Source organism: Pseudophryne corroboree, chromosome 4, assembly GCF_028390025.1.
Source record: "Pseudophryne corroboree isolate aPseCor3 chromosome 4, aPseCor3.hap2, whole genome shotgun sequence".
Taxonomy (NCBI): Eukaryota; Metazoa; Chordata; class Amphibia; order Anura; family Myobatrachidae; genus Pseudophryne; species Pseudophryne corroboree.
In genome coordinates, this window is record NC_086447.1 from 172,878,783 (window position 1) to 173,000,678 (window position 121,896).

General features: G+C 46.3%; 2 protein-coding genes across 2 annotated transcripts in view; both read left to right on the top strand.

Moving 5' to 3' along the window:
- Positions 1 to 27,444, top strand: part of LOC134909106 (uncharacterized) — a 272,045-nt gene extending 244,601 nt beyond the window's left edge. Inside the window, exons 28-30 of the mRNA XM_063915544.1 lie at positions 2,561 to 2,745; positions 22,848 to 23,040; positions 27,320 to 27,444. Of these exons, the coding sequence (XP_063771614.1) occupies positions 2,561 to 2,745; positions 22,848 to 23,040; positions 27,320 to 27,354 (413 nt within the window). The 3' untranslated portion in view covers positions 27,355 to 27,444. The remainder of the gene's footprint in view (positions 1 to 2,560; positions 2,746 to 22,847; positions 23,041 to 27,319) is intronic.
- A 14,823-nt stretch (positions 27,445 to 42,267) lies between these two features.
- Positions 42,268 to 120,017, top strand: LOC134909108 (serotransferrin-B-like). Its single transcript, XM_063915545.1, has 17 exons — positions 42,268 to 42,383; positions 49,413 to 49,576; positions 63,962 to 64,070; positions 70,484 to 70,660; positions 73,736 to 73,874; positions 82,594 to 82,649; positions 82,848 to 83,011; positions 86,167 to 86,314; positions 86,487 to 86,644; positions 92,773 to 92,869; positions 94,313 to 94,354; positions 96,320 to 96,478; positions 98,277 to 98,427; positions 110,676 to 110,740; positions 112,512 to 112,696; positions 118,061 to 118,253; positions 119,842 to 120,017. Exons 1-17 carry the CDS (start codon positions 42,344 to 42,346, stop codon positions 119,874 to 119,876), a joined length of 2,082 nt encoding a protein of 693 aa, XP_063771615.1. The 5' UTR covers positions 42,268 to 42,343; the 3' UTR covers positions 119,877 to 120,017.
- Positions 120,018 to 121,896: the final 1,879 nt, after the last annotated feature.

Below are 121,896 nucleotides of genomic sequence, written 5' to 3' on the forward strand. Positions count from 1 at the left end.
GAGCCTCAGTTCTATTTCTAAGACAGGGAGACCTACAAACTGGGGCTCACTGTTATAGGGGCTATTCAATTAACCACAGGAAAATCCTATTCAATCAAATAGCCGTTTTCCCATGCCGAAAAAGTTAGGATTCAGGTGTGGTAACCCACCGATTCCACATCAACTGGGGAATCAATGGGGTTTTTCCTGGGGAGGCGGTCAACATCCCGCTGGACGGGATCCTGGCAGTCGAAATACCGACGCCGGAATCCCGACCGCCACAATCCTGACATATTCTCCCTCCGTGGGTGTCCACGACACCCATAGAGGGAGAATATAATAGTGTGCCGAGCGTAGCGAGGCACCGTGCCCGCAGCGTGGCGAGCGAAGCGAGCCCGCAAGGGGCTGCGTTCCGCTCGCCACCCCTGTCGGGATTGTGTGGTCGGGATTCCGGCGTCTGTATTTCGACCGCCGGGATCCCGTCCAGCGGGATTACGTACTGATCCCTTTTCCTGTGCGCAAAACTTATTTTGTGTGTTTTTGCTGCCTTTATCTCGCTGCTCAACAAGCTGCTAGGTTCAGTACGATTGCGGGTACTCGCGAGCAGGGTATTCTCCACTAATTGAATACCTCCAGTGCGGATAGTTGAATACCCCCTATTGTCTTATAACCCTATGTTCGGTGGGTGGCAAGGTGAAGGTTTAAATCAAGTTCATTAAGCAGATCTGTTCAACTACAAGTCCCAGCAAGCTCTAGCAGTCATTGACTGCTTGAGCGTCTTGCAGTTAACAAACAATAAGCCACTGTATTTTGTTGCACTTGTATTTTTTTATTTGAACAAATACTCCCATATGCCTCAATTACCACTTTATTATACTCCTGAATCCTAAAATAACCCAATGGAGTAAAAATATCTAAAACCTGATAGAGGGACAAGTACATGTTTCTAAGAGGGCAGCAATGAGCACAGTAAGTGTACAGACAGCCGGGATACGGTCGTTAGGTCGACAGTCATTAGGTCAACCACTGAAGGTCGACATGGCCAATAGGTCGGCATGGTCATTAGGTCGACGTGTACTATGTCGACAGGTCAAAAGGTCGACATGCATTTTTCACTTTTTTTTCTTTTCATTTTTTGTATTTTTTCATACTTAACGATCGATGTGGACTACGATTGCAATGGTAACCTGTGCCAAGCGAAGCTGTAGCGGAGCGAGGCACCTTGCCCGAAGCATGGCGAGCGGACACGGTGCACTAATTGGGGTTCCCTGTCACTTTACGAAGAAAACGAAGCCAGACACAGTCAAAAAACCTATGTCGACCTTTTGACCTGTCGACCTAGTACATGTCGACCTAATGACCATGTCAACCTATTATCCCTGTCAACCTAACGCATGTTGACCTTCCATGGTCAACCTAATGACTGTCGACCTAAGTTGTGTCTATCCAAGGACCCATAGACAGCCAATCATAGCAGCATGCATCTGACTATCTGGAGCCAGGATAACTGCTCTTATTGGATGCTTCAACCCTCAAGGTCAATTACATCAGTTCACTGTTATGGCCCATACACACTATGCAATATAATTTACCATTTGAACAATATTGTTAGTTTCTGAATGATATTGTATAATGTGTACGCAGCATCTGACGTACGATGCGCGCTTCCGCGGGTTGCATGCAACGTTGTACGTCGTACTGCATGCAGTCTTGATAAGGTGATATTGTGTGGTTTTGTACTCCAGTGATGACTTTGTTCCTAGACATCGTTTGACATGATATGATATCTTATACAATATCATACGATATTGTATCTTATGGGATCGCATAATGTGTACATAGCATTAGTCTCCCTGTCACAGTGGTAACTAGTAGACCTAGCTTAGCCTTATGCTAGTTTACTCTCTTTTGCAGTGGAACCCTAGACTCAATGCCTTAGACTTTACTATACACAAGCTATAGCATCAGTTTTGTTTTAGCATTATTATCTATTTATTTATTAAATTGACAGTCCTCATCAAGTTAACAGTATAACTTTAGACCGAGACTAATTTTCCGCTGAATATTTATATATATTTTTTTTTACTTTAGTGAATTGATAGGTTGCATTATCACTAATATTTGTTCAATGCACAAAACGTCCGTCTCCACTCTGATGAGTATAGTTGGCACTAAGGTGTCGGCCTAATCAAGCAAGAAAATGAGCAGACTATCAGCCAAGACCATATGCCACTTGCATAATAATGTCACAGAAGCCACCGGGGGGGAGCAGGAAGGGCAGTGCCAGGCATGTCCTATGGATGAGCCCTGTGTCTTTCTAGGTAGTGGATTGTTTCTCTAGGAACCCTGCAAGCTGCAAATGTGTACCACCAGGACAGTGACCATAACATCAGCCCCCTCCCCAACAACTCCCCCTTCCCCAGGCCCCCTCATTCCCTATGGCCACATACCTATCATTGTAGCCCTGGCTGCAGATTCTCATCTCAAATGCTGACAAAATGATCTGTGCAAAACAATAAACTTTAAAGTCAAACCATTTCTAATGTGCTAATGGAATAAGTTATTTCTCATTTACTTCCAGGTAAAAACCCTGCAACTTGGGCAAATAATTTGAAATCAGATGATTTTGAGTTGTTATGTCTGGATGGTTCTCGTGCATCTGTCAATGACTACAAAAACTGCAGCATTGCAAGAAACTCACTTTGTGCCGTTGTATCCCGGGAGGAGAATGTTGCTGATGTTGCAAGGATTGTAAATAATCAGCAAGTAAGTGTCTAAGGCTATTGGGCTCGATTTCTATTTGGTCGTAAAGCAAAAAAGCAAATAACTGTGCACCTGGGCAAAACCGTGTTGCACTGCAGGTGGGCCAGATGTGGCAGGTGCAGAGAGATTTAGATTGAAATCTAAATTGCAGTGTAACATTAAAGCAGTCTGACATGTGTGGGCTACATGCAAAAGCAGCCAGTATTTACCCTGTACAGAAAAAATATAAATGCATTTGCTCCCTTTGCATGGCCACATGATTTGTTCCAGACACAAAGTTACGTGATTGTTTGTTTACTTCCAAATCAGAATTAGGCATCTTGGGGGTCATTCCGAGTTGATCGCTCGCTAACAGTTTTTAGCAGCCGTGCAAACGCTATGCCGCCGCCCAGTGCCGTAACTAGGCATTTTAGCGCTGTGTACAAGAAACAGCATCGGCGCCCCCCCCCCCGTAACTAAAATAGGGCCACTGCACGCCATAGGAGCACAACAAATATAGGGGCGTGGATTCATGGAGAAGGGGTGTGGTCACAAAAAATACCAATTCATATTACTTTGCGCAGTAGTCCCAATTTTTTCAATTACGCATCACAGTAGCACCATTTATACACATTACACCAAGTAGAGCCCCTATCACACATTACGCCAGGTAGAGTCCCCTTTTACACAGTACAGCAGGTAGATTCCCCAATTACACATTACGGCAGGTAGAGCTTCCTTTTACACATTACGGAAAAAAAAAAAAAAAAGAGATAGATATATATATATATATATATATATACTGTATATAAATAGAATCCCCTCTTCTCTCTCCCCAATACTCATAAGCAGCACAGGCACACTCCCAATACGTATTAGCATCCAGAGCTCCCCCAACCCCCTCCAATACACAGCAACCTCACCACACTTTCCTGACTTCCTCTCCCCTGCAGCACATACATAGCAGCAGCGTCTCCTCCTCCCTCGAAGATCACAACTGCAGCTCTCTGTCCCACTACACAGTCTCACAACACACCTGCCACCCCCTCCCACAGTTGATCGCTACCTCCAGCCTCCTCCTGCTAGTGAGAAAACACCTCGCCAGGCGCAGGTTGGAACAACAATTTCACTCTCCTGGCAAACAGAGTCACTGGAAGAGGTCACTGACACCTGAGGGGGAGGGATTCGCAGGGCAGAGGTCACTGACACCTAAGAGGGAGAGGTGCACAGGGCAGAGGTCACTGACACCTAAGGGGGAGGTGTGGCCAGGGCAGAGGTCACTTACACCTGAGGGGGAGGTGTGGCCAGGGCAGAGGTCACTGACACTTGAGAGGGAGGGGTGCGCAGGGCAGAGGTCACTGACACCTGAGGGGGAGAGGTGCGCAGGGCAGAGGTCACTGACACCTGAGGGGGAGGGGTGCGCAGGGCAGATGTCACTGACACCTGCAGGGGAGGGGTGCGCAGGGCAGAGGTCACTGACACCTGAGGGGGAGGGATGCGCAGGGCAGAGGTCACTGACACCTGAGGGGGAGGGATGCGCAGGGCAGATGTCATTGACACCTGAGGGGGAGGGATTTGCAGGGCAGAGGTCACTGACACCTAAGGGGGAGAGGTGCGCAGGGCAGAGGTCGCTGACACCTAAGGGGGAGGTGTGGTCAGGGCAGAGGTCACTGACACCTGAGGGGGAGGGGTGCGCAGGGCAGAGGTCACTGACACCTGAGTGGTAGGGGTGCGCATGGCAGAGGTCACTGACACCTGAGGGGAATGGGTGCGCAGGGCAGGGGTGACATGAGAGCCGGGAGAGGTGTGTTTGGGTGTCTGGAAGAGTAGGAGACTGCTCACCTCGTCCTATATCCGCGCCGGGCTTCTCTGCCGACTCCTCGTCCTCTCTCTGCAGGTGGTTCATTCTGTATGTCCCAACGCACAGAGGCCGAACCTGCCTCCCCGGCACCCGGCATAGCAGCCAGCGCAGCAGCAGCATGACAACCGCAGACGCCGCCATGTCTATGGGAAGAGAGAGCGTGGTGATACACAGAGCGCCTGACTCTGCCGCAGCGCCATACGGCTCTCCTGGCAGACAGAGCAGAGACGGACAGACGTGGGCCGAAACCACTGCTGTGTGGGGATCCTGCAGGGAATAAGAGCTGTACCTGCCGCAGGCTCCTGCACACGGAAGCCCCCTTCACCCACAACAGAAAGAGTCAGCTCAGGGAGAGGAAGGGGGGGGGGGGTTGGCGCTTACTCGGGGGACACTCTTCACTATGTTCACCACTGTGGTTGCCTGCGGATGGTGCGCCCACACCGCAAGTGCGCTGTGTGCGAAGCACCATCCGCACACACCTAGGTACGGCACTGCCGCCGCCCACAGAGAGTGTATTTGATCTTAGCAGAAGTGCGAACGGTTGTATCGCAGAGTGCCTGCAAACAATTTTTTGTGTAGTTTCAGAGTAGCTCAAAACCTACTCAGCGCTTGCGATCACTTTAGACTATTCAGTTGCGGATTTGACGTCACACACCCGCCCAGCGTTCGCCCAGCCACGCCTGCTTTTTCCCTGGCACGCCTGCGTTTTTCCGAACACTCCCTGAAAACGGTCAGTTGCCACCCAGAAACGCCCTCTTCATGTCAATCACTCTGCGCCAACCAGTGCGACTGAAATGCATCGCTAGACTCTGTGCAAAACTGCATCGTTCGTTGTGCCTGTACGTCACGCATGCGCATTGCGCCGCATACGCATGCGCAGAACTGCTGTTTTTTAGCCTGATCGCTGCGCTGCGAACAAATGCAGCTAGCGATCAACTCGGAATGACCCCTCTTATGTCTGAAAATAAACATGATTAAAACATGAGGTTTCAAGAAGCTAACAGCCAATCAGCATTGCACAAGATACACATTCCGAAGTGCACATGTGCACGAAAAAATGTACAGTATGCATATGCTCATATGTAGACTTTTGGGTATATTCAATTAGTGTCGTATTTTCGGCATGCCGCAAAACCCGTCACTAATTTGATTGATAGTATTCAATAGCAGACGTTTTCGCCCATTTTTTAATACATTTTTTCGACCATGCGGATTTGACTTTTTATTTTGTCGAATCCACATGGGTGAAAACGGACCCTATAACTGGCAAAAACGCCCGCGAATTCGACAAAAGGCTTGCCACTGATACACTTTTTCGACAGGGTCAGAAATTTCTACCACAATTGAATATACCCCTATGGCTTATCCTACACTTATGAATCCTTACACTAGTGGAGGCTGAACATGGTAGAGATGTCAGTGCCAGATTAAGGTCCACACGGGCCTGGTACTAAAATTAGGCTTATTGTGCGCCGCTGTAGGGGGTGTGACAAGCCAGCACCACGGGAGTGTGACTAGTGATGTGGGGGCATGACCAGTATTGTTGGGGTGTGGTCTGTGCAGGGGGATGTCCTGTGCAATGGGATGTGGCAGCTGGGTGAAAATAATGAATAAACTCTGTAACACCCCTCCCGTCAACCAGTCACTAACATTAAAAATAAACACCAGAATAAATACAGCATACAACAGAAAGTACTCACAATAAACTAGGCCAAGATATGTCATGTCCTACCAGCACTTCACAGCTTGCTGCAGATGCCAGCTGGTGATGTAAATCCTATTGCCGCTTGTCTAGCTTTTGGTCTGTCTGGAAGAGATACTGTAGGTAATACACGCCTACATGTAACCACTTAACTGGCTAATAGTTTTTAAAAAAATGTTCGCATAATTGTCGATTTTCTTTTTATTATCAAATGATGCAAATAATAGCCATTTAAACCTGATTCAGTATAATTCTATTAATAAATATGCAGATTAGCTACTAAAATTATACTGAATCATATTAAATAGCCGGTGTTTACATCATTTGACCGTTTAAAAGAGTTTTATACAGTATAGTTGAACACTAATATGCTTAGGTCTCTTTAATTGCTACTTCATGTCTCTTACTGCCCCTCCACAGCTCTCTCACTGCCGCCTTCCTCCATACTGTATCTCTCACTGCCCCTCCACAGCTCTCTCACTGCCGCCTTCCTCCATACTGTATCTCTCACTGCCCCTCCACAGCTCTCTCACTGCCGCCTTCCTCCATACTGTATCTCTCACTGCCCCTCCACAGCTCTCTCACTGCTGCCTTCCTCCGTACTGTATCTCTCACTGCCCCTCCACAGCTCTCATTGCCGCCTTCCTCCATACTGTATCTCTCACTGCCCCTCCACAGCTCTCTCACTGCCGCCTTCCTCCATACTGTATCTCTCACTGCCCCTCCACAGCTCTCTCACTGCCGCCTTCCTCCATACTGTATCTCTCACTGCCCCTCCACAGCTCTCATTGCCGCCTTCCTCCATACTGTATCTCTCACTGCCCCTCCACAGCTCTCACTGCCGCCTTCCTCCATACTGTATCTCTCACTGCCCCTCCACAGCTCTCTCACTGCCGCCTTCCTCCATACTGTATCTCTCACTGCCCCTCCACAGCTCTCTCACTGCGGCCTTCCTCCATACTGTATCTCTCACTGCCCCTCCACAGCTCTCTCACTGCCGCCTTCCTCCATACTGTATCTCTCACTGTCCCTCCACAGCTCTCATTGCCGCCTTCCTCCATACTGTATCTCTCACTGCCCCTCCACAGCTCTCTCACTGCCGCCTTCCTCCATACTGTATCTCTCACTGCCCCTCCACAGCTCTCTCACTGCCGCCTTCCTCCATACTGTATCTCTCACTGCCCCTCCACAGCTCTCTCACTGCCGCCTTCCTCCATACTGTATCTCTCACTGCCCCTCCACAGCTCTCTCACTGCCGCCTTCCTCCATACTGTATCTCTCACTGCCCCTCCACAGCTCTCATTGCCGCCTTCCTCCATACTGTATCTCTCACTGCCCCTCCACAGCTCTCACTGCCGCCTTCCTCCATACTGTATCTCTCACTGCCCCTCCACAGCTCTCTCACTGCCGCCTTCCTCCATACTGTATCTCTCACTGCCCCTCCACAGCTCTCTCACTGCCGCCTTCCTCCATACTGTATCTCTCACTGCCCCTCCACAGCTCTCTCACTGCCGCCTTCCTCCATACTGTATCTCTCACTGCCCCTCCACAGCTCTCATTGCCGCCTTCCTCCATACTGTATCTCTCACTGCCCCTCCACAGCTCTCTCACTGCCGCCTTCCTCCATACTGTATCTCTCACTGCCCCTCCACAGCTCTCTCACTGCCGCCTTCCTCCATACTGTATCTCTCACTGCCCCTCCACAGCTCTCTCACTGCCGCCTTCCTCCATACTATATCTCTCACTGCCCCTCCATATCTCTCATACTGCCACCTTCCTCCTTACTGTATCTCTCACTGCCCCTCCACAGCTCTCTCACTGCCGCCTTCCTCCATACTATATCTCTCACTGCCCCTCCACAGCTCTCTCACTGCCGCCTTCCTCCATACTGTATCTCTCACTGCCCCTCCACAGCTCTCTCACTGCCGCCTTCCTCCATACTGTATCTCTCACTGCCCCTCCACAGCTCTCTCACTGCCGCCTTCCTCCTTACTGTATCTCTCACTGCCCCTCCATATCTCTCATACTGCCACCTTCCTCCATACTGTATCTCTCACTGCCCCTCCACAGCTCTCTCACTGCCGCCTTCCTCCATACTGTATCTCTCACTGCCCCTCCACAGCTCTCTCACTGCCGCCTTCCTCCATACTGTATCTCTCACTGCCCCTCCACAGCTCTCTCACTGCCACCTACCTCCATACTGTATCTCTCACTGCCCCTCCACAGCTCTCTCACTGCCGCCTTCCTCCATACTGTATCTCTCACTGCCCCTCCACAGCTCTCTCACTGCCGCCTTCCTCCATACTGTATCTCTCACTGCCCCTCCACAGCTCTCTCACTGCCGCCTTCCTCCATACTGTATCTCTCACTGCCCCTCCACAGCTCTCTCACTGCCGCCTTCCTCCATACTGTATCTCTCACTGCCCCTCCACAGCTCTCTCACTGCCGCCTTCCTCCATACTGTATCTCTCACTGCCCCTCCACAGCTCTCTCACTGCCGCCTTCCTCCATACTGTATCTCTCACTGCCCCTCCACAGCTCTCATTGCCGCCTTCCTCCATACTGTATCTCTCACTGCCCCTCCACAGCTCTCTCACTGCCGCCTTCCTCCATACTGTATCTCTCACTGCCCCTCCACAGCTCTCTCACTGCCGCCTTCCTCCATACTGTATCTCTCACTGCCCCTCCACAGCTCTCTCACTGCCGCCTTCCTCCATACTGTATCTCTCACTGCCCCTCCACAGCTCTCTCACTGCCGCCTTCCTCCATACTGTATCTCTCACTGCCCCTCCACAGCTCTCACTGCCGCCTTCCTCCATACTGTATCTCTCACTGCCCCTCCACAGCTCTCTCACTGCCGCCTTCCTCCATACTGTATCTCTCACTGCCCCTCCACAGCTCTCTCACTGCCGCCTTCCTCCATACTGTATCTCTCACTGCCCCTCCACAGCTCTCACTGCCGCCTTCCTCCATACTGTATCTCTCACTGCCCCTCCACAGCTCTCTCACTGCCGCCTTCCTCCATACTGTATCTCTCACTGCCCCTCCACAGCTCTCTCACTGCCGCCTTCCTCCATACTGTATCTCTCACTGCCCCTCCACAGCTCTCTCACTGCCGCCTTCCTCCATACTGTATCTCTCACTGCCCCTCCACAGCTCTCATTGCCGCCTTCCTCCATACTGTATCTCTCACTGCCCCTCCACAGCTCTCTCACTGCCGCCTTCCTCCATACTGTATCTCTCACTGCCCCTCCACAGCTCTCTCACTGCCGCCTTCCTCCATACTGTATCTCTCACTGCCCCTCCACAGCTCTCTCACTGCCGCCTTCCTCCATACTGTATCTCTCACTGCCCCTCCACAGCTCTCTCACTGCCGCCTTCCTCCATACTGTATCTCTCACTGCCCCTCCACAGCTCTCTCACTGCCGCCTTCCTCCATACTATATCTCTCACTGCCCCTCCATATCTCTCATACTGCCACCTTCCTCCTTACTGTATCTCTCACTGCCCCTCCACAGCTCTCTCACTGCCGCCTTCCTCCATACTATATCTCTCACTGCCCCTCCACAGCTCTCTCACTGCCGCCTTCCTCCATACTGTATCTCTCACTGCCCCTCCACAGCTCTCTCACTGCCGTCTTCTTCCATACTGTATCTCTCACTGCCCCTCCACAGCTCTCTCACTGCCGCCTCCCTCCTTACTGTATCTCTCACTGCCCCTCCATATCTCTCATACTGCCACCTTCCTCCATACTGTATCTCTCACTGCCCCTCCACAGCTCTCTCACTGCCGCCTTCCTCCATACTGTATCTCTCACTGCCCCTCCACAGCTCTCTCACTGCCGCCTTCCTCCATACTGTATCTCTCACTGCCCCTCCACAGCTCTCTCACTGCCACCTACCTCCATACTGTATCTCTCACTGCCCCTCCACAGCTCTCTCACTGCCGCCTTCCTCCATACTGTATCTCTCACTGCCCCTCCACAGCTCTCTCACTGCCGCCTTCCTCCATACTGTATCTCTCACTGCCCCTCCACAGCTCTCTCACTGCCGCCTTCCTCCTTACTGTATCTCTCACTGCCCCTCCATATCTCTCATACTGCCACCTTCCTCCATACTGTATCTCTCACTGCCCCTCCACAGCTCTCTCACTGCCGCCTTCCTCCATACTGTATCTCTCACTGCCCCTCCACAGCTCTCTCACTGCCGCCTTCCTCCATACTGTATCTCTCACTGCCCCTCCACAGCTCTCTCACTGCCGCCTTCCTCCATACTGTATCTCTCACTGCCCCTCCACAGCTCTCTCACTGCCGCCTTCCTCCATACTGTATCTCTCACTGCCCCTCCACAGCTCTCTCACTGCCGCCTTCCTCCATACTGTATCTCTCACTGCCCCTCCACAGCTCTCACTGCCGCCTTCCTCCATACTGTATCTCTCACTGCCCCTCCACAGCTCTCACTGCCGCCTTCCTCCATACTGTATCTCTCACTGCCCCTCCACAGCTCTCACTGCCGCCTTCCTCCATACTGTATCTCTCACTGCCCCTCCACAGCTCTCTCACTGCCGCCTTCCTCCATACTGTATCTCTCACTGCCCCTCCACAGCTCTCTCACTGCCGCCTTCCTCCATACTGTATCTCTCACTGCCCCTCCACAGCTCTCTCACTGCCGCCTTCCTCCATACTGTATCTCTCACTGCCCCTCCACAGCTCTCTCACTGCCGCCTTCCTCCATACTGTATCTCTCACTGCCCCTCCACAGCTCTCTCACTGCCGCCTTCCTCCATACTATATCTCTCACTGCCCCTCCACAGCTCTCACTGCCGCCTTCCTCCATACTGTATCTCTCACTGCCCCTCCACAGCTCTCACTGCCGCCTTCCTCCATACTGTATCTCTCACTGCCCCTCCACAGCTCTCTCACTGCCGCCTTCCTCCATACTGTATCTCTCACTGCCCCTCCACAGCTCTCTCACTGCCGCCTTCCTCCATACTATATCTCTCACTGCCCCTCCACAGCTCTCACTGCCGCCTTCCTCCATACTGTATCTCTCACTGCCCCTCCACAGCTCTCACTGCCGCCTTCCTCCATACTGTATCTCTCACTGCCCCTCCACAGCTCTCTCACTGCCGCCTTCCTCCATACTGTATCTCTCACTGCCCCTCCACAGCTCTCTCACTGCCGCCTTCCTCCATACTGTATCTCTCACTGCCCCTCCACAGCTCTCTCACTGCCGCCTTCCTCCATACTGTATCTCTCACTGCCCCTCCACAGCTCTCATTGCCGCCTTCCTCCATACTGTATCTCTCACTGCCCCTCCACAGCTCTCTCACTGCCGCCTTCCTCCATACTGTATCTCTCACTGCCCCTCCACAGCTCTCTCACTGCCGCCTTCCTCCATACTGTATCTCTCACTGCCCCTCCACAGCTCTCTCACTGCCGCCTTCCTCCATACTGTATCTCTCACTGCCCCTCCACAGCTCTCTCACTGCCGCCTTCCTCCATACTGTATCTCTCACTGCCCCTCCACAGCTCTCTCACTGCCGCCTTCCTCCATACTATATCTCTCACTGCCCCTCCATATCTCTCATACTGCCACCTTCCTCCATACTGTATCTCTCACTGCCCCTCCACAGCTCTCTCACTGCCGCCTTCCTCCATACTATATCTCTCACTGCCCCTCCACAGCTCTCTCACTGCCGCCTTCCTCCATACTGTATCTCTCACTGCCCCTCCACAGCTCTCTCACTGCCGCCTTCCTCCATACTGTATCTCTCACTGCCCCTCCACAGCTCTCATTGCCGCCTTCCTCCATACTGTATCTCTCACTGCCCCTCCACAGCTCTCTCACTGCCGCCTTCCTCCATACTGTATCTCTCACTGCCCCTCCACAGCTCTCTCACTGCCGCCTTCCTCCATACTGTATCTCTCACTGCCCCTCCACAGCTCTCTCACTGCCGCCTTCCTCCATACTGTATCTCTCACTGCCCCTCCACAGCTCTCTCACTGCCGCCTTCCTCCATACTGTATCTCTCACTGCCCCTCCACAGCTCTCTCACTGCCGCCTTCCTCCATACTATATCTCTCACTGCCCCTCCATATCTCTCATACTGCCACCTTCCTCCTTACTGTATCTCTCACTGCCCCTCCACAGCTCTCTCACTGCCGCCTTCCTCCATACTATATCTCTCACTGCCCCTCCACAGCTCTCTCACTGCCGCCTTCCTCCATACTGTATCTCTCACTGCCCCTCCACAGCTCTCTCACTGCCGTCTTCTTCCATACTGTATCTCTCACTGCCCCTCCACAGCTCTCTCACTGCCGCCTTCCTCCTTACTGTATCTCTCACTGCCCCTCCATATCTCTCATACTGCCACCTTCCTCCATACTGTATCTCTCACTGCCCCTCCACAGCTCTCTCACTGCCGCCTTCCTCCATACTGTATCTCTCACTGCCCCTCCACAGCTCTCTCACTGCCGCCTTCCTCCATACTGTATCTCTCACTGCCCCTCCACAGCGCTCTCACTGCCACCTACCTCCATACTGTATCTCTCACTGCCCCTCCACAGCTCTCTCACTGCCGCCTTCCTCCATACTGTATCTCTCACTGCCCCTCCACAGCTCTCTCACTGCCGCCTTCCTCCATACTGTATCTCTCACTGCCCCTCCACAGCTCTCTCACTGCCGCCTTCCTCCTTACTGTATCTCTCACTGCCCCTCCATATCTCTCATACTGCCACCTTCCTCCATACTGTATCTCTCACTGCCCCTCCACAGCTCTCTCACTGCCGCCTTCCTCCATACTGTATCTCTCACTGCCCCTCCACAGCTCTCTCACTGCCGCCTTCCTCCATACTGTATCTCTCACTGCCCCTCCACAGCTCTCTCACTGCCGCCTTCCTCCATACTGTATCTCTCACTGCCCCTCCACAGCTCTCTCACTGCCGCCTTCCTCCATACTGTATCTCTCACTGCCCCTCCACAGCTCTCTCACTGCCGCCTTCCTCCATACTGTATCTCTCACTGCCCCTCCACAGCTCTCACTGCCGCCTTCCTCCATACTGTATCTCTCACTGCCCCTCCACAGCTCTCACTGCCGCCTTCCTCCATACTGTATCTCTCACTGCCCCTCCACAGCTCTCACTGCCGCCTTCCTCCATACTGTATCTCTCACTGCCCCTCCACAGCTCTCTCACTGCCGCCTTCCTCCATACTGTATCTCTCACTGCCCCTCCACAGCTCTCTCACTGCCGCCTTCCTCCATACTGTATCTCTCACTGCCCCTCCACAGCTCTCTCACTGCCGCCTTCCTCCATACTGTATCTCTCACTGCCCCTCCACAGCTCTCTCACTGCCGCCTTCCTCCATACTGTATCTCTCACTGCCCCTCCACAGCTCTCTCACTGCCGCCTTCCTCCATACTATATCTCTCACTGCCCCTCCACAGCTCTCACTGCCGCCTTCCTCCATACTGTATCTCTCACTGCCCCTCCACAGCTCTCACTGCCGCCTTCCTCCATACTGTATCTCTCACTGCCCCTCCACAGCTCTCTCACTGCCGCCTTCCTCCATACTGTATCTCTCACTGCCCCTCCACAGCTCTCTCACTGCCGCCTTCCTCCATACTATATCTCTCACTGCCCCTCCACACCTCTCACTGCCGCCTTCCTCCATACTGTATCTCTCACTGCCCCTCCACAGCTCTCACTGCCGCCTTCCTCCATACTGTATCTCTCACTGCCCCTCCACAGCTCTCTCACTGCCGCCTTCCTCCATACTGTATCTCTCACTGCCCCTCCACAGCTCTCTCACTGCCGCCTTCCTCCATACTGTATCTCTCACTGCCCCTCCACAGCTCTCTCACTGCCGCCTTCCTCCATACTGTATCTCTCACTGCCCCTCCACAGCTCTCATTGCCGCCTTCCTCCATACTGTATCTCTCACTGCCCCTCCACAGCTCTCTCACTGCCGCCTTCCTCCATACTGTATCTCTCACTGCCCCTCCACAGCTCTCTCACTGCCGCCTTCCTCCATACTGTATCTCTCACTGCCCCTCCACAGCTCTCTCACTGCCGCCTTCCTCCATACTGTATCTCTCACTGCCCCTCCACAGCTCTCTCACTGCCGCCTTCCTCCATACTGTATCTCTCACTGCCCCTCCACAGCTCTCTCACTGCCGCCTTCCTCCATACTATATCTCTCACTGCCCCTCCATATCTCTCATACTGCCACCTTCCTCCATACTGTATCTCTCACTGCCCCTCCACAGCTCTCTCACTGCCGCCTTCCTCCATACTATATCTCTCACTGCCCCTCCACAGCTCTCTCACTGCCGCCTTCCTCCATACTGTATCTCTCACTGCCCCTCCACAGCTCTCTCACTGCCGCCTTCCTCCATACTATATCTCTCACTGCCCCTCCACAGCTCTCTCACTGCCGCCTTCCTCCATACTGTATCTCTCACTGCCCCTCCACAGCTCTCTCACTGCCGCCTTCCTCCATACTGTATCTCTCACTGCCCCTCCATATCTCTCATACTGCCACCTTCCTCCATACTGTATCTCTCACTGCCCCTCCACAGCTCTCTCACTGCCGCCTTCCTCCATACTATATCTCTCACTGCCCCTCCACAGCTCTCTCACTGCCGCCTTCCTCCATACTGTATCTCTCACTGCCCCTCCACAGCTCTCTCACTGCCGCCTTCCTCCATACTGTATCTCTCACTGCCCCTCCACAGCTCTCTCACTGCCGCCTTCCTCCTTACTGTATCTCTCACTGCCCCTCCATATCTCTCATACTGCCACCTTCCTCCATACTGTATCTCTCACTGCCCCTCCACAGCTCTCTCACTGCCGCCTTCCTCCATACTGTATCGCTCACTGCCCCTCCACAGCTCTCTCACTGCCGCCTTCCTCCATACTGTATCTCTCACTGCCCCTCCACAGCTCTCTCACTGCCACCTACCTCCATACTGTATCTCTCACTGCCCCTCCACAGCTCTCTCACTGCCGCCTTCCTCCATACTGTATCTCTCACTGCCCCTCCACAGCTCTCTCACTGCCGCCTTCCTCCATACTGTATCTCTCACTGCCCCTCCACAGCTCTCTCACTGCCGCCTTCCTCCTTACTGTATCTCTCACTGCCCCTCCATATCTCTCATACTGCCACCTTCCTCCATACTGTATCTCTCACTGCCCCTCCACAGCTCTCTCACTGCCGCCTTCCTCCATACTGTATCTCTCACTGCCCCTCCACAGCTCTCTCACTGCCGCCTTCCTCCATACTGTATCTCTCACTGCCCCTCCACAGCTCTCTCACTGCCGCCTTCCTCCATACTGTATCTCTCACTGCCCCTCCACAGCTCTCTCACTGCCGCCTTCCTCCATACTGTATCTCTCACTGCCCCTCCACAGCTCTCTCACTGCCGCCTTCCTCCATACTGTATCTCTCACTGCCCCTCCACAGCTCTCACTGCCGCCTTCCTCCATACTGTATCTCTCACTGCCCCTCCACAGCTCTCACTGCCGCCTTCCTCCATACTGTATCTCTCACTGCCCCTCCACAGCTCTCACTGCCGCCTTCCTCCATACTGTATCTCTCACTGCCCCTCCACAGCTCTCTCACTGCCGCCTTCCTCCATACTGTATCTCTCACTGCCCCTCCACAGCTCTCTCACTGCCGCCTTCCTCCATACTGTATCTCTCACTGCCCCTCCACAGCTCTCTCACTGCCGCCTTCCTCCATACTGTATCTCTCACTGCCCCTCCACAGCTCTCTCACTGCCGCCTTCCTCCATACTGTATCTCTCACTGCCCCTCCACAGCTCTCTCACTGCCGCCTTCCTCCATACTGTATCTCTCACTGCCCCTCCACAGCTCTCACTGCCGCCTTCCTCCATACTGTATCTCTCACTGCCCCTCCACAGCTCTCACTGCCGCCTTCCTCCATACTGTATCTCTCACTGCCCCTCCACAGCTCTCACTGCCGCCTTCCTCCATACTGTATCTCTCACTGCCCCTCCACAGCTCTCACTGCCGCCTTCCTCCATACTGTATCTCTCACTGCCCCTCCACAGCTCTCACTGCCGCCTTCCTCCATACTGTATCTCTCACTGCCCCTCCACAGCTCTCACTGCCGCCTTCCTCCATACTGTATCTCTCACTGCCGCCTTCCTCCATACTGTATCTCTCACTGCCCCTCCACAGCTCTCTCACTGCCGCCTTCCTCCATACTATATCTCTCACTGCCCCTCCACAGCTCTCACTGCCACCTACCTCCATACTGTATCTCTCACTGCCCCTCCATATCTCTCATACTGCCACCTTTCGTCATATCTCTCACAGCCCCTTCATAGCCCTCTCACTGCTGCTTTCCTCCATATCTCTCCCTGCCCCTCCATAGCTCAAGCACTGCCTCTTTTCTCCATATATGCATCAGAACTGTGAGTACAGTTGTACCATTACTGAGCACTGCAATAAACTGGTTGCTGGTTAAGACTATGTACCTTTTCTGTCTACCAAATTATTATCTGCTGGTGTCTACTAATCACATCTACAGTAGTGTACACATCATGTCACCACCTCTCCTCTCTCCAGATCATACACTGGGAGCAGTCCTGACTCCTGCTCCATCAGTGATGCAAAAAGCCTGTAATAGAAGCGGCTTGGGGCAGTTACCCTTCTGCCCTCTAGCTAGTCCTCTCCTGGACCTTGTGGAACTATTTTCATGGGGGGACTAAAGCTTCGTCTCCACCTGCCCCATTGTTAATCCAGCCCTGAGAGAAGTAGTGAATAAGCAATCAATGTTTAATGAATATAACTATCAGTAGCACTAACAAGCTGTTTCTGATTGGCTGCTTGCGTATTAATCCCTCCAACTGATAGTACTTAAATCATTAGGGTCATAAGCATAGCTATAGTACGTGCAAGTGGTGACATTGCTATGGGACCTGGAGGCTTAGGGGGCCCTGTACACAGGTCAGACAGCTGTCTGCCAATTTCCCAGAATTGCCTGCTAAACAATTGGGTCTGACCCATTGCCAGGCCTAAATGGGGTGTCATTCCATTTTCAATAAATGATGAAACTTAACACCGTAAACTAAACACCCAATTTCTAAATGGTAAATAATGACACAGAAGTATTACTAAAGAGGTCACAGACTTAATTTATTGACCCAATTAGAATTCTGAAGGTTGGCAGAAAAAAACAGTGCGACCTCACCCAAAGCAGTGCGACCTCACCCAAAGCAGTGCGACCTCACCCAAAGCCAGATAAGATATTTAAATAAAGTGGAGCTTCACCCACCCCAGTGTAGACAGGATTGGGCAGTACCACTCCCCAGCTTCATATTGGCTGACCGGGGAACCATTTATGCCGAGACTATGTTTAGAAGCACGCACCTTTACACACGCTACCTGCATCGCAAGTGCTTGCAAATGCAAGTGCAGAGAACTGGCTGCCTCTAAACATTGTCCCAGGATAAATAGACTGGAAACGGTTCACCGGTCAGCCAGTCCGACGCAGCCACTCCCTCTCAATTGGCATAGCACTGACACCTCGCTGAGATGGAGACAAGGTCCTCCCCTGAGGTAGAGACCATACCCGTCGGTCCAAAAGAGTGGAAGGAGAAGAGCCAATCAACCACTTTAGAGGCCATCAAGATGCACTGCTTTCCACTGAGCTGTGATTCCCTTGGTGGAGAAAATATTATAAAATACATTCCAAGAAGAATAAATAGACACACAAACCAACTTCTTATCACAAAACTGAAGAGAGAAAGATGGATCCTCTGCCAGTACACAATGATATTGAGGAAGTTTATTGTCTGCATCTGTGCAAGTAGATTTATGTTCTTTGTGGTAATATACTTAACAATGGGCCCGATTCAGACCTGATCGCTGCTGTGCGTTTTCACACAGTGGCCGATTATCGAATTACTGTGCATGCGTATGCACCATAATGTGCATGCGCGACAGAAAGCAGCGACAGCATGGTGCGAAAATTCTGATCGCACGGTCGTTCGAAAGGCGATTGACAGGAAGAGGCCGTTTGTGGGTGGTAACTGACCATTTACTGGGTGTGTCCGGAAAAATTCAGGCGTTCCCAAGCGTTTTCAGGGAGGGTCTGTGACGTCAGCTCCAGCCCTGATCAGCATGTTTTGTTCACACGTAGGAGTAAGTCTTGGGCTTCGCACAGACTGCACATAATGAAAAAATCATTCGATGGTGAGTGGGTTGCAAACGGATTTGCAGCTGTCCGCTGCCTGGAGAAGTTTTCACACGGTGTACACATGCATACGCACACTTGCACAGGGTGGATTTTCATTCTCTCTGGGCGGCGACTGTCTGATGGCAGACCTCTGCAGTTTTGCAGCACAGCGATCAGGTCTGAATTACCCCCAGTCTTCTCTGTACATCTATGCAACAATTTGCACCACATCTTACATTTCTCCCACAAACCCCTTTGTTAGATTAAAGGCAGAATCTTCCAAATCATATTGACACAAAATGCTCTCGTCATATCTCTCATTGCCACACTCATGCTTTTTTGCCATCCGCCATGCCTTCTTATGTCATTACCATCTCCGTTGTACACTAGGCCTTTTTGGGTTACCATTTTATTGCAACACATTGTAATGTTACAAATTGAGATGGCAAAATTTAGCACAAAAATGCCAATTACAGATACATTTTATTTGACATGTTAGAAAGAGCAAAAAGACGAATGGTATTTTCTGTAACAACAAAGTCTTCTGAAAAAAATAGGTGTAATTTGTGTAGATACAGTATAAGAAATCAGTGATATTGATGTTTGAATTATATGAGTGCAAACGTCAAAAAATTACCTCAGCACAGGGCAAAGTAAACTCTCAGCAACGAAAGGGCTAAGCGACACTGTGTATGGCACTGGATAATAAACCTTCTTCCACAGAGCTAAGCAGGTATTAGCCATAGACAGCTGACAGGGGCAAATGCAAGATTTCTAGACGGGGGTTTCCAAATACTTGACTTTAGAGCGAGTGTTGCCAGCACATGGAGGGGACATTATTAGCACTTAACAATTTATAATCTGTGCAATACAGAGTGCAGTGTATGTAATATTTCAGAAATATACAAGACCAGAGATTACGGAAAACCGTTGGATGCAGCAGTAGGGCAAGCCCAGCTGAGCGGTATGGTGTTTTTCTGGATGTGGACACCATCCCACAATTGATGTCCCCTCTCTGTGGAGCATTAGACAATTCATGGAGTCTGGATCGGCAGAAGAACCTAGGCTTCCAGCCAGGGGCCTAGCCAGAACACTGAGGGCCCTATAGCAACATTTTGAAAGGGCCCCTGCCCCAATTTTTCTAGAGAGACACATTTCTGCAGCATTTGTTAATTATATGCTCCATAAAAGTGCCCTAGTTTATTTTCTGAACCACAGTAGTACCTTAGATAATGTTATGCTCCATAGTAGTGCTCTAGTTTATTTTATGAACTATAGTAGCGCCCTAGTTCCTGTTAAGTTACACTGTAGTGCTGCCAGTACACATTATGCAACACAGTACCCCCAATTCATATTATGACATAGTGCCCTCAGTTCATATTAAACCCTACTATAGTGTCTCCATTTCATAGTATACCATATTACAGAGCCCCCAGTTTATATTATGCAATATTATAATGCCCTCCATTTCATTTTATACCACTTTACAATGAGCAGTTCCAGTGGTATATAGCTTTATTCTAAGGCATAAGTTTGTAAGGTCTCCCAAGTATCACCCAATGGTAAAAAATGTATATAACACATGTAACTTTGTCAGGGAAAGTGGGCCCCTCTCAGCTCTGGGCCCCATAGCAGCTGCACTCCCTGCACCTATGGTAGCTACGTCCTTGCTTCCAGCGAGTAGGGAGCCAGCAAGCAGGGCCGGCGCTACCATTAGGTAGCTTCAGGCAGCTGCCTATGGGCGGCAGCCACTAGAGGGCGACATACTCCTGCTGAATCGCAGCCCGCAGCCTTATCGTCCCTCCCTCCTCCTTCCTGACTGCAACAGGGTGTGTAAAAGGGGAGTACGGCCAGCCTTCCTACCTGGTTGTACAGCCACTGGGGGGAGGTCAGCGTGGGAAACATCCGGGGACTCCTGAGGCGAGGGGTTAAAATGCAGTGTGCCTGGAGGAAGGGGACTCTCTAGGGCGTGCTGTGACAGAAGGATCTGTGAGGAGCGCTGATCGGCTCCGTTCAACTGAGGCAGACAGCAGAGGCTGAAGTCCTGTGTGTCAGCCCCGGAGTGCTCTGGCAGCCTTTGTATCAGTGGCACTGCAGTGACAGCCGGGATTCCACTGTGAGAGAGAGAGAGAGCATCGGGAGCAGAGATGACCTATGACACTCCTGCCCATATAAGGAGTGTATGGTGGGCAGCTTCAGTGAGGGAATCCCTGACAGGGGAGGGAGAGAAAGCTCCGCAGAGAACATGGCTTTGCAGTGACCTCAGCCCGCCCATATAAGGGAAAGAGCAAGCAGCTGCAAACGGGGAGAGCCTGGAGGAGAAAGCGCTGCAGAGTCAGTATCCAGAGGGAGCCCTAATGGGATTCTGGTGTCCATTCCAGAGGAGGCTCAACACAAGTAAGCAGGGACACTGCTGGTACATCTCACACACCACTTAGTGACCTGTATTATTCTTGTTGATGTGACACAGTGCAACCCATTGTCAGCACTTCACCTAGATTACCCCCTTCCTTATGTCACCACCCTGACTGTTAGCAGCAACAGAGTCTTGTGTCAGCGTGTCCACCAAGTAGTTTCCGACTCCCACAATCCAGTAACAATTTACCTCAGCCCAACAGTGCCAGGCAGGCAGAAGTGCAGAGGAGGCTGGAGAGGAGAGTATAAAGAAAGAAACTGAAATTGAAGGAAGAGGGGAGGTGGTACAAACCAGAGCCGTAACTACGTGTGTGCCAGGTGTGCCTGGCACACAACGCAGTCGCCCTGAGGGCGCACGGCCAGCCACTATGTCAGCGGCTTGTAATGAGTCAAATTGACTCATTACAAGCCACCTGTGCTGTGTGCGCCGCCGGAGGAGAAGAGGAGCAGCATCAGGGGAGGACCCGGAGGAGGAGGAGGAGGAGGGAGGGGGACTGGAGCCGCAGCAGCGCTATGTAATTGGTAGCGGCACCGCTGCAGCAGTCCCTCTCCTTCCGCATTGGCTGGCCGGCGCTGCTATGAATGCTGGGATGATCTTCCCTCATCCCACCATTCACAGTGGCGGCAGGCAGCCAATGCGGAAGCAGAGGGACTGCTGCAGCGGCGCCACCACCAATTACACTGCGCTGCTGCGGCTACAGTCCCCCTCCCTCCTCCTCCTTCTCCCCTGCCCGGGATCTGCCAGCACCGAGGAGCCTGACTGCCTGTTCCAGCGGGGAGAGATGGTAAGTATCTGTCTTTCTGTGTGTGTCTCTCTCTCTCTCTATCGACACTGTTTGCCGTAATGTGTAAAAAGGGGGACGCTGTCTGCCATAATGTGTAAAAAGGGGGACGCTATCTGCCGTAATGTGTTAAAAGGGGGACGCTGTCTGCCGTAATGTGTAAAAAGGGGGACGCTATCTGCCGTAATGTGTTAAAAGGGGGATGCTGTCTGCCGTAATGTGTAAAAAGGGAGGCGCTGTCTGACGTAATGTGTAAAAAGGGGGATGCTTTCTGCCATAATGTGTAAAAAGGGGGATGCTGTCTGCCGTAATGTGTAAAAAGGGGGACGCTGTCTGCCGTAATGTGCAAAAAGGGGGACGCTGTCTGCCATAATATGTAAAAAGGGGACGCTGTCTGACGTAATATGTAAAAAGGGGACGCTGTCTGCCGTAATGTGTAAAAAGGGGGATGCTGTCTGCCATAATATGTATCACATCAGTTTTATACTTTATATTTTATATAATCTAATTAGACACTAGTAGGCGCCCTTTTCTTCACTTCCTAAAAATATATATATATATATATATATATATATATATATATATATATATATATAATACATATATAATGTCGTTTCATTGTTATGTATAATGTGTACCCTGGGAGCCATCAATGCACACTGCAGGGAGTACTACTGTGTGGCATAACATGGATGTGCTCTACTGTGTGGTTTAATGTAAATGGGCTCTACTGTAGTGTAACGTGAACATGGGACACTACTGTGTGATGAAACATCAATAAGAGGCACTACTATGACGTAATGTAAATATGGGGGGGTTAGGTTTCAGTTTTGCCTAGGGTGCCGGAAAACCTTGAACCGGCCCTACCAGCAAGGAGTCATTACCTGCTGCCATTCTGCAGACTATGTGCTCAGTGTGTATACACGTATATTCTCTCTGCGTTTGATACAGTTGGCAATCTAGAATGCCAGCCAATATATGTACAGCTTTCTAGGGTTTATGTCACTATTCGATTGTACTATTTGAATTTTACTGTAATTGTACTAGGTATGTTCACTACTGCATGATAGATATGCTGTAACACTGAGAAGATAAGGATGGAACTAAATGATTGTCATAATTTTCTATCATATGTCTGACACTAGCATCTTCCTTTGCAGTCATTGTATGGATGGAAAGGGTTTCAGAAAGACATATTTCAGCTATTTTCATCACCGAAAGGCCAAAATCTCCTGTTCAGTGAGAACACGCAATGCTTGATTGAATTTGATAGGATTCCTGAAAGAAACATTTTTGACGATTATTATAGTAAAAGATTTTATGACATCCTTAAGCAATGCCCAGCAAAGACAGGTACGTTTTACTTATTTCTCATCATGGTAAAGACTGTTTACTGCGGAGTCTCTACTTTATGACTAAGTCATCATTCCTTTCAGTTACAGAATAAAATGCAATATTTTTAATGCTGATTATCTGTCACTTTACATGGTTCAAGGCTCGGCAGGCTAATGTGTAACATGCCTTTAGCAGTCTTCTGACCAGTTTGAGCACTACTAAGCATAAAAGTGATCACTGTAGGCAGACATACTGTTGGCCAAACCAGTAGTTATTATTATTATTATTATTATCCTTTATTTATATGGCAAAAGGGATCCGCAGCGCCCATTACACAGTACATAATCAAATGAGCAAACAGGAAAACAGCACTTACAGTCCAAGACAATATAGGACAGGTGTAGAAAACCCGGGGATAGGTGCCATCAAAGGGAGTAAGCAATATAAGATTGTGTAAAAAAAAGAAATGGAAAGGTACATGAGGAAAGAAGTCCCTGCTCTTGCGAGCTTACAATCTAAAAGGTGAGGGGCTAACAGACCAGAGTGACACAGAAGGGGTAGACAGTGATCATAGACAAGAGGGTTAGGAGGACAGTTGGCTAGGTTTGGTGAAGAAGTGGGTCTTAAGAGTCCGTTTGAAGTTTTGTAGAGAGATGGAGAGTCGGATGGGGAGAGGTAGAGCATTCCAGAGATAGGGAGCAGCACGTGCAAATTCTTGTAGGCATGAGTGGGAAGAGGTAATCAGTTGGCAGGAGAGACGGCATGCATTAGCAGAGCGAAGAGAACAAGTGGGAATGTAAAGAGAGATAACGTCAGAGATGTAAGAGGGAGAAGAGTGGGTGAGGGCTTTGTAGGTGAGTGTGAGAAGCTTGAATTAGATTCTGAATGGGAAGGGTAGCCAATGAAGATCCTACAAGAGAGGGGATGTGGATGTAGTACGTTTGGTGAGGAAGATGAGACGGGCAGCAGCATTGAGGATAGACTGGAGTGGAGAGAAGCATTTTTGAGGGAGGCCAGATAGGAGGAGATTGCAGTAGTCCAATTTGGAGATGACCAGTGAGGGGATGAGGGTTTTAGTAGCATCCTGGGTGAGAAAAGGTCTGATCCTGGAGATATTTTTGAGATGGAAATGGCAGGTTTTTGAGAGGTACTGAATGTGTGGTTTGAAAGAGAGGGAGGAGTCAAGGATTAGTTCAAGACATCGCACTTGGGGGCTAGAGGAGATAGTTGTGCTTTCAATGTATAATTAAATTGTGGGAGTTGAGGTTATGCGGGAGGGAAGGAAGATGATCAGCTCAGTCTTAAACATGTTAAGTTTAAGAAAGCTCTGGGACATCCAGGAGGAGATAGCAGAGAGACAGTTGGAGATACGAGTGAGGAGAGCAGGGGAGAGGTCAGGGGAGGAAAGGTAGATTTGAGTATCATTAGCGTAGAGATAATATTTTAAGTCAAAAGAGCTGATGAGCTCACCTAATGAGGATGTGTAGAGAGAGAAAAGGAGAGGCCCAATAACAAAACCTTGGGGGACACTTACTGATAGAGGAAGTGGGGAGAGGTGGAGTCATGAGAGGAGACAGAGAAGGAATGGTCAGAAAGGTAGGAGGACAGCCAGGAGAGAGCAGTATCACGCAAACCAAGTGAGTAAAGGATTTGCAGGAGGAGAGGGTGGTCTACAGTGTCAAAAGCAGCAGAGAGGTCAAGGAGAATAAGCAGAGAGTAGTGGCTCCTGGATTTAGCAGCAAGGAGGTCATTGCAGACTTTCATGAGGGCAGTTTCAGTGGAGTGCTGAGGAAATAAACCAGACTGAAAAGGGTCAAGCAGTGAGTGGGAGGGAAGAAAGAAAGACAGTGAGGCGGTTATAGACAATACGCTAAAGGAGGTTTGAGGCAGAAGGGAGAAGAGAGATGGGTCAGCAGTTGGAGAGATTGGTTGGATCAAGGGTAGGTTTTTTAAGAATAGGGGAGACAAGTGCATGCTTGAAGGCAGCAGGGACAGTGCCTGATGAGAGTGAGAGTGAGTAGATTGACAAGATGGGAACAGGCAGGAGAAGAGAGGAAGCGGAGAAGGTGCCATTAAGCAATACATAATGGCAACATATGTAACTAAGGGCTCTAAATTTTCTATTATTGTATAGTGTATAGTTCTTGTTACTAACAGCCAGCAGAGTGCATGGGAGAAATCCTTTTGTTTTTCTTGTCCACAGGGAAGAAAGATGTCAGAGTTGGTAGGAGGGAAGGAGAGGGGGGTCAAGAAATGGAGGAGGGGGTTGCTCAGGTTCTGGTAGGATGTTATGTCCTGGCTAATGGAGTCAATTTTGGATATGAAGTAGATGGCAAAGTCAAGAGCAGAAAGTGAAGAGGGGAATTGAGGTGGGGGTGGGCAGAGGAGCGAGTTAACAGTGGTAAAGAGGCGCAGAGGGTTTAAGGATTGGGAGGAGATGAGGTTTTTGAAGTAAGATTGTTTAGAGACATACACACACAGCAGCAGAAGGCAGCAGCAGTGAGCAGCACAGGGGGGGCATGTGTGTACCTGGCACTGTGGGGACATATCTGACACTGTGGGGGCATATCTGACACTGTGGGACATGTGTGTACCTGGCCTAATGGGGGCATATCTGGCGCCGTGGGTGCTTATCTGTAATTAGTACTGTGGTGGCATATCTGTATCTGGCACTATGGGGGCATATCTGACACTATGGGGGCATATCTGTATCTGGCACTGTGGCGGCATATGTGTATCTGACACTGTGGCGGCATATGTGTATCTGGCAATGCACTACTGGGGGCATATGTGTATTTGGCAGTGCACTGCTGGGGGCATATGCACTGGGTGCATAACTACTGGGGGTATATCTACTGGGGCAGGTTAATTTTTAAGTTGATCATTTTTGTATGTCCCTTGGTAGAAAAAGGTTCCTCACCCCTGCTGTAGCAGAACACAGACGATAATTGTGTAGGTTCCCATCAGCAGAGTGTTCAGACTTCTTCTTAATACCAGTGACCAGAGCAATATGCACAGATATTTGCAAGTAAAATATATACAGGGGTCCACGCACTTAAGTCCTAATTGATGTTTGTACGCAAATGCAATGGCAATAACGATTCTCTAGGCTATGGAACTGCTAATGCAAATAAAAGATAAGGGCGCTTACAAAAAGCTGGTTGCTGGTTTGTAAGTATATAATAAAAGATTTAATATTGTGGTGGACATTAATTGATGTTTTTTTACTGGTAATGTCACCCAGTGAAGCTGCTGCCCAGAAATGAGATGCCAACTGGAGCCATCGCAAACTTAATCGCAACTGCATGCATATTAGCAGATTATACGCAATTACAGAAAACATTGAAGACCACAGCAGTAGTTTGGGTTTTCCAACCACTCTGCTTAAATTTACCGTTGACACCTAGAAATGGCCACGTCAAGTTCTCAGTACAAGCGGGATAACAACGTTACCCTTGCACATGTGCATTGCGATTGCATCACACTCGCAGTTTACCAATAATTGCTCCGTTGCATGAACATCGGCCATTGCGTATAAACATTAGTCCTCTAATGTCAACAATTTTTAGGCGAATATACCATACCTTAAGTTGACTGCCGCAACATCAACATTGGTGCATCTTCTTTTCTTTTTCTGCCACCACTGTGTAAATGTAGTACATAGACCTAGACATTCTTTTGTACCATAAGCTAGTTTTACACTAGCGCTACTTAATACTACGTTCTTCTATCCTGAAACACAGGCTTTAAAAACAACTTAGAGATGTTAAGAAGTTTTACTAAAGTCTACCAACCCTCTATTTCTCCCCTTCACTTCCTCCTCCTGCCTACCTTGTCTCCTTCCCAGATCATCCTTCAACAGTCCACCCCCTCCCTATAGAATGTAAGCTCTCCAGAAGGGTTACCCCCCCCCCCCCCCCCTCGTTCTTCTGCACCCACTAGCCTTACCACCAGTACAATGGCTAAAGGATCACTGAGAGCTCTTTTGCCTCCACTGTGCAACTCATTATGTTTACTCCTGCAAGATACTGTACAATGCCCTACCCTTCCCCCTGTTCTTGCTACTCCCTGTTCGTGGATTTACTGCGCTGATTCTATTCATGCTTTGTAATCATACAATGGTTCTCTGTTGTGCATCGTATTTATGCACTTGTTTTATTTGTTTTTATACCTATCCTATACACGCCAATTAGTACACCTTGAAGTTGAAAGTCCTAATAAAATATAGATATTAACAATAACATTTTTTGTTGAGTTATGTCATTTGCTTATCATCTTATTTGGTTTCCTTTTACAGGACTGGCGTATGCTTGCACATTCGACAACTATTAATAAGAAGACTTAGCAATGTGGCTTTATGGATCAATTTGTCTATTTGTATCTCTTTACCTCTCCAACATATAAACTTATGTTGAACCAATAGTTTCAGTGTGCTTGTTTTTTCTTGTTCCAAAGAAACCAATTTTTTCCTATTGGGATATCTGTGCTATTCTTTACATGCCTAATATCAGAATAATGGGGGCCAAGTTTTCTTCATGTCTTCACCACATTCCTGCTGCCCTGCCCCCCCCCTCCCCTCAACAAGAATAACAATCACAATTTTGCAGATTAAACGTGCACCATGCTACAGTAGGTAGTCTATGGGGTGTATTCAATTATTGTCGGAAGCTGCCGTCTTGTCGCAAAGACAGCAGCTTCCAACAGGTTTATGTTCCAACCTATTCAATGCCGGCTGATTTTTTTCCAACAAGTCGGGAATTCCCGACTTGCCGGAAACCACGTGGATTGTCGGAATCCACTTTAGCTGTCGGAAGTGTGGCCAAACCCGACAGGTTCTAGCCCCGTTTCCAACAATGCCAATCTGACTTTAAAGAAAGTAGGATAGCCATTGTCAGGAAAGAGCCAAACCTGTCGGGTTTGGCCATGCCATTGAATACTGTCCTGTCGGATCCTTTCCGTAGGGGGGGGGGGGGGGGCGGGCCGCGGCGGCTGCGTGACATCACACGCAGCCACTGCGGCCCGGGGAGCATCGAGTAGCTCCCGGCCAGCACCCTAAAGCTGCGCTGGTCAGGAACTACTCTTGAAGTGCAAAGGCATCGTCGCTGTGCGATGCCTTTGCACTTCTGTGGGGGGAAAGGGGGGCGGCACTGACACGTGGGACGGACTAGCCCTGTGCTGGGCGTCCCCCCACATTTCAGTGTGAATGATCGTAGCTGTGTTAAATTTAGCACAGCTACGATCAACTCGGAATGACCCCCCATATGTACATTAATAACTATTAGACCAGATACAATACTGCTTTATAAAGTGTATCCACTCCTTAATTTGTAGTTATACACATGGTTCCATTGAGTTAGTAATACAGTATGTTCTATGATCAGATGTAATAACACAGGGTTATTTTTGGAGTTCTTAAGGTGGGTACACACTAGGCGATGTGCTCGGTGAGTGACTTTGTCTAGTGTGTCCCCATCCCGGACCGCGATATTGCACAGTGTCGTCATGCCACAGCCGACCGGAGCATGCAGCTGTGGATGATGAGTCCAAATTGAGCTGCATGCATGGCCGAGACCGAGGGTCATTATTGAGGCCACGCATCGCTCGTTGTTTACAGCATACACACCAATCGATTTAGTAAACAGCATTGCTCAGGAAGGGTCAAAATATCACTCAGCGAGTGGGTCAATAAACTAGAGATGAGCGGGTTCGGTTCCTTGGAATCAGAACCCGCCCGAACTTCAGCTTTTTTTACACGGATCCGAGCGACTCGGATCTTCCCGCCTTGCTCGGTTAACCCGAGCGCGCCCGAACGTCATCATGACGCTGTCGGATTCTCGCGAGGCTCGGATTCTATCGCGAGACTCGGATTCTATATAAGGAGCCGCGCGTCGCCGCTATTTTACACGTGCATTTAGATTCATAGGGAGAGGACGTGGCTGGCGTCCTCTCCGTTTAGAGAATAGATAGGAGAGTGAGAGTGAGACAGTGACACTTCATTTACTGGAGCTTAGGAGGAGTACTCAGACAGAGAGTGCAGAATTTTGCTGATAGTATTAGTTAGTTATACTAGTGACAGAGTGAGACAGTGACACTTCATTTACTGGAGCTTAGGAGGAGTACTCAGACAGAGAGTGCAGAATTTTGCTGATAGTATTAGTTAGTTATACTAGTGACAGAGTGAGACAGTGACACTTCATTTACTGGAGCTTAGGAGGAGTACTCAGACAGAGAGTGCAGAATTTTGCTGATAGTATTAGTTAGTTATACTAGTGACTGACCAGTGACCACCAGTGCAGTTTTATATTATTTAATATAATCCGTTCTCTGCCTGAAAAAACGATACATAGTGACTCAGTCACATACCATATCTGTGCTCAGCCCAGTGTGCTGCTGCATCATCTATGTATAATATCTGACTGTGCTCACACAGCTTAATTGTGGGGGAGACTGGGGAGCAGTTAGGTTATAGCAGGAGCCAGGAGTACATATTAAAATTAAACAGTGCACACTTTTTTTCTGCAGGAGTGCCACTGCCAGTGTGACTGACCAGTGACCTGACCACCAGTATATAGTATACTATATTGTATTGTGAATGTCTGCCTGTAAAAGTTAAACACACGTCGTGTGACTTGTGTGGTGTTTTTTTATTCTATAAAATAAAAAACTCATTCTGCTGACAGACAGTGTCCAGCAGGTCCGTCATTATATAATATATACCTGTCCGGCTGCAGTAGTGATATATATATATATATTTTATATCATTATTTATCATCCAGTCGCAGCAGACACAGTACGGTAGTTCACGGCTGTAGCTACCTCTGTGTCGGCACTCGGCAGTCCATCCATAATTGTATACCACCTACCCGTGGTTTTTTTTTTCTTTCTTCTTTATACATACTACATCTCATTATCATCCAGTCTATATTAGCAGCAGACACAGTACAGTACGGTAGTCCACGGCTGTAGCTACCTCTGTGTCGGCACTCGGCAGTCCGTCCATAATTGTATACCACCTACCCATGTTTTTTTTTTTCTTCTTTATACATACTACATCTCATTATCAACCAGTCTATATTAGCAGCAGACACAGTACGGTAGTCCACGGCTGTAGCTACCTCTGTGTCGGCACTCGGCAGTCCATCCATAATTGTATACCACCTACCCGTGGTTTTTTTTTCTTTCTTCTTTATACATACTACATCTCATTATCATCCAGTCTATATTAGCAGCAGACACAGTACAGTACGGTAGTCCACGGCTGTAGCTACCTCTGTGTCGGCACTCGGCAGTCCATCCATAATTGTATACCACCTACCCGTGGTTTTTTTTTCTTTCTTCTTTATACATACTACATCTCATTATCATCCAGTCTATATTAGCAGCAGACACAGTACAGTACGGTAGTCCACGGCTGTAGCTACCTCTGTGTCGGCACTCGGCAGTCCATCCATAATTGTATACCACCTACCCGTGGTTTTTTTTCTTTCTTCTTTATACATACTACATCTCATTATCATCCAGTCTATATTAGCAGCAGACACAGTACAGTACGGTAGTCCACGGCTGTAGCTACCTCTGTGTCGGCACTCGGCAGTCCGTCCATAATTGTATACCACCTACCCGTGGTTTTTTTTTTCTTTCTTCTTTATACATACTACATCTCATTATCATCCAGTCTATATTAGCAGCAGACACAGTACGGTAGTCCACGGCTGTAGCTACCTCTGTGTCGGCACTCGGCAGTCCATCCATAATTGTATACCACCTACCCGTGGGTTTTTTTTCTTTCTTCTTTATACATACTACATCTCATTATCATCCAGTCTATATTAGCAGCAGACACAGTACAGTACGGTAGTCCACGGCTGTAGCTACCTCTGTGTCGGCACTCGGCAGTCCATCCATAATTGTATACCACCTACCCGTGGTTTTTTTTTCTTTCTTCTTTATACATACTACATCTCATTATCATCCAGTCTATATTAGCAGCAGACACAGTACAGTACGGTAGTCCACGGCTGTAGCTACCTCTGTGTTGGCACTCGGCAGTCCGTCCATAATTGTATACCACCTACCCGTGGTTTTTTTTTTCTTTCTTCTTTATACATACTACATCTCATTATCATCCAGTCTATATTAGCAGCAGACACAGTACAGTACGGTAGTCCACGGCTGTAGCTACCTCTGTGTCGGCACTCGGCAGTCCATCCATAATTTTATACCACCTACCCGTGGTTTTTTTTTCTTTCTTCTTTATACATACTACATCTCATTATCATCCAGTCTATATTAGCAGCAGACACAGTACAGTACGGTAGTCCACGGCTGTAGCTACCTCTGTGTCGGCACTCGGCAGTCCATCCATAATTGTATACCACCTACCCGTGGTTTTTTTTTCTTTCTTCTTTATACATACTACATCTCATTATCATCCAGTCTATATTAGCAGCAGACACAGTACAGTACGGTAGTCCACGGCTGTAGCTACCTCTGTGTCGGCACTCGGCAGTCCGTCCATAATTGTATACCACCTACCCGTGTTTTTTTTTTTCTTTCTTCTTTATACATACTACATCTCATTATCATCCAGTCTATATTAGCAGCAGACACAGTACAGTACGGTAGTCCACGGCTGTAGCTACCTCTGTGTCGGCACTCGGCAGTCCATCCATAATTGTATACCACCTACCCGTGTTTTTTTTTTCTTTCTTCTTTATACATACATACTACATCTCATTATCATCCAGTCTATATTAGCAGCAGACACAGTACAGTACAATAGTCCACGGCTGTAGCTACCTCTGTGTCGGCACTCGGCAGTCCATCCATAATTGTATACTAGTATCCATCCATCTCCATTGTTTACCTGAGGTGCCTTTTAGTTGTGCCTATTAAAATATGGAGAACAAAAATGTTGAGGTTCCAAAATTAGGGAAAGATCAAGATCCACTTCCACCTCGTGCTGAAGCTGCTGCCACTAGTCATGGCCGAGACGATGAAATGCCAGCAACGTCGTCTGCCAAGGCCGATGCCCAATGTCATAGTACAGAGCATGTCAAATCCAAAACACCAAATATCAGTAAAAAAAGGACTCCAAAACCTAAAATAAAATTGTCGGAGGAGAAGCGTAAACTTGCCAATATGCCATTTACCACACGGAGTGGCAAGGAACGGCTGAGGCCCTGGCCTATGTTCATGGCTAGTGGTTCAGCTTCACATGAGGATGGAAGCACTCAGCCTCTCGCTAGAAAACTGAAAAGACTCAAGCTGGCAAAAGCACCGCAAAGAACTGTGCGTTCTTCGAAATCCCAAATCCACAAGGAGAGTCCAATTGTGTCGGTTGCGATGCCTGACCTTCCCAACACTGGACGTGAAGAGCATGCGCCTTCCACCATTTGCACGCCCCCTGCAAGTGCTGGAAGGAGCACCCGCAGTCCAGTTCCTGATAGTCAGATTGAAGATGTCAGTGTTGAAGTACACCAGGATGAGGAGGATATGGGTGTTGCTGGCGCTGGGGAGGAAATTGACCAGGAGGATTCTGATGGTGAGGTGGTTTGTTTAAGTCAGGCACCCGGGGAGACACCTGTTGTCCGTGGGAGGAATATGGCCGTTGACATGCCTGGTGAAAATACCAAAAAAATCAGCTCTTCGGTGTGGAAGTATTTCACCAGAAATGCGGACAACATTTGTCAAGCCGTGTGTTCCCTTTGTCAAGCTGTAATAAGTAGGGGTAAGGACGTTAACCACCTCGGAACATCCTCCCTTATACGTCACCTGCAGCGCATTCTTAATAAGTCAGTGACAAGTTCAAAAACTTTGGGCGACAGCGGAAGCAGTCCACTGACCAGTAAATCCCTTCCTCTTGTAACCAAGCTCACGCAAACCACCCCACCAACTCCCTCAGTGTCAATTTCCTCCTTCCCCAGGAATGCCAATAGTCCTGCAGGCCATGTCACTGGCAATTCTGACGAGTCCTCTCCTGCCTGGGATTCCTCCGATGCATCCTTGCGTGTAACGCCTACTGCTGCTGGCGCTGCTGTTGTTGCTGCTGGGAGTCGATGGTCATCCCAGAGGGGAAGTCGTAAGCCCACTTGTACTACTTCCAGTAAGCAATTGACTGTCCAACAGTCCTTTGCGAGGAAGATGAAATATCACAGCAGTCATCCTGCTGCAAAGCGGATAACTGAGGCCTTGACAACTATGTTGGTGTTAGACGTGCGTCCGGTATCCGCCGTTAGTTCACAGGGAACTAGACAATTTATTGAGGCAGTGTGCCCCCGTTACCAAATACCATCTAGGTTCCACTTCTGTAGGCAGGCGATACCGAGAATGTACACGGACGTCAGAAAAAGACTCACCAGTGTCCTAAAAAATGCAGTTGTACCCAATGTCCACTTAACCACGGACATGTGGACAAGTGGAGCAGGGCAGGGTCAGGACTATATGACTGTGACAGCCCACTGGGTAGATGTATGGACTCCCGCCGCAAGAACAGCAGCGGCGGCACCAGTAGCAGCATCTCGCAAACGCCAACTCTTTCCTAGGCAGGCTACGCTTTGTATCACCGCTTTCCAGAATACGCACACAGCTAAAAACCTCTTACGGCAACTGAGGAAGATCATCGCAGAATGGCTTACCCCAATTGGACTCTCCTGTGGATTTGTGGCATCGGACAACGCCAGCAATATTGTGTGTGCATTAAATATGGGCAAATTCCAGCACGTCTCATGTTTTGCACATACCTTGAATTTGGTGGTGCAGAATTTTTTTAAAAAACGACAGGGGCGTGCAAGAGATGCTGTCGGTGGCCAGAAGAATTGCGGGACACTTTCGGCGTACAGGCACCACGTACAGAAGACTGGAGCACCACCAAAAACTACTGAACCTGCCCTGCCATCATCTGAAGCAAGAAGTGGTAACGAGGTGGAATTCAACCCTCTATATGCTTCAGAGGTTGGAGGAGCAGCAAAAGGCCATTCAAGCCTATACAATTGAGCACGATATAGGAGGTGGAATGCACCTGTCTCAAGTGCAGTGGAGAATGATTTCAACGTTGTGCAAGGTTCTGATGCCCTTTGAACTTGCCACACGTGAAGTCAGTTCAGACACTGCCAGCCTGAGTCAGGTCATTCCCCTCATCAGGCTTTTGCAGAAGAAGCTGGAGGCATTGAAGAAGGAGCTAAAAGGGAGCGATTCCGCTAGGCATGTGGGACTTGTGGATGCAGCCCTTAATTCGCTTAACAAGGATTCACGGGTGGTCAATCTGTTGAAATCAGAGCACTACATTTTGGCCACCGTGCTCGATCCTAGATTTAAAACCTACCTTGGATCTCTCTTTCCGGCAGACACAAGTCTGCTGGGGTGCAAAGACCTGCTGGTGACAAAATTGTCAAGTCAAGCGGAACGCGACCTGTCAACATCTCCTCCTTCACATTCTCCCGCAACTGGGGGTGCGAGGAAAAGGCTCAGAATTCCGAGCCCACCCGCTGGCGGTGATGCAGGGCAGTCTGGAGCGACTGCTGATGCTGACATCTGGTCCGGACTGAAGGACCTGACAACGATTACGGACATGTCGTCTACTGTCACTGCATATGATTCTCTCAACATTGAAAGAATGGTGGAGGATTATATGAGTGACCGCATCCAAGTAGGCACGTCACACAGTCCGTACTTATACTGGCAGGAAAAAGAGGCAATTTGGAGGCCCTTGCACAAACTGGCTTTATTCTACCTAAGTTGCCCTCCCACAAGTGTGTACTCCGAAAGAGTGTTTAGTGCCGCCGCTCACCTTGTCAGCAATCGGCGTACGAGGTTACATCCAGAAAATGTGGAGAAGATGATGTTCATTAAAATGAATTATAATCAATTCCTCCGCGGAGACATTGACCAGCAGCAATTGCCTCCACAAAGTACACAGGGAGCTGAGATGGTGGATTCCAGTGGGGACGAATTGATAATCTGTGAGGAGGGGGATGTACACGGTGATATATCGGAGGATGATGATGAGGTGGACATCTTGCCTCTGTAGAGCCAGTTTGTGCAAGGAGAGATTAATTGCTTCTTTTTTGGGGGGGGTCCAAACCAACCCGTCATATCAGTCACAGTCGTGTGGCAGACCCTGTCACTGAAATGATGGGTTGGTTAAAGTGTGCATGTCCTGTTTATACAACATAAGGGTGGGTGGGAGGGCCCAAGGACAATTCCATCTTGCACCTCTTTTTTCTTTTATTTTTCTTTGCGTCATGTGCTGTTTGGGGAGGGTTTTTTGGAAGGGCCATCCTGCGTGACACTGCAGTGCCACTCCTAGATGGGCCCGGTGTTTGTGTCGGCCACTAGGGTCGCTTATCTTACTCACACAGTCAGCTACCTCATTGCGCCTCTTTTTTTCTTTGCGTCATGTGCTGTTTGGGGAGGGTTTTTTGGAAGGGCCATCCTGCGTGACACTGCAGTGCCACTCCTAGATGGGCCCGGGGTTTGTGTCGGCCACTAGGGTCGCTTATCTTACTCACACAGTCAGCTACCTCATTGCGCCTCTTTTTTTCTTTGCGTCATGTGCTGTTTGGGGAGGGTTTTTTGGAAGGGCCATCCTGCGTGACACTGCAGTGCCACTCCTAGATGGGCCCGGTGTTTGTGTCGGCCACTAGGGTCGCTTATCTTACTCACACAGTCAGCTACCTCATTGCGCCTCTTTTTTTCTTTGCGTCATGTGCTGTTTGGGGAGGGTTTTTTGGAAGGGACATCCTGCGTGACACTGCAGTGCCACTCCTAGATGGGCCCGGTGTTTGTGTCGGCCACTAGGGTCGCTTATCTTACTCACACAGCTACCTCATTGCGCCTCTTTTTTTCTTTGCGTCATGTGCTGTTTGGGGAGGGTTTTTTGGAAGGGACATCCTGCGTGACACTGCAGTGCCACTCCTAGATGGGCCCGGTGTTTGTGTCGGCCACTAGGGTCGCTTATCTTACTCACACAGCGACCTCGGTGCAAATTTTAGGACTAAAAATAATATTGTGAGGTGTGAGGTATTCAGAATAGACTGAAAATGAGTGGAAATTGTGGTTTTTGAGGTTAATAATACTTTGGGATCAAAATGACCCCCAAATTCTATGATTTAAGCTGTTTTTTAGGGTTTTTTGAAAAAAACACCCGAATCCAAAACACACCCGAATCCGACAAAAAAATTCGGTGAGGTTTTGCCAAAACGCGGTCGAACCCAAAACACGGCCGCGGAACCGAACCCAAAACCAAAACACAAAACCCGAAAAATTTCCGGCGCTCATCTCTACAATAAACTTGTAGACTATACAGCAGTCATCATGGGATAGAGTATGGGATGGGGTAGTGTTTAGGCAGTATTGTGCACACAACAAGGTATCCGGTCTATAGATCTACACTAAAGAGGTCTACAGTTAATAAGTCGACCACTATTGGTAGACATGCATTAGGTCAACAGGGTCAAAATGTCGACATGTAAATGGCAGACAGTTCAAAAGGTCGATGGTGTCACAAGGTCGACAGGGTCAAAATGTCAACATGACAATGGTCTACACACATATGGTCGACACAGGGTTTTTTTGGGGCTCCCCTCAATTACAGATCACCATACAATACATTTTTATGACTGCTATGCAGCATATATTTTCTCTCATGGATGCAATGTGTGCGGTGTACATGGGCCCCTGGGTCCAGGGGGGGCCCACACTACACACACTGAACCCATGTTGATTTAATACCTACCTTTCCGGAGTCCCGCGACGAGCGCTGCAGCCGTGTCAAAAATCACACCTAAAATGGCTGCCACACATGTGCATTACAAAATTTGCCACTGGAAAGGGGCGTAGCCAGAACTTTGTGGGCGCTATAGCAACATTTTGAAGGGGCCCCCGTCCCAATGCTTCTAGAAAAACACTTCTCTGCAGCAGTTGTTAATTTTATGCCCTATAATAGTGTCCTAGTTCATTTTCTGAACCACAGTAGAGCATTATTTAATGTTATGCCCCATAGTAGATTTCTAGTTTCATTTATGAATCGCAGTAGTGCTTACGTTCACCCTATGTCACATTTCAGAGCTGCCAGTACACCCAATTCACATTATGATGTATAGTGCTCCCCGTTCACATTGTGCCTCATTAGTGCCCTGGTTCATATTATATAACATTAAAATGCCCTTCAGTTCATTTTATACCACACTACAATGAGCAGGTCAAAGGGCATACATAGATATATTGCAGGCCCCAGGAAAAAGATTGAAAGGACCCCTACGTACCACGCAATAGCGAAAAATGTAAATAACACAAGTAACTTTGACAGGGAAGGTGGGCCCCTCTCAGCTCTGGGCCCCATAGGAGCTGCACTGCCTGTGCCTATGGTAGCTACACCCTTGCCTGTGGACCATAGCGGGTGTCATGTTTCCGGAGACCTGCGCATACGCAGTAGAGTCCGGCACTATCCTGGAGCCTTCGACGCCATGGAGAGGAGGTTGCCCACTCAGAGTCTGCACACGACCACCTCCTCTCTTAAAACGCCCCTGAATGACCACCATACAATACAGAGAGCATTTTTTAATAGCAGACAGTACAGAAAGCATGTTTGCAGATAGCAGGGAATACAGAGAACATTTTTTAAAGTTTCTATATGCAGTGAAAAACATCAGTGAAATGGAGAGTGGAGAAGCGTTGTGAGAAGCTTGTGATGTCTCATTAACTGCCTGTGGCTGCAATCAGCTGTTATGTAAGGGTTCCTTCTTGTGGCCTCGTTATTCTACCTGTATGAAGGGTTTACACTTTATACCAGACATTTAATAACAAATGAGAGAGGTGTAATACAATAAAATCCGTTTGGAGGTGGCTACTGTGTATCTCTGGTGCTCGGAGGTATGTGTAATAGCCTGGTTTCCACTCACTGGCTACAAACTGCCATTGACATACTCATGCTTTTATGCTGCACACACACACACAAGTACAAAAGCATCGCACAGCGGCGATGCTTTTGTACTTGAAGAGTAGCTCCCAGCCAGCGCAGCTCCTGCGCGCTGGCAGGGAGCTACTCGTCGCTGCCCGGGTCGCATCGGCTGCGTGTGACGTCACGAAGCCGCCTCTGCCCACCCCCTCCCCCAATAGTCTGGACACGCCTGCGTTTCCCGGACAGCACCCCCTAAATGGTGACCAAACGCCGCTGACCCGCCCCCTCCCGCCCAGCGACCACCTCAGCCTGTCAGGCAGAGGCGCTCGCAGGGCTGTGGCAGCTGTCGGCTGTCTGGCATGCGCCGTTCAGATCTGATCGCTGCTGTGCAAACACGCACAGCAGCGATCAAATCTGAACTAGCCCCAATATCCATCTATTTGAAACATACTGTATTGCTAGAGACCTCATAGGAGTCACATCATGGTAATTCTATCCGCTGATGTATGCATACATGTCTGCTAATTACTGTATTTTAGTTTAATGTTATATTGTTTTGCACTTTCTAATAAAACATTATTATGTATGTATGTAGTATTATTATTATTATTATTATTCATGCTAATACTGGTCTCGTGTGTATTTTGTGGTTCTTCCTTTCTATTTTATTATACAAGTTTCTGTAATCAATGCTCTCCAAACAACTTCTACGTATGTTGTTGTTTCCAGAGGCTAGATGATTCTTGCTCTGCTTTAGGATGAGCTGTTACTTACACTAAAATACTGTAACCACATTGACTGTGATATTAATTACCTGGCTAGCTCCTGGTTCCTAAGAAATGTATAATTTTTGTGTCTGTGATAAAATACAGAGATCATGTTCTATGCAATACAAAAGTAATTATTAAAATGACCATACAATACAGGGAGCATACTAAAGATCGCCTTACAATACAGAGAGCATTATTGTAACTACATAAAATACAGAACCTTTTTCACCATCATACAGTACACAACATTTTTGAGGCTGCCATACAATCTGCATAATATATTGTGACCACCATACAAATGAAAGTATTTTTGTGACAGCCACACAATATCAGGGGTGTAGTACGGGTGACCGGCGGTCTCCTGACCGCCGGTCACCTTACCGACGCTGGGATCCCGGCAGCATACCGACGCCGGGATCCCGGCGGGGAGGGGCGAGTGCAGCAAGCCCCTTGCGGGCTCGCTGCGCTCGCCACGCTGCGGGCTCGGTGGCGACCTGCGGTCGCCACGGGTTCTATTCCCACTCTATGGGTGTCGTGGACACCCACGAGTGGAAATAGTCCCTGTTGGTCGGCATGCCGACCATCGGGATAGTGAGCCGTCGGGCTCACGGAGGAGGTCATGTGACTGTCGGTCAGCCGACCGGCGGTCACATGACTACCACCCAATATCAGCTAGTCATGACTAAATAACCCTCCTTAAAAATCATTAACTATTTCAACATCATTGTTTCCCATTCAACATAAGTAATACCTTTATCATCATAACCTCAATCATCCCCAACATCAATTAACCCCTACCTACGTCCTCGATTAATTGCCTTAATTTTCATTAACTCACTTCATCTTAGTTAACCTCAATAAAAAACATTAAACCCTTTATCTTAACTTTGGGGGTCATTCCGAGTTGATCGCTCGCTAGCAGTTTTTAGCAGCCGTGCAAACGCATTGTCGCCACCCACTGGGGAGTGTATTTTTGCTTTGCAGAAGTGCGAGCACCTGTGCAGCAGAGCGACTGCAAAATCTTTTTGTGCAAAACAAGACCAGCCCTGGACTTACTCTTTGTGTGCGTTGATTCTAACGACGGAGGGACGGCTTTTGACTTCACACACCCGCCCAGCAAATGCCCAGCCACGCCTGCGTTTTTTCTGCCATTACTGCATTTTTCTAAGCACTCCCTGAAAATGGTCAGTTGACACCCAGAAACGCCCACTTCATGTCAATCTTCCTGCGTTCGGGCGTGCAACTGGAATGTTCGTTACACTCTGTGCAAACCCAAAATGCTCACTGTACCTGTATGACGTGCAGAAATGCAGATTTTTAGCCTGATCGCAGCGCTGCGTACAACGGCAGCTAGTGATCAACTCGGAATGAGCCCCTTTATTACAGCACTATCCCCTTCAACACCATAATAAAACCAATGCATAACTTACGGCCTTATACTTATTAACTTTACTCAACCATACTCATTACCCAAACCTCCAATTCAGCCCCCCTAGCTCCTCTTGCAAATCTGAAGTTGATTAGTGTTCTGTTGCCTCTGTGACACTATGGATGCTGTTGCATCTTACACCTTGGCTTGTGAAGAGGAGGGACCACCAGGAAGGAAGCAGCAGGCTGCACTCACCCTGCATTGCACAGAGAAACAATGTGCTTTATCCAGTGTCAGACTGGGGCATGAAGGGCCCACCGAGGGAATGCAAGTGGTAGTGGCCCATGTTCAGGGGTGTGGCTGATCTCCAGAGCGGGTGTGTCCAGTTACCATATTGGTTTCCCTAACCAGTAGAGAGTGCATAGGCTGGGCCCCCTGATAAATATATACATGAAATATTGCTAGTGCTTGCATGATACTGTACCAGAAAGACACTGTAGAAAATACACCATAGTCCTGTGCAGTATACGGTATCATATTTATAATGTATAATTCAAGTGCATAGTCTGGAACCTGATCCCTAGATGAGGAGGAGGGCCCACGGACAGTAGGGCCCACCGGGGGGTTTGCCTGTACCCCTGTGGGCAAGTCCAACCCTGGCTTTATCCATTTTCCCATCTGCCTCTCCACCATTCCTTCCCCTAAACAATATTGCAGGAAAAAATAAGATATCATATGGATTTTCAGCATCTCAATACATCAACAGGTGAGGATCCACCAACATTGCCCATCCAACCAATACCTGTGGCTGGGAGATATGTCACACTAATTGCTGGCCCTTCAACAGTGCGGTATTAAGGTTTGATGGGTGTTTTTAGCAGGGGCGGATATAGGGAGGAGAGTACCCCTAAGCACAACAGTAATGCCCCCCCCCCCCTCCTACCTGTCTGCCTCATTTTATTAGTTTATTGATTGGTTATAAGCCCTCATTTGATGATTTAATAGAATAATTAAAAAAGCCATTATGATTTATTTTTTATTTTTTATTATGTATACATATTTACTAATTAGGACAGGTGACAGGGGCAGTATGTGCATGCCCTACCCATTTACACTCCATTCAAGATGACATATGGGTGGTCATTCCGAGTTGTTCGGTCGTTGCCGATTTTCGGTATGCTGCGATTTGTTGCTAAATGTGCATGCGCATGGTACGCAGCGCGCATGCGCTTAGTTATTTAACTAAAAACTTAGCAGTTTTGCTATTGTTCGTGCAGTGCTTTTCAGTCGCACTGCTGATCGGTGAATGATTGACAGTAAGTGGGTGTTTCTGGGTGGTAACTGAGCGTTTTCCGAGGCGTGTCAGGGAAAAACACGGGAGTGTATGGAGAAACGGGGGAGTGGCTGGCCGAACGCAGGGCATGTTTGTGACATCAAACAAGGAACTAAACGGACCGAGCTGATCGCAATCTAGGAGTAGGTCTGGAGCTACTCAGAAACTGCAGGAAATTATTTAGTAGCAATTCTGCTAATCTTTCGTTCGCTATTCTGCTAAGCTAAGATACACTCCCAGAGGGCGGCAGCGTTTGCACTGCTGCTAAAAGCAGCTAGCGAGCGAACAACTCGGAATGACCACCATGGTACAGAACAGTGGAAATATTTAGCAGTTACTGGTACTTTTTGGCTGACAGTCCCAGCACAAGCATCCAAGTGCCGCCCCTAGGCACGTGCCTAATGGGAAATTCCCATCTGGTTTTTAGTAAGGGGAGTAGAATATATGGAAATTACACTTTTTTTAATCATACAGCATTAATATTTAACTTTTCTAAAAAATGTAAATGATTATTATAAATGTTATGGCTGGAAACTGGGGTCACAGTTCTATCACAAAGATAAGTCAGAGGTACGGGTAGCGGAACAGAGAAAACAGTCTCACCCCATAATGGAAATGTGTCTGATAGAAAGCAATGGTGTGAATAGAAATTACTTAGTTCTCCCCATTTGCAGTATCTTCATGGGTGAAAGGGTTACTTTCCAGAGGGTCAACCAGACCACACAGTGTCCCTGTGCCAAAATCCAGATTTCCAGCAAAAATGAATGAGTGCATTCAGAACGTTTTGGGAGGAAGGAAAGGTGGAGTGTAATATTAAGCAATATCATACCGTAATCCTAGCCCTGCTGAGAAATATCATCTGCACACTGTATAAATAACATCTCTACACACACAGAGGTCGGACAGTAAGTGAAGAACACTCTCAGTCTAACCCACAGGGACAGCGGAGGATGACTCCTTACTTACCAGTGATTCTGTGCCTTAGCACAGGTAAGTGACAATACTATAGTATGATGGGAGACACAAGGTGAGGGACATCTATCTGACAGCCAAATACATACTGCAAACGTCACATGGGAATTACTGTAAATAATACTGATTCTCAATGACATTTTTCTAATGGTATAATCTAGTATGATTGTATCAAGGCACATATGTTCAGTTTCACAAAAATGAAGCAAAAATAATATTGTTCCAGCACCAAACTGTGAAATGATATAATATGTAATTTAATCACAGTCACAAATCTATCATAATCATAAAAGATGTGTATAAAGGTAATTGCTAATATGGCTGTACAGACATAGGGGGAAATTTACTAAGCTCCCGATTTTGACCGAGATGCCGTTTTTTCATCAAAGTGTCATCTCGGTAATTTACTAAACACTAATCACGGCAGAGATGAGGGCATTCGTAATTTTTTGCAAGTCCAAGTAAAAAATTACGAATGAATACACCATCGGTCAAAACGCGGCTGTTTAAGTATGAATCTCGGTCATTTACTAAGAAGTGCAAAGCAAAAAACAAACAAACACTGCCGTGAAAAATTACAACTCGTAAAAAAGTGCTAAAAAAAAACAGACCTTTTTTTTTTATTCGTGATTGGATAGGCATGCACGGATCCATGAGATCCGTGCATGTATATCAGTGGGAAGGGGTGGGAAAGTGCTTATTTTTTCAAAAAAAATTGCGTGGGGTCCCCCCTCCTAAGCATAACCAGCCTCGGGCTCTTTGAGCCGATCCTGGTTGCAGAAATATGGGAAAAAAAATGACAGGGGTTCCCCCATATTTAAGCAACCAGCATCGGGCTCTGCGCCTGGTCCTGGTCCCAAAAATACGGGGGACAAAAAGAGTAGGGGTCCCCCGTATTTTTAAAACCAGCACCGGGCTCCACTAGCTGGACAGATAATGCCACAGCCGGGGGTCACTTTTATATAGTGCCCTGCGGCCGTGGCATCAAAAATCCAACTAGTCACTCCTGGCCGGGGTACCCTGGGGGAGTGGGGACCCCTTCAATCAAGGGGTCCCCCCCCAGCCACCCAAGGGCCAGGGGTGAAGCCCGAGGCTGTCCCCCCCATCCAATGGGCTGCGGATGGGGAGGCTGATAGCCTTTGTTGTAAAAGAAAAGATATTGTTTTTAGTAGCAGTACTACAAGGCCCAGCAAGCCTCCCCCGCATGCTGGTACTTGGAGAACCACAAGTACCAGCATGCGACGGAAAAACGGGCCCGCTGGTACCTGTAGTACTACTACTAAAAAAATACCCAAAAAAAGACAAGACACACACACCGTGAAAGTATAATTTTATTACATACATACACACATACATACATACATACTTACCTTAAGTTCCCACGCAGGTCGGTCCTCTTCTCCAGTAGAATCCAAGGGGTACCTGTTGAAGAAATTATACTCACGAGATCCAGGGGTCCAGGCTCCTCGGGAAATCCAGGGGTAATCCACGTACTTGCATAAAATAAGAAAACGGAAAGCCGAGCCACGAACTGAAAGGGGCCCCATGTTTTCACATGGGACTCCTTTCCACGAATGCCAGAAACCCACTCTGACTGATGTCTAAGTGGGTTTCTTCAGCCAATCAGGGAGTGCCACGTTGTAGCACTCTCCTGATCGGCTGTGTGCTCCTGTACTGAGTGACAGGCGGCACACGGCAGTGTTACAATGTAGCGCCTATGCGCTACATTGTAACCAATGCTGGGAACTTTCTGCTCAGCGGTGACGTCACTTTAGGTCAACCGCAGGGCAGAAAGTTCCCATCATTGGTTACAATGTAGCGCATAGGCGCTACATTGTAACACTGCCGTGTGCTGCCTGTCAGTGAGGACAGGAGCACACAGCCGATCAGGAGAGTGCTACAACGTGGCACTCCCTGATTGGCTGAAGAAACCCACTTAGACATCAGTCAGAGTGGGTTTCTGGCATTCGTGGAAAGGAGTCCCATGTGAAAACATGGGGCCCCTTTCAGTTCGTGGCTCGGCTTTCCGTTTTCTTATTTTATGCAAGTACGTGGATTACCCCTGGATTTCCCGAGGAGCCTGGACCCCTGGATCTCGTGAGTATAATTTCTTCAACAGGTACCCCTTGGATTCTACTGGAGAAGAGGACCGACCTGCGTGGGAACTTAAGGTAAGTATGTATGTATGTGTGTATGTATGTAATAAAATTATACTTTCACGGTGTGTGTGTCTTGTCTTTTTTTGGGTATTTTTTTAGTAGTAGTACTACAGGTACCAGCGGGCCCGTTTTTCCGTCGCATGCTGGTACTTGTGGTTCTCCAAGTACCAGCATGCGGGGGAGGCTTGCTGGGCCTTGTAGTACTGCTACTAAAAACAATATCTTTTCTTTTACAACAAAGGCTATCAGCCTCCCCATCCGCAGCCCATTGGATGGGGGGGGACAGCCTCGGGCTTCACCCCTGGCCCTTGGGTGGCTGGGGGGGGGGGACCCCTTGATTGAAGGGGTCCCCACTCCCCCAGGGTACCCCGGCCAGGAGTGACTAGTTGGATTTTTGATGCCACGGCCGCAGGGCACTATATAAAAGTGACCCCCGGCTGTGGCATTATCTGTCCAGCTAGTGGAGCCCGGTGCTGGTTTTAAAAATACGGGGGACCCCTACTCTTTTTGTCCCCCGTATTTTTGGGACCAGGACCAGGCGCAGAGCCCGATGCTGGTTGCTTAAATATGGGGGAACCCCTGTCATTTTTTTCCACATATTTTTGCAACCAGGATCGGCTCAAAGAGCCCGAGGCTGGTTATGCTTAGGAGGGGGGACCCCACGCATTTTTTTTTATTATTTTACAGTGTTTAATTAAAAAAAATAAATAAATAAACCCCAGCACGGATCACACAGATCCGGCCGAGATTGATTGTAAAAAAAGTCGGCAGTGTTTTGCTAATCACTGCCGTAAAAATAGAAAAAAAACCACGAATGACATCGACATCGGAACAAGAGAAAAACCCGAATACGACAGCTTAGTAAATTAGTCGTAATCAATTCAAAAAGTTGCAGTTTTACACTTTCGATGTCATTCGTGATTGAACTTTGACCTGAATCTGGAAAATACGAATCTTAGTAAATTTACCCCATACAGTCCATTACTTCCGTGTTTCCTAATCTCAGTTCTTTAGGCACACTAACAGCCATGGGGGTGTAGTATGTTATGCCGGTGGTCGGGCACCCGGCGGACAGCATACCGGCTCCGGAATCCCGACCGCCAGCATACCGACAGCTGGGCGAGCGCAAATGAGCCCCTTGCTACGCGCACCACGCTATCTATTCTCCTTCTAGGGGGGTCATGGACCCCCAAGAGGGAGAAAAGCTGTCGGTATGCCGGCGGTCGGGATTCCTGAGCCGGTATGCTGGGTGCCAGGATACTGAGCGCTGGTCTATCGTAGTAGACCCATGCTGCAGTACTGGATGGCTATCCTTAAAATCTGAACTGTTGAGCTGGGTACACACCTGAAGATATATCTATCCAATCTGTCTGGCGAGAACAGAAATCTGGTAATATACAGATGTAGCCATGCTCATCCATGCTGTGATCAGAGCCTGCCCTAACCAATATGATGCCAATATGATGCCCTAGGCAAGATTTTGGCTGGTGCCCCCTAGCACCACCGCTAGTTCCGCCTCTGACCCTGCACCCCTTTCCCAGCACCATAACCCCCCACCCATAGCAGTCCTTTTTTTTTTTTCCTACCCCCTGTAATTTAAATAATAACAGTGTGCACATTCGGCGCACAGCCCAAAAATGTGTGTCTTTTTGCTGGCAAGGGGCATGGCCACACATTCGTACCCCCAGTTCAACTTATGCCTCACAGTAGTGTAACTTTATTCACAATTTATAATGCGAAAGTGTCCCTTATTTACATTACATCACACAGTAGTACCACTTTACCTTATATACGTTACTCCTCACAGTAGTGCCCCTCATTCACATAACATCATAAGGAATTGCTCTTTATTCACTTTACACTACACCATATTGCTGTTTATTCTCATTACACTACACCATATTGCTCCTTATTCACATTACACCACACCATATTGCTCTTTATTCACATTAGACCACACAGTAGTGCCCTTTCTATATGTTATGCCACACAGTAGAGCACCTTATACACATAATGCCACACATTGGTAATGCATTTATACACATAATACCACACAGTAATGCCTTTTACATATATGACACACATTATTAATGTCCTTATAAACATAATGCACCTTACACATTATGCCAACCCTTATTAATGCCCTTATACACATAATTTCCCTTACACATATGCCACACATTGTTAATGCCCTTATACACATAATGACACACATAATGTCCCTTACACATATGCCGCACATTATTAGTGTCCTTATACACATAATGACACACATAGTGCACCTTACTCATATGTTACACATTATTAATGCCCTTATACACATAATGACACATATAGATCCTGGCGTGAGTCAACTGGCAGCTCTGCTAACGTTGGGTGCCTATTTTTTATGAAAATGCATCTTATTTGCATTGCTATGTGGCTAGGATGCACAAGCAGCTTCTACTGATGAAAATGATATGCGGCATGCCTATATACTGTGTGCGACTGTGGCTGTATCTGCATCCGAAATGCTTGTGCCCCTAGGCATACCAGATGCCCTAGGCAATTGCCTAGTTTGCCTATGCCTAGGGCCGACCCTGGCTGCGATGCATAAGCGGCATGGACTAGTGTGCCTGCAAATGAGATGCACACATGCGTATGCATGCACACATCATTTATTTGTATGGACTAGTCACTGCCTGGCGAATTATGCAGCATGCCACGATGCGTATGCCCATGCATACAGCAATGAGCATGGCTACATCTGTATGGGAGCAAATCACAATCGACCATTTGATCCCAAACACTGGAAAGCAGATATTGGTTTTTCAGACAAATTGGTTAAATCTGTGTGGTTTAACAAATTTATCCGAACAATTGTTTTTTTTTTTCCATTTTCCAGCATTTGGGAGCAAATGGTTGATTGTCATGTGTTTCTATGCATTACTAGATTTTTGTTCCCACCAGACAGATTACACAGATGGCTTGAGGACTGTGGTTGGGAAACACTGTATTACATATTAGGGCAGCATGATGGTGCAATTAGGGTCTTGAATTTGTTTCTCACCAAGGCCCTGACTGTGTGGAGTATGTACTTGCATGGGTTTCCTCTGAGCAATTTTGCTTACCCCGCACAATCCAAAAGCATACAGCTAGATAGGCTCCTGACAAAAATGAACCCTAGTGTGTATGTATGTGTGTACGGACGTGTGGTATGGCATATATACAGTAATTTATGTGCACAATAAATTGCTGATACATTTGTGTTTTGAGGCTCATTTTTTTAACATGGATAAAAGTGCTATCTGGACCTCATTTCTAAAGCGCACTGGGGGCCTGAAGCCAGACGGATCTCACGCAACATAAGTGGGTAGTGACAATGGGAGCATGCAGAACTGTGTTTGTCTGGTTGGAGCAGCGAGGACGTGTAGCCACAGTTCATGCTATTCTGAGTCATGTGTACGGGGAAGGGAATCCAGATTCATATGGATCTTTTGCCCCTGGCATGTGGCTGGTACAAGTGCCCATATACTAATGTTGGCAGTTGCGGGTGCAGACAGTAGAAGCAGTGGGCAGAGCGACATTGCACTTGGATCCTCACATTGGGCCTAATTCAGAGTTGATCACAGCAGCAAATTTGTTAGCAGTTGGGCAAAACCATGTGCACTGCATGGGGGTCAGATATAACGTGCAAAGAGAGTTAGCTTTGGATGGGTTCAAACTGAAATCTAAATTGCAGTGTAAAAATAAAGCAGACAGTATTTACCCTGCACAGAAACAAAATAACCCACCCAAATCTAACTCTCTCTGCACATGTTATATCTGCCCCACCTGCAGTGCACATGGTTTTGCCCAACAGCTATCAAATTTGCTGCTACGATCATATCTGAGTTACTTCCATTAGCCCTATGGAAACTTAGCATAGAATAGTAAATCTGTCTCCTGCAGCATCCCGCAATGCACCTTGTGCCTGACTCAGAATCAAGTTCTGGATGTGTACCACTAAACTCATTGGGTTTGCAACTATAACATCCATGGGCACGTTTCTGTCTGACCACGGATGTCTACTTACTACATTATAGTAATGCCAGTATCCACCTTTGTATTGTAAAACTCCATGTGACTGCATGTGGGAGCCCATCCAACCCGCTCTTCTTATGTTCACAGCTGCAGCTGTCATCATTAGTCTCAAGAGTTACTTCAGCCCCATGCTGGGTGCAATAGATCCGGCTGAAACAGACATCCCATCTGCATCCACACTCTGTGATAGGGCAAGGAATTCATCTTACACACCCATGGCACTCCCATGACATGCCCATGACACTCCATTTCACTCGCATGACACACCCATGATATGCCCAAGGCACACCCATGGACCTTCCATGACACTCTCATGACATAGCCATGATACACCAATGACACACCAATGACACACCCATGACACTCCCACGACATGCCCACAGCATGCATATGACACACCCATGGCACTCCCATGACACGCCCACAACATGCCTGTGACACTCCCATGATACACCCACAACACGCCTATGACACTTCCATGAAACTGAAGAGCTCTGTGTGATTGCATGGTTACCACCTAGTAGTCATGTGTTCTGAGTTGTGTCCTATCCTGAGCTGAGCATATGCAGAGATGCATCAGATTCATTCAGATCTTCGGGCAGAAAAGTTAGGGCTTGTGGCAATGCTGATACTAGTGGTGACAGTTACTCTCACAAGACAGAATGCTGATGAAGGTGTGCTCCCATAGGTGTGTCTGACTCATTGGATGTTCACATGAGACTTCCAAACACAGGAACTGGCCAGAATTATGACTGCATGACGTGTGCTTCAGAATTAAGTCCTACATACATGTTCAGTGTTGATTCTTCTTGCCCCTGTCTTGTAGTGTTTCATCTTACCACCTCCAAAACAAGAAGTATTCGCTGGTGTGTAACTTCAGATAGTGAAAACAACAAGTGTAAGGAACTGGGGAGATCCTATAAGAATGCAGATATCCGGCTCAGCTGTGAGAAGAGATCCAGCACTATGGACTGTTTCCTCGCAATTAAAGTAAGTGTTTCGGATGGAACACTGAAATCCATTAGCACCCCACGTCCATCTACGATCCCTCCTGTCCATCCATCTATGTCCGTCCATATGGTGCTCTATCCGTCCGTTTGTCTGTGTATGCCCTCTCCTGTCCGTCCGTCTATTCCCCCATATGGTGCTCTATCTGTTCATCTGTCCATCTATGCTTCCTACCGTCCATCCATCTATACCCCCATATGGTGCTCTGTCTGTTTGTCTGTCTGTCTCTGCCCGTTCCTGTCTGTCCATTCCCTCATATTGTGCTCTGTCTATCCATCTGTCTGTCAATGCCGCCAACATCGGTCTACGTCCCCATATGGTGCTCTGTCCGTCCATCTCTCCGCCCATGCCCACATCCATCCATCCCATCCGTCCATCTGTCTGTCCATCTATGCCTCCAGCCCCATCCTCTGCTGTAGTCAAGTAGTATCTCGCCTGCTCGATCCTTCTTCCTCTCACTCTCTCTCCCCCCTCTCTTCCTAACGTTATCTCGCTACTCTCTTTCTCTTCCTCCCTGACACTGTTTCTTTTTCCCATTAAAACCCTCTCCTTCATGCTCCTCTCTCTCTTTTTCTCTCTCTCCCCCTGGCACCCTCGTTCTCTCTCACTCCCCTCTCTCTCCTGCCCATAAGGGGCACTGTAATGACAAATGCTGGGGGGGGTCAGGGGGGAACCTTAAAATACAACTCATTTTTTCTCTACTTATTATACATAGTTATGAAGAAAATAACATATTTAATACAGATATGCATGGACCTCCGTGTTTTGGTTTTGTTAGAGATGTGCGGCGGACACTTTGCGGGTTTTGCGTTTTGGTTTTGGATCTTGATCTCCGTTCATGTTTTGGATCTGGATTGGTTTTGCCAAAACCACCCGATTGGGTTTTGGTTTGGTTTTCTATCTGGATTTTTTCTTTAAAAAACACAAAAACAGCTAAAATCACAGAATTGCACTCATTTCCAGTCTATTCTGAACACCTCACACCTCACAATATTGTTTTTAGCCCAAAAGGTTGCACCGAGGTAGCTGGATGACTAAGCTAAGCAACACAAGTGGGCGGCACAAACACGTGGCCCAGCTAGGAGTGGCACTGCAGTGGCAGACAGGATGGCACTTTTAAAAACTAGGCCCCAAAGAGCACATAATGCAAAGAAAATAAGAGGTGCAAGATGGAATTGTCCTTGGGCCTTCCCACCCACACTTACAGTATGTTGTTTAAACAGGACATGCACATTTTAATAAACCTAACATTTCAGCAACAGGTGGTCCCACTGGAAAAAGCTCGCCAAGTTCTCTGAATCATAGCTAGCTACAAACATACCACCCCCATATTTGATGACTTTTCACATTATGAGAAGAGGCAAGAAGAACAGGACAGTGTCAAGAAGGTGATTAAAAATTAGAGAGGCACACGTACTCAGGAACAACACACAGGTTTTCACCTCCACTCCTATATTGGTGTGGAACAGAAAGAACTTGAATCAAGCAAATATAAAATTACCACGTTACTGGACAAACTGAAAACCTAGGGACCAAAGCCTCCGAATTTGTACCCCCTTCTCCATTTTCAAGGATCAAGATAATCTCATATTTAATGCCTAGATCAGTGGTTCCCAAACTGTGGGGCAGATGTATTAACCTGGAGAAGGCATAAGGAAGTGATAAACCAGTGATATGTGCAAGGTGATAAAGGCAGCAGCCAATCAGATCCTAACTGTTAATTTACATATTGGAGCTGATTGGCTGGTGCCTTTATCACCTTGCACATAACACTGGTTTATCACTTCCTTATGCCTTCTCCAGGTTAATACATCTGCCCCTGTGTGCCGTGGCTCCCTGGGGTGCTTCGGGATACTTGCAGGGGTGCCTTGGATTAGTGGTCAAGGACCAATTCAAATTATTTATGGTCAATATAACAGGCAAAACTAGTGCTGGTGGCTGTCAGTCATACAATATGGGGACAAATAGAAGCAAATCTTGTCCCTCACTACACAATTGAGCCTAAGGATGACATATAAATACAATTTACCTAATTTAATATTTCTTTCTAAATTTCTCAATAAGAAACTTTTGGCCTAGGGGTGCTGTGAAAAAAATTCTAATACTCTAGGGCGCCGTGATTCAAAAAAGTTTGGAAACCACTGGCCTAGATGCAAATAAACTGGTGCATACCATAGGATCAAGATTGGATATTTTCCCCTCCACAGAGTCTGGAGACTTATTTTGTGAAAATCTCGTGTGGTTTTTTTTTAAATTTTTATTGCATTTTTATTTACATATTTTGTGGCAAATGCATTATTTTCGTTTTTCACAGCTCCCAGTTACACGCATGTGAGCATACCTGTGTGTCCCAGGTACACACATGTGAGCATGCCTGTGTGTCCCAGTTATACACATCAGTGACGTGCGGTGAGGGCACCGACTGGTGAGGCACGGAGGCACCTTCCCCTCTCCCCCCCCTCCCAACCAAATACAATCTGTGTGTGGAGGGGCGGCCAGGGCAATATGTATCTGGCACTGTGGGGTAATTGTGTATCTGGCACTGTGTATCTGGCACAGGGGGGGAGCTGTGGGGGGGCTGTGTGAGGAGGAGAGAGCTTTGTGTGGCACTGGCGCGGCATAATCATCTTCACCATTTGGGACACACACACACACACACACACACACACTACACAGCATTGTATATACACATAAACACACAACTTTGTACAGCAGCACCCACATGGGACCAAGCAGCAGGTAGATGAGGGCAGCAGGCGAGCAGACTGTACACAAGTCCCCTGGGAGCCGAAGCAGCAGCGGACGTGACACAGCAGCAGTGCCTCCGTCACACAGGCAGGAGCAGGGGCTCCGCACTCCCACCGCCTAGGCACATCCATCACCGCTCTTCTGGCTCTTACCTTCAGCAGGGAGAGCTGGTCCAGGGCGAACCGGGGAGGCCCCTTGTCATCCAGCGTGTCCACGCCGCCGTTCTCGGTTCTCTCCTGTCCAGCAGTAACTTCCGGGTCCCGCCGCCGCTTCTTCCCGCCGCTTATGTGTGATTGGACCAGCGGATCCAGTGCTGGATCCGCTGTCCAATCACATGTGCCTTGCTGGCAGGGGCGTGCTTTCCCTGCCAGCGAGGCACTTGTATAAGTGCCGCATTCCCCTTCATTTCTAATGGGCTTTTACAGCCCAGAGCTTGGCCCCGCCCCCTGCTTTGTCCCCATTCCCACAGTCTACGGGAGGCACTAGCTATCAGTGCCTCCCAAACTATTTAAACAGATTAAAATGATTATAATAATATAAAGAGCATACATATTAGAGATGAGCGCCGGAAATTTTTCGGGTTTTGTGTTTTGGTTTTGGGTTCGGTTCCGCGGCCGTGTTTTGGGTTCGACCGCGTTTTGGCAAAACCTCACCGAATTTTTTTTGTCGGATTCGGGTGTGTTTTGGATTCGGGTGTTTTTTTTAAAAAACACTAAAAAACAGCTTAAATCATAGAATTTGGGGGTCATTTTGATCCCAAAGTATTATTAACCTCAAAAACCATAATTTACACTCATTTTCAGTCTATTCTGAATACCTCACACCTCACAATATTATTTTTAGTCCTAAAATTTGCACCTAGGTCGCTGGATGACTAAGCTAAGCGACCCTAGTGGCCGACACAAACACCGGGCCCATCTAGGAGTGTCACTGCAGTGTCACGCAGGATGTCCCTTCCAAAAAACCCTCCCCAAACAGCACATGACGCAAAGAAAAAAAGAGGCGCAATGAGGTAGCTGTGTGAGTAAGATAAGCGACCCTAGTGGCCGACACAAACACCGGGCCCATCTAGGAGTGTCACTGCAGTGTCACGCAGGATGTCCCTTCCAAAAAACCCTCCCCAAACAGCACATGACGCAAAGAAAAAAAGAGGCGCAATGAGGTAGCTGTGTGAGTAAGATAAGCGACCCTAGTGGCCGACACAAACACCGGGCCCATCTAGGAGTGTCACTGCAGTGTCACGCAGGATGTCCCTTCCAAAAAACCCTCCTCAAACAGCACATGACGCAAAGAAAAAAAGAGGCGCAATGAGGTAGCTGTGTGAGTAAGATAAGCGACCCTAGTGGCCGACACAAACACCGGGCCCATCTAGGAGTGTCACTGCAGTGTCACGCAGGATGTCCCTTCCAAAAAACCCTCCCCAAACAGCACATGACGCAAAGAAAAAAAGAGGCGCAATGAGGTAGCTGTGTGAGTAAGATAAGCGACCCTAGTGGCCGACACAAACACCGGGCCCATCTAGGAGTGTCACTGCAGTGTCACGCAGGATGTCCCTTCCAAAAAACCCTCCCCAAACAGCACATGACGCAAAGAAAAAAAGAGGCGCAATGAGGTAGCTGTGTGAGTAAGATAAGCGACCCTAGTGGCTGACACAAACACCGGGCCCATCTAGGAGTGTCACTGCAGTGTCACGCAGGATGTCCCTTCCAAAAAACCCTCCCCAAACAGCACATGACGCAAAGAAAAAAAGAGGCGCAATGAGGTAGCTGTGTGAGTAAGATAAGCGACCCTAGTGGCCGACACAAACACCGGGCCCATCTAGGAGTGTCACTGCAGTGTCACGCAGGATGTCCCTTCCAAAAAACCCTCCCCAGACAGCACATGACGCAAAGAAAAAAAGAGGCGCAATGAGGTAGCTGTGTGAGTAAGATAAGCGACCCTAGTGGCCGACACAAACACCGGGCCCACCTAGGAGTGTCACTGCAGTGTCACGCAGGATGTCCCTTCCAAAAAACCCTCCCCAAACAGCACATGACGCAAAGAAAAAAAGAGGCGCAATGAGGTAGCTGTGTGAGTAAGATAAGCGACCATAGTGGCCGACACAAACACCGGGCCCATCTAGGAGTGTCACTGCAGTGTCACGCAGGATGTCCCTTCCAAAAAACCCTCCCCAAACAGCACATGACGCAAAGAAAAAAAGAGGCGCAATGAGGTAGCTGTGTGAGTAAGATAAGCGACCCTAGTGGCCGACACAAACACCGGGCCCATCTAGGAGTGGCACTGCAGTGTCACGCAGGATGTCCCTTCCAAAAAACCCTCCCCAAACAGCACATGACGCAAAGAAAAAAAGAGGCGCAATGAGGTAGCTGTGTGAGTAAGATAAGCGACCCTAGTGGCCGACACAAACACCGTGGCCCATCTAGGAGTGGCACTGCAGTGTCACGCAGGATGTCCCTTCCAAAAAACCCTTCCCAAACAGCACATGACGCAAAGAAAAATTAAAGAAAAAAGAGGTGCAAGATGGAATTGTCCTTGGGCCCTCCCACCCACCCTTATGTTGTATAAACAGGACATGCACACTTTAACCAACCCATCATTTCAGTGACAGGGTCTGCCACACGACTGTGACTGAAATGACGGGTTGGTTTGGACCCCCACCAAAAAAGAAGCAATTAATCTCTCCTTGCACAAACTGGCTCTACAGAGGCAAGATGTCCACCTCATCATCATCCTCTGATATATCACCGTGTACATCCCCCTCCTCACAGATTATCAATTCGTCCCCACTGGAATCCACCATCTCAGCTCCCTGTGTACTTTGTGGAGGCAATTGCTGCTGGTCAATGTCTCCACGGAGGAATTGATTATAATTCATTTTAATGAACATCATCTTCTCCACATTTTCTGGATGTAACCTCGTACGCCGATTGCTGACAAGGTGAGCGGCGGCACTAAACACTCTTTCGGAGTACACACTTGTGGGAGGGCAACTTAGGTAGAATAAAGCCAGTTTGTGCAAGGGCCTCCAAATTGCCTCTTTTTCCTGCCAGTATAAGTACGGACTGTGTGACGTGCCTACTTGGATGCGGTCACTCATATAATCCTCCACCATTCTTTCAATGGTGAGAGAATCATATGCAGTGACAGTAGACGACATGTCCGTAATCGTTGTCAGGTCCTTCAGTCCGGACCAGATGTCAGCATCAGCAGTCGCTCCAGACTGCCCTGCATCACCGCCAGCGGGTGGGCTCGGAATTCTGAGCCTTTTCCTCGCACCCCCAGTTGCAGGAGAATGTGAAGGAGGAGATGTTGACAGGTCGCGTTCCGCTTGACTTGACAATTTTCTCACCAGCAGGTCTTTCAACCCCAGCAGACTTGTGTCTGCCGGAAAGAGAGATCCAAGGTAGGCTTTAAATCTAGGATCGAGCACGGTGGCCAAAATGTAGTGCTCTGATTTCAACAGATTGACCACCCGTGAATCCTTGTTAAGCGAATTAAGGGCTCCATCCACAAGTCCCACATGCCTAGCGGAATCGCTCCGTGTTAGCTCCTCCTTCAATGTCTCCAGCTTCTTCTGCAAAAGCCTGATGAGGGGAATGACCTGACTCAGGCTGGCAGTGTCTGAACTGACTTCACGTGTGGCAAGTTCAAAGGGCATCAGAACCTTGCACAACGTTGAAATCATTCTCCACTGCACTTGAGACAGGTGCATTCCACCTCCTATATCGTGCTCAATTGTATAGGCTTGAATGGCCTTTTGCTGCTCCTCCAACCTCTGAAGCATATAGAGGGTTGAATTCCACCTCGTTACCACTTCTTGCTTCAGATGATGGCAGGGCAGGTTCAGTAGTTTTTGGTGGTGCTCCAGTCTTCTGTACGTGGTGCCTGTACGCCGAAAGTGTCCCGCAATTCTTCTGGCCACCGACAGCATCTCTTGCACGCCCCTGTCGTTTTTTAAAAAATTCTGCACCACCAAATTCAAGGTATGTGCAAAACATGGGACGTGCTGGAATTTGCCCATATTTAATGCACACACAATATTACTGGCGTTGTCCGATGCCACAAATCCACAGGAGAGTCCAATTGGGGTAAGCCATTCCGCGATGATCTTCCTCAGTTGCCGTAAGAGGTTTTCAGCTGTGTGCGTATTCTGGAAAGCGGTGATACAAAGCGTAGCCTGCCTAGGAAAGAGTTGGCGTTTGCGAGATGCTGCTACTGGTGCCGCCGCTGCTGTTCTTGCGGCGGGAGTCCATACATCTACCCAGTGGGCTGTCACAGTCATATAGTCCTGACCCTGCCCTGCTCCACTTGTCCACATGTCCGTGGTTAAGTGGACATTGGGTACAGCTGCATTTTTTAGGACACTGGTGACTCTTTTTCTGAGGTCTGTGTACATTTTCGGTATCGCCTGCCTAGAGAAATGGAACCTAGATGGTATTTGGTACCGGGGACACAGTACCTCCAACAAGTCTCTAGTTGGCTCTGCAGTAATGATGGATACCGGAACCACGTTTCTCACCACCCGGGATGCCAAGGCCTCAGTTATCCGCTTTGCAGTAGGATGACTGCTGTGATATTTCATCTTCCTCGCAAAGGACTGTTGAACAGTCAATTGCTTACTGGAAGTAGTACAAGTGGGCTTACGACTTCCCCTCTGGGATGACCATCGACTCCCAGCAGCAACAACAGCAGCGCCAGCAGCAGTAGGCGTTACACGCAAGGATGCATCGGAGGAATCCCAGGCAGGAGAGGACTCGTCAGAATTGCCAGTGACATGGCCTGCAGGACTATTGGCATTCCTGGGGAAGGAGGAAATTGACACTGAGGGAGTTGGTGGGGTGGTTTGCGTGAGCTTGGTTACAAGAGGAAGGGATTTACTGGTCAGTGGACTGCTTCCGCTGTCGCCCAAAGTTTTTGAACTTGTCACTGACTTATTATGAATGCGCTGCAGGTGACGTATAAGGGAGGATGTTCCGAGGTGGTTAACGTCCTTGCCCCTACTTATTACAGCTTGACAAAGGCAACACACGGCTTGACACCTGTTGTCCGCTTTTCTGTTGAAATACCTCCACACTGAAGAGCTGATTTTTTTGGTATTTTCACCAGGCATGTCAACGGCCATATTCCTCCCACGGACAACAGGTGTCTCCCCGGGTGCCTGACTTAAACAAACCACCTCACCATCAGAATCCTCCTGGTCAATTTCCTCCCCAGCGCCAGCAACACCCATATCCTCCTCATCCTGGTGTACTTCAACACTGACATCTTCAATCTGACTATCAGGAACTGGACTGCGGGTGCTCCTTCCAGCACTTGCAGGGGGCGTGCAAATGGTGGAAGGCGCATGCTCTTCACGTCCAGTGTTGGGAAGGTCAGGCATCGCAACCGACACAATTGGACTCTCCTTGTGGATTTGGGATTTCGAAGAACGCACAGTTCTTTGCGGTGCTTTTGCCAGCTTGAGTCTTTTTCATTTTTCTAGCGAGAGGCTGAGTGCTTCCATCCTCATGTGAAGCTGACCCACTAGCCATGAACATAGGCCAGGGCCTCAGCCGTTCCTTGCCACTCCGTGTGGTAAATGGCATATTGGCAAGTTTACGCTTCTCCTCCGACAATTTTATTTTAGGTTTTGGAGTCCTTTTTTTACTGATATTTGGTGTTTTGGATTTGACATGCTCTGTACTATGACATTGGGCATCGGCCTTGGCAGACGACGTTGCTGGCATTTCATCGTCTCGGCCATGACTAGTGGCAGCAGCTTCAGCACGAGGTGGAAGTGGATCTTGATCTTTCCCTAATTTTGGAACCTCAACATTTTTGTTCTCCATATTTTAATAGGCACAACTAAAAGGCACCTCAGGTAAACAATGGAGATGGATGGATACTAGTATACTTATGGATGGACTGCCGAGTGCTGACACAGAGGTAGCTACAGCCGTGGACTACCGTACTGTACTGTGTCTGCTGCTAATATAGACTGGATGATAATGAGATGTAGTATGTATAAAGAAGAAAGAAAAAAAAAAACCACGGGTAGGTGGTATACAATTCTGGATGGACTGCCGAGTGCCGACACAGAGGTAGCTACAGCCGTGGACTACCGTACTGTACTGTGTCTGCTGCTAATATAGACTGGATGATAATGAGATGTAGTATGTATGTATAAAGAAGAAAGAAAAAAAAAACCACGGGTAGGTGGTATACAATTATGGATGGACTGCCGAGTGCCGACACAGAGGTAGCTACAGCCGTGAACTACCGTACTGTGTCTGCTGCTAATATAGACTGGTTGATAATGAGATGTAGTATGTATAAAGAAGAAAGAAAAAAAAAACCACGGGTAGGTGGTATACAATTATGGATGGACTGCCGAGTGCCGACACAGAGGTAGCTACAGCCGTGGACTACCGTACTGTACTGTGTCTGCTGCTAATATAGACTGGATGATAATGAGATGTAGTATGTATAAAGAAGAAAGAAAAAAAAACCACGGGTAGGTGGTATACAATTATGGATGGACTGCCGAGTGCCGACACAGAGGTAGCTACAGCCGTGGACTACCGTACTGTACTGTGTCTGCTGCTAATATAGACTGGATGATAATGAGATGTAGTATGTATAAAGAAGAAAGAAAAAAAAAACCACGGGTAGGTGGTATACAATTATGGATGGACTGCCGAGTGCCGACACAGAGGTAGCTACAGCCGTGGACTACCGTACTGTACTGTGTCTGCTGCTAATATAGACTGGATGATAATGAGATGTAGTATGTATAAAGAAGAAAGAAAAAAAAAAAAGGGTAGGTGGTATACAATTATGGATGGACTGCCGAGTACCGACACAGAGGTAGCTACAGCCGTGGACTACCGTACTGTACTGTGTCTGCTGCTAATATAGACTGGTTGATAATGAGATGTAGTATGTATAAAGAAGAAAGAAAAAAAAACCACGGGTAGGTGGTATACAATTATGGATGGACTGCCGAGTGCCGACACAGAGGTAGCTACAGCCGTGGACTACCGTACTGTACTGTGTCTGCTGCTAATATAGACTGGATGATAATGAGATGTAGTATGTATAAAGAAGAAAGAAAAAAAAAACCACGGGTAGGTGGTATACAATTATGGATGGACTGCCGAGTGCCGACACAGAGGTAGCTACAGCCGTGGACTACCGTACTGTACTGTGTCTGCTGCTAATATAGACTGGTTGATAATGAGATGTAGTATGTATAAAGAAGAAAGAAAAAAAAAACACGGGTAGGTGGTATACAATTATGGATGGACTGCCGAGTGCCGACACAGAGGTAGCTACAGCCGTGGACTACCGTACTGTACTGTGTCTGCTGCTAATATAGACTGGATGATAATGAGATGTAGTATGTATAAAGAAGAAAGAAAAAAAAAACACGGGTAGGTGGTATACAATTATGGATGGACTGCCGAGTGCCGACACAGAGGTAGCTACAGCCATGAACTACCGTACTGTGTCTGCTGCTAGTATAGACTGGATGATAAATAATGATATAAAAAATATATATATATCACTACTGCAGCCGGACAGGTATATATTATATAATGACGGACCTGCTGGAGTGGACACTGTCTGTCAGCAGAATGAGTTTTTTAATTTTTATAGAATAAAAAAACACCACACAAGTCACACGACGAGTGTACTTTTTCAGGCAGACATTCAATCACAATATACTATACTGGTGGTCAGTGTGGTCAGGTCACTGGTCACAGTGGTCAGTGGTCAGTCACACTGGCAGTGGCACTCTGGCAGCAAAAGTGTGCACTGTTTAATATGTACTCCTGGCTCCTGCTATAACCTATAACTGCTCCCCAGTCTCCCCCACAATTAAGCTGTGTGAGCACAGTCAGATATTATACATAGATGATGCAGCACACTGGGCTGAGCACAGATATGGTATGTGAGTGTGACTGAGTCACTGTGTATCGTTTTTTTCAGGCAGAGAACAAGAACAGAACGGATTATTAAATAATAATAAATTATAAAACTGCACTGGTGGTCAGGTCACTGGTCATCAGTCACTAGTATAACTCCTCCTAAGCTCCAGTAAGTAAATGAAGTGTCTCACTCTCACTCTCCTATCTATTTTAATTTCTAAACGGAGAGGACGCCAGCCACGTCCTCTCCCTATCAATCTCAATGCACGTGTGAAAATGGCCGCGACGCGCGGCTCCTTATATAGAATCCGAGTCTCGCGATAGAATCCGAGCCTCGCGAGAATCCGACAGCGTGATGATGATGTTCGGGCGCGCTCGGGTTAACCGAGCAAGGCGGGAAGATCCGAGTCGCTCGGACCCGTGTAAAAAAACATGAAGTTCGGGCGGGTTCGGATTCAGAGAAACCGAACCCGCTCATCTCTAATACATATGACACAGAATATGTGTCTTATGTATCTTCTTTTTATTATTTTAATCATTTTGACAGGGGAGGCACTGTCTCCCCTGCCTCCCCTGAGTGCACGTCCCTGATACACATGTGAGAATACCTGTGTGTCTTGTTTATTTTATTCATATTTTATTTTTAAATAAAGCAGCCCCTTAGATGTTTTAGCAGCCCATTGTGAGTCCCCACAGCAGCCCCGGATCAGCCAAGTTGAGTTCAGCTGGGTTCAGTACAGTCCTAAGCAGGACTGTGCAGTGAATTATTTCAGTCGAAACTCATTTCATACTACAAGTAGGACTGTGGGAGGAAGCAATGCTAACCTCTGTGCCACCAGCATGCATGAACATGGCAAGCCAGACATCTTCCTCGCTGTAAGCCTCCATGAGACTCCATACTGGGCCCTTATTCAGTAACTGTTTGTGCCTCACAGGAGCTCCTGGCCCCTCTAGTGCTGCAGTGCAATGGAAAGCTGATGCAATGCAAGATCACTGAATCTCTGTTCTTCTAACACCGCGAGGTCTTGCGATAACCCTACGCAGCCTTTACATTGTACAATTATTAAGGAGAAAATATTTACAAAATAAAGGAAAAGAACCCTGTACAACAAATGCGCATCTTGTAAATAATTCCAAAATGTGGACCATTATTATTTATTTATTTATTATTTATTAGCAGTTTCTTATATAGCGCAGCAATTTCCGTTGCGCTTTACAATTTGAAATAACAGTAACAAACTGGGTGATAACAGTCATAGAGGTAGGAAGGCCCTGCTCGCAAGCTTACAATCTACAGGGATATAGCACTTTTCCTTGTGTACATATGCCTATCTATTGCATAGAATGAGAAGACATGTGAGGATATGTGTAACATTAATAATAAATCAAAATTAAGGTTGACTAATTGGAGCCATTCATTTGAGTCCCTAACATGAAATAATTGAGAAGAACCTCTCTCAAATGCTGGGTACATAGTGCACACTAGAAGATACATCTACTAGAGATGAGTGGGTTCAGACAGGGCACCCATGGAATTATATGGCAGATATATAGACATAGGTGTGTTTGGAAAATCTAGTTTTCTCCAGCAATTGCCAGAGAAAATGAAGTAGGAGATGTTGCCATGTCACATTCCGCTGTATTATGATTCTGTCTTCTCAGAGTCTGACTGACTTTGGCCACAAATGTGGTCTCTCCCCACTTTATTAAAAAAACACTTTGTCAAAATTGCAATTTCCATTTCCACCTTTGCAGCTATATGTTTTCATAAATCTGGTTGTAATGTTGAAGCTTGTTTCATAATATGCTCTAGACTTTAATTTAAACCTAGGATCAAGTACAGCAGCACCATTGGAAAAATATGTCAGTGCCTCTGGATTTATACAGCAGATAGGCAGCACCCCTGGACTTACACTGCATAGGCACCACCCCTGGAGAATTACACAGCACAGCAGACAAGCAACAGCACACCTGGACTTAAATAGCAGTGGGGAAGCACCCCTGGACTGATAGGGCAGAGGGACAGCACCCCATAAAGGGCAGCACCCCTAGAATGATGTGGCAGACAAAGAAAAGATGTGCAATATGGAATTGTCCTTGGCCCACCCACCCTTATGTTGTATAAACAGGACATGCACACTTGAAAACCAATCATTTCAGTGACAGGGTCTGCCACACAACTGTGGCTGAAAGGATTGAATTGTTTGGGCCCCCACCAAAAAAAAAGCAATTAATCTCTCCTTGCACAAACTGGCTCTACAGAGGCAAGATGTCATCCTTATCCTCCGATTCCTTCCCTCCTTCAGTGTTTACATCTTCATCCACACAGAGAAATAATTCTACACCGAAGAGGTATATTTTTTGGTAGTTTGCCCAGGCATGACAATGGGCTTTTTCATCCCATAGCCAATGACTGTCTTCACTGGTGCCTAAAACCACATCACCATCAGAATTCTCATTGTCAACTTTCTCCTCAGCGCCAGCTACACCAATATCCTCCTCATCCTGGTGTACTTCTACAGTGACATCCTCAATCTCAATATCAGCAACTGGACTGGTGGTGCTCTTCCCAGCACTTGCAGGGGGCATGTAAATGGTGGTACGAGCCTCCTCTTCCCATACAGTCTTGGGAAGGTCAGGCCTAGACATCGCAACCATGGACACACTTGGACTCTCCTTGGGGATTTGTGATATCTCTGAACGCACAGTTGTTTTTTCCTCTGCTTTAACAAGCTTTATTTTTTAATTATTTGAAAGGGAGGAGGGCTTCCATCTTTATGAGAAGCTGAACCACCAGTCATGAACATAGGCCAAAACCTTAGCCTTTTCTTCCCACTTCGTGTCGTGAATGGCATATTGTCAATTTACGTTTCTTATCAGATAATTATTATTATTATTTTATGGTTATTAATTTTTGCTTCTTGGATTTTACATGCCCTCTATGACATTGGGCATCGGCCTTAGCAGACGACGTTGATGGAATTGCATCATCAATGTCATGACTGGTGGCAGCTGGTACTTCAGCACTAGTACTAGAACTGGAAGTGGTTCCTGATCTTTCACTATTTTTTCCTCCACGTTTTTGTTCTCCATTTCAAAGGACAGCACCCCTTTATTATTACAGCACACAGAACAGTGCCCCTTTATTTTCACAACACCCCTGTATTTTTACAGAATACAAGACAGGGACAGTGTATATTTATTTTTACACCACCCCTGAATTTTTACAGCATACAGGACAGGGTCAGTGTACATTTATTTTCACAGTACCCCTGTATTTTTACAGAATACACGACAGAGCCAGTGTACATTTATTTTCACAGCACCCCTGTGTTTTTACAGCATACAAGACAGAGCCAATGTACATTTATTTTGGTTTTGGAAAACCACCTTCAAGTGTTTTGGTTTGGGATCTGGATTATTTATTTATTTTCATTGATAAAAACAGCTAAAATCATGTAATTTTGTAATCCAAAACCTGAAATTCAGATTTAAAATCCAAATTATGAACTGCAGGAAGATCCGAACTGGGACTTGCTTCGGATCGGATCTCCTTCGGAGTCGGGTGGGTTTGAATTTCTGGAGAACTGAAAAGCACATGTCTAATATTTATTAAACAACACCAAAGTGAATTTATGTTGAGAATAGAGTCCACTCCAAAGGCTGTGTAATTACAATCTGAATAATATAAATGTTTGATATTTTGCAGGATGGAGAGGCAGATGCTATTTCGGTGGACAGTGGTAATGTGTATAAAGCCTCCCTGCACCCATACAACTTGAAACCAATCATGGCAGAAAGCTATGGCTTACAAAAAGGTATATACAGTACACATCTTGTCAAGGTGTTTTCAGTTCTACAGCAATGGCACAAGGACCAGGTCTACATGGTTTTTATTATCTCTTGTGTATTGAATGTTTCCATACACAATGTTGTATACACGTAGGATACTGATGCCAGCCACACACTTAGGGGGGGTTTCCTGTAGCCCATAAATTGATATGCTGCATGTGCATTGATTGATATGCTTCATGTGTCATTACTTTCTGCACTCCTGAAGCATCAGATGTTTATTAGACAGTGACACAACAAGTACACCTCCCATGATGCAACAGGAAGCAGTGGGGTTTTGTTTTGGTCTTGCCAAAACCTCCCTGAGTGTTCTGTTTTTTGTTTTCTGGTTTTAACAAAACCACCCTCACTTGTTTTGGTTTTTGATCTTTTTATTTAAAAAAATAAATAAATCTTTGTTTGTTCCTACTGTATTACTAACCTCAATATAATTAATGTAACTTCCAGTAATTTCCAGTCAGTTTTGACCACCTCACAGCTTACAATATTGTTTACGAATATAGACCAAAGGCTGGCTGGCTAAATTAAGTGACAGATATAAATTTAAAATTAAATCATAACTATCTGTTTTGCAGCAACTGAGAAGAAAAAATGCCATAAAAGAAAATAATGTTAATAACCAAGGATTCCTGGAAAGAGTTGAAAAAGACAACAATAAAATGAATATTTGCACTGCCGAGCTGCAAACTCCAAATCAGCCTATCTTACACTAATAAATATTAGTAGGCCAGCCACCTGCTAGCCTTACTGCCCCCCCATCCTAATTGTGCAACACACCCCTGTAGTACATTTACTGTATGATGTGCTCAAGACAGTCTGATTATGAGGGATAATTACATGTTTTTCCTCCTAAATCTAATCCACAAGTGGTGTAAGATGGAAATGTCATTAGGTCCTCCCACCCACACTTATGTTGTATATTAATTTAAAAAGGACATGCATAGTTTAACAAACCAAGCACTTCAGTGACAGTGACTGCCACTTTTGTGGTTGAAGTGCTTGGTTTGTTTGATTCCTCACAAACCAATTTTTTTGAAGGGCTACCTTCAATCATTAATGAGGAGGTTGATGATGACGGTGTTGGTGGTGGAGATTGATTGTGCTGGTCAAAATTGCTGGTAGCGGATACTGGATTGCTTATTATTTTACAGTATTTTTCAGAATTTGATCAGTAACTTGCAGGAAATCGCTGCAAATGATGTAACACAGAGGAGGTGCCTAGATGGTTAATATCCCTACCTCTACTAATTTTGGCCTCACAAATGTACAGATGCCTTAGCAAATGTTGTCAGGATTTGGGTAAAAATAATTCCACACACAAGAGGAGGCTTTTTTTGCTCTCATGCTCTGGCATGAAAATAGCTTTCTTTTTACCACTAGCAAGAACTGCTGCTACTGGTGGCTGACATCTTTGACACAAACAAAATCCTCATTAGCATCAGATACCCAAATAATCCCCCCTCCCCCCCCCCCCTTATCCTGTTGCACTTCCATACTAGCATCCTCAATGTCTGTCACCATCTTTACTTTTACAGCTTATCCCCACATTTGCCAAGGGTGCAGAAGTGGTGGAAGGAGGCTTCTCTACAAGTACATGTTAAGAATGTTAGATTCACACACAGCTAATGTGGACACCCTGATTTTCCTCAGGGATTTGTGAACACTCAGTTTGTTCTTCAGCAAGAAACAGTAAATGTATTGAAAAAGCGGGATTTGTCAGTTTTAAAGGTGACACCTCTACTAGACTCAGAGCGAGAAGAAGAAGAAGAAGATGGCTGACCGTGTTTGGGCCCAGGCTTCCACAATAGGCATTCTTCTAGTGCATGAAACAGCAGTAGCACTAGCAGGACCACCACTTGCAAACAAAGGCTGCGGCCAGAGCCTTTCCTTGCCACTGTGTGTAGTGTATGGCATGTTGCCAATTTTACATTTTTTGGTGGAAACGTTTTCTTTATTTTTAGAGGTAATGTTTTCTTTAACATTGTGAAATATTTAGATTTCAGGTGTCCTTTCTTAATCTTTGTGTTTCCTGGATCACCTTTAGTAGATGCTGAGGTACTATCATGGCTAGCAGCAGCTGCAGCCCTAGTACTGGCTTGCTGCTCCTGCTCTTTAATCAACTGATCCTTACTTCTGTTTTTTTACACACTGCTGTGGCTCACTGTGCTTATATTAATCGTGGCACAATACCTGAAAAACATACACTTTTTTTTTTTTTGTAACACGGTGCCTACACTGAACAGTACAGTGTCTCACAGTGCTGCACTCCACAGCCCTTCACAGTCTGACACAGCCACAGCAGCAGTGCCACAGTAGTGCTTGCACCTCACAGCCCGTCACTGACACAGTCCTTAGTGCTGTAGGCCACAGCCCTTAACTGACAGTCCTTAGTGCTGTAGTCACAGCCCTTCACTGTGTGACACAGCCACTGTACTGCTTTCATCCCACAGCTAATCACTGACACAGACTTAGTGCTACTACCCAGGGACATGCAGTGAGGTTAATGGCTCAGGAGGCACTAGCTAGTACCAGAGACATATTTATACACAATATATGAGCCCAAGGGTTCATGTGGGTATTATACACAGATGCAGCAGTATAAACTCCTGGAAATATCAGAGATGTGCAGAAAAGGTAGGCCAGGGGTGGCACTGCCTGACCTGCTGTAGACTTTTTACTCCAGAGTTTTTACTATAAAAATTATTAGAATAATACAAAGAAGATATTTCTAACATATTTTTTCTATTTTTTATATACTTTATACAGTCAAAACTCTGTCGCAAACATTAGTATGACAGGAAAGGCTCTGCCTCACCTGCCTTACCTTACTTCACATCACTGCAGTGCAGCCCACCCTAACTCTCTGGCGTCCTGGGTGAAATGGCACCCAAATCATGAGGGAGGACATTTACTGAATCCAAAACACGCTAGAGCCGACACAGGGAACATATCATTTTGCCTCATTTTGGAATAGGATCCTGGTGGGAAAACCCCAGCCCGGGCTCAGAAGTACTCGTGTACAGGGGTGTATCTTCCTATTGGCCAGGATGGCACTCACCAGGGGCGCCACTGAGGAGGGGCGCTGTCCAGAGATGCCACCCACGGGCAGTAGGTAGATTCACTTTTAGAGGCAGCAGCAATCCCTCCAACCCTGTGTAGTTCCTCACCAGCAGGGATGCCCAGTAATGATCACGGTATGCAAGCTGCTGGGGGGTGTAGTTTATGTAGAGTTTCTTGTCTGTATTGTGGTGCGGTGCTGGACCCCGGCGCCAATTACAATGGCTGCTGCTGCTGCATTCTTTGATCTTTAATGGGCATCCCTGCTGTTGAGTAACTACACAGGGGTGGGGGGATAGTTGTTGCCTCTAAAAGTGAATCTACCTAAAAGTGCTGCCTTTATTAGTAAAATCAGCATGGGGGCATATGTGTGTCTGGCACTGTGGGGGCATATGTGTCTCTGGCACTGTGGGGGCATACGTGTATCTGGCACTGTGGGGGCATACGTGTATCTGGCACTGTGGGGGCATACGTGTATCTGGCACTGTGGGGGCATTTGAGTGTCTGGCACAACGGGGGTATTTGAGTGTCCGGCACTGTGGGGGCATATGAGTGTCTGGCACTGTAGGGGCATACGAGTGTCTGGCTCGGTGGGGACATGTGTATCTGGCACGGTGGGGGCATATTTGTATCTGGCACTGTGGGGGCATATGTGTATCTGGCACTATACTCGGAGGCATTATGTGTACCTGGCACTGCACTACTGGTGTCATTATGTGTAACGGCACTATACTGGGGGACATTATGTGCATCTGACACTATACTGGGGACATTATGTGTAATGAGAACTACTGTGGGTATTGTGTGTAAGGCTGCTAATTGTGTGTGCGCGCATGTGTAGGGGGTGTGATTATATATTTATATTTTGATATCATAATATATAGAATTGTGAGGCCATGCACACTTTCCCAGGAGCGTGCACGCCTTCCCATATATATATATATATATATATATATATATATGGGCACTACTGTGTGGCATAATGTGTATAAGGGGCACTACTGTGTAGCATAACGTGAATAATGTACATTACTGTGCTGTGTAATGTGAGTAAGGCACACTACTGTGGTGTAATTTGAATTGTGGTACTATTGAGTGGCTACACACTTTTTTGCCACACGTGCCTTCCCTATTTCAAATATAGGAAGGGGGGGACACCAGTCCTTTACTTTGCCAGGGGCGCTCGGACACCTAAATACACCCCTGCTCGTGTATGACAAATTTGTGTGGGTTCGGTTTTCAGAAAACTGATCCTGCGCATCTCTAGATTTTAGTTTACACACATGACAGCTTTGACTCTGATTGTCTCTGAAGTAGTCAGATGACAACTTGAGAGACAGCACCATAACTGCTAAGCTACTCCACAGCGCGGAACATGCTGTGCAGGCTGCAGTTATCAGCTGACACACAGGAATAGAAACCATCCCCGCCGCATAGTGGAAGGGGCGGGTTTAAGACAGGAGGGGTCTCGTATGCAGTCTCCTTGTGCCTCCCCTTCCTCATCAGCATAGAGGTAAGTATAGGCTATGAGTACAGGGAGTGTGGGTTCCCTTGGACACAGGAGCTCGTGTGCACTACATGCCATACCCCCATTAAAGATACGCCCATGCTTAGTAGCCCTACTCCTGTCTGTACAATATACTGGGAATCTATTCCTGCCAGCACTACCATTTGCAGCTTTGTGCATGTGAAATATACACATTATAATGTACAGTGCAATATAAATAATTAGTATTACTCTTTTTTTAAGTCACAATTTATTATGCAAAGTTACAATCAGTTAGGTAATTAATCAAAAATGTTAAATTGATGGTAACTGCCAATGTAAAAATCTAATATTCACAAATATTGGCAGTATTGGCTGTAAAAGCAGGGCCATAACTAGGGATGTTCTAGCAGTGCCATCACACAGGGTGCAGTGCCTTGGTTGTGGCACCGTCACTGTCCCAGCATCTGGCTTGCAGTGTTCCTGCAACAGCCAGTATTGGTGATGCTGTGTCCCCCAGAGCCAGGGGCGTAAGTAGGGAAGTGCGGGTGGTGTGGCCACAATGGGTGGGAAGGCCTGAGGGTGGGATCCATCCGACTCACAGGTCAGCTGCTGTGTGCCACCCACAGAGCTCTGCAAGGACGTGTGGATGCATCCTCCAAATACTCTGAGCATTCTGATGTCAGCCTGTGAGATCAGCGCACTTATTGTTATGCTCTGATCATTCCTTGGGACACCTCTGAGCACGCACCTTAGATGCTTGATGTGATCATCCTGTAGGTAATATTCAGTAGAACTGCCAAGTCAGTGGTGCTGTGATTGTGCACTATTGAAGAAGTGAGTTGCTTTTTCCAAATATACTACAGAAAGGCAGCAGAACCGTACACAAATGGTGTTGAAGCTTCACATAGATGAGACACTGCACCTACAGTAATACCTAATATGTTTCATCACGTGTCACTTGAATCTACCACACTGCAGCCTGTCTCCCTTCTAAGCATAACCAGCCATAGTGCTTTTGGCTTGGTTGTTATAGGAAAAGTTATGTGTTTAGGAATCCCTCTGATTTACTATTACTAGGCTTGGCCAGCCTGGGCTAGTGGAATTACAGAGGCCAGACACAAATTGTGATGGTTCCACCACTATGACCCACCAGCCCCAGGCTAGTTGGCATCTGGGCTAGTTCCCCCGGTGGAGTGGGGCCCTCAAAGAAACATGTTACCCTCCCTTCTGGGCTCAACCAACCCAATTTCCAGTAGCACTAGGGCTCTTCTCCAGATACCCCTGGTTCCTCATGGAACACAGAAGTCTGAGCTATCAGTTAGGAGAAGCGGCAGCATGAGAGGAAGCCACAATACGTCGCTGAACACTGGAGGGACACAGTAGTGTAAGAACAGGGCTAGGGCAGCTGTTTGTTTCACACTGCTTGTTCCCACATTCACCCAGTCACTGTATTCTACAGGCTCACACTACAGCATCACTTCCCTAAAAGAGCTTAACTATTACAGTATACGTGTTGAACTGGTGTCCAGTTTGATATATTAGCATGTTTTATGCATTATCTGATGTTGAAATCTTGAACAATGTTTTAAGCCATTTTTATTGCCTTATGCTTATATGGCTTTTTTACTTTGTGACATTGCACTTTAATGACACAGTCACTAGCGCTCATCAGTTTTATCTCTATGCAAGTCATATTCCTGCTAGATCTGGAAGAAGTACCAGAGCAAAATCTCTTATTGAGTCATGAGTAATAGATATAGATGTTGATAATATTAAATGCACAAAATTATATGATCTGCCCTGACCACTACACTGGGTTACATTGTTTTACAGACACTTGCCATTATGCAGTGGCTGTGGTGAGAAAATCAAGTTCATTTAAGTTTAATGAACTAAAGAACAAGAGATCGTGCCATACTGGAGTAGGACACATCGCTGGCTGGTACACACCGCTGAGAGTTCTTCATGAGAAGAAGCTATTGAACTGGACTGGAGATGAAGTTGAAAGAGGTAAATATGTAATTGACAACCAACTAGAATAAACTATCAAGGGGGAGCTGTAGATGTAGCATATCTAGACTTTAGTAAGGCATTTGACACTGTCCCACATCGCAGACTGCTAAATAAACTTGAAAGCGTGGAGGTGGATTATAAAACAGTTAAATGGATAAGAACCTGGTTGCAGGATAGGAAACAGACAGTTGTAGTTAATGGAGTGCAATCTATGGAGGGAAATGTTACCAGTGGAGTACCCCAGGGATCTGTACTTGGTCCAGTTCTCTTTAATATCTTTGTTGGTGACATTGCAGATGGTATTGAAGGGAAGGTATGCCTTTTTGCAGATGATACAAAGATATGCAACAGGGTAGACACATCGGGAGGGGTAAAACAAATGATTGATGACCTAGGTAGGCTTGAGAAATGGTCAAGAACGTGGCAACTACAGTTTAATGCTAAAAAATGCAAAATCATGCACTTGGGTCTCAAAAACCCAAAGGCTAAATATAGTATCAAGGGTACTATAATGGAAACTACTGAGGAGGAAAGGGATTTAGGAGTCACTATTTCAAGTGACTTGAAGGCAGGAAAGCAATGCAACAAAGCAATGAGAAAGGCAAGTCAGATGCTTGGTTGCATAGGGAGAGGAATCAGTAGTAGGAAAAAAGAAGTGATAATGCCACTGTATAGGTCATTGGTGTGGCCCCATCTGGAATACTGTGTCCAGTTCTGGAGACCATATCTCCAGAAGGATATAAATACATTAGAGAGTGTACAAAGAAGGGCAACTAAAATGGTGCATGGCCTACATCACAAAACGTACCCGGAAAGGCTAAAAGATCTTAACATGTATAGTTTGGAGGAGAGAAGGGAAAGGGGGGACATGATAGAAACTTTCAAATATATCAAGGGTCTTAACAAAGTTCAGGAGGGAAACATTCTTCAAAGGAAGAGAAATATTAGAACTCGAGGACATACACTGAAACTGGAGGGGGGGGAGGTTCAGGGGAAATTTAAGGAAAAATTACTTCACAGAAAGGGTAGTGGATAAGTGGAATAGTCTCCCATCAGAGGTGGTAGAGGCTAAGATTGTAGAGCAATTTAAACATGCTTGGGATAGGCATATGAATATCCTTACAAAGAATTAAGGTTCAAAAAGGGTTGAGATTACCTAAAGGATAAAAAAAAAGGGGCAGACTAGATGGGCCTAGTGGTTCTTATCTGCCGTCAAATTCTATGTTTCTATGTTTCTAAACTAACTACATAAAGTCACATGTGAAAGAACAGCATTGCACAATCTGGGCCCATGGGAAATATGTTGGACCTGAGCTCTACCCTGCTCTCTGTTTCCCTGATTCAGCCTTCCTACTAATCATCCTTTATGCCGCAATACAGACCAACACGGGAGACGGAGGGGCTGGGGGCATGCTGGCAACTCACAGAGCGCTGGACATGCTCCCTCAGTGACGAAGATAGGAGGCATTCGCTTGCAGTCATGGCATTCCCACAAAGTCATCCCCCTTTACTGAGGCCACGCTACTTTTCGGCTGTGCTGTAGCCCCAATTCAGCAATCATAAATATTGGGAGGTGTGGCTTATCCATTGCTGCTCACAGTTTAATCTTTAATGTGACAATATCACATGTTTGATTTTCACTCACTGTAAACTCACTAAACATCGATTTTTCAATCTAAAATCGATCAACGCCATGATGATACGATTGCGTCTCCAAACCCACGGACCACCCGTATTTCAAAACCACGCAGGCTGTTGTGCCGACCTGGCAGAAGGCGCAGCCATCAACTCGGCAAGTACGCATTCATTGAAGATTCAGGCTTTCACATTATGTAAAGGATTGTCTACAAACATTAGACATATATATATTACAATAACACCACTTCAAAGACAACCACTGTTTCCTTGTAAATCATAACCTAGAACATGGTCAACTCCAACACATCTAATATACTGAATTTTTGGGATTACAGCCTGATAAGTGGTGAAAACACACGAGTGGTGTCATAGGGATCAGTGATCACTTTATAGTTGCCTTGAATAAGGTAATTAGTGTTCCGATGTAAACAGACCCTTAACCACTTAACTGGCATGGTCAGATCTCATGCGACTGTGCCGTCCCACCATGTCCCCCCGTTTTTGATGAGGAGATCCGTTCTGCAGATGTGCATAATATAATGTTTAACTATTTAAAAAAATACTTTTTAAACTTTATTAAATAAAATAAATTTTAAAAAACAATGTTATTAACAGTTTTGAAGGGAAAAATCGTCAGTTAAATGGTGTTAAAGGGGTTTTCTACATTAAACATAATGTCTAGTGCATTTTCTCCTGGGACATCCACCATCACTGTGCTTAGCTCACAGGTAGCCATATAACTGCTGGGCACCACTTGCAGCAGAATAGATCCAACGGGATGCAGTCAATTTACTGCCAATCAAAATCCCGACGGTCGAAATCCCGACAGCAATTGACCGACGGTCAAAATCCCGACAAGGTCAAATTCCCGATATGGACAAAATATCGACATTTAAAATACCGACAAGGTCAAAATACTGACATGTAAAATGCCAACAGGTCAAAATGCCGACATATTTTTTTCATTGAAACCGACTTGTTCATACTTTACCAACCCAGTGGACTTGGAGGGGGAATATAATAGTGCCCAAAGCATGGCGAGCGCAGCGAGCCATGCGAGGGGACGCGATACACTTAAATGGTGTCCATGTCAACCTATGTCGACATACACACACAAAAAATGAAAACCGCATGTCGGTATTTTGACCTGTCGGGATTTTGACCTTGTCGGGATTTTGTCCGTCGGTCAATTGCTGTCGGGATTTCGACCGTCGGGATTTTGATTGGAGGTATTTCATACCGATCCCGTTCCAACACAGTTATTCGAAATAACAGCCAATTGCTGATTGGGTCCACATCAAACTAATATAGAGAGAGTTGAGTGTTTGCTAAACATCTCTGGATGCTCATTGCTTTGGATCTTAGTTAAAGAGAATGCAATAAATAAATCAATAGATGGCGTTATTGCTATGACATTACATTTCTACTATTTAGCAGTCTCAAAGTTCTTCTCAGCAAGCTGTGTGCCGGGAGCCACTGAGCCAAGCCTGTGTAAGCAATGTGCAGGGAGACGGAGTAAGAAGTGCAGTCTCAGTAGTGATGAGCCATACTACAGCTCTGATGGAGCGTTCAAGTGAGTACCTAACAACTTCCTACTTTTATAGTGCTTATGGTAAAACGGACTGTATACAGCTACTGTAGCTAGATAGCCAGAGATGTAATGTATACAACTAAGCCACCCAAATAATGTCCTTTTCATATGTATTTCTCTATTCTGCTCCTAAGCAGAGGTATGGTTCAACATCAATCATTTGGAATCAGACCTTTCTGTCTTCCATACTGTAACATGTTTGGGAGATAGTTTACCTATTTGGTGCTGATTGGGCTGGCAATACTGAGTGTTAAGGGCCCTACACACTGGCCAATTTTAGCAATGTTATCGATCAACGATATTATAGTTTGTCGATTTTTTTCATCAACGATTTTTTCCTACACACTGGACGATATCGATGGCCGATTTGGACGATATGAGAGTACATATATCTATATCATCCAAATTGACTTGCATGTATAAACGAGGGTAGATCAACGATCGCGCGGGCCGCGCATCGTTCATCGTTGATGCATATACACTGACCGATATGAACGATATTGTTCATATCTATCATCATTATCGGTAAGTGTGTAGGGCCCTTTAGTGTTGATAAATTTCAGAAGGTAATATTGTGAAGGATGAAGCTGAAGTCCGTGGGTGGGAGAAGGTAGAATAGTGAACGGGGAAGTTGTAGTTGATGAATAGGAAAATGTAAATCCAGACAGTGCAAAGCCTGGTAGGAGAGACGGCCGTATATATTCTGTATAGAAGGGAGGATTGACTTGATCTTTAGCCAAAGTTGCCTACTTTTGAAAAAAAAAAAACATTTCAGGGAGACGGTGAAAGTAACACCTATAAGCTCTGACGCGTACTACTACATATGAGGGCGTGTCATAAAACCAAATTACAATATAAGTGAGCCCCAAAGCAGGTAGTAAGATCTGCTTCTTGATGTAAAGACACTGATACTTTGTGTCACACGCCAGAGGCGGCGTTCACCGCGCTTACCCCTGTGTGCCTGCTGGTAGGTGTTGCGGCCTCCGCCTTCGGTGGTCCACGGGCTCCGGCGTCTGGCTGGCGCGGCTCCCGGCGGTTCCCCGGGGCAGGGGTGCCGCCATGACACCCGGCATCACGTGGGCGGGGAACTGGTGATGTCATCAGACTGTTCCACCAATCCTGCGGAGGCGGAGGATTCAAAGTCAGACGCCGGGCAGAGCCTCGGCGCCTGAGTATCGTCTTTTCCCCTGAAGTGGATGCCAGTGCTCCTGTTCTCGGCGGATCTCTCTGCAGTAATATCCCAGTGTCTCCGGCATTTCCAGGTGTCAGTTGTTGCACAGCTTCCAGCGTTCTCAGCCGCGGCTGGGTTCCACTGCGCTCCAGTCACCAGTGATTCTTGGAGTCAGCGTGGGCTGCAGGTTAAACTCCGCTCTCAAGTTTTGCAAGTTACCAGTGCCTTTAAACACCGCTCTCAAGTTATACAAATCCTCAGCGTCCTTTAACCCTCGCTCTCAAGTTATACAAATCCTCAGTGTCCTTTAACCCTCGCTCTCAAGTTATACAAGTCCTCAGTGTCTTTAACCATCGCAGGGACGTTTTTAGACAATTTGGCTCCCAGTGCGAGATTTCAAAATGCGCCCCCCCCCCCCTCCCATTGCTATAAAAAAAAATTGCGTCCCCCCCCCCATATAGCCAGAAAAAAAGCATGCGCGCGCCGAAGGCGCGCGCGCTCCCGACAAGGCTGTGTGGCCTGATTAAAATGGGCGTGGTCTCATTACAGTGGGCGTAACCTCGTCTGATATCACACCCACCACAGGGGGAAAAAATAAAAATAAAAAAGTCCCCTTTTTACACATTACACCAGGCAAGTGTCCCCATATTACACAGCGCGGCAGGTAGGTGTCCCCATTTACAAAGTGCGGCAGGCAGGTGTCCCCATTTTACAAAGTGCGGCAGGCAGGTGTCCCCATTTTACACAGTACGGTAGGCAGGTGTCCCCATTTAACAAAGTGCGGCAGGCAGATATCCCCATTTTACACAGTACGCAGGCAGGTGTCCCCATTTTACACAGTACGCAGGCAGATATCCCCATTTTACACAGTACGCAGGCAGGTGTCCCCATTTTACACAGTACGCAGGCACGTGCCCCCATTTTACACAGTACGCAGGCAGGTGTCCCCATTTTACACAGTGCGGCAGGTATCCCCATTTTACACAGTGCGGCAGGTGCCCCCATTTTACACAGTGCGGCAGGTATCCCCATTTTACACAGTGCGGCAGGTGTCCCCATTTTACACAGTGCGGCAGGTATCCCCATTTTACACAGTGCGGCAGGTATCCCCATTTTACACAGTGCGGCAGGTGTCCCCATTTTACACAGTGCGGCAGGTGTCCCCATTTTACACAGTGCGGCAGGTATCCCCATTTTACACAGTGCGGCAGGTGTCCCCATTTTACACAGTGCGGCAGGTGCCCCCATTTTACACAGTGCGGAAGGTGTCCCCATTTTACACAGTGCGGCAGGTGTCCCCATTTTACACAGTGCGGCAGGTGCCCCCATTTTACACAGTGCGGCAGGTGCCCCCATTTTACACAGTGCGGCAGGTATCCCCATTTTACACAGTGCGGCAAGTGTCCCCATTTTACACAGTGCGGCAGGTATCCCCATTTTACACAGTGCGGCAGGTATCCCCATTTTACACAATGCGGCAGGTATCCCCATTTTACACAGTGCGGCAAGTGTCCCCATTTTACACAGTGCGGCAACTTCCTACTTTTATAGTGCTTATGGTAAAACGGACTGTATACAGCTACTGTAGCTAGATAGCCAGAGATGTAATGTATACAACTAAGCCACCCAAATAATGTCCTTTTCATATGTATTTCTCTATTCTGCTCCTAAGCAGAGGTATGGTTCAACATCAATCATTTGGAATCAGACCTTTCTGTCTTCCATACTGTAACATGTTTGGGAGATAGTTTACCTATTTGGTGCTGATTGGGCTGGCAATACTGAGTGTTAAGGGCCCTACACACTGGCCAATTTTAGCAATGTTATCGATCAACGATATTATAGTTTGTCGATTTTTTTCATCAACGATTTTTTCCTACACACTGGACGATATCGATGGCCGATTTGGACGATATGAGAGTACATATATCTATATCATCCAAATTGACTTGCATGTATAAACGAGGGTAGATCCCCATTTTACACAGTGCGGCAGGTATCCCCATTTTACACAGTGCGGCAGGTGTCAAGTGGGAGGAGAGAGAGAGAGAGAGAATGAATACTTACAACTTGCCGCTCTTCGGGTCCCACGCGCCGGCCGCCTCCTCCGTCGATGGTTATCTCCAGTCCTCTCCTCCCTCTCTCTTCCCCCCGAGCGCTCCTGCTCGGGGGCGGGGCTTCGCGGAATGACGCGTTTGCGTCATTCCGCGAAGCCCCGCCCCCCGAGCAGGAGCGCTCGGGGGGAGAGAGAGGGAGGAGTAGTCACAAAGTGCCGCGGCGGGCGCCCCGTGCGGTTGCACGGCTCGCCCGCCGCTAGAAACGGCACTGAACCATCGCTCTCAAGTTATACAAGTCCTCAGTGTCTTTAACCATCGCTCTCAAGTTATACAAATCATCAGTGTCTTTAACCCCTGCTCTCAAGTTCTTCAAATCACCAGTGTCTTTAACCACCGCTCTCAAGTTCTTCAAATCACCAGTGTCTTTAACCACCGCTCTCAAGTTCTTCAAATCACCAGTGTCTTTAACCACCGCTCTCAAGTTCTTCAAATCACCAGTGTCTTTAACCACCGCTCTCAAGTTCTTCAAATCATCAGTGTCTTTAACCACCGCTCTCAAGTTCTTCAAATCATCAGTGTCTTTAACCACCGCTCTCAAGTTCTTCAAATTATCAGTGTCTCTAAAACCATCACTCATAAGTTCTTCAGTCACCAGTATCTTTTACCATCACTCACAAGTACTTCCTGGACATTTCTCCATACGTTCCTTCTCTGTTATGTGACATTGTGTTGTCCTTTTCCTACAATAAAGTTCTTCAATAATTTCATCAAGCCTTACTGTCAGAGTCCTGTATGAGGAAGACCTATATCAGGCCATCCCTGTTCCGACCCAACTGTGGTTCCTCTTCCTTACCATCGGAAGAACCCCCGAGTTCACAACACCCCCAACCTAGGTCAGTGACACTTTGCAGGTAGAAAAAAAATCTTAGGGATGTGTGGTCACATGCCACATGGGGCGTGGCCAATGAGAATTTGGGCGTGATACACATGACCCCAATAGTGCAGTGTCATATACACATATGCCCCCAATAGTGCCAGATACACATATGCCCCCCCCCCCCCGGTGCCAGATACCCATATGCCCTCACGGTGCTACATACACCTATGCCCCCATTGTGCCAGATATGCCCCCACAGTGCCAAATACACATGCCCTCATAGTACCAGATACACCTATGCCCCCCCGGTGCCAAATACACATGCCCCCACAGTGTCAAATACACATGCCCCAACAGTGCCAAATACACATGCCTCCACAGTGCCAGATATGCCAGATATGACCCCACAGTGCCAGATATGCCCCCACAGTGCCAGAATGCCCCCACAGTGCCATATGCACATGCCCCCACAGTGCCAGATATGCCCCCACAGTGCCAGAATGCCCCCACCTTGCCAAATAGACATGCCCCCACAGTGCCAGATATGCCTCTACGTTGCCAAGTACACATGCTCACACAGTGCCAGATATGCCTCCATGTTGCCAGATATGTCCCCACATTGCCAAATACACATGCCCCCACAGTGCCAGATATGCCCCCAGCAGAGCAACTCACCATTGTTGCTGCTGCTGTCTGGGGCCGGATGTGCAGTGTGACTGTCGGGGAGAGGAGAGTGCAGCACGCGCCTCTCCTGCCCCCTCAGTCTATTCTCCTCTCCTCCTGTGGCGTTGTCGGCATCCTGTATCTTAGCTCCTGATTGGCTGCCAGTCCGCAAGCTCTGATTGACTGACGAACCGGCGCCAGATCTAAGATACAGGACCAGTGGCGTAAGTTCGTCACAGTTGCCCCGGAGGCAAGTTCATACCAGTTGCCCCCCCCCCCCTTATATTTAGATAAATGTGTGTGTGTGTGTGTGTGTGTGTGTGTGTGTGTGTGTGTGTGTGTGTGTGTGTGTGTGTGTGTGTGTGTGTGGAGTGTTCTGAATTTTTTTTATATTCTGTATATATACATTTCATTGTCTTTTATTTTAAATCACATATTTCTTAGCAGTCATACCCAGGATTAGAACCCACTGACAGCAGACACTTTACTGATTGAGCTATTTGCTCCAGTACAGGAAGCATGAGAATTGTAACTATATGAAGTTACGTGTAATTGTCAGAGACGTAACTTCATATAGTGAAAAGATAGCGGCAGCCATCAATTAACTTACTTCAATGGTGTCACAGAATGGGGGGAGAAGAGCCCCCTATCAGAGCAGGAGCCCGGCGGCAGATGACTCCGTTGCCTCCCAGAGTTCTGCCTCTGTACAGGACACTGACGCCGACACAGGAGGAGGAGAGACCGCCGGTCACCGGAGTCACTGGGCAGGCAGGAGAGGAGAGATGCATGCTGTGCTCTCCTCTCTCCGACATCTGCAAGGAGGCGGTCCGGCGGTACTGTTTGCTGGCTGGGATTTTCTTACTGGTACGCATTACCGCCCCGTACCGCCACACTTGCAGCATTGGTTTTACAAGTAATTCCATATAAGTGGCCACAATAAATCTTATTTAAAAGTGCATGTAGCCATAGGGGATATTGTGCCTTATAACCGATGCAGGGAAATGGCACTGATGATCCCAACTAAATATATATATCTCTGAATTCATTCAGAATATAACATCTACATAATGGGAGTGAGGTGTAATCAGAGAGAGTGCTAGATTCTTCAGGGAGTCTAGGAGATTGATACTATTTTATGGAGTCTCCCTGACAATCAGGAAGAGTTGGCAAGTACAGTATGCCTTTAGCAGAATTGCTGATTGATGAGGCTGCAGTGTTACTGGTCAGTGTTGATGGTGCACTGCCTCCTGTCGTCTGGAACTGGTACTGCAGCAGATCATCACACATCAATAATATACATGAAATTGAATAGCATGTTAAAATAATAAAGCACATATAAAGTGGTAAGAAACATGAAACATGAAAAGGCAAATAACATAAAATAGTTCAAATGATTGATCTAAAGCCCAAGCTGATATAAGTAAGTAATACACTGAACGTCCATTCCATGCTAGAAGAATGTATACTTTTAATCAAGATTGAAAAAAAACTACAATACTTTTACATAGGGCACAGAAATCATAGATGACTTTTTGTATCCATAACAATTTACAGTAGGGCAGGGGTGGCCAACCAGTTAAAGGCAAAGAGCCAGAAAAGATTTGTAGTCAAGAACAAGAGCCACTATTGTGCAAAAATGAGGGCGTGGCCTAGTTGTCACAAACCCACACCCCATTTTTGTGTTCACACCTTTCGGTAAGATGTTTGTAGTAGTGTGACCTTGTGACATAACCCCGTTTTTAGTCATGTTGTACAGTGCCACATACATATAATGCCACATACATATAAAAACGCCAAAAAATGGGTGCCTCCACAGTGCCAGATACATATATGCCTCCACAGTGCCAGATACACATGTCTCCACAGTAGTGCCAGATACACATGCCCCCGCAGTGCCAGATACACATATGCCCCAAAGTGCCAGGTACACATATGCCCCAGAGTGCCAGGTACATATATTCCCCCACAGTGCCAGATACATATATGCCACACAGTGCCAGATACATATATGCCCCCACAGTGCCAGATACACATGTCTCCACAGTGCCAGATACATATATGCCCCCAGTGCCAGATACACATGCCCCCGCAGTGCCAGATACACATATGCAACAAAGCGCTAGGTACACATATGCCCCAGAGTGCCAGGTACATATATGCCCCACAGTGCCAGATACATATATGCCACACAGGACCAGATACATATGCCCCACAGTGCCAGGTACACATATGGCCCCCAGTGCCAAATACATATATGCCCCACAGTGCCAGGTACATATATGTACCCAGTGCCAGATACATATATGTCCCCAGTGCCAGATACACATGCCCACAGTGCCAGATATGCTCCCAGTGCCAGATACACATGTCTCCACAGAGCCAGATACAGATATTCCCCCAGTGCCAGATACACATGTCCCCACAGTGCCAGATATGCCCCCAGTGCCAGATACACATTTCCCTACAGTGCCAGATACAGATATGCCCCCAATGCCAGATACACATGTCCCTACAGTGCCAGCTATGCCCCCAGTGCCAGATACACATGTCCTCACAGTGTCAGCTATGCCCACAGTGCCAGGTACACATGTCCCCACAGTGCCAGCTATGCCCCTAGTGCCAGATACACATGTCCACACAGTGGCAGATACAGATATGCCCCCAGTGAGGTGAGGAGAGCGCAGCGTGCGCCTATCCTGCCCCTCACTCTCTGGTGGCGGTGTCTCTCTTCAATTAGGTGCTGGTCCGTGAGCCTAACAAAGCTTGCGGTCCGGCAGCCAATCAGGAGCCTTAGCTGCCGGTCTGCGAGCTCTGATTGGTTCATGGGCCAGCGCCGAGTTGAAGAGAGACACCGCCATCGGAGAGGCGTGTGTCTGGGACTGTGTCGGGCAGCGGTGGCCAGGAGCTGACCGAGCTGCATGCGGCGGATGAAAGAGCCGTGGGTTGGCCACCGCTGCAGTAGGGGGTGCATTAAGGGGGAGATTTCTTAAATCTTGGAGAGATTAAGTGGAGAACGACAAAAGTGACAACCAATCAGCTTCAAGTTGTCACTTTTCTAGCACAGCCTGTAAAATGACATTTGGGAGCTGATTCATTGGTACTTTATCTCCCTCCAAGGTTTACTAAATCTCCCCCTAAGGGGGGTATGCATTAGCGCTGATCATTTTGCAGCTGTTGAATTCGACTCCATGGCTATTCGCCCATTTTTAAGGCATTTTCAGCAATACCTTTTCACCTTTTTGTTTTAAATGAAAAGCATTGGCAAAAAATGCCTCACAATTGTCGAAAACAGCCAGCAGGTGCAAAAACAAGTGGGTCCGCCTATCCACATGTTTTTCACTCCTGCCCCGTGTTTCGCCTAAGTGAAAAACCGGCCTTGCTATTGCATAGGGCGAAACCCCATTCGCCCTAAAAATAGGGAAAAGCAGCTAATTGCATACCCCCCTAAGTCTTATAATACACAAGTTTTCAAATGACTAAAGTGATAACATCAGAACTCAAGTAGCAAGGCTCTGGGAAAGTATTAACCACAACAAGTAAAAGTTATACTTAATGTACAGTAATTACTGCATACAGTAAAAGTCCAGCAAACAAAGACCGTGCACAGAGAATGATACAATAATTTACATTTCAAAGTGTATAGAAATGGAACAAGTGTCTGTCTAATAACTTGATAAGCCGCAACCATTCAACTCAAGTTCTTAGAAGTGAGTTAAATCCAAATGTGAGGAAACTAATTATAAAACATCATTTCAGCATGATTATTAACATTACTTGTACATCGTATAAGTTCAGATGAAGAGGAAAAATAAAGCTGATCATATTAATCCAGACCAAAAACATCTCAAAATACCAGACCCTCAATACCTTATTTTCTCTAAAATTGAGGTAATTGTACTCTGTTAAATTGTAAAAAATATTTTTTTGTTACAGATGTCTGAGAGACAACAAAGGAGACGTAGCATTTGTGACGCACATGTCCATTCCAGGTAAAGAATACATACTGTACATGTTTTAAAGTTTCTAGAGCAGGTTCACTACAATATATGATAAAAGACTTTTTACCATCCCAAAGCTTCATTTTCACTTTTGCCACTGTCCAAACTACAGTATTACATTATGTCTCAGCAAGGCTATTCACACTCCTAATACTGTAATAATATACAATATATATTAATGTCTTTTAGCTGAGCTCAAAAAGAATTTTCAGCTGTTGTGCCCAGACAATACAAGGAAACCCATTGACAAATACCAGGAGTGCAAGTTGGCTAGAATTCCCACCAATGCTGTGGTGACGAGGAGTTCGGGTGACAAGACTACGGATATCACTGAATTTTTACAGCATGCTCAGGTTGTTACATGATAATTTACTTTTCAGGAGATTCAGATTTTATGTGGGGTCCAGTGCATTCCTTCCTGCAGGAGAAAACATGGAAACACTGACTCCCAAGTACAGCCATCCTATGCCACATTTCCCTTGCGTTGCAAGCACTTGCGAGACAGGGAATCAGAAAGTAACAAAATTTGCTTTTAGAGAGTGTAGTTTTGTCTACTAATTATCACACCTACGTGATAGAGCAATAAATATATAGACATCATCCATTTTAGGCATTTACTTAAAAGGTAATAGTATTAATATATTCCAAGAGATACCTCCTCCCAAACCAAGAATAAAAAAATTGTACGTAAAAGTTACTCACACTTTCACTCACTTATTTTCCTACTTGCATCCATAGCATATTGGCAGAGTAGTACAGCATGGCCGTGCCTTATAGCAAGCTTTGCAGGAATACCCATTGATTCTGGTCCACCCCTTCAGGGGCCTTCGCTGTGTTCTTCAGAGCAGTCAGTGGGATTATTGATGATGGTAACCCCAACAGTATATAAGGTGAAGCAAAAAACAAAGCCTTCATTTTTTGGGTTGGCAAACAGGCTTCTTATAATAATAATAATAATAATAATAATAATAATAATTATTATTATTATTATTATTATTATTATTATTATTGTTATCATATAGATTTGCAGGCAATGAACATAAAACAGGCTTGATGCAGCCATTTTGGATAATAAAACTCAAGGATATTTAGCTTACCCACGAAGTTACCAGGAGAGGTCGTCATATTTGTCGCACTACATAGGTTACACTGGGTGGAATAGCATACTCACCTACTCTCCCAGTTCCCGAGGGAGACACACAATTTTTAGGGTAGTCCCCCACAGCCCCAGAAATGGGCAGAATGGGGAGATAAATACAGTAAATCCACTGCCCCGTGGAGGTGGAGGGGCCTAATGATGCAATTCTATGCTAATTGTGTCATTTTAGCCCCATCCCTATGCAAATAGGGCCCAAGTGGGACAGTTAACCCATGAGGTGGCAGGGACTAATGACACAATTGGCCCAAGCCCGCCCCCATCGCCACCCACCTGCTTCTCCTCTGCAGGTATCTCCCGGAAGGAAACTATCAGTGTAGGCAAGTATGTGGAATAGGCAATGTTTGGAAGAGATAAGACAGACATAATGATGGAGCTACAGAACTCTAAAGCAGGATGCAGGATCCTTACAAAATCAGGGAAAAAGGCTGTGATTTGGAACCAGCTTAGAGTTTCATACCTCCCAACTTTTGTTCTACTAAGACAGGGACAGTAACACGCACTGGAGGCACGCGCCCGGATTTGGGGTGTGGCCTCATGGTAAGGGGTGTGGCTTCAGGACAAGGGGTGTGGCCTCATGACAAGCGCCACAATCGCAAAGCACGCCCCCCCATTTTTGTCACTATGGGGTCATGGACAGAACTCAGTGAGCTGCTGGCCATGCTCCCTGTCCCTCTCTGTCGTGGGGAATAGACGCTGTGCGCATGCGCACAGCATCTATTCACTGCTGCTCTGATCAGAGCTGCGAGTGACGGGGGGATCTCCTAACTGCCCCCCCCACCCGCGGGACACTGCAACCCGCGTGTGGGACAGCGGGACAGACCGTGAAAAATGGGGCTGTCCCGCCAAAATCGGTACTGCTGGGAGGTACGGAGTTTAGTTAGTTAATATCATAGATCAGGTGAAAGATATCCATGCATATATTATTAACTGTATTGGTGGTACAGTAGCATAAGAGATGTACACAAAGAGAAAAAAAAGAAGACTCTTTTGTGGTTTACACCCACAAAGCAATGCAATAACAAAATATAACCTTTAATAAATATAGCTTTAAACCATGTGGGTGTACCCACATATACCCCGTGGCAAGAAGAAGAGAGGGCAGATACAGTTAGCTGCAATTTCCATACTGTGTGAAGTCCGACATTCGTTTTACAGACATATCATGGTATTCTTCTGCAAATAAAATCAGTATAGCAGTGTAACTGTGGGAGGTAATGGAGGCGGCTGCCGCTGGGCTCCTGCTCTATAGGGGGGAACCTCTCCTTCCCCTGTGTTCAGCGACACCATCTCCCCTCCTAGTCCATTAGTCCCTGCACCTTACAAGTCACACCCTCTTTATTATAGATGCACATGTAAAAGTGTCATGCCCAGGATTAGAACCCATGACCTATTACACTGGAAGCAGGCACCTTACTGATGGAGCTATCAGCTCCTATGTAGCACATATGATAATTCTAACTATATGAAGTTACTTCACTGACCACTACACGTAACTTCATATAGTTAGAAATCTCACGTTTCCCATGCAGGAGCAGATATCTCCATCAGTTAGGTGACTGTTTCCAGTGTAATAGGTTGTGGGTTCTAATCCTGGGTTTGACGCTTGTAAAATAATAATCAGAGGAGCACTCAGCATTGCGAGTGACTGAGCAGATCTATGTAGTGTGTACATGCACAGTACATAGAACTGCCTAGTTAAAATGGTTTTGAATTGACAATTCTAAGTAGCTTCATATAATTAGAATCTGCAGCCTTGCTTACAGGAGCAAACAGCTTGATCAGTAAGGTGACTGCCTTCTGTGTAACAGGTCATGGGTTCTAATACTGTGTATGACTGCTTAGAAATGTGTAATTTAAAATAAATGGCAATGAAAAGTTAATACAAATACATGTTTTAATTCCAGAACATATATTTATCTATATATGCAGGGGGCGCACCAATATTTATCTTGCCTCCGGGCAACTGGGACGACCTTACGCCACTGATCACTGTGATACAGTACTTTTTGGGATTGTGCATTCCTGCAATAGATGAGCAATTTGCTTATAAATTACAGTTTATGTGAATTGCATTTACACTCCTCTGTTACATATGCCTCATTATAGAATTTAAGAATATATTAATTATTGTTTTTAATTAGGTTTCCAGTGTCATGATATATTTCTCACACCGGATAGCAATATCTCAAACATATTCCACCAAATTTACAGATATATTCCATCAAACAGTTATTGGAATAAGCACATCCATATATGTTGTTTATCAAGTATAAGACAACCATATAACAGCAGTTGCTCAGTATGCACAATAAAAATGTAATTAGTAATGTTTTTTTTTATTGAATATAGAATAAAGAAATCAAATTATCCAGCTCCAAGTATGGGAAGAATCCGCTTTTCAAAAACTCTGCCGCAAGCTTAATCCCCCTACCGTCTGCAATGGATGCTTTCCTGTATCTAGGAGCGAGTCTTTATAAATCCATTCAAGCAATGTCTGGTAAGGCACATATATTGATATATAGGGTCAGTAATATATTTTATTAACAATGTTTATTTTTCTTTAAATAGGTAAAGAAATTAAGTGCTATTTTTGAGACTTCAAGTAATAGTGTATGATGGTGTTCATGTATCTGTATGGGAACATGACTGTGACAATTCCCATTTGTCAGTTACTACAGTGGATATCGTTCCATCCAAGGAGACTCTGCGCTGGTGCACCCAAAGTAGGCAGGAGAAGATAAAGTGTGATAACTGGACACCGGTAACCGGCGGGACCATTGAATGTACTGAGGCCTCTTCGGCAGATGAATGTATCCTGCAGATATTGGTGAGGAAGATTTTACTTTTTAGTGAAAAACAAAATGTAGTCTTAATCTAATACAAATCCTGGACCACAAATCAGCAGTATGTGATACAAGTCACACGTGCAAACGGAAAAGTTTTGCAATTTAAATGATGTTGTTTATGTCCTGTTGTGGACTGACTCATTTCTTTTTTATATGGCGCAAACTTTATTGTACTCTGCATTTCTCTTGTGCAATGCTAATCTACAAGTACGGATACATCAAACATCTATGCACCATACAATGCAAGACGTCTGGCATGACTGAACCGCTCCAAGAAGAGTAGCGTATTGTCTTCTTGCATGTTATGCACATTGCAGAATTAGCAAAAATGTACTCATAGGGCCTAATTCAAGGTTGATTGCAAAACAACATTTTCCTCTCATGGGCAAAACCAGGTGGGGCAGATATAACATGTGCAGAGAGAGTTAGATTTGGGTGGGATATTTTGTTTCTGTGCAGGGTAAATACTGGCTGCTTTATTTTTACACTGCAATTTAGATTTCAGTTTGAATACACCCCACTCAAATTTAACTTTCTCTGTACATGTTATATCTGCCCCACCTGCAGTGCACATGGTTTTGCCCATGAGAGGAAAATGTTGTTTTGCAATCAACCTTGAATTAGGCCTATAGTGTACTAAAGATACTGGGCTGTGACTTTACCCACATAGTTTTAAACACATACAAAGTCAAAGTTTAAACACAATTGAGCTTGGCATGTGGAAAAGCTATATCCACTGCATGGGAGCCAGTTGTACACAGATTCAGAGTCACTTGCACACAGATATACAAATGTTGCATATAAATTAATCAGAGTAATCTAGCAATGTAGTTTTGTGGCTCCCAGTTGTTTTATTGGAATGCGGTTAAGATAAAGGCTGTCGGGACCTCGGCAGTCGGAATACGGACGCTGGAATCCCAACACCGCCAGAATACCGACAGAGTCAGCAGACTGATGCCGGAAACCCTATCGGTGGCATCCCGACCACAAGTATAGCAGACGGGTCAGGTTCAGGGGTGGGGTTAAGTTTAGGTGCCACCCAGGGGGGTTAGGGTTAGGCTGCGGCGGGCGGGAGGGGGGTGGGTAGGGTTAGGCTGCAGGGTGGGGGGGATTAGGGTTAGGCACCACCAGGGGGAGGTTAGGGTTAGGCACTAAGGGGGGACTGCTGGCATCCCGTTCGCCGGTCAATCATACTGAACCTGTTTTATGTATAAAAATAAAATGCCCATTTTCAGCAAGTCACCTGGGAGCGGCTACTTGGCGCAACTGAAGCCAGAGCGTAAAAGGACACATCTGTAACAAGCACTGGATTACATAGCAGTATTGTGAATTTGTACAGTATATGTGCATTCAGAAATTAGGCATTATTGAGCATTGTCCCACAAAACAAAGCAATACATTTTACTTATAAATATATGTTGTCTTTCAAATAAATTATGGAGACCTATGTATGTTTATAATACATATCAATACAATGTGGAATCAGCTAGTAAGCCGTCTACTATCCAGGAATGGCCAAGATACTCCCACAAATCAGGTGGCACTCCCGGCTTCCTGGAAAAGTGTAGCCAAGTCTCCTGGCCTGACATGGTCTGCCCGTATTTCCCCCACATTGCCCTGCAAACGCCCCCACGCTGCTGACTGAAGTAGGCGGTCTGGGGTGAAGGGGCATGGCACGATTCATGCTGAATTGCATAATTGTGCTAATCTCAGCATTGTGTTGCAGGGGTGGGGCCACAAAGATGTGATCACATGGCCATGCCCCCCGTTCCGCCCCTTTATAGCTTCATTAACCCCTACCATGGCTCTTCATGCGCACCACACCCCCTGCTGTACCGAATATCGGCAAGTATGTAGTAAGCTCAACATGTTTTCTGTTGTAGCTGCCATAGCCACCAATCCTCCTGGATATTTCAGCCACCTTAGTTGATTATTCCCTTCTCATCATATCTCTGATCTCCTGTAGTTTACATCTACTTCTCCAGGTATTCCTACATTATCTCCTTTAGGTGGAGATTTATTAAACCTTCTAAAATAGAAAGTGGATGTGCTGTCCATAGCAACCAATCAGAATCTAGTTATCATTATCTAGTAAAGCTTAGAAATTGATAGCTAGTTAGTAATGGTTTTCTTTCCTCCCCATTTCGTATCTCCAATGGTACCAGGCAGGGGTGCCCCCTTTCCCCGCTCATATTCGTGTGAGCTATTGAACCCCTTGCCAAAATGATTCGAAATTTCCCGGTCTTACTGTATGTGATGCCTCCCATAAGCTCTGCCTTTTTGCAGACGATGTGTTATTGTTTGTTTCTGACCCGGGGACCTCGCTACCCATCCTACATGATATTTTGGGGTGCTTTAGCGCTGCTTCATATTTTAAGTTGAACACAGCGAAATCGGATGCCCTTCCTATTAATATTCCAACCTCTGTTTTGCAATCTCTCAAGGCGCACTTTCCGTATACGTGGAAAGACTCCTCCTTAACTTACCTGGGAATCTCCATTCCTTCTCATTTCCAAAATGTCCACTCTCTCAATTATGTGCCTCTACTGGCTCACCTAACCTCACTTACTTCTACTTGGATGGGCTACGAGGTCTCCTGGCTGGGCCGCCTTGCGTCTTTTAGGATGATGTTGCTACCAAAACTCATGTATTTATTTTGTGCCATCCCCTATGCAGTTCCTTGTAAACTGTTAACCCAGATGCGAAGGTTGATGTTATCATATGTTTGGAAGTGTAAACCTCCTCGATTGGCCCACTCATGTATGATCCGCTCTAAGTCACAGGGAGGCCTCACACTCCCCGATTTACTCAGGTACCATGAAGCGTCTATGCTCTCCCAATTGTCTGTCCTGTCTCCCCCCCCCCCCACTCTAAACCATGAGTGGATCTAGAACGTGCCCTATTTCGAAATTTCCCCCTTATCGACCTCCTATGGCTACCCCGACAACTCCGTCCCTGCTACCCTTTGTCACCCTCTTCCTTAACCGACGCCCTGACAATTTGGGACTCTAGACTCACACCTTCCTTTCACATTACAGTGCCCACTAGAAACATTTCTCTTTCTGCATTGGATAAAGTGTTGCCCTTTCTCCATTTCTCCTACTGGAGACGTTTAGGTTTGGAATCCCTCACTGATATCTTCTCCCCAACCTCCCTATTGCCGTTTCCTGATCTACGAGCTAAATATAACCTTGACCCTTCGGCCTGGCTTTATTATTACCAACTTAAACATTGGATAGATGATACGGCCACTAGCCCTAACGTCTTTCAACTCCCCACTACCAGTGTCCTGAATAGAATGACTAAACTTTCATCTCGTGGAGCCATTTCTGATTGGTATGATTTGCTGTCTCCCCCGATCACCACAACTAAATCTGCCGCTCAAATTAAGTGGGAAGCCGATCTCCATCGTACTTTCACTCTTAAACAGTGGGAATCTATTCATCTTTCTTCTTTCTCCCTTTCTAAATGTACTAACCACACCGAAATGCACATTAAGCTATTACATAGACTGTATATCACCCCATCTAAACTACACACGATCTGGCCGACCACCTCTAAATTCTGCTGGCGCCTCTGCCATCATGAAAGTATATGACCTTATTAATTCGATCACTGACCTTAGCCTGACTCAAGCCCCTTCCTTAGCGTTGCTGCACTGGTTCCCAGATACTGTCCTCAAGTCAATTCGCTATGTCCTTGGCCTCGTTTTAATTGCAGCCAGAGCTACAATTGCTCAAAACTGGAAATCTCCCTCCCCCCCTCCCTTTGCAAAAGTTATTTCTAAGACCCACTTCCATTTTGAGATGGAGACCAGGGACGCTGCATATTCTACATCCCCTTCCTCCCCTACCATGAAGTGGCTCCCATGGCATACATACATTTCCAAGAATAAGGGGATCTTACCATCCTCCCCTACCATACAGAGCCCTCCCTGTGACTTGGTTGACCCTCCACCTGTAGTGAATCCATGATTTGTCTATATATTTCTGTTTTCTGCGCAGCTTTGGGATGTCCTGTCTCCCCCCCCCCCCCCCCAGATATTGTTTTTGCCCCATTGTTATTCTATTCTCTGTTGTCTTTATTGTGTTTTTGTTCTGACTCTATATCATAAATAAAAAATTTAATGTTGAAAAAAAAATTGATAGCTAGGATCTGATTGGTTGTTATAAGCAACACATCATATTTTCCTTTTTAGAAGAGCTGATATATTCTGATAAATCACCCTTTTATATTCTTGCTATTTCAGCCTCCATTATCACTTGAAGTGATCCATGGTTCTGCCATTTGCTTGTTTTAGCTGTTTCTCCTTTATTTGCTCAGTCTACGTGAAACTTGTCCTAAGACGAAATAGCTTATGTTTTATCCATCCATAAGTTGCTGTATACTTGACATCTATGTGTTCAACATATTCATGAATCAAAAATCAGTTATAATATTTAATTTTTTCTTGTTACACCAGTGGAAACCCACGCAAGCACGAGTAGAATATAAAAACTCCACACAGTTAGGGCCGTGGAGGAAAAAGAACCCAAGATCTCAGTGCTTTGAGGCAGTAAAGCCAACCATTATACCAAATGTGCTCCCCTATTTATCATTTCTTGCCTTGATTAATACAACCGCCTACTAATTGGTGTACCATATTTATTAAGCAAAGAATTGTCATTTCATGTAATTCTAAATGTAACTGTCAGATTTAATTTCCTTGTCACCCATTTACTAATTATGCAATTCTCAACTCACTAGCACTACAGAGCAGGCATCATACTCGCCTACTCTCTGAAAAATATGGTGGCACTCCCAAAAAGTTAGGCAAGTCTCCTGGATTTGGCCTCAACCCCCGCAGCCTCCCTCAGCCGTCCATTCATACTGGGCAGTGTGGTGTGGCCGATGAAGCGGTTTGCACTGAATTGCGTAATCGTAGTCCCACCCCCTGCTATTCAGTGCCGGTAATCTGAGCACTGAATAGGAAGGGGTGGGGCTACGATCACGCATCCATGCCCCCAAACCGCTCACCCGCGATGATGCCACGCACCCTGTTATACCGTCCTGACTACACCATCCCATGTGGGGCAGCAGGAAAGTCGATGAGACTGTCATGCGTGCAAGTGCGTGATAGATTTTTATATAATTATTGAAGCAGCTACAGAGGTCAGTGGCTGAGACTGAAGGTGCACCAGTCATCCATATCAACAGCTCCGCATTCAGCTGGCCTGTATGGGAGGTTGACTGAAATGACATCATTAATGAAGTAAAACCACATCAAAAACATCTAGAGTTTACCAGAAAACATCAGTGTCACCCAGCTAATATGTGGGATAAGGTTTTGTGGTTAAGGTGCATATACACGGTGTGATGTGTGCTTAGAATTTTGACTATATAGTCAAAACAGTCAAAAAAAGTTAGCACCTATCGCACTGTGTGTACACAGTTTGCAATACCGATGCACACTTCCGCAAGAACAAATAGACTGTGCAGACATGGCAATTTTGACTAGAAAGTATATAATCTAGTTTCTAGTATAGGCAAAATTGTATATAGTTAAAATCGCAAGTACATACAGTATACCTTTAGATGATACAAATATTGAGGTTTCTGGACCCAATTCAAAACTCTATGTGTGGCGCAAACCTAACACTGCCCATTTCCCAAAACTAGAGCTTGGTAGAAAGTTTAAATTCCAGCAAGACAATGATTCAAAGCACAAGGCCAAAGCAACGCCGGCACTGAACAATAAGAAAGTGAATAGTCTACTATGGCCAAGCCAAGGTCCATACATACACATTCTTATATACAGTACATATAAATATGTCCGGCCCTGTGCCTTCTCTGACTGCTGCTCTACGCCCTACCGCCCTGCTCTACTCTGCTCTGTCCTTCCCCTACCCCACCCTTGCCTTTATCCCTCTTGTGGTGCTAGGTCTGCTCAATCTCCCTAGTACGAGTAAGGGCCATTGGGACACACCCTGTCTCCCCCTGCACGCAAATTCAGGAAATTATTATATAGCTATGTACAGTATATGTAATAAATAAGAGATAGTAAACTTTAGTAGCAGGGTTTAATGTATATTATACCAGGGGACATTTCATGTGTTTGTGGTCTTTGTAGAAAGGTGAAGCTGATGCAGTGACACTGGATGGAGGGTACATGTATACAGCGGGCCAATGTGGGCTGGTCCCAGTACTTGGAGAGTACTATAACCAAGGTAAGGCTATTCCTTATCTTTTGTACAAATGTTGCCTCTATCAGAATCACAAATATTAACCTTCAGGAATTATCCTATATGGAATTCATGCCCGCTTTCACTTTAGAAACTGACATACTGTAGTCCTAATTCAGAGTTGATCGCAGCTGCAAATTTGTTAGCAGTTGGGCAAAACCATGGGGGTCATTCTGTGTTGATCATAGCTGTGCAAAGTTTAGCACAGCTACGATCATCTTCCCTGACATGCGGGGGGACGCCCAGCACGGGGCTAGTCCGCCCCGCATGTCAGTCCGGCCCCCCTCGCAGAAGTGCAAAGGCATCGCACAGCGGCGATGCCTTTGCACTTCAGGAGTAACTCCCAGCCAGCGCAGCTTTAGCGTGCTGGCAGGGAGCTACTCCTCGCTCCCTGGCCCGCAGCGGCTGCGTATGACGTCATGCAGCCGCTGCGGCCCGCCCCCCGTTCAGTCCGGTCACGCCGGCGTTGGCCGTATCGTGCCTACGAAACGGCGGCGTTTGGCCCCCTGCCGCCCATCGATTGCCTCTGCCTGTCAGGCAGAGGCGATCGCTATCCTGCTACGGCCTTCGGCCGTCCCGCATGTGCAGGCGCACTACGGCGCTGGGTGGGGTGTGTTCAATCTGAAATCTAAATTGCAGTGTATAAATAAAGCAGCCAGTATTTACCCTGCACAGAAACAATATAACCCACCCCAATATAACTCTCTCTGCACATGTTATATCTGCCCCCCCCACCATGCGGTGCACATGGTTTTGCCCAACTTCAGCGCTCTGTGAAGTGAGCGGCCTCCTGTTGTCGCCCCTCCCTTGCTCAGCACATCGCACTGTGCTGAGCGGGGGGAGAGATGTGTGGTGAGCGGTCTGTGTTAAGATCGCTCAGCACACATCTCTCCCGTCAGTACTGGCCTTTAGATTTGGGTGGGGTGTGTTCAAACTGACATCTAAATTGCAGTGTAAAAATAAAGCAGCCAGTATTTACCCTGCACAGAAACAATATAACCCACCCAAATCTAACTCTCTCTGCACATGTTATATCTGCCCCACCTGCAGTGCACATGGTTTTGCACAACTGCTAACAAATTTGCTGCTGCGATCAACTCTGAATTACCCCCTGTGTCAATCAATGTAAGGACATCCCAAAATCTACCACAGAGTTAATGCTTACACGCACGCACACACACACACACACACACACACACACACACACACACACACACACATATATACACACACACACACACACACACACACACACACACACATATATACACACACACACACATATAAACACACACACACACACACACACACATGTATATATGTGTGTGTGTAGTAGATTAGGTTTGACTTACACACATTCATTATGTTTTGTTATCTTTAAAAAAAAAGTTACTTGTCTTATGCTTTTTCTTTTCTCCCACTTTACAGATGATACAAAATCATGCAGAACCAGTGGATCAAAAACACAGGGTAGAGTATTCAGTATATTTAATTTGCTAAAATACTGTACTAGATATACTGTAGGTGAAGTCATTTTAAACAGCAGGATATCAGAGCTACCTTAAGGGTACTTAGATAGACCTGTCAGATTACAATACTGTGATAAGTATGGTGTAATATAAACCGAATACCATCTAATACTAGAGGGCATATTTATCACAATCTGCATTTTTTTATGCAGATGAGATAGTTTTTGTGCAAATATGCAAAATTAAAAGAATAATTTTTACACAAATTTACCAATGTTGAGCAAGAGCCCATCCTGACAGAGAGCCGGAAGCAGTGTGATAGCACAACGCCATCTGCACACTGCTTCCTGGTTCAGGTCCCCTACCGGAGAATCCCTCTCCGTAAAAAACTGTGAAAAAGTAGCTCACAGGCTACTAGAGGCTAATGCCACCTGGAGAAAATCTGACAGCCTTGCAGCCCCCATAGAAATCATCTGTTCACAGTGCAGTGAAAGCCTGGGGGCAGTCCAACATGTCCAGGAGTGCTAGGTGCACTCCCAGTGAGATGAGAATGGGGGTGTGCCATGATACTACACCTCCTTCCCTACGAGGCCACACCTCATTCCACGCTGAGTATGCACATGGTACTCATCCCTATCATATTGATGTTCTATTGACATTTGGAGGACGAGCAGCACAGGAAGTGGTGGTTATAAGTTTATACTACACCTACTGTACATTACTCATCCCTGTCATATTAATATTCTGCCTTCTGACTTAATTTATTTTCAGTGTGTATTTGAGTATGAATAAAAGTAATCAGTCAGAATTTAAACAACAGTTTTCAAGAAGCACCATTTTTAAAGATATTCCCTAGTTGCCATCGATGCTAATTAGTCCCCCGCTGGCAGTGGCATGGCGCCATCTCAGAGTAGTTCTGCTGACCCGTCAGTTGACATTTGGAGGACGAGCAGCACAGGAAGTGGTGGTTATAAGTTTGTACTACACCTACTGTACATTTCACAAGCATCTGCCGTGGCCACCTATCTCCCTAGTATTAGACATGGGTGTAGTAGGGTATGCCGGCGGCTGGGCTCCCGGCGACCAGGATACCGGCACCGGAATGCCGACCGCCGGCATACCGACAGCGTCGTGAGCGCAAATTAGCACCTTGCGGGCTCGCTGCGCTCACCACGCTGCGTGCACGGTGGCGCGCTACGCTATTTATTCTCCCTCCAGGGGGGTCGTGGATCCCCAAGTGGGAGAAAAAGTATCGGTATGCCGGCTATCGGGATTCCGGCGCCGGTATACTGTGCGCCGGGATCCCGACAGACGGCAAACTGAAGACCACCCATTAGACAGAGTAGATATTTGCACCATGCAGGTTTTACCTGGCAAATCTAATATGCTTCCCCCATAAAACTTGGTGCAATTGTATAAAATCAGTTATGCATTTGTGCAGCAGTTGTGACATTTATGCTATTTGTGAATAACCCATAATGAAAGAGAGGTTACATTTCTTTATTTCCATTAATAATGTTATTAGGCATATTTATCCAAATTCATCTTGGATGCAAAAATACTCTTGTATCAGCACTGGCTTTTGTATTGTCACTAATACACTATTTGCTGATTTTGGGGCTGAAGAGTTAAATCAGTTTGGCCACAAATGCATTCACAAATGTGAGTGTGGACATCTGTACATATTCCAAGTTATACTCATCTGTGTGACGGCACCGCCCACTCCGAACCATACGCTTGTGGAAATAACCGCCATCATTTGTAGATGTGTGCACTCGACTATGAAGCATGCATAGTGTTAAAATCACAATACGAAGCTGCATACTGCTGTGCATTAGCACCTCTCTGAAGAAGTACAATACAATGTGCAGCTGGCATATCTACTGTAACTTTTTACGCAGAAGTATTATTATCTAGTCTGGGTATGGATAGAAAGATCTCTATTTCTCCTGTGATCTCTACAAAGGTACATATTATGCTGTTGCCATTGTGAAGAAAATCAACAAGGATATCTCATGGAACAGTCTTAAGGGGAAGACATCATGTCACACAGCTGTAGGGCGCACCGCTGGCTGGAATATTCCTGTTGGTCTTATTAATAAGAAAAACAACAATTGTGATATTGGTAAGTGTAGTAGAGAGTGCATTTACATTGAGACTATATCAGGTGTACTGTGTTATATACATTATAGTGTTTGTGTAATATAAATCATGAATGGATGGCCAGCAGTGGGGGATTTTACCGTTGGGCTGTGAAGCCAGATGCAGTCCGTGACTGCACTGCCTACACTGTGACTGGCAGTGATTGCCTATTGGAAGTCTTACCTGTCAGTAATAGAGACTACAGGCAGTCCCATTGGGATGTGTTTCCTCCCTCTGGGACTGCCAGACCGGGGTGCTATAAGCATAGATCTGGCTTCCTGTAGGAAGCCACTCCCTGCCTTTGGTGCAGCCCAAAACAATCCAGCTTCTATGGACTGCAGTCTATGCAGTCCATAGAAGCTGGGGGTCACACCACTGTGTCTGCGCCGGTCCCAGCACCTGCAGGATCCATTGCGCAGGTGCCGAGACCCAGAGCTGGCTTTCTCCTCTCATCTCCGGACACAGAGGTAGAAGCAGCCCCCTTACTAAATGTGAGTAGGAGCCTCGGCTGATGGCCAGTGCTGCTTCATTGGTGTATTTCAGTTAGAGCACACAAGGATAAGATAAGAATATATAGAGGGAGAAAAAAAACGTGTATTGAAACCATTAACAAAGGGGCAATTTTATGTACAGGTATATGCACTGTCCAAGTTGCAAACACAGCTCAGACTGACCCTACTTCCAGCACATAGAGAATGCACATATGTACAAGCATTATTACTGTGATTTGTAGCTTCACCATGATTCATTTATTTGCACATTCACGTATGTTGCCGTGTTTTTATTATAATGTTAGACAGACAGAAGGTAGATAGAAGTAGTTTGTCTACATATTCATTGCCACAAATTAGGAAAATGAGGCTAGGCCAACAGTCCCCAGATATATTAGATGTTACAGCACTGTGGCTGTAATGTATGTCATATCATATATATGTATGAAGAACACATAAACAGCAACTTAATTTTTTAAGGAATTTGTAACAAAATAATATTCCCCACAGGTGACCAACAGTGCAAATTTCCTATTTGCTACATGATCATTACACAGAAACTAATGAAAACATAACACAAAAAGGGGAAAACTCCAAGTAACAATGGCAAAAATTACTTATTTTTCTTACCTGCAATCATAGGTGTTGGCATGGGAGGAGCAGCATCACCCCCTCCATTTATTTCATACACGTCGAACAGGGGATTTCTACACTCAGTAGCAGACAATTATATTGTAGAGTCATGTTTGGTGACTGAATTAAGTGTATAAAAGAAATGATGTCATATTTTATGATGATTACTGATTTACCACTTCTAAGGCCCATAACGTAAAACGCTATCTATCCCAATACATTATATTTATTCCTCTGCCAGCAGCCGCATCCCTTCAAAAAATAAATACAAAGATTGAAATTTCTAAACCAACACAGCATGAAAACTTGAAAATAGGTTTGGTAGAGGTGTATATTACATTCAGTTAAGTTCTATTATTAAATTATTATTATTATTATTATTATTATTATTATAATTATTATTTATTTAATTATTATTATTATTATTATTATTATTATTGTTATTATTATTTTAAAATGAATGAATGAATACTTAACATTTCACCTGCAGTAAGAGCACTGTCATACTCTTTATTAATACAGGAACACAAAGCAGTGACATGCAGGGTAACGTGCTTGTCTACTGTTTATATCCTTGTCTTGGAAATGAAATAATGAAAGAATGCTGTTATGAACTATTGGCATTACTATTTAAGCTGTTACGTGTATTTTTCTCAGGTTCGTACTTCAATCAAAGCTGTGCTCCTGGCTCTGATATTAACTCTAACTTCTGCAAGCTATGTATTGGTGACCCCCAGAAAAGCCTGATAAATGCGAAATGCTCTCCCAGTGATGCAGAGGCTTATTATGGTTACTCCGGAGCTTTCAGGTAATGCAAACTGTCAATCCACAGAGGAGATATAGGGGGTCATTCCGAGTTGTTCGCTCGCTAGCAGTTTTTAGCAGCCGTGCAAACGCTATGCCGCCTCCCACTGGGAGTGTATTTTAGCTTAGCAGAAGTGCGAACGAAAAGATCGCAGAGCGGCTACAAAATTATTTTGTGCAGTTTCAGAGTAGCTTCAGACCTACTCAGCGCTTGCGATCACTTCAGACTGTTCAGTTCCTGTTTTGACATCACAAACACGCCCTGCGTTCGCCCAGCCACGCCTACGTTTTTCCTGGCACGCCTGCGTTTTTTCAAACACTCCCTGAAAACGGTCAGTTGACACCCAGAAATGCCCTCTTCCTATCAATCACTCTGCAGCCAGCAGTGCGACTGAAAATCTTCGCTAGAACTTGTGTGAAACTACATCGTTCATTATAATAGTACGATGGCGTGCGCACTGCGCCGCATACGCATGCGCAGAAGTGCAGTTTTTTTGCCTGATCGCTGCGCAGTGAACGAAAGCAGCTAGCGATCAACTCGGAATGACCACCATATACCGATGTGTTGGATACAGCATAAATCACTGTACACATCTATCTATCTATCTATCTATCTGTAATACCCTGAAGCTATTGCACCATGGAGATCCCCTTGTGATTTTTTTTTGTTTACATTGTGGAACTACAAGTCCCAGAGTAGATCGTGGGCTGAACTTTATGTGACCCTGTCAGATTGGGACAGGGATTTTGCCGCCAATTCTCTGGTCCTGTCACTTCTTACCCAGCAACATAAAAAGTCTGGGAAACATGTCCCCAGCTGATTGGGTCCCCTGGGTTGTAGGGCAGAGTGACCAGGGGGTGGTCTGTTGCTGGGGCCCCGGGAGCCAGTCATCATAGAGGAGAGGGGAGGTGGAGGAGCACCAGGACCCTTAAAAGAAGCCTCACAGCACAGGAGAGAGCCCCTGGAGGAATGGGAATATGTACCTGGGGAAGTGGAGCCATGTAGTGTCCAGAGCCTGAAGACTGGAGTATGCAGCGCTGGGAGGATCGCTGCCAGAGGAGCCCCTGGAGGAATGGGAATATGTACCTGGGGAAGTAAAGCCATGTAGTGTCCAGAGCTGCCTGCCAGTGTCTGAGGGCCGTCTGCGCAGAGAAGAAGCCGAGGGGAGAACCAGCGACCGGAGCACCAGTGCCAGAAGAATGCCGGAGACCCTGCCTGAGGAGAAGAGCTGGCCGCGTCAGTGCCAGCGGGGATGGAGTGCGGAGAAGAGCCGCCGCTGCTGAGAGACTGGAGCGCTGGGCCGGAGGAACCGCAGCCCGTCCAGCAGAGCAGTGATGACATCCGTCCCCTGGATTCCAAGGAGCGGCAGATGAGAAGACCCCAGCGAGGACCCCTGGCGGCTGGAGTACGGCGAGGACCCGAGAAGACCCCAGCGTAGAGATGACGGCGCGGACCGGAGTCTGCTGCACAAGAGGAGTGAAGACCCGGAGACGGCGCGGCGGCAGCTGAAGAGGAGAAGACCGGACCGGAGACTGAGGAGGGAGACTCCAGACAGCCACGCTGAAGATGCGGAGGATCGGAGGTGGCAGAAGCGCCGCAGCGATGGGTGAGAACTTGCAAACAACCCTTCCGCTGCCAGAAACTCTGCCCCTGTTGAGCCCTTCCGCTGCTTGAACTCTGCAAAGAGGGGACATAGTATTAGTAAAGGGTGTAGACACCCCTAAGATCCCCTGTGTCCGGTATTTAACCCCTTCCGCTGCATGAACTCTGCATTTGGGGAACATATTTACTAAGTGGGTAGGTTGCCCTTCATGAGTGCCCCGGTGAGACAATTAATAATAAAAGGGGTGGGCTCCCCTCATCACAGTACCCCCGCAAGTTTAGATAATTAGGAGTTGCGCTCCCCTCATTTGTATGTGCCCGGCTTAACCCCTTCTGCTGCAAAGACTCTGTAATCTGGGGGCAATATATTGTATTCCAGGGGAAGAGGCTCCCCACTAGTGCTGTGCCCCGCATATTTGTTTTTGAATGTTGTAAAAGGGGGTAGACTGCCCTTATATATTTGTGAATGTATTTATCCGCTATTAAGGAATGCTGGTACTGATAGGTCTTTTTATGCAAGCTCCGCCCAGCAGTGTGAAAGCTAATGTTAATGCATTTATCTGCTATTAAGGATTGCTGATACTGATAGTTCTTTTATGCAAGCTCCGCCCAGCCGTGTGAAAGTTAATGTTAATGCATTTATCTGCTATTAAGGCATGCTGGTACTGATAGTTCTTTTTATGCAAGCTCCGCCCAGCAGTGTGAAAGCTAATGTTAATGCATTTATCCGCTATTAAGGAATGCTGGTACTGATAGTTCTTTTTTATGCAAGCTCCGCCCAGCAGTGTGAAAGCTAATGTTAATGCATTTATCTGCTATTAAGGAATGCTGGTACTGATAGTTCTTTTTTATGCAAGCTCCGCCCAGCCGTGTGAAAGTTAATGTTAATGCATTTATCTGCTATTAAGGAATGCTGGTACTGATAGTTCTTTTTATGCAAGCTCCGCCCAGCAGTGTGAAAGCTAATGTTAATGCATTTATCCGCTATTAAGGAATGCTGGTACTGATAGTTCTTTTTTATGCAAGCTCCGCCCAGCAGTGTGAAAGCTAATGTTAATGCATTTATCTGCTATTAAGGAATGCTGGTACTGATAGTTCTTTTTTATGCAAGCTCCGCCCAGCCGTGTGAAAGTTAATGTTAATGCATTTATCTGCTATTAAGGAATGCTGGTACTGATAGTTCTTTTTATGCAAGCTCCGCCCAGCAGTGTGAAAGCTAATGTTAATGCATTTATCCGCTATTAAGGAATGCTGGTACTGATAGTTCTTTTTTATGCAAGCTCCGCCCAGCAGTGTGAAAGCTAATGTTAATGCATTTATCTGCTATTAAGGCATGCTGGTACTGATAGTTCTTTTTATGCAAGCTCCGCCCAGCAGTGTGAAAGCTAATGTTAATGCATTTATCCGCTATTAAGGAATGCTGGTACTGATAGTTCTTTTTTATGCAAGCTCCGCCCAGCAGTGTGAAAGCTAATGTTAATGCATTTATCTGCTATTAGGGAATGCTGGTACTGATAGTTCTTTTTTATGCAAGCTCCGCCCAGCCGTGTGAAAGTTAATGTTAATGCATTTATCTGCTATTAAGGAATGCTGGTACTGATAGTTCTTTTTATGCAAGCTCCGCCCAGCAGTGTGAAAGCTAATGTTAATGCATTTATCCGCTATTAAGGAATGCTGGTACTGATAGTTCTTTTTATGCAAGCTCCGCCCAGCAGTGTGAAAGCTAATGTTAATGCATTTATCCGCTATTAAGGAATGCTGGTACTGATAGTTCTTTTTTATGCAAGCTCCGCCCAGCAGTGTGAAAGCTAATGTTAATGCATTTATCTGCTATTAGGGAATGCTGGTACTGATAGTTCTTTTTTATGCAAGCTCCGCCCAGCCGTGTGAAAGTTAATGTTAATGCATTTATCCGCTATTAAGGAATGCTGGTACTGATAGTTCTTTTTTATGCAAGCTCCGCCCAGCAGTGTGAAAGCTAATGTTAATGCATTTATCTGCTATTAGGGAATGCTGGTACTGATAGTTCTTTTTTATGCAAGCTCCGCCCAGCCGTGTGAAAGTTAATGTTAATGCATTTATCTGCTATTAAGGAATGCTGGTACTGATAGTTCTTTTTATGCAAGCTCCGCCCAGCAGTGTGAAAGCTAATGTTAATGCATTTGTCCGCTATTAAGGAATGCTGGTACTGATAGTTCTTTTTATGCAAGCTCCGCCCAGCAGTGTGAAAGCTAATGTTAATGCATTTATCCGCTATTAAGGAATGCTGGTACTGATAGTTCTTTTTATGCAAGCTCCGCCCAGCAGTGTGAAAGCTAATGTTAATGCATTGCTAACGCTGGTTACCTGAGACTGTCGTTTAATAGCCATAACCAGACTGCTTTAGTCGTGCACAAGTTCCTGCTTACCTGCTACCTGTATTGCTGACGCTGGTTACCTGAGACTATTATTTAGAAGCCATAACCAGCCTGCTTCAATTGGGCACAAGTTCCTGTTTACCTGCCACCTGCATTGCCAACGCTGGTTACCTGAGACTGTTATTTAGAAGCCATAACCAGCCCGCTTTAATTGTGCACAAAGTACCTGCTTACCTGCTACTTGTAGTGCTAGCGCTGGTTACCTGAGACTGTCGTTTAATAGCCATAACCAGACTGCTTTAGTCGTGCACAAGTTCCTGCTTACCTGCTACCTGTATTGCTAACGCTGGTTACTTGAGACTGTTATTTAGAAGCCATAACCAGCCTGCTTCAATTGTGCGCCAGTTTCCTGTTTACCTGCCACTTGTAAATTTTGTTAGGATAATAAAATGGAGTTGGATACTATATTATGTTTGTGTTGTCATTGTGTCTGAGAGGTAAAGCAGGTCTGCCGCTCTGATCACCCGAACCTGATTCACATTAGCACCCCACAATTTAGTTTAAGTTTTCGGCACCGTAAATGTCATGTATTTGTTTGTGGGTGGACATTACATAAATTTTGGCGTCACGAACAGGATCAGAGAATCGCAGGCGGGCCTGTGCTCCAGACACAATGACTTGTTTGCCAACAGAGCTGTACCCAGTTCAAGGCTTATGTTAACCGATGTATAGTGTTAAGGTGTATACGTGAGGACACGTATAATTTTAGGGGGGAAGAATGTAATACCCTGAAGCTATTGCACCATGGAGATCCCCTTGTGATTTTTTTTGTTTACATTGTGGAACTACAAGTCCCAGAGTAGATCGTGGGCTGAACTTTATGTGACCCTGTCAGATTGGGACAGGGATTTTGCCGCCAATTCTCTGGTCCTGTCACTTCTTACCCAGCAACATAAAAAGTCTGGGAAACATGTCCCCAGCTGATTGGGTCCCCTGGGTTGTAGGGCAGAGTGACCAGGGGGTGGTCTGTTGCTGGGGCCCCGGGAGCCAGTCATCATAGAGGAGAGGGGAGGTGGAGGAGCACCAGGACCCTTAAAAGAAGCCTCACAGCACAGGAGAGAGCCCCTGGAGGAATGGGAATATGTACCTGGGGAAGTGGAGCCATGTAGTGTCCAGAGCCTGAAGACTGGAGTATGCAGCGCTGGGAGGATCGCTGCCAGAGGAGCCCCTGGAGGAATGGGAATATGTACCTGGGGAAGTAAAGCCATGTAGTGTCCAGAGCTGCCTGCCAGTGTCTGAGGGCCGTCTGCGCAGAGAAGAAGCCGAGGGGAGAACCAGCGACCGGAGCACCAGTGCCAGAAGAATGCCGGAGACCCTGCCTGAGGAGAAGAGCTGGCCGCGTCAGTGCCAGCGGGGATGGAGTGCGGAGAAGAGCCGCCGCTGCTGAGAGACTGGAGCGCTGGGCCGGAGGAACCGCAGCCCGTCCAGCAGAGCAGTGATGACATCCGTCCCCTGGATTCCAAGGAGCGGCAGATGAGAAGCGCGCAGGCACCGCGAAGGACGACCCCGGGAAGAAGACCCCAGCGAGGACCCCTGGCGGCTCGAGTACGGCGAGGACCCGAGAAGACCCCAGCGTAGAGATGACGGCGCGGACCGGAGTCTGCTGCACAAGAGGAGTGAAGACCCGGAGACGGCGCGGCGGCAGCTGAAGAGGAGAAGACCGGACCGGAGACTGAGGAGGGAGACTCCAGACAGCCACGCTGAAGATGCGGAGGATCGGAGGTGGCAGAAGCGCCGCAGCGATGGGTGAGAACTTGCAAACAACCCTTCCGCTGCCAGAAACTCTGCCCCTGTTGAGCCCTTCCGCTGCTTGAACTCTGCAAAGAGGGGACATAGTATTAGTAAAGGGTGTAGACACCCCTAAGATCCCCTGTGTCCGGTATTTAACCCCTTCCGCTGCATGAACTCTGCATTTGGGGAACATATTTACTAAGTGGGTAGGTTGCCCTTCATGAGTGCCCCGGTGAGACAATTAATAATAAAAGGGGTGGGCTCCCCTCATCACAGTACCCCCGCAAGTTTAGATAATTAGGAGTTGCGCTCCCCTCATTTGTATGTGCCCGGCTTAACCCCTTCTGCTGCAAAGACTCTGTAATCTGGGGGCAATATATTGTATTCCAGGGGAAGAGGCTCCCCACTAGTGCTGTGCCCCGCATATTTGTTTTTGAATGTTGTAAAAGGGGGTAGACTGCCCTTATATATTTGTGAATGTATTTATCAGCTATTAAGGAATGCTGGTACTGATAGGTCTTTTTATGCAAGCTCCGCCCAGCAGTGTGAAAGCTAATGTTAATGCATTTATCTGCTATTAAGGATTGCTGATACTGATAGTTCTTTTATGCAAGCTCCGCCCAGCCGTGTGAAAGTTAATGTTAATGCATTTATCTGCTATTAAGGCATGCTGGTACTGATAGTTCTTTTTATGCAAGCTCCGCCCAGCAGTGTGAAAGCTAATGTTAATGCATTTATCCGCTATTAAGGAATGCTGGTACTGATAGTTCTTTTTTATGCAAGCTCCGCCAAGCCGTGTGAAAGTTAATGTTAATGCATTTATCTGCTATTAAGGAATGCTGGTACTGATAGTTCTTTTTATGCAAGCTCCGCCCAGCAGTGTGAAAGCTAATGTTAATGCATTTATCCGCTATTAAGGAATGCTGGTACTGATAGTTCTTTTTTATGCAAGCTCCGCCCAGCAGTGTGAAAGCTAATGTTAATGCATTTATCTGCTATTAAGGAATGCTGGTACTGATAGTTCTTTTTTATGCAAGCTCCGCCCAGCCGTGTGAAAGTTAATGTTAATGCATTTATCTGCTATTAAGGAATGCTGGTACTGATAGTTCTTTTTATGCAAGCTCCGCCCAGCAGTGTGAAAGCTAATGTTAATGCATTTATCCGCTATTAAGAAATGCTGGTACTGATAGTTCTTTTTTATGCAAGCTCCGCCCAGCAGTGTGAAAGCTAATGTTAATGCATTTATCTGCTATTAAGGCATGCTGGTACTGATAGTTCTTTTTATGCAAGCTCCGCCCAGCAGTGTGAAAGCTAATGTTAATGCATTTATCCGCTATTAAGGAATGCTGGTACTGATAGTTCTTTTTTATGCAAGCTCCGCCCAGCAGTGTGAAAGCTAATGTTAATGCATTTATCTGCTATTAGGGAATGCTGGTACTGATAGTTCTTTTTTATGCAAGCTCCGCCCAGCAGTGTGAAAGTTAATGTTAATGCATTTATCTGCTATTAAGGAATGCTGGTACTGATAGTTCTTTTTATGCAAGCTCCGCCCAGCAGTGTGAAAGCTAATGTTAATGCATTTATCCGCTATTAAGGAATGCTGGTACTGATAGTTCTTTTTATGCAAGCTCCGCCCAGCAGTGTGAAAGCTAATGTTAATGCATTTATCCGCTATTAAGGAATGCTGGTACTGATAGTTCTTTTTATACAAGCTCCGCCCAGCAGTGTGAAAGCTAATGTTAATGCATTTATCTGCTATTAAGGAATGCTGGTACTGATAGTTCTTTTTTATGCAAGCTCCGCCCAGCCGTGTGAAAGTTAATGTTAATGCATTTATCTGCTATTAAGGCATGCTGGTACTGATAGTTCTTTTTATGCAAGCTCCGCCCAGCAGTGTGAAAGCTAATGTTAATGCATTTATCCGCTATTAAGGAATGCTGGTACTGATAGTTCTTTTTTATGCAAGCTCCGCCCAGCAGTGTGAAAGCTAATGTTAATGCATTTATCTGCTATTAGGGAATGCTGGTACTGATAGTTCTTTTTTATGCAAGCTCCGCCCAGCCGTGTGAAAGTTAATGTTAATGCATTTATCCGCTATTAAGGAATGCTGGTACTGATAGTTCTTTTTTATGCAAGCTCCGCCCAGCAGTGTGAAAGCTAATGTTAATGCATTTATCTGCTATTAGGGAATGCTGGTACTGATAGTTCTTATTTATGCAAGCTCCGCCCAGCCGTGTGAAAGTTAATGTTAATGCATTTATCTGCTATTAAGGAATGCTGGTACTGATAGTTCTTTTTATGCAAGCTCCGCCCAGCAGTGTGAAAGCTAATGTTAATGCATTTGTCCGCTATTAAGGAATGCTGGTACTGATAGTTCTTTTTATGCAAGCTCCGCCCAGCAGTGTGAAAGCTAATGTTAATGCATTTATCCGCTATTAAGGAATGCTGGTACTGATAGTTCTTTTTATGCAAGCTCCGCCCAGCAGTGTGAAAGCTAATGTTAATGCATTGCTAACGCTGGTTACCTGAGACTGTCGTTTAATAGCCATAACCAGACTGCTTTAGTCGTGCACAAGTTCCTGCTTACCTGCTACCTGTATTGCTGACGCTGGTTACCTGAGACTATTATTTAGAAGCCATAACCAGCCTGCTTCTATTGGGCACAAGTTCCTGTTTACCTGCCACCTGCATTGCCAACGCTGGTTACCTGAGACTGTTATTTAGAAGCCATAACCAGCCCGCTTTAATTGTGCACAAAGTACCTGCTTACCTGCTACTTGTAGTGCTAGCGCTGGTTACCTGAGACTGTCGTTTAATAGCCATAACCAGACTGCTTTAGTCGTGCACAAGTTCCTGCTTACCTGCTACCTGTATTGCTAACGCTGGTTACTTGAGACTGTTATTTAGAAGCCATAACCAGCCTGCTTCAATTGTGCGCCAGTTTCCTGTTTACCTGCCACTTGTAAATTTTGTTAGGATAATAAAATGGAGTTGGATACTATATTATGTTTGTGTTGTCATTGTGTCTGAGAGGTAAAGCAGGTCTGCCGCTCTGATCACCCGAACCTGATTCACATTAGCACCCCACAATTTAGTTTAAGTTTTCGGCACCGTAAATGTCATGTATTTGTTTGTGGGTGGACATTACATAAATTTTGGCGTCACGAACAGGATCAGAGAATCGCAGGCGGGCCTGTGCTCCAGACACAATGACTTGTTTGCCAACAGAGCTGTACCCAGTTCAAGGCTTATGTTAACCGATGTATAGTGTTAAGGTGTATACGTGAGGACACGTATAATTTTAGGGGGGAAGAATGTAATACCCTGAAGCTATTGCACCATGGAGATCCCCTTGTGATTTTTTTTGTTTACATTGTGGAACTACAAGTCCCAGAGTAGATCGTGGGCTGAACTTTATGTGACCCTGTCAGATTGGGACAGGGATTTTGCCGCCAATTCTCTGGTCCTGTCACTTCTTACCCAGCAACATAAAAAGTCTGGGAAACATGTCCCCAGCTGATTGGGTCCCCTGGGTTGTAGGGCAGAGTGACCAGGGGGTGGTCTGTTGCTGGGGCCCCGGGAGCCAGTCATCATAGAGGAGAGGGGAGGTGGAGGAGCACCAGGACCCTTAAAAGAAGCCTCACAGCACAGGAGAGAGCCCCTGGAGGAATGGGAATATGTACCTGGGGAAGTGGAGCCATGTAGTGTCCAGAGCCTGAAGACTGGAGTATGCAGCGCTGGGAGGATCGCTGCCAGAGGAGCCCCTGGAGGAATGGGAATATGTACCTGGGGAAGTAAAGCCATGTAGTGTCCAGAGCTGCCTGCCAGTGTCTGAGGGCCGTCTGCGCAGAGAAGAAGCCGAGGGGAGAACCAGCGACCGGAGCACCAGTGCCAGAAGAATGCCGGAGACCCTGCCTGAGGAGAAGAGCTGGCCGCGTCAGTGCCAGCGGGGATGGAGTGCGGAGAAGAGCCGCCGCTGCTGAGAGACTGGAGCGCTGGGCCGGAGGAACCGCAGCCCGTCCAGCAGAGCAGTGATGACATCCGTCCCCTGGATTCCAAGGAGCGGCAGATGAGAAGCGCGCAGGCACCGCGAAGGACGACCCCGGGAAGAAGACCCCAGCGAGGACCCCTGGCGGCTGGAGTACGGCGAGGACCCGAGAAGACCCCAGCGTAGAGATGACGGCGCGGACCGGAGTCTGCTGCACAAGAGGAGTGAAGACCCGGAGACGGCGCGGCGGCAGCTGAAGAGGAGAAGACCGGACCGGAGACTGAGGAGGGAGACTCCAGACAGCCACGCTGAAGATGCGGAGGATCGGAGGTGGCAGAAGCGCCGCAGCAATGGGTGAGAACTTGCAAACAACCCTTCCGCTGCCAGAAACTCTGCCCCTGTTGAGCCCTTCCGCTGCTTGAACTCTGCAAAGAGGGGACATAGTATTAGTAAAGGGTGTAGACACCCCTAAGATCCCCTGTGTCCGGTATTTAACCCCTTCCGCTGCATGAACTCTGCATTTGGGGAACATATTTACTAAGTGGGTAGGTTGCCCTTCATGAGTGCCCCGGTGAGACAATTAATAATAAAAGGGGTGGGCTCCCCTCATCACAGTACCCCCGCAAGTTTAGATAATTAGGAGTTGCGCTCCCCTCATTTGTATGTGCCCGGCTTAACCCCTTCTGCTGCAAAGACTCTGTAATCTGGGGGCAATATATTGTATTCCAGGGAAAGAGGCTCCCCACTAGTGCTGTGCCCCGCATATTTGTTTTTGAATGTTGTAAAAGGGGGTAGACTGCCCTTATATATTTGTGAATGTATTTATCAGCTATTAAGGAATGCTGGTACTGATAGGTCTTTTTATGCAAGCTCCGCCCAGCAGTGTGAAAGCTAATGTTAATGCATTTATCTGCTATTAAGGATTGCTGATACTGATAGTTCTTTTATGCAAGCTCCGCCCAGCCGTGTGAAAGTTAATGTTAATGCATTTATCTGCTATTAAGGCATGCTGGTACTGATAGTTCTTTTTATGCAAGCTCCGCCCAGCAGTGTGAAAGCTAATGTTAATGCATTTATCCGCTATTAAGGAATGCTGGTACTGATAGTTCTTTTTTATGCAAGCTCCGCCCAGCAGTGTGAAAGCTAATGTTAATGCATTTATCTGCTATTAAGGAATGCTGGTACTGATAGTTCTTTTTTATGCAAGCTCCGCCAAGCCGTGTGAAAGTTAATGTTAATGCATTTATCTGCTATTAAGGAATGCTGGTACTGATAGTTCTTTTTATGCAAGCTCCGCCCAGCAGTGTGAAAGCTAATGTTAATGCATTTATCCGCTATTAAGGAATGCTGGTACTGATAGTTCTTTTTTATGCAAGCTCCGCCCAGCAGTGTGAAAGCTAATGTTAATGCATTTATCTGCTATTAAGGAATGCTGGTACTGATAGTTCTTTTTTATGCAAGCTCCGCCCAGCCGTGTGAAAGTTAATGTTAATGCATTTATCTGCTATTAAGGAATGCTGGTACTGATAGTTCTTTTTATGCAAGCTCCGCCCAGCAGTGTGAAAGCTAATGTTAATGCATTTATCCGCTATTAAGGAATGCTGGTACTGATAGTTCTTTTTATGCAAGCTCCGCCCAGCAGTGTGAAAGCTAATGTTAATGCATTTATCCGCTATTAAGGAATGCTGGTACTGATAGTTCTTTTTATGCAAGCTCCGCCCAGCAGTGTGAAAGCTATTGTTAATGCATTGCTAACGCTGGTTACCTGAGACTGTCGTTTAATAGCCATAACCAGACTGCTTTAGTCGTGCACAAGTTCCTGCTTTCCTGCTACCTGTATTGCTGACGCTGGTTACCTGAGACTATTATTTAGAAGCCATAACCAGCCTGCTTCAATTGGGCACAAGTTCCTGTTTACCTGCCACCTGCATTGCCAACGCTGGTTACCTGAGACTGTTATTTAGAAGCCATAACCAGCCCGCTTTAATTGTGCACAAAGTACCTGCTTACCTGCTACTTGTAGTGCTAGCGCTGGTTACCTGAGACTGTCGTTTAATAGCCATAACCAGACTGCTTTAGTCGTGCACAAGTTCCTGCTTACCTGCTACCTGTATTGCTAACGCTGGTTACTTGAGACTGTTATTTAGAAGCCATAACCAGCCTGCTTCAATTGTGCGCCAGTTTCCTGTTTACCTGCCACTTGTAAATTTTGTTAGGATAATAAAATGGAGTTGGATACTATATTATGTTTGTGTTGTCATTGTGTCTGAGAGGTAAAGCAGGTCTGCCGCTCTGATCACCCGAGCCTGATTCACATTAGCACCCCACAATTTAGTTTAAGTTTTCGGCACCGTAAATGTCATGTGTTTGTTTGTGGGTGGACATTACATATCTATCTATCTATCTATCTATCTATCTAGACTTAATTCTAACAAATACAAGGATTTGGTTGTACATAATGATGAGAGATAAGAATACGGCTGAAGTAATGCCACCTTTTGTTTATTGCTCAGGTGCTTGGTGGAGAGAGGAGACGTGGCTTTCGTGAAGCATACCACTGTATTTGAAAATACAGATGGTAAGAACCAGACTGTTATTTCCGTTGTTAGGGATATAGGGCCTGATTAAGATGTGAATGCAGCATAGATGGCGGATGCAAGTGACCGATGTGTTAGCTCTGCAGTCTGCACGTATCCCAATGATTTAACAACGGTGCTCTCAGATCAAATTAGGATGTAGAGAGAGGGAATTTCGGTATGTGATACCGGGATGTAATGGGGGTGGCTTATCAGATGCAGTTCCAATTGGCCCAGTGGCAAAGTTACAGACATTCTGAGGAATCACAGGGCTTGCATAAAGTCCACATGTGCAACCAATGGTGTGCCTTTATACGCAAGTGCTAGATTAGAGACACAGCCAGCAGCATAAGCACAGATTGTCACGACTGCAAAAGCATCTGCCTCTAAATCTGACCAATAGTTATGACATAATCAGCTGATTATTGTTACTTCATGTGCCACATAATGTACATACAGGGCCTGATTTCAGAGCCGCACATAATGCTGATGTTCAACTAGTTGAACGATTCTTTGCCACTGTGCATATGCGAGAATCCCTAGTAAAAACTGGTTTGGGGCAATCACTACAGAGTGTACACACAGAGGCGCACCATAGCAGGACGGTTGTGGAAAAGCCCAGGGCGTTTGTGGGACTAGTGCACACACAAATGGTCTGTTTAATGGGCGTGTTATAAGCGTGTCAGTGAAAGAGGCGGCATACACAGATGCACAGATGAAGACATAGGAGGCCATAGTTAGGTGGAGAAACTGCTACTGCCATTGGGCTGGTGCAAGCTTCGATGGTGTTACCGATGGTGGCGACTATGGACGCACTAATTGGTATTACTGTGTGTACGGCTCCTGTCAATGGGTGTCTCTGTCCTTGTACATTCGGACGCATGATTGTACACAAGGGAGGGACTTTGTTGAGGCATCTGCATAAAGCTGCAGATGGGCGACCAGCAATACACGCTGGTGCATGCGCTTCTGCATCCATCTCTGAATAAGGCCCATCATGTGGTAAATATGCTAAAACCATTGTGTCTATAGATTTAAGCCTGATCCCTTTACCACTACATGTATATAGCAATTCAACCAGCTGTCATTGTCCAAACGTACCTGTTTCCTGCACAATATGGAGGCGGACATTTTTAGGGATGAATCGATATTAAAAAAAAAATCCCTAATTGGGATGAAAAACCAGCCCAGAAAATGTATGAAGCAGCCCTAATGGGCAATTAGGGGGTGGGCTCTGTTGAAGGGGGCGGGGTCCCATCTCATAGTGCCTGATTGTACACAAATACAGCCTTCATTGTGGCTTTTGCTGCAGTTGTGTCTGAGACCAGGGGCTGATTGTAAACTAAAAATGTCCCTGTACTATTGTGTAAAAGTGTCCCGACATGGGCAGCAAAGAGGTATAACATACTGTGTAGCCATGGCAGCATCACTGGATGGCAGAGTTGCTATATTGCAGAGATGGAATAACAGAATGAATAGGGACAATGCAGTGCACTGAGTGCTTTGAGTGTGTGGGGGTCACATGACAACACCCAAAACAGGCCCCACAGACACGCAGGCATACCAGGAATCTTCCTGTTGAGCCCTATGGCCAATCCGCCCCTGGATTGGCCATAGGGCTTACAAAAAGGTTTCCTCCACAAGGTGTATTAGATTGGTATAGCTAAACAGAATGTATGAATAGTATGTCTTCATTAGCATACATTATGTGGAGGACTCTACACGGGATCAGTTCCACAGTGTTTAATAGTTTTATGGATCTTTTTCTTTAAGGCAAAAATCCTGCAGATTGGGCCAAGAAACTGAAATCCAATGATTTTGAGTTGCTGTGTGTTGATGGCTCTCGTGCCTCGGTCGGCGACTACAAGGCATGCAACCTGGCTGAGGTCCCAGCACATGCTGTTGTTAGTCGACTGGAGAAGCGGAACCATGTTTTAAAGATTGTTAAGAAACAGCAGGTGAGTGCACACTAGTCACACCTTCCTTTAATGAGAATTCCAAGTGACTTATTATACATACAGTATACATTTTTCCTTAATATTCAATGGTCTTTAAAACCAATTTGATTACCATGTCATTTTTTTAATCTCATTAGAGACAAGGACACACACAAATGACTAGTTGTGAGCTGCCATATCACATGCATAAACATCCGCTATTGCTACAAAACACACATCAGCCTGTCTGTAGTCCAAGCGGCCCCTGAACAGGTTTTAAACAGTTCTAAAAGTATAGATGTAGCCATGCTCATCGTTGCCGCAATGCATACGTACGGCATATGTATTGCGGCAAGCTCCAGTGTACGCCATGGTATGCCGTGCTGGGACTAGTCACAGCCGGTGTTCACTCCATAGAAGTCGATGATGTGCATGTGCATCATCGATGCAGGCACACTAGTCGCACCATCAATGCCGTGATGTGGATGCAATGTGGGATGAGTGTGGCTACATCTGTAAGGTTTGCTTGTTTTGTTTTGAATAATGGCCCTCATTCCGAGTTGTTCGCTCGCAAGTGAATTTTAGCAGATTTGCTCATGCTAAGCCGCCGCCTACTGGGAGTGAATCTTAGCATCTTAAAATTGCGAACGATGTATTCGCAATATTGCGATTACACACCTCGTAGCAGTTTCTGAGTAGCTTCAGACTTACTCGGCATCTGCGATCAGTTCACTGCTTGTCGTTCCTGGTTTGACGTCACAAACACACCCAGCGTTCGCCCAGACACTCCCCCGTTTCTCCGGCCACTCCTGCGTTTTTTCCGGAAACGGTAGCGTTTTTTCCCACACGCCCATAAAACGGCCTGTTTCCGCCCAGTAACACCCATTTCCTGTCAATCACATTACGATCGCCAGAACGATGAAAAAGCCGTGAGTAAAAATCCTAACTACATAGCAAATTTACTTGGCGCAGTCGCAGTGCGGACATTGCGCATGCGCATTAAGCGGAAAATCGCTGCGATGCGAAGATTTTTACCGAGCGAACAACTCGGAATGAGGGCCTTTGCCTCCCCAGGGAACTCTTTGTCCTGATGACACTGCTACATTTCATTTAAAGATTGTAATATAACATAAGAAATGATGTGTATATATATTTGGACACTGACAGAATATTTGCCAGTTTAGCTGTTTATCCCAAACATATTTAAGTTACAGTTAAGTTCTAATTAAATATAATATGGTTTTAAAGTGCAGACTATCAGCTTTAATTTGAGTGTATTCAGATCCATATTGGAGGAATGGTTTAGGAATTACAGCTATGTAATATGTAGCCAATCTTTTTTTTTCAAGGGACCAAAAGTAATTGGACGTTTGACTCAAAAGCTGTTACATAGATAGGCGTGGGCCATTCTTTGTTATTTGTCAATTAAGCAGGCAACAGGTCTGGAGTTGATTCCAAGTGTGGCATTTGCAGTTGGAAGCTGTTGCTGTGAACATGCATGCACACAGCGTCTATTCACAGAGACAAGAGGGACTGGGGGCATGCCAGCAGCTCACAGAGCGCTGGCCACGGCCCTATAGTGCTGGGCCGCATTACAGTGAAGCCAAACCCCTTATGAATGGGATTTGGTTTTATATTCAATTTTTCATTCGATTTTGCCTTTAGTAAATCTCCACATTGCAAAATCAATGCAAACTGAATGCAAAATCACAAATAAACCAAAGTCGTACATTAGTAAGTATACTAGAGATGTGCACTTGAAATTTTTCGGGTTTTGTGTTTTGGTTTTGGGTTCGGTTCCGCGGCCGTGTTTTGGGTTCGACCGCGTTTTGGCAAAACCTCACCGAATTTTTTTTGTCGGATTCGGGTGTGTTTTGGATTCGGGTGTTTTTTTCAAAAAACACTAAAAAACAGCTTAAATCATAGAATTTGGGGGTCATTTTGATCCCAAAGTATTATTAACCTCAAAAACCATAATTTCCACTCATTTTCAGTCTATTCTGAACACCTCACACCTCACAATATTATTTTTAGTCCTAAAATTTGCACCGAGGTCGCTGGATGACTAAGCGACCCTAGTGGCCGACACAAACACCTGGCCCATCTAGGAGTGGCACTGCAGTGTCACGCAGGATGGCCCTTCCAAAAAACACTCCCCAAACAGCACATGACGCAAAGAAAAAAAGAGGCGCAATGAGGTAGCTGTGTGAGTAAGCTAAGCGACCCTAGTGGCCGACACAAACACCTGGCCCATCTAGGAGTGGCACTGCAGTGTCACGCAGGATGGCCCTTCCAAAAAACACTCCCCAAACAGCACATGACGCAAAGAAAAAAAGAGGCGCAATGAAGTAGCTGTGTGAGTAAGATAAGCGACCCTAGTGGCCGACACAAACACCTGGCCCATCTAGGAGTGGCACTGCAGTGTCACGCAGGATGGCCCTTCCAAAAAACACTCCCCAAACAGCACATGACGCAAAGAAAAAAAGAGGCGCAATGAGGTAGCTGTGTGAGTAAGATAAGCGACCCTAGTGGCCGACACAAACACCTGGCCCATCTATTTGGTGTTTTGGATTTTACATGCTCTGTACTATGACATTGGGCATCGGCATTGGCAGACGACGTTGCTGGCATTTCATCGTCTCGGCCATGACTAGTGGCAGCAGCTTCAGCACTAGGTGGAAGTCGATCTTGATCTTTCCCTATTTTTGGAACCTCAACATTTTTGTTCTCCATATTTTAATAGGCACAACTAAAAGGCACCTCAGGTAAACAATGGAGATGGATGGATACTAGTATACTTATGGATGACGAGCGACTGCCGACACAGAGGTAGCTACAGCCGTGGACTACCGTAATGTGTCTGCTGCTAATATAGACTGGATGATAATGAGATAAAATTAATAAATATATATATATATATATATATATATATATCACACTAGTACTGCAGCCGGACAGGTATATATTATGTAATGACGGACCTGCTGGACACTGTCTGTCAGCACTGCAGACTCCTAAAGTAAGCTACTAGTATCAAGAAGATAGAAAAAAAAAAAAACCACGGGTAGGTGGTATACAATTATGGATGACGAACGACTGCCGACACAGAGGTAGCTACAGCCGTGGACTACCGTACTGTGTCTGCTGCTAATATAGACTGGATGATAATGAGATAAAATTAAAATATATATATATATCACACTAGTACTGCAGCCGGACAGGTATATATTATGTAATGACGGACCTGCTGGACACTGTCTGTCAGACTCAGCACTGCAGACTCCTAAAGTAAGCTACTAGTATCAAGAAGATAGAAAGAAAAAAAAACCACGGGTAGGTGGTATACAATTATGGATGGACGAGCGACTGCCGACACAGAGGTAGCTACAGCCGTGGACTACCGTACTGTGTCTGCTGCTAATATAGACTGGATGATAATGAGATAAAATTAAAATATATATATATATCACACTAGTACTGCAGCCGGACAGGTATATATTATGTAATGACGGACCTGCTGGACACTGTCTGCAGAATGCGTTTATAAAAACACCACACGACGAGTGTTTAACTTTTTCAGGCAGACAATCACAATATACTGGTGGTCAGCAGACAATCACAATACTGGTGGTCAGTGGTCACTGGTCAGTCACACTGGCAGTGGCACTCTGGCAGCAAAAGTGTGCACTGTACTTAAAATATGTACTCCTGCTATAACTGCTCCCCAGTCTCCCCCACAATTAAGCTGTGTGAGCAGTGAGCACTCAGCACAGTCAGATAATGATATACAGTATTACATATGATGCAGCACACTGGGCTGAGCACAGATATGGTATGTGACTGTGTCACACTGTGTATCGTTTTTTTTCAGGCAGAGAACGGATTAATTAAACTGGTGGTCACTGGTCACACTATCAGCAGCAAGTAGTACTCCTCCTAATAATATGCTCCCCAAAATTTGTGTCTCTCTCTAGTACTCTAGTCTAAACGGAGAGGACGCCAGCCACGTCCTCTCCCTATCAATCTCAATGCACGTGTGAAAATGGCGGCGACGCGCGGCTCCTTATATAGAATCCGAGTCTCGCGATAGAATACGAGCCTCGCGAGAATCCGACAGCGGGATGATGACGTTCGGGCGCGCTCGGGTTAACCGAGCAAGGCGGGAAGATCTGAGTCGCTCGGCCCCGTGTAAAAAAACCTGAAGTTCGGGCGGGTTCGGATTCCGAGGAACCGAACCCGCTCATCTCTAAAGTATACCCCATACTGTCTGCTTAGATTTAGTCATTCAGCAAAGTGATTGGACGGTGCTTCCCTGCAAAGGGTTCTCAACAAAGTATTAAACATGAACATTTTATTTATGATCATGTTCATTTGTCCAATAACATTTGAGCCCCAGAAAACAGGGGACTGTGTATAAAAATGTCTGCAGTTCCTAAACTTTTCCTACAATATTTTTGTTCAACTCCTTTAAGTCTGCACTTCAACTGTATCTCCATTGTAAAATGTAAAATCAATTGTGGTGGCAAACAGAGCCAAAATTAGGAACATAGGGGGAGATGCATTAAGCCTGGAGAAGGGATATAGAAGTGATAAAGCAGTGATAAGTGCAAGGTGATAACGCACCAGCCACAGAGCCCGATTAAGGGGGGTGCCCAGGGGGGTCAGTAACTCAGGCCCCCCTGTCTTAAGGGGCCCCTCCAGCTGGAGCGCTGCACCGCTCTTTCGCCTTTCTTCAGGTTGCTTGGGCAGGAGGGATCCACGCTGCCGGGGGAGGAGTGCGGCTGTGCATGCGGCTTCCTCCCCCCTCCTCTCGGGCAGCATGGTCGAGGACTGAGTCAAGCAATCTCCAGCCTTCGCTGCTGCCAGGAGAGATGCTTGCGGCGGCGGATGCTGGAGATTGCTTGACTCAGTCCCCGACCGTGCTGCCCGAGAGGAGGGGAGAGGTAGCCGCATGCACAGCCGCACTCCTCCCCTGGCAGCGTGGATCCCTCCTGCCCCAGAAGCCTCTCCCTGCTGCAGCGCGGCTCCCATTGCCTGTGACCGGGGGAGTTGAGCAGCGCATGCAGCCAGGGGATGCTGGTGGTCAGCAGGGGGAAGGGAAGGTGGAGGGGTGCTTCTGTCTTGGGTGCCCTGGGCCCCCTGAGGGCTTAATCCGGCCCTGACCAGCCAATCATTACAGGTTTGAAAAATGACAGGAGCTGACTGGCTGGTGCGTTATCACCTTGTGCTTATCACTGCTTTATCACTTCTTTATCCCTTCTCCAGGCTTAATACTGTACATCTGTCCCCTTGTTTCAGTGTCCAAATATATATGGACCTAACTGTATATGCCACTGACACACAAGTTGCAATATTTGTATTATTCTTTCACTTGTACATTCCCAGTCACTGTTTGGGAGGAATGGAACCCAGAGACACAAATTTCAAATGTTCGGCTCTAAGGAAGGCAAGGACCTACTCTTTAAGGATTCTACGCAGTGTTTGCTTGAGATTGATCAGAAAATTACTATGGAAGACTACCTGGGAAAAACATACTATTCTGCTGTGTCCACTCTTAACAAGTGCTCAACAACATCAGGTACTACAGTATATACGGTACAGCAGTGCTGTTGTCATCTCCATAAAGGAACGTCTCTGAGCCTATGATCACTAGGCATTGTGGTTTACGCAGATTATCTTTAAAAATTAATGCAATAAGGGGCTTTCCAAGTATTAAGCTCTACCTATGCTTCATTGTTACAGGAGTTTCAAACAAGCACAGGTGTATTTTATTTTATTTTATTTTTTAAAATATCTTTTTTTGCTTGAGGAGCTCCTAAAATAATGTACAGGTTTGGGTTTATTAGTCAGAGGTTCCAATGTATAGATAGGCAGTTAAAAGATAGGCAGTAATTAGGTTGACACCACTTGGTCGACAGTCAAATGGGTGACAGGGTCAAAAGGTCGACATTCAAAGGGTTGACAGGGTCAAAAGGTCGACACTTTCTTTTAGGGTTTTTTCATGCTTTTCCAACTTTTGCCTCATTTACTATCCACGTCACAGCTATAACCTTTAGCAAACTTGTGGCAAGCGAAATGGAGCGAGCCACCGAACCCAAAGCGTGGCGCGCAAAGCATCTCAACAAATTTGGGTAAAATATTTTTTTTTTAAAAACACAAAATAACACAAATAATATTTTTTCCGTGTGTGTTGACCTTTTGATCCTGTCGACACTTTGAGTGTCGACCTTTTGACACTGCTGACCTTTTGATCCGGTCGACCTTTTGACTGTCGACCATATGGGGTTGACCTAATAACTGTCTATCTTTTAACTGTCTAACTTCTATAGCACACCCATTAATCAGAATGCCTGAGACATACAGTATGCTTTTTCACATAAGGATTTTTCCATTATTTGGAGAGGTTTGCGCAAAATGTACTAAATTAGATTTAAAAATGACTGCAGTCTTTAACCACAGTGACTGTATGAAGGGGCAAATGGTAGCTCAGGGGTTTCCAGATAAGAGATCACATATATGTATGGAGGAATGGATGGGATATCAAAGTGAACAGTCATTGTAAAGCACTGGTAAAATCATCTCTGATCATCAACTGCAGTGTAGACCACACTAGTCACCGAGAAAGGAAAAATAACTAGGCCTCCACAGGGGCGGAGGTCAATGGGGCTCTGACATCATTAGCCAATTCCTACCACCACCATCACAGTTGAGCTGTATTATGGGTTGGGGAATATGAAGTGGCTGCATTGGGGCCCGAGGTTGTTCTCAGTGACCAAGATAGACCTAGTCATAGAAACATAGAATTTGACGGCAGATAAGAACCACTTGGCCCACCTAGTCTGTCCCTTTTTTTTTAACCATATTTTTATCTCAAACCTTATTTGATCCTTATTTCTTTGTAAGGATATCCTTATGTCTATCCCATGCATGTTTAAATTGCTCTACTGTCTTAGCTTCTACCACCTCTGATGGGAGGCTATTCCACTTGTACACTACCCTTGTCTCCCTATTTAATAGACCCAGTCTCCCTACTTGATAGACCTAATCTTCCTACTGGACAGACTTAGTCACCCTACTAAGGAAGCTGTCATCATGACATACACATTTGCAGACTATTAAAAATGATGGTACTTGCTCATTGTTACCCTCTATCTTACTATCTACAGAACTGCTCTCTGCCTGTATGTTCCACAGCTGCTAAGGAAATCTGCAATCAAGAGTTATCCACTGACTGTTCATTATTTTGCGCTATCCACATCTTTTCTCCAACTAAGTCCTAGATTTATCCTATCTAGAAATGCCTCTCCTTTGTTCAATAAATGCTCATGGCGTAAATACAGAAGCACTTTTTATTATGTGAAATGTTAAACAGTTTTTTATTTATATTATATATATATATATATATATATATAGCAGTGGTGCCCGGCACTCCTGGTCCTGCAGTTGTAGATTGCCTGGGTGCCCTCCGTACTGGCTTAGATATGCATTCGGAAAAAAGACGGCGTCACTCCAGGTCTTTAAAGTGCTAGTAGTATATTTCAAATCAACATCACGAAAACCAACGTTTCAGGGCCCGTAGCCCCTTTGTCAAGGTGTGTGTGACCTCACACACCTTGACAAAGGGGATACGGGCCGCGAAACGTTGGTTTTCGTGATGTTGATTTGAAATATACTACTAGCACTTTAAAGACCTGGAGTGACGCCGTCTTTTTTCCGAATATATATATATATATATATATATATATATATATATATATATATATATGGAAAAGGAGGGGATGAGGGTGAGTAGCGACCTGGGTGTCCGTAAAAGGTATAAAATTGCCAGTATGTTAGAATATATATAAAAACTATTTATTGACATAAAAATGCAAACATAAAGGAGATACATAAAAATTGTGACAATAAAATACACAACTGATCTAAAAGCACCAAATAAAAAAGAGCAAATTAAAAGTATCCTTATCTTAGAGTGAGGTAGGTACAGGTCACCCAACGCGTTTTGTCTGATGAGACTTCTTCACAGGGTAAAACAAGACCCAAACATAAGTATGGCAAGAGGGAGAGACCACAAAACCGCTCATAGCAAAATGTATAATACAATGAACCAATATATATGATACAGCAGAGTCAGAATACACATATTATATGATACAAATCCAAAAGATTGCAATCACAATATCTGATAATAGTAGCAGCCTTAAAATAATCCTAAAATACAAAAATAATCAAAGATCGATAGCTGTACCATCGACCATAATACTTATATCATCCATGATATGTCTTCTAAATAGCAGGAGACAAAAAAATGTCGGTACATAGACAATCTGGGATAAATCTACAGTATAAACAGACAAACATACTGTACACCAAATCATATAATAGCCTACTGCTGTTCCCTTAGTGCACAGCAAGCATACCAGTACTTAGGTTGCCGTCTGAACTTTAACCTCTAGCAGTAGGGTCTCACACAATAGGCTGGAGACCACAAGATAATAAACCTGGAGTGTAGCAGCTGGCAAGGCAAGATTTAATTGCAGGCAGACTGGATACAGGAATGATAACTGCTGACAGGCTTGACAAAATATGGTGACTGCAGGACTGGATACGCATCGGTTACAGGACAATGAGAACTGAAATAACAAGGTGTTTGTTGCAGGTGAACACAGGCAAGCGATGGTTAATTGCTGGGGGGAAAAAAGGTGCTGGGTGTGTACTGTGATTGAAAGCAGAGTGCTGACAGCATGAACCTAGTTGCAGAGATACTAGCTGAATGAATAGTGTGACTAGGCCGCAGTCTGCAATAACAGATAGGATGCAAGCTCAGTTGGTAAACTATGACTGGAATACAATTCAGATGTTCTGGAAATACTGTAGTTTGCTGTAAACTTGCGACTACAGGTATGTCTGGAATGGATGTACTCAGAATCAGAGCTGGCAGGATATAATCACCAAATCATATAACAGCCTACAGTAGTTGGTTTATAGTGTATAAGTCGCCTGACGGCTGTATGAGAGCTAACAGCCTCATAAGCCACAAGCTATAGAAAGCAATGCAACTCTAAGTTCTCATTTAGGCCTTGTGGGGCCAAAGTGTCAAGTCTATAAATCCAATTGGATTCCCATCTCAAAAGACATAGAGACCTGTCACCACCATGAATGTTAGCTGGTACATGATCAATGATCATATAATGTAAGGTTGATATGCCATGTCCCATCTG

Excerpts from the sequence above, each read along its gene's own strand:
- LOC134909108 (XM_063915545.1), top strand. The coding sequence starts at position 42,344 with ATGACTCCTTACTTACCAGTGATTCTGTGCCTTAGCACAG. Across the intron at positions 49,577-63,961 it reads ACTGTTTCCTCGCAATTAAA|GATGGAGAGGCAGATGCTAT; the intron begins GTAAGTGTTTCG and ends GATATTTTGCAG. Across the intron at positions 70,661-73,735 it reads TGGAGATGAAGTTGAAAGAG|CAGTCTCAAAGTTCTTCTCA; the intron begins GTAAATATGTAA and ends TCTACTATTTAG.